This window comes from Chlorocebus sabaeus, chromosome 13, assembly GCF_047675955.1.
Source record: "Chlorocebus sabaeus isolate Y175 chromosome 13, mChlSab1.0.hap1, whole genome shotgun sequence".
Classification (NCBI taxonomy): domain Eukaryota; kingdom Metazoa; phylum Chordata; class Mammalia; order Primates; family Cercopithecidae; genus Chlorocebus; species Chlorocebus sabaeus.
The window spans coordinates 59,308,389-59,430,284 of NC_132916.1; the positions used below are offsets into that span (position 1 = coordinate 59,308,389).

Below are 121,896 nucleotides of genomic sequence, written 5' to 3' on the forward strand. Positions count from 1 at the left end.
AAAAAAGATATAAGCAGAAGATTTTTTCCAAGAATAGTCTGTCCATGGGCAGTAAAATACATATATCAGAAAAAGAAAAACATGGATGTGCTTGTGCTTTGTAGTTAAGTCACCCAGCTTTCTGTCTTGTCTTGTTCTACCTATTGTTTCTTCAATTTCTATGCCTACTAACTCCACGAGGGTGTGATTTTCATTTTAAATACATTTCAAGTATTTGCTCAGTTGAAAACCATCCCCCAAATACAAATCAAACATAGATTTTATAAATTCAGTTTGCAAAGGTCTTAATTTTAAAAAATGAATGTGTGGATCCAAAGGTAACAAAAATATGTATTCTCGTCATCTCCTCATTTTTAACAAATATAAATACATCTATGAGGTTAATGACCCATGAGGAGTTTTGTTTGCTCTCCAAATGACTTTGGAATCCAGGAAGGAATGCTATTGGAGGAGGGTTTGGCAAGGGTTTTGAGTGCAAAACACAAAAACACACAATGGGAGTTGGAAAATATTTGGAAAACTCAAAAAACAACAGCTTGTGCTAATTCTCAGCTGATTCGTGGCTAGCTTTCACTTTTCACCTCAGTAGGACTGATGGGAAAAAACACCAAGGGCCCCGTGGACTGCTCTGGTGACAGATGTTTTATTCTAATGCCATTGTTAAGAGAAACATGGACTGTTGTGGCCCGAGATGGCTGTGTGTTTATTAGGAAACAGAAAATGTGGCAAGTAAGACAACTTTTCTCTGCCATTAAAGAGAATCAGACACAATATACCAGATTTGTGAATATAGCTCCCCTGAAGGGAGCCCCATTTTCCAAGATAGAAACAAACAATAAACACAAACAAAACAAAGAAACACTCCATAACACAGAACTACAGCCAAACACTTTAACAAAACATATTACATGAGTAACTGATAATTAGACTAGTGATTTTGAAGATTTTACAGCTCCAGAGCCATTTCTGAAATTCTACATGTAAGCTCACGGTGACAACAAATAAGGGTGGTGCTATGGTTGCTGCAGCCTGGAAGTGGCCCTGAGCTCTGCCTGCCCAGGTCCTTCTTGTTCCCAGGGGCCTAAAGAACCCAAGTTGAAGAGCCACTAATTCAGAGAGATTAACTACCAACGGATTTTTGGAACATATCCCTGACACAAAAGTACTTAAATATTTAAAGGCAGTATATGGCCCTCCATCCAAAAAAAAAAAAAAAAAAAGTTTTTAAGGGAATATTTGTATTCAATTAAATGAGTATTTTAAAAATCCTTTAGCTTCCTATTGTATCTGGATCATTTTTTCTCTTAAAGAGATAGAACCATATATCCCAAGTTCACTTAGAGACACCAATTTTCATTCCCGCTCTTCTTCCACATCTCTCTTTAGGGCTTACCCACATTTCTTCAGTTGTCAAGTTCTGTTTGTTCTAGATCTCAAACATCTCTCAATTCCATCCCTCCTTCTTCATTCCCACAGCAACTGTCCTAACTTAGGACCTTATCAATTCTTCATGTACACCCCAGGGTGATCATTCTAAAAGCCAAAAAAAAAAAAAAGGATCGCTTCACTTGCATGCTTGAACTCTTCCACTGGTGCTCCTGTGTTTACAATCAAGTGTGCACTCCTTCCCGGGGCACCCAAAATCTGTGTGGACCTGGATCCCAGCTAACTCTCAATTTCATATTCCCATACAGGGAGACCACCCTTATCATCCCATGAACCCATATGCCTCTATGTCTTTATACTTTTCTTGCTGCTTCCAATGCCCTTCATTTTAAGCCTTTCCAAAACCCTGAAATCGTTTTGCCTCCTACCTTTTCCACTGGACCTCTACACATCATTTAAAGCTCAGCTGCTAGGCTGGGCACTGTGACTAATGCCTATCCCAGCACTCAGGGAGGCCAAGGCGGGTGGATCATTTGTGGTCAGGAGTTCGAGACCAGCCTGGCCAACATGGTGAGACCCCTGTCTCTACTAAAAATACAAAAATTAACCAGGTATAGTGGCCCGTACCTGTAATCCCAGCTAGCCAGGAGGCTGAGGCAGGAGAATCGCTTGAACCCGAGATTGTGCCACTGAACTCCAGCCTGGGTAACAGAGCAAGACTCTGTCTCAAAAAAAAAAAATAAAAGAATCAGCTCCTATGTCCTATGTCATCTCGTAAATCCCTCCTTTCCTTACGTGAAGTAGAGACTTTCTTCTTTATGCAAGCTCACTGTATTACACAATACTACTTTTAAGTGTGTATCATTGTATTATAATCATCTACTGACTAGTTTCCATTTTTTACATTGTGCGCTCTTTGAGGACAGAGATTCTTGCTACTCATCTTCACATCATAGAGTTTAGCTGGGACTTAGTAGCACTCAATACATGCTTAAGGAATGAATGAATGAGGGAATAAACGCATGTGTGTTCAACTTAGACTACAGATGCTGGGAAATCCAGGGAGGGAGTTTAACAGATAAGAGGTAAAGTCTTCCATCAACTCGCTTTAGTAAAGAGGATGGTTAAGCTCAGCCTTGATCCTGTTCCCAGACTTAATTATTCATTCACATACTCATTCATTTATTTAACAAATATTTGTTGAGTACCTGCCATGTTTTTGTTAACTTTTAAGTTCAGGGATACATGTGCAGGCTTGTTACATAGGTAAACACGTGTCATGGGGGTTTGTTGTATAGATTATTTCATCACCCAGGTATTAAGCCTAGTACCCATTAGTTATTTCTCCTGATCCTCTCCTCCCACACTCCACTCTCTGGTAAGTCCCAGTGTGTGTTGTTCCCCTCTATGTGTCCATGTGTTCTCATCATTTAGCTCCCACTTATAAGTGGGAACATGTGGTATTCGGTTTTCTGTTCCTGTGTTAGTTTGCTAAGGGTGATGGCCTCCAGCTCCATCCATGTCCCTGCAAAGGACATGATCTCATTCTTTTTTATGGCTGCATAGTATTCCATGGTGTATATATATATACCACATTTTCTTTATCTAGTCTATCACTGATGGGCATTTAGCCTGCCATGTTTCAGGTACTGTACTAGGCACTAGAGTTCTACAAATAATAAAATACTCTTTCTGCTCTCAAGGAATATATAGCCCAGAGGTGGGGGTCAGAACTTGTATTAGTCTGTTCTCATGCCGCTATGAAGAAATACCTGAGACTGGGTAATTTATAAAGAAAAGAGGTTTAATAGACGCACAGTTCCACATCCCTGGGGAGGCCTCAGGAAACTTACAATCATGGCAGAAGGCATGTCTTCCCAGGGCAGCAGGAGAGAGAATAAGTGCAAGCAGGGTAAATGCCAGACACTTATAAAACTGTCAGATCTTATGAGAACTCAGTTACTATCACAAGAACAGTATGGGGAGAAACTGTCCCCATGATTCAATTACATCCCACCTGGTCCCTCTCACAACATGTGGGGATTATGGAGATTACAATTCAAGATGAGATTTAGGTGGGGACACAGCCAAACCATACTAGACATGCAAGACATAAGTGCTGTACAGAACTGTGGGAGTCACAAGAGAGGAGGAGGTGTGATAGAAGTTGAAGGAGGGTGTGGTGTATCCCACTGCCCTATGGAAGTACTGTTTAAAGAATGTCCTTGAAGGTGAGTATGGCAGAAGGCATGTTGACCAAGGGCGATGGTAAGTGCAAATGCCATGGAGCTAAAGAAGTGTGCCACAAGTCAGAGATATGGACATAATGTAAGGCAAAATTGTCACAAGCCCAGACCTGAGAAAGCAGACCTGTATTGAAAATTCATTCTCCACGTGTGTAACGTTGGGAATGTTATACCTGCTAAAATGGAGATAAGAATAGTACCTACCTGATAAGAGTGTTGTGAAAATTAATTGCAAAGTAAGTGAAATCCTACCCGGGAGGCCCTTGGCACAATATGTGTGACACGATGATCATGAGGATGGTTGCTGGAACTACAGCAACATGGAACAGAACAAGATGAGTCTAAATGAGGTTGGCATGACCCCAGTGAAGGAGGGTCTTCTGCACCATGCCAAGGAGTTTTAATCTGTAATCACTGACTGAAAACCTATGAGGAATTTAAGTAACACAGTGCTAAATAATCAGATTTGTGTCTTAAGATCTCTCAGTTAACTGTGTGAAGGATGAAGTTACAACTAGCACAAGAGGATAATTGAGGGCTGAACTGAGACAACAGTTGGGGCATGGTGAGGAGAGGACGGAATTTTTTTTTTTTTTTTTTTTTTTTTTTTTTTTTTTTTTGAGACAGAGTCTTGCTGTTGCCCAGGCTGGACTGCAGTGGCACAATTTCTGCTCACTGCAACCTCCACCTCCTGGGTTCAAGTGATTCTCCTGTCTCAGCCTCCCAAGTTGCTGGGACTACAGGTACACACCACCACACCTGGCTAGTGTGTGTGTGTGTGTGTGTGTGTGTGTGTGTGTGTGTGTGTTTAGTAGAGACAGGGTTTTACCATATTGGTCAGGCTGATCTCGAACTCCTGACTTCAGGTGATCCACCCACCTTGGGCTCCCAAAGTGCTGGGATTACAAGCATGAACCACTGTGCCCGACCAAGAGGCCAGATCTTGCAGACGTTAAGGAGTAGAAACAATAGGACTCACTCACCAGCAGTTGGTGAGAGGGGTGTGTAAAAGAAAGACAATGACCTTTAGATTTCTAGCTGAAGTGACTGAAGTAGGAAATCATTAACCAAGAGAAGAAACACAGGAGGTAGAACCAATTGGAAGGGAAATAAGAGTTCCATTAAGTTTCTCAGCCTATGGGATATGTAGGCAGAGCTGCCCGTAAGTTATTGATAAGTGAATGTGGTGCAGGCTGGACTTACAGAAAGGAAAGCAATAACATATTATTTATCATCACTTCAAGCTATAGAAATAGAAGTGTTTACCTGGAAAAGCAGTTAAAGTCTGAGGAGAGCAGATTACTACGTTTTTAGGTAACTAAATAATGGGGACAAAATATCTTAAGAATGAACTCTCTAAACAAGAGACTTTGACTCGATTTCAAAATGGCTGGAAGGAATCCATCCTGAAGTTCTCCAGCCAGAACCATTGAAAAAAGACCTCATAAGGCTTTCTGTGTCTGGGATCATTTACAAATTTTTTAAACATTGTCCCAGTAACAAAGCCAACCTTAAGCCTTCACTTTGGGAGAGTAAGGGTAGCCATATTGGACTGTGTAAAGATCTCAAGATTATTGTAGAAATAACCAGAGTGCCTTAAACTACAATATTAAGCATACTGCATTTAGCTAGAGATGTCAGCACATGGTGGATATGCTGAGATGGTTCAAGTAAGTGAAGTGTATGGAGAATGTTAGCTTCTCCTTTAAAATACTCAAGTCCTAGGGGACCATAAAGAGGGAAAAATCAGGTCCATCAATAGGGAAATGGTTTTTTAAAAAGTGTGGGGGGATATATACAATATCCCAGCAATTTTTTTCATACTCCCATACATAGAAATTAATTGTGGCCAAATTCTTTTTTTTTTAAATTTATTTATTATTATTATACTTTAAGTTGTAGGGTACATGTGCACAACGTGCAGGTTTGTTACATATGTATACTTGTGCCATGTTGGTGTGCTGCACCCATCAACTCGTCATTTACATCAGGTATAACTCCCAGTGCAATCCCTCCCCCCTCCCCCCTCTCCATGAGAGGCCCCGGTGTGTGATGTTCCCCTTCCCGAGTCCAAGTGATCTCATTGTTCAGTTCCCACCTATGAGTGAGAACATGCGGTGTTTGGTTTTCTGTTCTTGTGATAGTTTGCTAAGAATGATAGTTTCCAGCTGCATCCATGTCCCTACAAAGGACACAAACTCATCCTTTTTTATGGCTGCATAGTATTCCATGGTGTATATGTGCCACATTTTCTTAATCCAATCTGTCACTGATGGACATTTGGGTTGATTCCAAGTCTTTGCTATTGTGAATAGTGCTGCAATAAACATACGTGTGCATGTGTCTTTATAGCAGCATAATTTATAATCCTTTGGGTATATACCCAGTAATGGGATGGCTGGGTCATATGGTACATCTAGTTCTAGATCCTTGAGGAATCGCCATACTGTTTTCCATAATGGTTGAACTAGTTTACAATCCCACCAACAGTGTAAAAGTGTTCCTATTTCTCCACATCCTCTCCAGCACCTGTTGTTTCCTGACTTTTTAATGATCGCCATTCTAACTGGTGTGAGATGGTATCTCATTGTGGTTTTGATTTGCATTTCTCTGATGGCCAGTGATGATGAGCATTTTTTCATGTGTCTGTTGGCTGTATGAATGTCTTCTTTTGAGAACTGTCTGTTCATATCCTTTGCCCACTTTTTGATGGGGTTGTTTGTTTTTTTCTTGTAAATTTGTTTGAGTTCTTTGTAGGTTCTGGATATTAGCCCTTTGTCAGATGAGTAGATTGCAAAAATTTTCTCCCATTCTGTAGGTTGCCTGTTCACTCTTCATATGGAACCAAAAAAGAGCCCGCATCTCCAAGACAATCCTAAGTCAAAAGAACAAAGCTGGAGGCATCACGCTACCTGACTTCAAACTATACTACAAGGCTACAGTAACCAAAACAGCATGGTACTGGTACCAAAACAGAGATATAGACCAATGGAACAGAACAGAGTCCTCAGAAATAATACCACACATCTACAGTCATCTGATCTTTGACAAACCTGAGAGAAACAAGAAATGGGGAAAGGATTCCCTATTTAATAAATGGTGCTGGGAAAATTGGCTAGCCATAAGTAGAAAGCTGAAACTGGATCCTTTCCTTACTCCTTATACGAAAATTAATTCAAGATGGATTAGAGACCTAAATGTTAGACCTAATACCATAAAAATCCTAGAGGAAAACCTAGGTAGTACCATTCAGGACATAGGCATGGGCAAAGACTTCATGTCTAAAACACCAAAAGCAACAGCAGCAAAAGCCAAAATTGATAAATGGGATCTCATTAAACTAAAGAGCTTCTGCACAGCAAAAGAAACTACCATCAGAGTGAACAAATTCTTATTAACATATTCTGATGTATTAAAGATGTTCTAGGACCACAGATACACATATTACATGTTAAAAAAAAGTTACAATTTTTTATGAGACAGGGTCTAGCTCTGTCATCCAGACTGGAGTGCAGTGGCACGATCTCAACTCACTGCAACTTCTGCCTCCTGGGCTCAGGTGATCTTTCAACCTCAGCCTCCCAAGTAGCTGGGACTACAAGCGTGCACCACCATGCCTGGCTAATTTTTGTGTTTTTTGTAGAGACGGGTTTCACCATGTTCTCCAGGCCAGTCTTGAACTGAGCTCAAGCTGTCTGCACCTCAGCCTCCCAAAATGCTAGGATTACAGGTATGAGCTGCCACGCCCAGTCTAAATTATAATTTTTATCACGTATTTGTTAAAGTCCCCTAGAGATGTTAATTCTTTTTTATATTTCTTTTTACTTTTTGAATAAAGACAAGGTCTCCCTATGTTGCTCAGGCTGGTCTCAAACTCCTGAGCTCAGGGCATGAGCCACTGCACCCAGCCTAGAGTTGTTAATTCTGCCTTACAACTGCTCACCCATTTCTCCTATCCCTGCTCCCACCTCCAAAGAACAATTCTATCATATTCCCCCATGTTATTATATATTGCCTTTACACATTTATACCATATGAAGTTATTTGTTTATACATTTATTTCTCCTCTTCTCCATAAGAATGAAAGCTCCATGAAAGGGAAGGAATTTGTGGCTCTTCTCCATGACTGTGTTACTGTCTCTTAGCACAGAACCTAGCACATAATTGGTACTCCAAATGGGTGTGTTCAGTAAGTTGAACAAATGAAGAGTGTTTTTGTTTTTTAATAAGTTTTACCATATTAGAGAGGACTTCTCTGATCACCCTATCTAAAATACCATCCCTCAACACTTCCTATATCTTTACCCTCTTTTTTCTTCTTCTTAACATTCATCACTACCTGATAGATACCGTATTTATTGGTTTCTTTCTGTCTCCCCCATAAGCATGTGAGCTCCGTGACCACAGGCTGTTATTCTTATCACTGTATCCCCCTGGCGCTTAGAACAGTACCTAGCAAGCTCGATACTGGGCAGTCAAAGCAGGTTGCATAAATCAGTGAATTTACATAAAATTTAGATTACATGTTACAGTTGTTTTCCATACATGCAGTACATTATTTTTTTCCTACCTTGTGATTGATGTATTGACATCATTATCGTTCTATTAATTCTAGTTCACATACGTCACCCAGGTGCTGTGATAAGTCTGAAGCTTAAAGTCGGTGATATTTGTGCTGGTATCCTTCTCCCTTTGCCAGATGCTCTACTTTTCCCTCCCCTCTTCTTCCCCAGGCCTCTTCGCCATACACTCACAAACCCATGGCCTCATGCTCTCTCCTGTCTTCTGGATCAGCAGATCCAGGCAGGGCCCCTAATCTGAACTTCAGTCTTTCTCTATCATAATTTGCCACTCCACTTCTCAGAGTAATGACAATTATTTTGAGTAACTATGTACTTCTGCATTACAGCCATCACATAATTCAATCTTTGTAGCAGCCCTAATGAGTAGTCTATTAATACTACCCCTCATTATAAGCGAGAAAACAAACCCTAAACTTGAAGAACTTGTAAAGATAATACAATTTTGTGGCCGGGCACGGTGGCTCACACCTGTAATCCCAGCACTTTGGGAGGCCGAGGTGGGCAGATCACCAGTCAGGGGTTCGAGACCAGCCTGGCCAACATGGTAAAACCCCCTCTCTACTAAAAATACAAAAAAAAAAAAAAAAAAAAAAAAACTTAGCCTGGTGTGGTGGTGAGCACCTGTAACCCCAGCTACTTGGGAGGCTGAGGCAGGAGAATCACTTGAACCTGGGAGGTGGTGGCTGCAGTGAGCTGAGATCGAGGCATTGCACTCCAGCCTGGGTGACAAGAGCGAGACTTCATCTCAAAAAAAAAAAAAATTTGTTTATAAAGGTCCAGTTTTAAGCTTTGATGTTTGTGTTATATATTGCTTTTCATCCACAGTTCCTGGTTCATAACTCCCATAGACCTTGTTACCATCTTTTGTTATCATGGTGGGGGTGTTGGGCCTCATAGGCAGGCCTCAGGATATAGAATCTCTCTCCTGTCCTCCTTCCACTGGCCCCAAAGCAGGACTCTAATCTTCCCCCGCCTTTCTGATTGTAGGTCCTAAGACCCTCCCAAAAGAGGGTCCTGCCCTATACACTGGAGGAAGGAATGCTGACATCACAAAACCTCCATAAAAACCCAAGAGGACAGGGTTCAGTAAGCTTCAGCTAGTGAACACGTGGAGGTTCCTGGAGGGTGGTGTCCCAGGGTGGGCATGGAAGCTCCTCGCCCCTTCCCCCATACCTTGCCCTATGCATTTCCTCATCTGTATCCGTTACAATATCCTTCCTAGTAAACTGGTAAATGTAAGTGTTTCCCTGAGTTCTGTGAGCCGCTCCAGCAAATTAATAGAACCCAAAGAGGGAATTGTGGAAACCCCAACTCAAAGCCTGTAGGTTACAAGTTCAGGAAGCCTGGACTTGCTACCACTGGTGTCTGGGGTTATGGGAAGCAGTCTTATAGGACTGAGCCCCCAGCTTGTGGGATCTGACATATCTCCAAGTAGATAGTGTCAGAATTGAACTGGAAGACACCCCACTGATGTTCACTGCTTGGTGTGTGAGGAAAACCCCCACACATTTGGTCACAGAAGTCTTCTGTGTTGGTGATTGTGGTGGTGGTATAAGAGTAGCAGGAAAATGGCCGGGCGTGGTGGCGCATGCCTGTAATCCCAGCACTTTGGGAGGCCGAAGTGGGTGGATCACGACGAGGTCAGGAGATCAAGAGCATCCTGCTTAACATGGTGAAATCCCATCTCTACTAAAAAAAATACAAAAAAAAATTAGCCAGGCATAGTGGCGGGCACCTATAGTCCCAGCTACTCAGGAGGCTGAAGCAGGAGAATGACGTGAACCCGGGAGGCGGAGCTTGCAGTGAGCAGAACTTGCGCCACTGCACTCCAGCCTCTGCAACAGAGCGAGACTCCGTCTCAAAAAAAAAAAAAGAGTAGCAGGAAAACATGCTTTGAGAGAATTTTTCCTACATCATGGCTCTGATGTAAAAACCTGTGTGTCCTTCCCACAATTACCATTGCCAAGTGTCAAAGACCAACAGTTCCCAACCTTTTTGGCACTGGGGACTGGTTTCATGGAAGACAATTTGTCCATGAAAGTGGGGTCAGCAGAGGGGATGGTTTTGGGATGAAACTGATCCACTTCAGATCATCAGGCATTAGATTCTCATAAGAAGCAGGCAACCTAGATCCCTCGCATGCTCAGTTCACAATAGGGTTCGTGCTCCTGTGAAAATCTAATCCCCCACTGATCTGACAGGATGCGAAGCTCAGGTGGTAAGGCTGGCTCACCTGCCTGCTGTGTGGCCCAGTTCCTAACAGGCCACGGACTGGTGGCCTGGTGTTGAGAACCCCTGTCAAAGACAGCCCAAGGAAGCTGTTGCTGAGAATAGCTGAGTGCACACTTTCTCTTAGGGTAAGGGAGGGGGTCGGGGAGGAAAATTTCCATTTTAACATGATATTGCCTGAGACTGAATACTTCCATACAAAGGAGTATATCTCAATTGTGGGGCTTATAGGCGCCTAGGCAGATTTGTACAAGACACAGTCTTGATCAAGACACTTCAAGGCAGCTTCCTTTTAATCTTACTATGTAAGAAACCACCTTACATGCAGGTTGTCAAGCCTGATAGAAATTAGAGCAGAAAGTGTTTAATAATGATGTGCTGCTTTACCTCCCCAGCTGAGCCAAATTATCCTCCAAGATCATTAGAGCCTGGTTGGAATAAACTGGCTAATATGAGCACTGAGCATTTCCTAACTTATGAAATACTTCTATTGCCTTTTATATGTCTTACCTATTTTTTCCTACTTAACTATTTTAGCCATAAGATATAGAATTCTAAATTTCAGAGACGGGCCTGAAATTTAAAGGCCTCAATGAGATCTGGCCCAACACCCTAAAGTCACCAGTTCTATTTTCACTTTAGTAATGGAAGGCATTTTTTTGGTTAAAACTTTTTTTTCAGTAAGGCCTTATCAAGAACTCAAGGAACAACTGAAATATTAGTGGGTTCTTAGGCCAGGCACATTGGCTCAGCTGTAATCCCAGCACTTGGACCAGGAATTTGAGATCAGACCGGCCAACATGGTGAAACCCTCTTCTCGTTAAAAAATACCACAATTAGGCAGGAGTGGTGGCACACGCCTGTAATCCCAGCTACTTGGGAGACTGAGGAATGAGAATAGCTTGAACCCAAGAGGTGGAGGTTGCTGTGGGCCGAGGTTACACCACTGCACTCCAGCCGGAGTGACAGAGCAAGACTCTGTCTCAAAAAAAGAAGAAAAAGAAATATTAGTGGACCTGGTTTGTCTCCCCTAAATTGAGGCTGTTTCTGCACAATAATGACCTGAAGCGTCCATTTTTTTTTTTTTTTTTTTTTTTTTTGAGACGGAGTCTTACTCTGTCACCCAGGCTGGAGTGGCCCAATCTCACTGGTTGCTCACTGTAACCTCAGCCTCCCGGGTTCAAGTGATTCTCCTGCCTCAGCCTCCTGAGTAGCTGGGATTACAGGGGCGTGCCACCATGACCGGCTAATTTTTGTATTTTTAGTAGAGACAGGGTTTCACCGTGTTGGCCAAGATGGTCTCGATCTCTTGACCTGATGATCCGCCCGCCTTGGCCTCCCAAAGTGCTGAGATTACAGGCATGAGCCACCATGCTTGGCTGAAGTGTCCATTTTTAACCAGCTCTATAATGTCATATAGATACAAACTTCTTGAAAAGTTAAATATAACTTCTGGGATGGATCACCCTGTGTATCACACATTATGCAAGCCTCAGAACTTAGGAGGTAAATTCTCATTTTTACAGATGGGGAACTGAGCCCCAGAGATGGTAAGTAACTTGCCCAAGGTCACATAGCTAGTGAATTTGAACCCAGGTAGTCTGACATTAGAGCTCCAAATCTTAACCATTATATTAAACACTATAAACACATAATTAATGCTAATTAATTTGCTAAATAAATTAAAATGCTAAAAGAATTTGCCTAGTGTCCATAATTTATCTTACAGCTTTTATTTGTAACTGATCTGTGTGTGGATTTTATTTATTTGAAACAAAATTTCATCCTGCCACTCAGGCTTGGAGTGCAGATTTGAGATCTCAGCTCACTGCAGCCTCTGCCTCCCAGGTTCAAGTGATCCTCCCACCTTAGCCTCCCAAGTAGCTGGGACTACAGGTGTGCATCCAGGTAATTTTTGAGGTTTTTTTTTTTTTTGTTTTTGTTTTTTTTTAAAGGCAGGATTTCACCATGTTGCCCAGGCTGGTCTCAAATTCCTGGGTTCAAGCAACTGGCCTGCCTCAGCCTCCCAAAGTGCTGGGATTACAGGCATGAGCCACCACGACTGGCCTGGATTTTATTTGTTGATGGGAATCCTAAGAGGATGGGAAGGGAGAAGATAGTATATGAAGCAATGAAGTACATTTTCCAGCTTGCCATCTCCCAGATTTCAAATAAGTACTTACACAGTCCTGTAGATGTCAAGATTTAGAGTGTTTTATCGGCTGACTTGCTGGCTTTCCCTATGACCAACTGACCTACTTTAAAAATGTGTTTAAGTGGCCATTAAAGATTTAATCTCCTGAATGAGTCAAAGATAAAACTCAAGGTTATTCAGCTCTAAAGAGACATAGGGCACCTGAGACCAGGGAATAGCTTCAGATGAAACCAACCAGCCGCATTCAACACACATCAAATGAGAAACACCTATGAGCCATGAAAGAGAGGACAGTCAGCTTTCTTCCTTGAGAAGGCCTGGATGACATCCTCACCTCTGCCTTTTCCTGGTGGCCGAGAAGAAGGCGCCTATATCCAGAGTCATGGGAGATGAGTGTCTCACATGGCTCAGGCTGGTTGCCATTGACTTGTGGGTCCAGCCAGGCAGTTGCTTAGGGCATCTTTGCTGAGCTTCTCTGCACCAAGTGCTATGCTCCAAATTGGAGATTCACAATGAGCAAAACCAGAATTAAACTTGCCCTCTTAGAGTTGACCATTTTGTGTTGGAGACAGAATGTAATCAAATCATCTCACCCATGAATATATCATTACAAATCCTCATAAGTGCTATAAGCAAAGAAATAGAGTTCTGCAACAAGATAGGATAAAGACCTTACTGAAGTGACAATTTAACAGTAACACCAGCAGACGTTAACCAAAGGGTAAGGGGCAGAGGTGGCTTCCAGGCAGAGGGAACAGCATGTGCAAAAGCCTCATGGTAGCAAGGCCACTGGTCCAGACAGCATGTGTGTGCAGATTAGAAAACAGTTACCAACTCCTCGATCCCTTTGCCTCCATTGGAAAATTGTCATAATTTACTAATTTTGTGTTAGAGCAAGACTTTTTACTGCAAGCTTCCAGAAAACTCTTTAGACAATTCTATAATACATCATCTCAGTGTTCATGGCAGAACCCTATGCCACCTGATACCATAGTGACCAGATGCCTGTGGCTACTGAGCACTTAAAATGTGACTAATTGAGATGTGCTATGCTACAAAATACACATTAGATTTTAAATATTTCGTGTAAAAAATATAAACTATCTCAATTATTTTTATACTGATTACGTGTTAAAATCATACTATTTTGATATGTTAGGTCAAATAAAACATATTCCTAATTTCACTTGGTTTTTGGTTAGTTTTATTTTTACTTTTTTAACAAGGCTACAAGAAATTTTAATTTAAAATTCCATTCATGGTTTGTGGCTTGAATGATATTTGTATTCAACAGCATCAGTGCACCCTTTGATAAGGCGGCCTTGGGTGCTACACAACCTGCCAGACGATACCACACGCCCTGCATGGCAGGACTGGACATGACGAGCACAGGGAAATGAAAGAAGGCCAGAGTGATGGTCACACTGAGGGCAAAGGAGAGAGCAGTGCAAGATAAGGTAACGCCAGGTCATGCCAAGTCTCATCTTCTAAGCCTGGAGAGTTCAGTAAGTTACACCTTTTGTTCCCTGTTCATGGATGTTTCCCTTGCTTTAGAGTTTGTCCATTCAGTGATTTATTTGAAAAGGAAGGATGAACAAGATAATCTCTACTATTAAGAGGTACACAGTTGAGCAGCAGATGAAGGCAAGCAAGTGAGTCTTCATTTGGGTATGAAAAGTCTGTGCTAGGCTAAGCCCCCAGCGCTAAATAATTGTGTGCTGTTATTGATAGAGATGCCAGCCAAGAGAATGCAGAGAGTTCAGCAAAGACTTGTGCATTATTCCTGAGAAAAGGCATCAGCACACGCTCTTCTGACACTGGGCTCTCCGTCCGGAGGGGCAGCACACTGCCTGGGCATAGCCAGGAAAAATGGAACCTACCCCCTCACTGCTTCTGGAGACTTCTCAATGTCATGTGTGCATGTTTCTTTTTGACAGGAGGCATGCACAATTCTCTTTAGCATTCTGGATGAATATAAATTATGTCTCTGATCATACCTTCTAATCAGAAAAGAAACCTAGCCAGTACCTTTAGGGGTTCATCAAAAAAGGGTTAGTAAAACTTCCCTTGAGAATACTGAGAATAGAAGTTGGGTAAACCAGAAGCCAGAGATACAAGACTGCGGGATATGGAGCCCAGAGCAAATCTCTTGTCCCGACTCCCACCAAGAGAGTATCCATTCATAGTAAGATGAATCCGAAGAACAGTCCTGGATAATAATACTGAAACAATATTAACTCTATACCAGACACGGTGCCATGGCATATACATTTATTAGTTCATTTTATCCTCTCATAAACTTTATGAAATGTATGGAATTGTACCTATTTTACTAGTAAAAAAACTGATTCACAGAAACATTAAATGATTTGCCAAGTCTGGTGGTTAGATGGAAGGAAATATGCTTTGAGAGAACTGGATGCAGAAGAGAGGGCTTTGCTGTAACCCAGGAATAGAGAACTGCAGTGAATTTGCTATGTGTACATGAACCTCAGACATTATAAAGCGTGGCAGGCAGATCCCTGCTTCTCCAGCGAGATGGGGCCTTACAGTGCAGTATGTAAGGAGGTGGGAGAGAAACACACAAGGAGGCTGGGAGGGAGGCCATTTCCTGGTTCTGATGCCATCCTGGGAGCACTGAGTATCCTCCCTTCTCCGTGAGAGGGAATGTGTTAAGATGGAAAGGAAATAGACTTGGAACTAGACCAATAAGTTGGATTCTCATGTTTTATATTGACCTGTTTAGCAACCTCAATAAAGTCATTCCAACTCCCTGGAAATGTTTCTGAATCCATAAAATGAAAAGTTAAGATTGACTATCCCTGATACTGCTACAAGCTCCAACAATCTGTAATCCATGAACAAACAGGGCCCAACAGGGGCTTTCTCCAGCCGCTGTGAACTCAGAGAAGCTGGAGCTCTGGACTTGAGCTCTGTCCCTCCAACAATGTGCCTCTGTTGTTTGATCTTCAAATATTTTTGAATCCTGAAACACACTCTCTTTTTCTTGTAAATTTCTCACTAAGAAATTAATGAAAATTATATAAAAATATTTTTGAGAGTAAATAAAACTGGCTGAGGAATTAGGAAAATTGAGTTCTGGAGCAACTAAGACACGAATTCCTTGTGTGATGTTGAACAAACCCCTCTCACTTCCGATTTCCCCGTGGGTCAAATGGGGACCATATTATAATCAAATGACATCATGAATGGAACACACTCTGAAGAGTACAAGGACTGGCTTACTGTTGCATTTTAATTTTTCATTTATCAGACTTAAGTATCTAGATTTAAGATAAATCACAGGTATAATGCAGGCCTTAATGCTTACCCTTAAGTGTTTTGCACTTGCTGGGCCATTTGAACTTCACCACAACACTCTGAGGTAGGTGTTGTGATTGTCACCATTTTACACTTTTTTTTTTTTTTTTTTTTTTTTTTTTTTGAGACAGAGTCTCTGTTGCCCAGGCTGGAATGCAATGGCGTGATCTCGGCTTACTGCAACCTCCGCCTTTGGGTTCAAGCAATTCTCCTCCCTCAGCCTCCCAAGTAGCTGGGATTACAGGTGTATGCCATCATGCCTGGCTAATTTTTGTATTTTTAGTAGAGACAGGGTTTCACCACATTAGCCAGGCTGGTCTTGAACCCCTGACCTCAAGTGATCCACCTGCCTCGGCCTCCCAAAGTGCTGGGATTACAGCAGGCATGAGCCCCCACGCCCAGCCCACACTTCCATTTTCTAATGGAAGCAGGGAGAGCCTAAATAAACCTGCCCAAGGGTACACCAGTGATGAGTAGCCATGCAGGGCTTCAAATCCAAGCAATGGATTTGTGCTAGTCCTTGTATTCTTCTTACCTACTACCCTGTCTCAGCTCTCAGTTCACATGGCTTAGAGCACCAGGTACCAAGCAGTTACCTATGTTTCACTTGTTGGGAGGGAGGGAGGGACAGAGGGAGGGAGGGAAATCTAAGGATAAATTAGAACACTGGACGTTATATATTTTGAAGTAGTCAACAAAATAGGAAGTAGCTAGATCATTATTTCTATGCATTATTGACTTAAAGCGAAGGTCATTTTAAGATCTTTAAAGTGACTCATTTTTCTTGCACCCAGAGATCAGATGTCTGATTTTTAAAGCATAAAACAATTTGCAAAATTGCTTTACAGTGTATTTCTTACAGAGGACCTAAATTGGATGGTACTGTGTGCTCACAATAACCTTCAAGGTCAGCATGCATTGAGACAGCTGCCAATATTGCATCAGAAGTGAGTGCCAAGCTTGTTCGTCCCTCCCACCCACCAGAAGGTCTCCTGGAAGGGTGGAGGCGTGTGGGTACAGACCAATCTGCAGCGAGAAACACCTGTGTGCCCCAGCTCTGAACAAATAGGGTGGATTGACATTAACGTCAGCCACTGCGATGGCACAACAGTTAGGTGGGCTAATCTGTTTGTGCAAATAACCTTTGCTGCAGACGAAGCCCATGCCAACACCCAAGACTGGGTCACCTTAAGCTCCCACATTCATGTGAACTCTCTGATGGTCTCCAGTATCCTGCCTGCAGTGACCTTGCTGGAATCCAGAAGGGGTGCTGCACCGCAGACCAGAGGCAGACCTGGGAGCCAGATTGCCAGGTGAGGAGCCTGACTCTGCCATGCCCCTGCTGTGTCACATTGAATGAGTCACAGGACTGTTCTGTGCCTCAGTCCCCTCATCTGTAAAATGGGAGTAGTGATAGTATCCCCCTCGGGGGCTGCTGTGAGGGTTAAATGGGTGAGCACAGGTCAGGCTCTTAGAACAATAATTGGTGCACAATAAGCATAAGCTGCCACGATGGTCATCCAGAGCATTGCAGAGCCATCACTTTTCACCTGTTTTCATCTTAAGATGGCACAACTATATATTAATTTTTTATTGAGATATAATTCACAAAGCATGAAATTCACCATCTAGAAGTAAACAGCTCATTGTTTTTAGCATATTTTCTATGTTGCACAACCACCACCATCTAATTCAGGACGTTTCATATGACCCCAAAAAGAAGCCTTACCTGATAGGAGTCACTCCCTACCCATCCTCCTCCATCCCCTCACTCACAAGTCTGCTTTCTGTCTCCGTAGATTTGCCTATTTGGGACATTTCATATACATACAAATATGTGGCCTTTGGTGAGGATGACACAACCACAAAAGCAAGCTTTACACTTTAGAAGCAAAACAACAGGATCCCTCCACCCCTTCCCTACAAAATAACAAAGCGTCATCTCCATCTGTTAGTGGTAACAGCCTCTCAGTGGGCTGACAGGAGGAGGCTCAGCTTGATTCGGGTTTTGAAACATGTTAGGCTTTGAAGCTCATTTTCCATCCCACGTAACACCACAGAGATGCAGAGCAGCAGGCCTATTGTTCCAGCCTCCTCATTCTGCATTTTCCGCAAAGGTCGACAGAGTACCCCTGACGACTAAGTCTCATTACTGACTACGAATCTCCCTTGCTAGGAGACTTGCTCCTTCAGACCCGACCTATAGAAGGAGACTTACGGTAGAAGCTTCACGAAATGATAAACCCTTTGTAAAACTCATGACAGGCCCAGGTTAAGAATCCCCATGGGCTTAAATCACACCAGCGGTGGTTCTTTAATTATTTTGTATTTTTAGTAGAGACAGGGTTTCATCAAGTTGGCCAGGCTGGTCTTGAACTCCTGGCCTCAAGTGATCCACCCACCTCAGCCTCCCAAAGTGCTGGGATTACAGTCGTGAGCCACCGTGCCTGGCCAGTGGTTCTTGCTTTAAAATATCCTGTCTGGGTGGCACAATTAGGGGTCTAGTTTCAGGAAAGACTATTGAAGATATATGTTCATGGAAACCACACTATAAAATAAATTTGCATTTTGTAGGTGAGTCCTGGGCACCTGAGTATAATTCACTGTGACTATTTGTTTCACCTTTTTTTTTTTTTTTTTTTTTTTTTGCATTGCCCAAACGTGACACTACATAACTTCGTTCAGGCAGTGTGGTAAAAAGACTGGTAAACTGGGACCCAAAAGACCTCAAGCAAATCTTGACTCATTCATTCAATGCCCTTGTGACTTTACACAACCACTTTTGTTTATTTGTCCTGAACTTCTTCAAATGTAAAACAATGTCAATCCCCTAGACTCCTCCGGCTCTAAGAATTTACCAGAATTTCTCTCACTGATGAATTTAGGTGAGAATGTAGCATCAAAATCAAGCCTCTCCGGGATAAGCTCCCACACTCAGACTGAGGTCCAGGAAGGCAAAAGCAAGTGGTGACTTCCGGCCCACTGAGCTTCCATTCATCAATAAGTGGTCGGAGAATTGAGTAAAAGTTCCAGAAAGCCACTGGTCTTCAGTCAAGCAGAGATAGGATTAAATATGAAAAGTAAAGGTTGGGTGCAGTGGCTCACACCTGCAATCCCAGCACTTTGAGAGGCCAAGGCGGGCAGATCACTTGAGGTCAGGTGTTTAAGACCAGCCTGGTCAACATAGTGAAACCCCATGTCCACTAAAAATACAAAAAATTAGCTGGGCATGGTGGCACATACCTGTAGTCCCAGCTACTCTGGGAGGCTGAGGTAGGGAAATCCTTTGAATGAGGGAGGCAGAGGTTGCAGTGAGCCAAGATTGCGCCACTGCACTTCAGCCTGGGCAACAGAGCGAGACTCCATCTCTAAATAAATAAATAAAAATATATATGACAGTGTTCTCTTATGTAGCAATGAGGATTAAAGATCAAAGATGTACTTATCACCCTTTTTTTTTTTTTTTTTTTTGAGATGGAGTTTTGCTCTTGTTGCCCAGGCTGGAGTACAATGGCACGATCTTGGCTCACTGCAATCTCCTTCTCCTGGGTTCAAGTGATTCTCCTGCCTCAACCTCCGGAGTAGCTGGGATTACAGGCGAAGTTTCACCATGTTGGGCAGACTGGTCTCGAACTCCTGACCTCAGGCAATCCACCCGCCTCAGCTTCCCAAAGTGCTGGGATTACAGGCATGAGCCACTGCGCCTGGCCCCTTCCTTTTTAATTGTCACGGGGCAGAACATTCTATCATCTCTCCAGGAAAACCACCATGCTTCTGAAGGCAATAAGCTCCAAGCTGGCTAACAGTCAAGCCACAGGAAGGAGAAAGCAGAGCATGAAACATAAACTGTGTGACTGGTACCTGAGTAAGAGCAAGCTAATTATAAAATGGACCTAGTGTTAGGCCCCGCTTTTATGGGTCACTTGTTGCGCTTCCCTATTTGAGGGTCTAGAAAAGGTTGTGTTGTCACCTGAGTGGACTTTGCCTCTCACGCCAGTAGCTAAGAGTTCCCTCTCCTTGCCCATGTGGTTTCTCTGATTACATGATTACTTAGGCTGACTGGGATTTCTTTATTCTAAATCAGCCCTCTTTATCAAAGGACCCAGTGATGATCTCTGGACATTCATTCTTTTATGGTACTGAGGCTACTGATAGCAGTGAGGTCACGTTCCACCCCAGCACAGTCTGAAAGGGACAAGAGGCCTACTGTACATACTGTACCTCCTCCTAAAGCTGGATATCACCCTGTTTTATCACCTCTCAAGCACTGAAACTTCAAAGCACATTGTGAAACCTCAGAAACAGCTCTGTGAATCACAGAATATACATATAAACAAGTTTAAACTACCTTTTGGGATTAAATAAATGTAGCTTGCATTTCCAATTTATACACAGTGACCCAGACCAATAGAACTCATTAATTAAAAACAAATGTTAATCCATTTCGGCTTCATTTCTATCCCTGACATTTCCTAATGGTTTTGTTTCCCAATCCATTTGAACAAAACAAGATAGATCAGCTTTCATTGTAGTCAAAATATTTTGCAGGCGCTGACGAAAAAATTCTCATCATGAGGCAGATAAGAGCATACACATGATGTCAAAACAAGGTCAAGCGAACTTGAAGTTAAGCAAACAGCTCTCAGTGGGCTGTTTTGGACATCCCTTCTCTTCACTTGTAAGCAATGTAACTTTTAATTTCTTAAGCATGCTCTTACTGCAAACGCTCAGAGATGAAAATCTTACCCCCTTTGCTTATGTTCATGAGCTTATATCAGTTGGAGCATCCCAGGTGGACTGGGAGAAAATTCTGATCATTGCTACAATAAAGGAAACTTTTAAAAATGTTATTGATACATAATTTGTACGTGTTTATGGGGTACATGTGATATTTTGATGTATTGTACAATGTATAATGATCAAATCAGGGTAATCAAGATAGCTATCACCTCAAACATTTATGATTTCTTTGTATTGGGAATATTCCAAATCTTCTAGTTATTTTGAAATATACAATATGTTGCTGTTAACTATAGTCACTCTATTGTACTATAGACTGCTAGAACTTATTCTTTCTATCTAACTGTATGTTTGTACCCATTAACCAACCTTTCTTCATTCCCATCCCTCCCATCCCCCACCCCACACACACCCTTCCCAGCCTCTGGTAAAAATCATTCTACTCTCTACACTATGCAATTAACATTTTTTAGCTCACACACATAAGTGAAAACATGTAATGCTTGCCTTTCTATGCCTGGCTTCACGTAATGACCTGCAGTTCCATCCGTATTACTGCAAATGACAGGATTGCATTCTTTTCTTGGCTGAGTGCTATTCTATTGTGGATAGGTACCATATCTTCCTTATCTGTGTATCCATTGATGGACACTTAGGTTGATTCCATATCATGGTTATTGTGAATAGTGCTGCAATACACATGGGGGTACAGGTATCCCTCTGATATACTGAGAGTTAGGGAAGCAATTCATCCAGGTTAGATGTCATTGAGTACTCACTGACACTCTGACACTCAATTTGCTGCCTTCAGGGAGGCTGTTGCTGCCACTTGGAGGCCAAAACACAAAGGTTCTCCTTGAATCCAGTAAGGACAAGCTTTGTGGGTGGGTTATTATCATTGACACTGGTGATACTAAGAACAAATGAGGGAGTTTTATATAAACTGCTCTCCGTTTTTCAAATAATTAGAGTGATCATTTTTTACTGAGTATCAGATGAGAATCGTCAACAATCCCACACTAAAGTTCAGTAGAGGAAAATATGAAGCACCAAAGTACCTTTTAATGTGGAATTCATGAACCTGCTATTCTCACTACTTAGAAATTCCTTAATCAGGATTTTCTCTCTTGGGGGAAAGAAGGCCTCTGTTAATGTTACTTGCAATCACAGGAGTGATTTATTTTAAGACTATTTAAAAGAAGTATGGCATTTATAATTTGAAAGTAGGCTAAATACTTGCATGCATGTTTTTTTTTTTTTTCTGCTGAGATCACAGGTGCTGCCTTTTGTTTTTTTACAGCAAAGAATGCATTGAAAAATGGACAACCAATCCAATACCTAATACAAAATGGGACCTGATAGATCTGTTTAGACCAGAATTTCCCATCCTTAGAACTCAGCTGGATAATTCTTTGTCGGGGAATTTTCTGTGCACTGTAGGCTATTTAGCAGCATCTCTGCCTCTTCCCACTAGATCCCAGTAGCACTCCTGTATTAGTCCATTCTCATACTGCTATAAAGATACCACCTGAGACTGGTAACTTATAAGCAAAAGAGGTTTAATTGACTCACAGCACTGCATGGTTGGAGAAGCCTCAGGAAACTTACCATCATGGCGAAAGCCAAAGGGGAAGAAAGGCACGTCTTACATGGTGGCAACAGAGACAGCAAGTGAGGTGAGAACGGCCAAACACTTTTAAACCATTGGATCTCATGAGAACTCACTATCACCAGAACAGCAATCATGATCCAATCACCTCCCACTAGTTCCCTCTCTCGACACAGAGGGATTACAATTCAAGATGAGATTTGTGGGGAACAGAGCAAAACCATATCACCTCCCTTGATTGTAACAAGCAAAAATGACCTCAGATGCCAAATATCTTCTAGGGGGCAAAACCATCCCTGATTGACAACCACTGACTAGATAAAGAAAAGTTTTGAGGGGAGAAGAGGGGTTAAAAATACTGTCAGCTGGCTGGGCACGGTGGCTCAAGCCTGTAATCCTAGCACTTTGGCAGGCCGAGGCAGGCGGATCACAAGGTCAAGAGATCCAGACCACCCAGACCAACTTGGTGGAAACCTGTCTCTACTAAAAACACAAAAGTTAGCTGGGCATGGTGGCACACACCTGTAGTCCCAGCTACTCAGGAAGCTGAGGCAGGAGAATTTCCTGAACCCAGGAGACGGATGGTGCATTGAGCCAAGATCGTGCCACTGCACTTCAGCCTGACGACAGAGTGAGAACTCTGTCTGGAAAAAGAAAAGAAAGGGAAAGAAAAGAAAGAAAGACAATCAGCCAGAGTATCTGAAATGGATTTCTAGTCATCAAAATAACATTTTAAATTATAGGAACAAAAAGATAGTGAGATTTGGCTAGAAAGTTAGGAGTTTCCAACCTAAGGTCTCTGTTAACGCATCACAACCTTATTTTGCAACCTTATTTTGAAACTGATTTATGTGAAATAATGAAATACATTATTCTCTTTAAGATACAGTGTCTTCTAGACTAAACCATCAACTAAATAATAATTAAAACTAAATTTCAGACTAAATAATGTTAAAGCTGGTCCAATTTTTGCTTTTTGAACATATTGCTGATAGAAATCAGAAAAATTAGAACATTAACTTCTTAGGTTTTCGCTCTAACCCCTCGAAGTTGATGGCTAGTTTGTGCCTTTCTGAGTATCTATACCACTTGTAAAAATGTACGGCTGTGTTTCCTTTTGTGTTTTATAGATATAATAGATAAGATTCTCTAGCCAAATGTTCTGATAAATCAAATATCTTTTTATCACTTTTCTCTCCTTCCCTCTCTCCTCACCCAACACATGCATGCACAAATTTTCTGAACTTTATTAAGCTGGTTTTTATTTTTTCTATAACTATTAATTTTAACCGATGGTCATTTTTAAAAATCAGACATCCCTTTCTTCAAACAATGTTTTATGTTGACTTTGTGAAATAATGAAGTAAATTATTCTTTTTAAGGTACACTGTCTTCTAGACTAAATCATCAGCTAAATAATAATTAAAACTAAATTTCAGACTAAATAATGTTAAAGCTGGTCCAATTTTTGCTTTTTGATAGAAGCCCTGTTTTAGGTAGAAGCCCAACTTGTGAAACAGGAGGATTCTTCTCCACCCCTAGAGGTATTCTTGAAGCAATTTGGAACCACTGACATAGGAAAGGGAATTAAGCATGTTATTATAGACAACATGAGGCATAATGAGATAAACATTTTAAGGTTAAAATGATTACCTTTATATATAGCAGATTCTCAATTAGCCTTAGAAAAAAATTTATAGCTTTCAAAGTCAGACATAGGCTAACATTATAAGGAAGAACTGCTCTCAGAGCTTTAAAAGAAAAACTATTGCAGTAAGAATTCTGTTTATTGGACACAGCTGCTCTTCCCTTTAGTTCAGTTAGAAGTCCTTACTGAATGTCAGTTCTCTACTGTGAGAAGCCACCTCTCAATTTCAAACCTCTCTGCAACTACATTGAATTCCCATGTTGCTGGCTCATAGCCCACCTTGCCTGTTTCTCAGCAGCTTCTCCCCCAAAGATAGCCCCACCTGTTCCATCAACCAGACCTCCACACTGTGTCTTGGACATCTCTACAGATATTGCTCATGTCTGACAGGAATTCCCACCTCCTGGTCCCCATCAAGTCACTTGCTATGGGGTTTATTTTTTAATGCAGCCTCAAAACTCACCTGAAGTTTTTCCTAAGGATTTCTTACTGCCCCGCTTGAAGACCCCTTAGAATCTATATACTGAGTTGACCTAAATCATTGCCTGGCCTTTGAATTCTCTTCGACGTGTTTCAGTGAGTAGTTTAATCACATGATTATACCTAGATGACAAATTTCTCAAAGATAAAACCCTATTTTCCCCTTTATTCCCTACGTTTTGTTCATAAGACACATAATAACTTTTCAAATAATGCTTGTTAAAATACAATTGCATGTATATCTCTTAAAATAACAATGGGTTATTATGAACCCAGATATAAGTAGGCCAGTCACGGATATAACAGTTAATTCAGTTGGTAGAGTGTGATGATTAATATTATGTGTGTATTAGTCCATTCTCACACTGCTATGAAGAAATACCCGAGACTGGGTAATGTATAAAGGAAAGAGGTTTAATTGACTCACAGTTCCACAGGGCTGGGAGGCCTCAAGAAACTTATAATCATGGCGGAAGGAGAAGCAAACATATCCTTCTTCACATGCTGGCAGCAAGGAGAAGTGTGGAGCAAAGTGAGGGGGGAAAGCCCGTTATAAAACCATCAGATCTCATGAGAACTCACTATCACGAGAGCAGCATGGAAGTAACAGCCCCCGTGCTTCAATCACCTCCCACCAGGTCCCTCCCACAACACGTGGGGATTATGGGAACTACAATTCAAAATGAGATTTGGGTGAGGACACAAACCATATCATTGTGGCAACCTGACAGGGCCCCAGCCTGCCCAGATATTTGCACGTTTCTGTAAGGATATTTTGGATGAGATTAACATTTAAATCAGTACACTGAGGCCAGGCGCGGTGACTCACACCTGTAATCCCAGCATTTTGGGAGGCCTAGGTGGTGGATCACCTGAGGTCAGAAGTTCAAGACCAGCCTGGTCAACATGGTGAAACCCCATCTCTACTAAAAATACAAAAATTAGTCAGGCATGGTGGTGCATGCCTATAGTCCCAGCTACTCGGGAGGCCAAGGCTGGAGAATCACTTGAACCTGGAAGACAGAGGTTGCAGTGAGCCAAGATCATGCCACTGAACTCCAGCCTGGGCAACAGAGCGAGACTCCATCTCAAAAAATAAATTAAATAAATAAATATCTACACTGAGTAAATTGCCATGCATAATGTGGGTGTTCTATTCAGTCAAAAATCTGAATAGAACAAAAAGCAGACCCTCCCCTGAGTAAGACAGCATTCTCCTGCCTGACAGACCTCTAAACTGGAACACCTGCTCTTCCTGCGTCTGCAACAACTGCAGACTTCAGGCTTGATTTGAGACAGGCTTAGCTTCCAAAGCCAGGAGAGGTTGCCTATATTATGGGGGAAAAGGACAGACAGGTCTGGGGACCACCCACCCACATAGCCACGGGGACAGAGATGGACCCAGGTTTTGAGGGGCCTGAGGCTTAGCCCATGGGGGAGGGGCAGGAGTGTGGGGGGATGCTTTTTAAGAAAAAGAATATGAAATTACAAAATTCTGGTTCAATGCTTACCTACCTTTAAGAGTGTTGGGGGAGGGAGAGAAACAGAAGGGAGAATGAGGGATGCTGACAAATTTTGACAACTAACTTTCGAAATTATTTCCAGACTTAAATGAAGTAGCAGATGCCCTCCTAAAATAAAAACAAGTCACAAGTAAAAAAGATACGTGCATTTTTACAAAGACACAAAAATGTCCTCAGTAAATAAAATATGGTGAGTAGATACAAATAAAATGGCAGCTGCTTACATTACAATTCCGGCACATTGTCAATTTCCAGTCAAATGAAAGCTGAAGATACATAACATGACTGCATCTAACCTGGAAAAGGGCACTAAATTAGCTGCCTTCAAAGTTGCTCGAGCAAATATAACCATTCACACCAGGTGGGTGTTGATAAATGCAGGCCGTGGGGTAGAGAATGAGGGTGCCTTGTTTTTAATACTTGCAATCAAGAGAATGGTTTATGTTTCCAGAAAGTCTTCTGGCTAATACACTTTATATTTATATAAATGAAAGACAGATTTAAAGTTTGATTTAACTGAGACTGGGAGTTAATTTTGTTTAAAACTGATTGTACTTCCTCAAGAAGCAGCAAGCTTATGTCCAGATTTCTTTTGGGTATCACACAGGTTACTTAACACTGAGGTGGGAGAATAGCTATTTTGTTCTCTGCTACAGTCCTGTAGCTTCTTAGAGATTCCATTTCTTCATTTTGATCCTTGAAATCTTAACTTATGGCTGAAGGATTCACAACTACTAAAGCCACTCATAGCTCTTATCCCTATTCCTTTCAAAGATGCAGTATTCTGCAGCAGATAAAAATGACAACATGACTTATTTAAGGGGACCTAGTGTGTCTGCCCGTGCTGCTAAACTAGCATGGACTGAAGGTTACAGAACCCTTATTTCATCTGCTATTGACCAGCACAACTATAATTACTGAAATAAGAGCAAGTAAGGCCAGGTGTGGCAGTTCACACCTGTAATCCCAGCACTTTGTGAGGCCAAGGTGGGAGAATCACTTGAGCCCAGGAGTTTGAGACCAGCCTGGGCAAGATGGTGAGGCCCTGTCCCTAGAAAAAAATACATAAATAAATAAATTTTTAAAAATCAGCTAGGTGTGGTAGTGTGTGCCTGTGGTCCTAGCTACTTGGGAAGGTTAGGAGAGAGGATGGCTTGAGCCCAGGAGATCCAGGCTGCAGTGAGCCATGCTGTGATCACGCCATTGCACTCCAGCCTGGGTGACAGAGCGAGACCCTGTCTCAGAAAAAAAAAAAAAAAAAAAAAGCACAAGTAGGGCCTGCTTCCTCCCTGTCCATGAAGAATAAGCATTATATTGGGAAAAGTGATACCATTGAAGAGTGACATTTTTCCCTTTGTTATACACCTTATTAGGATGAACCTAAACTATGGAAGGTTGGCCTTGCTTCAAATGATTCCCCATTGCAGAGCCTAGTTGAAAAAACATGCAGAGCTGGAGTCCAAGGAATGAGAAGGAAGATACAAACGAAAATTATGACAGTGATCACAGGCTACCAGAAATAAGAACCCTGACTTCCATTAGAACCTCCCCTCTCATCAGTGTCATTATAAATCACCTACTACAGGCTGGGCGTGGTGGCTTATGCCTGTAATCCCAACACTTTGGGAGGCCAAGGCGGGTGGATCACCTGAGGTCAGGAGTTCAAGACCAGCCTGGCCAGCATGGTGAAACCCCTTCTCTACTAAAAATACGAAAATTAGCCAGGCGTGATGGCGGGCAAATGTGGAAAATATCACACAAAATAGACATGTGTTTACATAGGAGACCTAAAGCAAGAAGACAGAGTGTCCACATTTTGTGCTTTTTGTTGACTTCAGTGTTCAAAATAGCCCCAAGCAGAGTGCTGAAGAGCTGCCTAGTGTTACAAAGTCCACAAAGGCTGTGAGGTACCTTACAGAGAAATTACATGTGTTAACTTCAATCAGTTAGGCAGTATAGTGCTGCCAGCTGTGATTTCAATGGTAATGCATCAGCAATATATATTACATAAGGTGTCTTTAAACAGATACACACATAAAACAAGCTTATATGTTGATTGGTTAACAGACATTGTGACCAGAGGCTTGCAGGAACCTAACCTTTTATTTCTCCTTAGGAGCAATGCTTTAGTATTTGCTAATTCAGTGTTTGCAGAGACTTTGTAGAGTATAAATACCATAAATGGCAATTTATAGCTTATACACACACAGACATGCACACACACACACACACAAATCTGGGGTGTATGGAACAAGTGCATTACTTTACAAGCCCACCATGCACATTATTCCAAGGCTGCAGAAAGATTGATTGTAGTAGATAATTTTTTTTTTTTTTCGAGATGGAGTCTCTCTCTGTCACCCAGGCTGGAGTGCTGTGGCGCGATCTCAGCTCACTGCAACCTCCGCCTCTTGGGTTCAAGCAATTCTCCTGCCTCAGCCTTCCGAGTAGTTGGAATTCCAGGTATGCGCCATCACACACAGCTAATTTTTGTGTATTTAGTAGAGATGGGGTTTCACCATGTTGGCCAGGCTGGTTTCGAATCCCTGACCTCAGGCGATCTGCCGGCCTTGGCCTCCCAAAGTGCTAGGATTATAGGCGCAAGCCACCATGCCCTGCCAAAAGTTACAGTTTTATAAAAGTTACAGTTTACTCCCTTTATAGCTATTTCATGAATTGTTTTACATAGACTTTGGAAGGAAAAAAGAGAATTTAGATCTGCACTGTCCAATTATGATGGACATTAGCCACCTGTGGCTATTAAAGCTTGGCTCCATGGCTCACATCTATAGCCATAACCAAGGTAGGAAGATCCCTTGAGCCCAGGAGTATGAGACTGCAGTGAGTGATGATCACACCACTGCACTCCAGCCTGGACAACAGAGCAAGACCCTGTCTATAAACAAACAAAAAATTAAAATTAAAATGAATTAACCTAAAAGTTCAGTCCCACTAGTCACATTTCAAGTGTATTGGGCAGTGTAGATACATTTCCATCAACCCAGAAAGTTCTATTGGACAGTACTGATTAAAATTCTATAATTTATATGTGTGAAAACCAATTAGGAAAAAATCATAAATGCCAAAATGTTTCCCATTGGAAATTATTAAAACTATAAATTACACGGACTATTTTAGGTTTTACCTTACACACTTGAAAAGGGGAATTTCAAGCTCACCACTTCCTGCCCACCAGCAATATTGACAGCAACAGTCCAGAAACACCATGAACTTTCCACAAGGTCCTCAGACATGACAAATAAACAGCAATCTCCTGACACTGTGTGCTCACTGAGGGTTCATTACACATCAAAAACAAACATACTCCATTTTTCTGACTGCTTCTCTATCACTGGTGTTAGTTAATTCTCTCAGAGGCAGTACACGTTTACGTGTACTCTATGAGCCCTGGAGAATGAATCCGAAGACGAGACTGTCTGATGATCAGATTTATCACAATGTCATTGATCACTTATTATGTAAACTGTATAACACAAGGATCAAGAACTTGGGCTTGAACTGTGCTCCCACTCACTTCTACGGAGCTGCCCAAGTGCCCCAGAAATTTCCAGATACCATCCTACCTACTCTAGAACTCCGAACCTTGAGTAGCTTTTCCAGCTTAAGTTCCCTTTGCTATCAGCTCTACATACAGCAGCCAATTTGTGAGGAACTGGGGATGGGGAGGGTGAGTCTCCACAAAGCCCACAGTGCTCAGGCCCTGACCAGGAAGTAACGCACAGGTCTACTGTTTTCTCAGATCCTCAAATAGAAAAGGTATTCCACAATATGTCAATTTCGATCTCACCCTTTCATTGCCAAATTCTCTTCTCACTCCCACCCCAGGGAATGAAACAACTTCAGAAGTAGACACACTTTGGAATGCTTTCTGTCTTGCACTTGGACCTGTAACTCTTAAGCTTGGACTATTATAACTTCCCCAAATAACTTCTGATAACTTCCCCAAATCTCCCACCCAAATTGAGGTATAGTCAAATGAAGGAGAAAAAAACATGCAGGTTGATATCTCAAATTTATGACACCACTGCAGACATCAACCTGTAGAGTCAATGCTTCTTTAAACATTCAGATTAGTAACCAGTCTTACTTGAACTAGTATATCAGGTTGTTCCAATACCTGAGCTGTTTTCTATCCCATTATGATTAGCAGCCTAAAGGATATAAGGAAGTAACTAACTTGAAGCTAAAAAGGTAGATTTGGGCTGGGCACAGTGGCTCACGCCTGTAATCCCAGCACTTGGGGAGACCAAGGTGGGCAATCGCTTTGTGCTCAGAAGTTCAAGACTGGGCAACATGGCAAAACCACCTTGCGACAAAAATACAAAAATTAGCCAGGCCTAGAGGCGCACATCTGTAGTCCCAGTTAGAGAATTACTTGGGCCAGGGAAAGCGGAGGTTGAGATAAGCTGAGATGGTACTGTACTCCAGCCTGGGTGACAAAATGAGATCCTGTCTCAAAAAAAAAAAAAGTGGATTTGATCAGATCAACAAGATGAATATACCTGTGGTCAAGTGATTTGGCTTTGGCTTAGAAAATGGGCACATCTCTCATGCCCTGGTGTACAATATACCTCTTTTTAAAAAATTTACTTAATTTAGTCCTGAACTTCTAAATGTGACATTATCAAGGAGTTAACTTTTTTCTTTTTTTTTTTTTTTTTTTGAGACGGAGTCTCGCTCTGTCGCCCAGGCTGGAGCACAGTGGCGCGATCTCGGCTCACTGCAAGCTCTGCCTCCCGAGTTCACGCCATTCTCCTGCCTCAGCCTCCCGAGTAGCTGGGACTACAGGCGCCCGCCACCACGCCCGGCTAATTGTTTGTATTTTTAGTAGAGACGGGATTTCACCGTGTTAGCCAGGATGGTCTCGATCTCCTGACCTTGTGATCTGCCCGCCTCGGCCTTCCAAAGTGCTGGGATTACAGGCATGAGCCACCGCGCCTGGCAACTTTTTTCTTAAGCTTCATCATCCAAGAGATGCTGCCAAACTCTGATAGATTTAGTTTGTAGAAAGACATAATTCACATTCTATATGTGATTAAATTAAAGCACATTAAGCAGGAGCTCAGGGAACCTACCTTCACTAGTAACTAAGAGTTCAACATGGTGCCCTCACCACACATACTCTTCAAAAGATTGGACAAATAAAATTTTTAAAATTAAGTCCCAATTGTAAACTTTTCTGAACATGCAATTTCTTATTAGCTATGAACACTTCTTTTGAGCACAACTAACTTCCAGTAACTGAACACAGTTGCATCATTGCCTGCCCTCACTTGGGACATAAAAAGTGATTTTTATTCAAAAATATATTAGATTGAATAGGAAATTTGAAATTTGAAATGTAATAGTAGCAACGTTTTTATTTTATTGGTTACTGGTAAGAAACTCCAAGAACTGGCCGGGCGCGGTGGCTCACGCCTGTAATCTCAGCACTTTGGGAGGCCGAGAACGGCGGATCACAAGGTCAGGAGACCATCCTGGCAAACACGGTGAAACCCATCTCTACTAAAAATACAAAAAATTAGCCGGGCTTGGTGGCGGGCGCCTGTAGTGCCAGCTACCCGGGAGGCTGAGGCAGGAGAATGGTGTGAACCCAGGGGGCGGACCTTGCAGTGAGCCGAGATGGCGCCACTGCACTCCAGCCTGGGCGACATAGCAAGACTCCAAGAAAGAAAAAGAAAGAGAGGGAGAGAGGGAGGGAGGGAGGGAGGGAGGAAAGGAGGAAGGAAGGGAGGGAGGGAGGGAGGGAGGGAAGGACGGACCAAGAACGAGTTCCATCTCCAGGTATTGTATTTTGTAGGAAACAATGGAGGGGATTGTGATCAGTAATTTCGGTGATGAAACAGTCTGATTGCTCGTATCACTCATGTGTAAGTTACAGATGGGCAAAGTTCACTTAGGTGACAATATTGACAAAGGAAGATGCTGTCTTACTAGAGTGTGTGTGTGTGTGTGTGTGTGTGTGTGTGTGTCTGTGTGCTCTTCAGCAGCCAGCCTAGAAGGATATTTTCCTGTACTTCTTGGTCTCTTGGCCTCTGATTATTTAGGGTTAGTTTGCAGTTTTCCAGCCTCTGATCCTGCAGTGCCTACTGTGTGAGGAAGAGGTCACTCAGATGTGCATGTGCTTCTTCCTCACAGGCTGCTGTGGACACATATTATTTCTATTTCTGTGTCACTGAGTCTGATATCCTTTAGAGTAGGATTTTAATGATTTTCTGTTAAAGAATTTGTAAAACATTATACTTATAAAACATGCACATTAGGGGGTGATTAGGTAAAAGCATTCATCTTAGATCCCTCAAATAACCAGTACATACTATATTTTCCTTAAAGCATTTACCTAGTACATACACAACATTTTTTTCACCCCCTCCGTATGACAAAATTGCTTTTAGTAAAAATACTAAAATGAAACAAATAGTAATAGGCAAAATAAATGCAGACAGTTAGACTTTTATTGAATTTTATATGTAAAACCATGCCAGTAAAAATTAGAAAGAAGTGATTTTAATAAAGTCAAAACATCTACAAAAGTTAAAATTTCAGTGACTTCTAAATAATACCACTGACGTTATAGTGTTTTCTTTTCTTGAATATTGTACGCTGCAGCTAGCACAGTTTCACTGTTTTTAATCTAAACACAAATAAAAGCAAAGTGGTCACAATAAAATGAAGAATAAACATTAACTCAAGTTCTGTTTCTTCATCTTTATTATCTCTACACCATCATGTTTATTTCAAATCTAGAATTTAAATACAGGTATTTGTGATTTCCCAGGGGTTGGAGACACTAAATTTGTCAGAAGGGAGCTTGAACTCTCCACTGTTAGACGAGCTTACTCTAGAAACAAACACATATAGCTAAATTCACATGTGTTGGGGGCTAACTGGATAATTGCAAATTTTCTGAATTAACTACCAATGAGAATACAATTTTTTTTCTTTTTTTTTTTCTTTGAGATGAAGCCTCACTCTTGTCCCCCAGGCTGGAGTGCAATGGCACAATCTCAGCTCACTGCCACCTCACCTCCCAGGTTCAAGCAATTCTCCTGCCTCAGCCTCCCGAGTAGCTGGAATTACAGGCACCTGCCACCACGCCTGGCTAATTCTTGGAGAATACAATGTTTATTAAATGACAAGCAATAAATGTATGTAAATTTGGAGCCAACACACATATTATTAAAACTTAGTAGTGGTCATAAAAATTGTTTGGAACTTAAACCAACAACAGATTTTCTTTAAGGAATATTTTATCACGGACATTTTTAGAGATGCTAGCTCGTGGTAATAATAAAGAGCAGCTGACTTGCAGTCAGTTTTCTTATGGTTTTTCAATCCCCTATAGACAATGCATCTCTGTATTGCTGCACAGAGGGTTGACCGCTCCTAGCTCACTGCTGATACACCACCAAGTTCTACTGATGGATTTAATGCAATAAAAGGTTGCAGAAACTCAATTTGTACGCAAGTTTTAAAATAGTAGAATAGATTCTCAATGGTCTATCCAGGTCTCCACTGGACTTTAGACAGTTTCATTTAAAGATATAACATATTAGGATTGACCCAACAAGTCCAATACTAAAATTCTACTTTATAGATGTGTTTTTAAAAGACTGTAGGGCCAGGCACAGTGGCTCACACCTGTAATCCCAGCACTTTGGGAGGCCAAGATGGGTGGATTACCTGGGGTCAGGAGTTCCAGACCAGCCCTGGCCAACATGGCAAAACCCCATCTCTACTAAAAACACAAAATCAGCCAGGCGTGGTGGTGCATGCCTGTAATTCCAGCTACTTGGGAGGCTGAGGCAGGAGAATCGCTTGAACCCAGGAGGCAGAGGTTGCAGTGAGCCGAGATCATGCCACTGCACTACAGCCTGGGTGACAGAGTGAAACTCCATCCCCCGCAAAAAGATTGTATCATATCTTTAATTATAAAGATTTTTTAAATGACCTGTCAATAGAGGAAATGTTAAATAATATGTAACTATTCTATATAGCCAATTAAAAGATAGGATTGGGTTACACATATTTAAACAGAAATCTCTGCAAGCTATATTGTGAAGGGAAAATAAATTATATTTTATAAAAATAAATTATATAGACTTTCACCCATGTAAAAAACTTTTAAAATGTGTGTGTATATGTGCATTATCATACAAATAGATGATGCTTGTCAACTTAGAGATTATCACCACCTGTTGGGGTGGGGTGAATGACGAATGTTGAAGTTTTGTTTTATAAATGTCTCTGTTGCTTGAATTGTTACACTGAGAATATATTACATTTATATATACACATTAATATACACATATATGACTATACATTATATATACAGTATATATTAATATACATTAATATATTACATAATTTGAAAAAAGGAACAGAAATGGGGAACATAAATTATAAAATATATAGTGTGCTATGCTACATAATGTCTGTGTTTTGAAATTCTTTGTTTAAAAATTCATAATTTTCAAAAAAATTTTTAAGGCCAGGAATGGTGTCTCATGTCTGCAATCCCAGCACTTCGAAAGGCCTAAGCAGGAAGATAGTCACTTGAGGCCAGGAGTTCCAGAACAGCCTATGCAACACAGCAAGACCCCCATCTCTACAAAATAAAATACATATATTAGCTGAGCATCATCGGCCTCCCAGGTAGCTGTAGTCCCAGCTATCTGGGAGGCTGAGGCAGGAGGATCGCTTGAGCCCAGAAAGTCAAGGCTGCAGTGAGCTATGACCCACCACTGTACTCCAGACTGGGCAACAGAGTGAGACCCTACTTCAAAAATTAAAAAAAAAAATAAAAATTTTAAATGAAAAATAAAGATATAACATATAGGGGATCTTGATTGGCACTTATTCTATTTTAAGAAGTTTGGTACTAATTTGCAATTTAACTAGTTTTCCATAACTTATTTATGATACTTCTTTCATTCCATAATTTCTCTAACCACTTTTAGAACCTATTAATATTTTCATCAAAGCCCACCTTAGGGACTTACAAGTACTACAACTTTAATAGCTGCTGTTTACTATCTCTATGTATTTCTCTCTTCAAACATTGTTCTTTCAAGTGTTAAGGGCCAGCTCCTGGGTTCTAGATGCCAAGATTTGGTTATATGATTTTGGTCAAATTTCAGGAGTATATTCAGAGAACTTCAATGAAACCACATTAGTTGGCTGGGGGTGGTGGCTCATGCCTGTAATCCTAGCACTTCAGGAGGCTGAGGCGGGTGGATCACTTGAGGTGAGGAGCTCAAGACCAGCCTGGCCAACATGGTGAAACCCCGTCTCTACTAAAAATACAAAAATTATGGCCGGGCATGGTGGCTCACGCCTGTAGCCCTAGCACTTTGGGATGCCGAGGTGAGCAGATTGCCTGAGCTCAGGAGTTCAAGACTAGCCTGGGCAACATGGTGAAAACCCATCTCAACTAAAAATACAAAAAAAAATTAGCCAGGCATGGTGGCACACACCTGTAGACCCAGCTACTCGTGAGGCTGAGGCATGAGAATCGTTTGAGCCCAGGAGATGGAGGTTGCTGTGAGCCATGGTCGCGCCACTGCACTCCAGCCTGGGCGATACAGTGAGACCCTGTTTCAAAAAAAAACTAGCAGGGCTTGGTGGTGCAAGCCCATAATCCCAGCTACTCAGGAGGCTGAGGCAGTAGAGTCACTTGAACCTGGGAGGCAGAGGTTGCAGTAAGCCAAGATCAGACCACTGCATTCCAGCCTGGGAGACAGAGTGAGACTCTGTCTCAAAAAAAAAAGAAGAAAAGAAAAGAAAGAAAACAAGAAACCACGTTAGTTGTTCTGTCATTTTTACTTAATTTTTTCATTCTCACCTTATGTTGCTAATTTGACATAAAACTAATTTGAGAAAGGATAAAATAAGCTTCAAGCTATAACTGAAGTTTTATTTGCAAATAATAAGCCAACATATCCAATAGTTCAGAAGCTGTGACAATGTTTCAGGATTCTAGGATCACGAGGCTGCCTTCACTTTGCATTTGAAACCTGGAGTGACTGAACAGCAGCAGGACCCTCCCCTGAGAACACAAACACACCTGTGCTTCCTATTTATATTCACCTGCTGACTAATAATACCCCCACAATGACTTTCTCATCAAACTTCTTTACAGTAATGTTTTAACCGATGAAATTCCCACTGTAACATAAACGTGTTTATCCCAATCTGTCTATAACTGAGTGTAAACAGGGAGGTGCTGGAACCAGCTTGCAAGAGCTGGGTAGCATCTCTTCCCAAAGTATGTTCAACGATGTTACACTTGTGGTTTAAAATCAGCATGGTAAGAATATTTACACCACAGAAAATGGCAAATGCTACAAACTGGGGCTTCCTAGACCCCACCTCCACCAGAGCTGAACTTTAAACATTGACCAGCACAGCACTGGATATATCATCTGTTATTATTTCACACAAGCAACTTCATCCACACTCCTTCCTGTTCTAGATTGAGTGCACCTGGTGAAAACCACAAGGATGCTTGTTCAAGAAGATTTAAAGGGTACAGAGTTCACTTAGAGATTAGCAACAGGGACGTATTCTATATCCTCACCCCATAAAGTATGCAGAAGGAGAAATTATGCCAAAGTATGATAGAATCCATGTAACTGCTTTCAGTGTCCAGGATAAGAAATCAAATATCCTCTGAGCTACGACTGTGTCTTAGTCAGTGTCAGGTTCTAACTGAGGTCTGAGGGGAGTCAGTGGGTGAGTGGTGGGTAGCTGGAAAAACACTCGAGGAATCATAAACAGTTTCGACATGGCTTTACTCTCTCTCTGGGCACAAGTGAGCCCAGGCGTAAGCCGTATGTACAGCATCAGCAGGGTAATTATACCTTGTACAGACAATAGTGGGTCCGAGCCAAGCACAAGCTCATGTGTGTGATCACCTAATGCGCCTCACATGGCGTGATTACATAATGTGTGGAGTTGTGCACCTGTGCTCCAAACTCGCTGAGTCATGCTGGACTGGATATCTACCTTGGCCTATTCTTGACTGCAGCAAATCCATTTTCCTTACACTCCACCCCCTAGGTTGAGGGAGATACAGGCCTTGGACACACAGGTCTGACACACAGGCCTTACATTCCACCCTGTAAGCCAAGGGAGTTCTTCTACTGGGAGACACGCCTGCAGGGCAGTACCCTGAATCCAGAGGCCACAGCAGTACTACAGGGAGCAACAACTCCAGGTTATGGCAGGCAACCACCCCATGGTGATGTTACCCCAATGCTGCTTTATACATTAAGCCAGGTTTTTATTTTCCTACCTTTAGGGGCACTGGGGCAGGCAACAACAGGTTACCGTTCGTCCCCATATGTGGTTGGAGAAGGTCATCCTTCCTCCTACAGGTCTTGCCACATGGCTTGGCCCCACATGGGCTGGTGACTAGCTACTTCTGTAACTTGCAGGTAGTTAACCACAAGGTTAAGCCTCAATAAACTGCCTAGCTATCAGTGCAGATTACCATAGGTGTCACCACCTTGGTGATCACCATTCACACTGCCCTGTGTTCAGCCCATTGGCTACTTTGTCCATACCTGGTTTCAAACCATATGGTGCCAGTACTAGGCTGGACTGCAACAGCAGTCCAAGCAGCAGTAGCACCTTAGCTAGAACCATGTCTAGGGGTACCTCAGGCCCCATGGCCTTCTCTTGCATTAAGACTACAGGTCCCAAGACCTCTTGCAACTCTGCTGTAAGGGTTTGTACTCAGTGTACTCTGCTGCTTTAAGTAGGTGCCCCACTTTGCTAAAGGGATGTCTACACTGTCCCAGGCTGGGGGATCCATAGCCATAACTGTACCCAAGTTGCTATTGAGTAAGTCATCAGCATGATGACTGTAGCTCATCTTGCCATGCTCTCATGAGCCTGAGGGGCAGTATATGCAGCTACTAACTGCTTCTCTATCAATGAATACCAGAGCTCAGCTCCCTTCTAAAGTTGGGACCAAAAGCCTACTATCATTCTAAAGTGCTCCATGCACAGCCACAGGCCCCAGCCAAACCCATCTGTGGTCACATGCATATCAAATTTAAATGGGCAACCCTGGTCAGTCACTCGTAGGGCCTGTATCTGCTGAATAGCCCGGTTGGCTGGCAGGAAGGCAGCTTCAGCAGCACTCTCTCAATCCCAGGCAAGAGGGGCATTGCTGCTTCTAAATCTGCAAGAGAGTGAGAGGTTAACATAATATCATCAACAAGACCATGACCTAAGGTGGGGCTATGCATGTAGCCCTGTGGCAGCACTGTGAAAATCCATTGTTGCCCTCCCATGAAGGCAAACTGTTCCTGGCTCTGTAGAGCAATGTCAATTGAGAAGACTGCATTGGCCAAGTCCCCTACATAGGGGTGCTGTCTCAGTTCTGTTGTCAAGCAGTCCACCAAACCCGTGATAGATGGCACAGCTGCCAACCCGTGTAAAACTTCCACCCCCAGAATGTATTCAGGTATGAAAGAGATATACACAGTGCATAAGCAGGAAGCCAAGTGGCCGATGCCAAGGTGCAGAAATACAGGTTTCACTTTCACTCACCAGTCTCCATAGCCATCTATGCAGCCTTGCCTGGAAACTTATCCAGGTGCAGGGACCAGTGGATTGCCAAGTCCACATGTGGCCTCTGGTCATCCAGTATGTCCCCAAGCCAGATACCTCGGCCATTTCCCTAATCAAACAGAAAAGGCTTTACACCCCCACCTGGCTGTAGCAAGTAGTCTCTGAGCTGTAGCACCCAGGTGGGACTGGGTTGCACAGCAATATCCTTCTCCCACTTGGACATCTCTGGAATTGCTGCTCTGAAAACAACTATCTCCACAAAGTTAAGAATACTTCATTGGGCTGCTTATCAATTTTCTCTTGGTCACCCCCAACCAAAATGAAATCTATCCACATCTGTGAGTGTGAAGGACCCAGGCCTGCATTCACAGCAGCCTCTAATTTCTTTTCCAAGCTCTGTAACCGGGCCTCCAAGCACCCTGCCCACACCTGGAGGTCCCCATTCACAGCAGCTTCTACCTTCTTTTCTTTGTTGTTTTCTTTTTTGGGGGGTGGTGGTGGGGGGAGGGTTGTTTTTGAGACAGAGTCTTGCTCTGTCACCCAGACTGGAGTGCAATGATGCAATCTTGGCTCACTGCAAACTCCGCCTCCCAGGTTCAAGGGATTCTCCTGCCTCAACCTCCCAAGTAGCTGGGATTACAGGCATGCGCCACCACGCCCGGCTAATTTTTGTATTTTTAGTAGAGACAGGGTGGTCTCAAACTCCTGACCTTGTGATCTGCCCACCTTAGCCTCCCAAAGTGCTGGGATTACAGGTATGAGCCACCACATCCGGCCTTCTAACTCCTTTTCTGAGCTGTGTAGCTGGGCCCCCGGGTGCGCCACCTGTACCTGGAGGGCCCTCACCTGCACTGCATCCTTCAGGAACTAGGTGTGTACTTCTTGTAGCACAATCAAAAATGCCCATTGAAATCTGCAGGCAAAAGCTCACTCCTTCTCAGTTCTCTGCACTTCCAGTTTTTTCACTGCCGCTCCATGCTCATGAGGGACCCATCCACCACCAGTCAGGTTTCCATCACAGCCCATTCCAGCAGCACAGCTCAGGATCCTGTTCATAATGCCAATTGTCAGGTTCTAACTGAGGTCTGAGGGGAGTCGGTGGGTGAGTGGCTGGTAGCTGGAAAAACACTCAAGGAATCATAGACAGTTTTGACATGGCTTTACTCCCTCTCTGGGTGCAAGCCATATGTACAGCATCAGCAGGGTAACTATACCTTTTACAGACAATAGTGGCTCCAAGCCAAGCAAGAGCTCACATGGGTGATCACCTAATGTGCCTCATGTGGTGTGGTTACATAATGTGCGGGGTTGTGCGCCTGTGCTCCAAACTTGCTGAGTCACGCTAGACCAGATGTCTGCCTTGGCCTATTCTTGACCACAGCACATCCACTTTCCTTACAGTCAGAATCCCCACACTGGCACACTCAAAGCTTTAACTGAGAGCAGTTTAATGAAGACGATTTGCAGAGCTGTGGGCAGAGTTGAGGGAAACAACAAGGAATGGTGAAGCATCCAGGAACTAGCAACAGAGAAGACAGGAGCCATTGCTGCCCCCAGGCCTGCAGGGTCAAAAGGAAAGGATGCCGTTCTTGGAACCAACCAATGGGAGTGCTAGCCAAAGGGAGAGGATTTTCCAAAACTGTGGCAAGGTGTGCAAGTACAGGGGAGAAAAATATCCAGACCTCTCTCCATGCCTACCTCCCTCCTCAACTAATACCTCCCTTTGGCCAAACCAACCAGAAAGCAGAGGGCAGGAGCTTGAGGTCCCCTACCAGGGTGCAGAGCAGGACACACCAATGTGCCAGACAGAGCTGGGGAACCAAGGCAAAAGAGAATAACCCACCCAGGCTCATATTCTTTTCTTTCTTTTTATTCTGCATTCCTTCTACCTCCATGTAGCCTCTTCTACCAAAAACAGGTAGAAAACGGAGTCCTTTAGCCATGCAGTCTCATGTTTTGAAAAAAAAAAAATAAGATTTTTTTTTTTTTTAATTCTGATGAAAAGGAGGAGTGTGAGAGAGGAAAGAAGGGATTTGGAGGAAGTTAGCCTCCTATGGCTATCATTTCAAGCAGAGCTCAAACTGCCAAGTATTTTTCATATTTTACTGAGAAAGATCATACAGATTTAAAAATGTTACAGAGTAGAAGAATGGTGTAAATGGACTCTGGAATAATCTTTAACCAGTAAAATGAAGCAAAGACATACCTTGCTTTTAACACAGAACAGTAGTGTCACTCCAATTTTGTAGAGCCTGACAAATGGACAATTATATCATTTAATTCTGAATCACTTAGCTTGAATATGTTTTTTTTTTTTTTTTTACAGTCTTATTTATTTATTTATGACATGGAATCTCACTGTGTCACCCAGACTGGAGTGCAGTGGTAGGATCTCGGCTCACTGCAACCTCTGCTTCCCGAGTTCAAGCGATTCTCCTGCCTCAGCCTCCTGAGTAGCTGGGATTACAGGTGTACACCACCACGCCAGGTTAATTTTGTATTTTTAGTAGAGACAGGGTTTAGCTTGAATATGTTAAGAATATTTTCTTTAGTTTGGTACTCCACAGCACTCACTGAAGAAATACTGTAGCCTCCACTTTCCCCTTACAGGCATAGGGATAAAGAAAATGCATTTTAAGATCATAAATGTTAAGGCCAAGGCAGGCAGATCACCTGAGGTCAGGAGTTCAAGACCAGTCTGACCAATATGATGAAACCCCGTCTCTACTAAAAAATACAAAAATTAGCTGGGCATGGTGGCATGCACCTGTAATCCCAGCTATTCAGGAGGCTGAGACAGGAGAATCACTTGAACTCAGGAGGCAGAGGTTGCAGTGAGCCAAGATCGTGCCATTGCACTCCAGCCTGGGCAACAAGAGCAAAAATTCCATCTCAAAAAACAAAAAAAAAAGATCATAAATGTTGTTGCAATGTCCTAGACCTAATATACTCAGAAAAATAACAATAACAATCGATTCTGGGATAGGCGTGGTGGCTCATGCCTGTAATCCCAACACTTCGGGAGGCTGAGGCAGGAGAATCACTTGAGTTCAGGAGTTCAGGACCAGCCTGGGCAACACAGTGAGACATTTTTACCAAAAAAAAAAAAAAGAAAGAAAGAAAGAAAAGAAATTAGCTAGGCTTGGTGGCACATGCTTGTAGTATGTGCTACTCAAGAGGCTGAGGTAGGAGGATCTCTTGAGCCTGGAAGATTGAGGCTGCAGTGTAGTGAGGTGCTGTGACAGCACCACTGCACTCCAGCATGGGAAACAGAACAAGACCCTGTCTCAAAAAACAAACAAACCAAACAACCAACTCCGGCTCAAAGAATCTCTACATAATAGTAAGCAGCATCTCTACGCATGCCCTTGGGTCATGTGCTAGTGTGCTTGGGCTGCCATAAGAAAATATCACAGACTGGGTGGCTTAAACAACAAAATGTACTTCCTCAAAGTTCTGGAGGCCAGAAGTCCAAGATCAAGGTGCTTTTTCTAAAGTCTGCCTATTTGGCTGGTAGATGGCTGCCTTCTCCCTGTGTCTTCACATGGGCTTCCCTCTGTGCATGTCTGTGTCCTAATCTTCTCTTTTTTAAAAAAAAAAAAATTATTACTATTTTTTGAGATGGAGTCTTGCTCTGTTGCTCAGGCTGGAGTGCTGTGGTGTGATCTTGGCTCACTGCAACATCTGCCTCCTGGGTTCAAGTGATTCTCCTGGCTCAGCCTCCCAGGTAGCTGAGATTACAGGCATGTACCACCAGGCCCGGCTAATTTTTGTATTTTTTAGCACAGACGGGGTTTCATCATGTTGGCCAGGCTGGTGTCGAACTCCTGACCTCAGGTGATCCACCCACCTTGGCCTCCCAAAGTGCTAGGATTACAGGCGTGAGCCACCATGCCTGGCCACTAATCCTCTCTTATAAGGACAGCAGTCACATGGGATTAAGGCCTACCCTAAAGACTTCATTTTAACTTAATCATTTCTTTGACGATCTTATCTCCAAATAATTACTTCCTGAGGTACTGGAAGTTCACACTTCAACAGATGAATTTTGAGGGAACACAATTCAACCTGTAACAGTCAATGTTTATTTCTTTTCTCCGGTACCACCCATGCCATAGTTTCCCAAAAAGAGGACGTTCTTGCTCCAATCTTCCCTTTGTTCACCCACTCAAAATGCATCATTCCTTCTTTCCTTTTGGGCCATGATATCTACTCTCAAGTATTAAAGCCAAATTATCTGACAAATTATAGGTAGCAAACAATTTGCTTCTTTCAGTTTGTGAGTATATCAATCTCCTAGGTGACAAGAGCTTTCTGGGGACAATGCTCATTACTGAAATATGGTACTAGCAAGGCAAGAATTTCAGGCATCTAGAAAGCTGAAAATAGGAATGTTCGAGGAAATGTGGAGATTTGCAGTTGGCCTCAAGTAAAGAAGAGATGTATAGAAAGACCCAGCACCGGATCTGATGCAGGGTGGGATTTGAGCCCTGGTTAGTTCTCTTTGCAGGGAAGCAGCTGCTCGGCTTCCACTCCATAGATCCCACTACACCCTCACCCAGCCGCTCAGACCACCGCTCCAAACTCCTAAGGTGCCTCTCTGTTTTCACACATAACCCCTCACATTCCTCCTCCATACAGTCTTCAAAGTCATTTTGGAAAACAATTTAATAGGGTGGTGGGATCAATTATACACCAAACCTCAGCATCAAGCGATATACCCAGGTAACAGACCTGCACATGTAACCCCTGCATCTAAAGTAAAAGTTGAAATTATTTTTTTAAAAAAAGAATTTCGTAAATATTCTTAAATTTCATTCATTTTACATATGAATAAAATTATGTCGCAAATCTCCCCGAAGACCTCCTTAAAACCCTTTAACAAATTTCTGTTGGAGTTAGAAAACATGTTACTTCTAATCATGGTCTTATAGCAGAGGTGAGCAAACTATAGCCCCTGAGCCAGATCTGGCCCACTGTCTGCTTCTGTACAACCCATGACCCAAGAATGAACATTCCATTATTTAATGGTTTTAAAAAAAGGTTTTATGACATGTGAAAATTGCATGAAATTCAAATTACATGTGTGCACAGCTGTCCTTACAGTCCTTATCTGTATAGTTTTTCTTAGTTATAAGTGATTGAAATGAAAGAACTGTGCACATTTGACCTCATATAGAATGGACAAAAAAAAACAAGCCTAGCCTTTTAATGATTAAAATTGTAAGGCTACATTAAAGAGTGTGATACGTACTGTATTCCTGGTTGGTACCAGTGAGGTCTCTTGAGGCTTACCTTTTTTTAGGCTTAAAGTTAGTCTTCCGGCTGGGCACGGTGGCTCACGCCTGTAATCCCAGCACTTTGGGAGGCCGAGGTGGGCAGATCACGAGGTCAGGAGATCAAGACATCCTGGCTATCGCAGTGAAACCCCATCTCTACTAAAAATACCAAAAAAAAAAAAAAAAAAAAATAGCCGGGCATGATGGCAGGCACCTCTGGTCCCAGCTACTCAGGAGGCTGAGGCAGGAGAATGGCGTGAACCTGGGAGGCAGAGCTTGCAGTGAGCAGAGATCATGCCACTGCACTCCAACCTGGGGGACAGAGCAAGACTCCGTCTCAAAAAGAAAAAAAAAAGAAAGTTATTAGTCTTCTAAACTGAAAATATACTATCCCATTCCTCAACATATTCACATTTTCTCGTACAAGCATAGACATACACACACACACACACTTACTTTTGTGTAACTATGATTTTCCCTATAGCTACTATTTATTCTACCCACCTGGTTTCCAAAATAAAACTGCAAGTCATCTTTGATTCTTCCATCTCCCTCTCCATTGGCATTGGGCAGCTACCATTTGCTGCAATCTACCTCTTTAAAAACCCTCATATCCATCCTTTTCTCCCTCTAAGACAGCCGCCCAATCCCAGCACTCAACACTGCAGTAAAAAGTCTGTCTCTTCCCTCAAGAAGCAAATTTATTTTTGCTTGGTCTTTGGGCCTCAGCCCCTGGCAACACAGTGCCTGGCACCTAGTAGGTTCTCAACTGTGCTTACTAAATGAATGATTTTTCTTATGCAATCTCTTCCTTCATTTGCGAGACCAGATGGGTGCCCAGGTGGTATGACTGGCAGGAAACCAAATGGAATACAGAAGTGATCCAAAGGGACCTCCCTTAGAAATCTCCATTGGTGGAATGGATTTAACTCCCGAGCTAAAGTGTTCTATTTCCGGGAGACCTGTGGTAATAATCAAATAGGTTCTCTAAGATAAGAATTATCACATCAGTTCAGATCAATGTATTTCACCAACTCTCGAGATCCGGAGGGAATGGGACATAGGACAGGTGAGTTTGGGGAGCTAATGAGGTCAAGTGAGATCCACAGCATGAGACATTGCACCATGGAGGAACTGGGTCTGAAGGAAAATTACAGAACTAAAACTCAGGGCATTTAGGCTTTGCCTATAAAATTAGATGTATCATAAGAAAGAAAAGCCAATAATTCATGTTTGAGTCAGAAATAGGAGAGGTTATACTTCCTGTCTGGGGCCACAGTCTCTTAGGCTGTGCTTCCACTTAGAGTGACAATTCTCATTCTAGACATGAATCTAATACAACCATGAGTTTGGATTTCCTGGAATTTTTCTGACTGTGAATATAGACTTGTTCCCAAAAACTTCCACATTCCATCTGCCCTCCTAAATGGGCAGTTTCCATGATGTCAGCAGAGGAAATGCAGGGAGCTGCCATGATGTCTGCCCACTGCTGCCAGATCTCATCCAAGTGGCAGGTGAAGATTTATTCACACCCAGATACACAAGCCACTGAATTCATTTTTTAATTTATTGTCTGAGTGGAAATAGGATGAAATAAGAGCTAATGAAATAATTCAGTTGGTCAGAAAGTGTTTTACATCTTATTTATAAGAGTGCTTTAAACCAAGTTGAATCATCTCCAGATCTACCAGATGTCACTGGTTATTAGTTGCTACAAGTCACCAGGCTCCTCCCTCCCTCTTTTGCTGTTGTTCTCCTATTCTTTCTTCCTTATGTTCCTCCCTTCTTTTTCCTTCCTTCCTTCCTTCCTTCCTTCCTTCCTTCCCTCCTTCCTTCCCTCCTTCCTTCCTTCCCTCCCTCCCCTCCATTATTCTTCTCCCCTCCCCTCCTCTCCTCTCTTCTTTCCTTTCTTCCCTCTCTCCTATATTAGTTCTCTTGGGCTGCCACAAAAAAATACCACAGGCCAGGCACAGTGGCTCACGCCTGTAATCCCAGCACTTTGGGAGGCCAAGATGGACGAATCACTTGAGGTCAGGAGTTTGAGACCATCCTGGCCAACATGGTGAAACCCCAACTCTACTAAAAATACAAAAATTAGCCAGGCATGGTGGCATATGCCTGTAATCCCAGCTACTTGGGAGGCTGAGGCAGAAGAATTGCTTGAACACAGGAGGCAGAGGCTGCGGTGAGCCGAGATCACACGACTGCACTCCAGCCTGGGCAACAGAGTGAGACTCCGTCTCAGGAAATAAAATAAAACAAAATAAAATACCACAGACTGAGTGGCTAAAACAACACCAATGTATTTTCTCACCGTTCTAGAGGCTGGAAGTCCACAATCAAGGCTCTAGCAGGGTTGGTTTCCTCCGAGGCCTCTTTCCTTGGGTCGCACATGGCAGCCCTCTTGCTGACTGCACAGAGTCTGCTTCTGTGAAGACCTGTGTCTCTCCTCGTGTCCTGATCTCCTCTCTCATTAGGACTTCAGTCAGACTGGATGAGGACCCACCTTCAAAGCCCCATTTTAACTTAATCACCTCTTTAACAGTCACATTCTGAGATACAGGGGCTGACTTCAACTTATGAATCTGTGGGGGCACAATTCAGCCCATAGCACTTCCCCTTCTTCCTTTCCTTCCTCGTTGAGGGCTTATCACAGGACAGATGCTACAAAGAGGATTGAGACAGAATTCCACACAATCCCTATCACACACACACACTCACACACTCACACACTCACACACTCACACAATGATGTTACCAAAGCTCTCTTGTTTTTGGAGAGCGGCTTCTTGGATTGAGACCAGTGTTGACTTTTGTCACATTACAGTTTAGGGTGCACCATGCCCCGTTCTGTTGAGCAAGATAAGGGCCAAGACAGGGTGGGACAGTGATGACAACTGAGAGGAGTTTGACCCCTGGCTCTGCCTTTGACTTTATGAATGACCTTGACAGGGGATCTGGGCTTCAAGATGCTCGCATGTAGAAAGAAGGGGTGGGATTTGATGCCTACTCAAGCCGTCTGGGCCTCAGCCAACGATAGTACCTGAAAGACCTCCTTGATGTGGGAAGGGCTCAGGGAAGAGCCAAGTCTTCCAAGGTCAGAAATATTCAAATGAAAACAGAAGGAAAACAAAACAAAACCAAAACTGGCTCTTTGAAACCCGTGTCTATCAAGGAATATATACTAAATATAAGCGATTCCTATTTCTACTAAAGTAAAAGATTAAAATTGCTTTTCTGGGTCAGGCCTTTGCAGGAGCAGAGCTTATGAGAATAGGAGAGGTTGAGCGCCAGGAAAAATATTCTGTAGAGAAGCAGCGTCACCTGCTGGGGTGTAGTGGTGTTGCATGTGATAAGTGAAATGATAAATCACCAGCCTGGGTTTCTACTGAATGTGAAATCAGGAGCATTAATCTTAATCAAAAGCTGATATTTCAAGACCACCAGACTGTGGAAAGGTTTCTCCGCAGGTTAAGTTTAGCCATGTTTTAGATTTATTTTTCCTTCAAACTATTCACCCATGCTATACATCTTTCTTTATAAATCAGACTCAATGATATGTACTAGTGAAAACCAGTTAGTCAAAATCTGTTATTTAGAGGACACAGCTAGAATCACAGGTCTGAAGTCTCCCTTAGTTGAGGCTTAATTAAACTGCCACCAGACTCATCAGTTTCCCAGACCTCCAAGTCTCCTTCCAGCTCTAGAATTTAACCACATGTATTTACTGAGTTCTGTTAAACATGGGACATTTTGTATACTGAAAGATGTATGGAGAAGTGTAAGATATGTTCCTGATCTCTTGTTTTGGAGACTTGGCATAAAAATATATGAAGATAAATAGCAATTATAAAAGTCAATAATCATGCCATTCAACAAATAAAGTATGTGGTATAGATCAATGGCTACTCTGAAAGCCAGTATTTCTGGCTGGGGGCAGAGAATTTTACAGAGGAAGGGTTTCTTGAGCCACATGTGAAAAAATAACAAGAATTTTGATGAAATTCATGGATAATAAGAAAAACTGAAGTAAGCACCAAAAAATGGAGACTGAGAACATGTTAAACGTTTTTGATAAGAAAAAAAAGGAAATGTGCTTGAGAAACACCAGGAATATCAATTTAACCTGAGTAGGAATTTTTAGGAGAATAGTTTGAGATAAGGCAGGAAAAGGAAGCTGAGACATGATGATTCTGTAAATGCAAGGATAAGGAAGTTTGAGCTTATTCTTGTAAGCAATTGAAAAGCATTGAAGATTTCTGGGAAGGAAAATAAAGTGATAAGAACTGTGTCTTAAGAAGACTCACCTGACAATCACATGCAGGAGGGAATGATTCTAAGATGTGAAAAGATGCCCTGAATGTGTAAAAGGCAGAATGGTAGAAAGAGGGTTTTCAAGGTCACAAATGTGTATGTAAAAGCAGAAAAGAAATCTGGCTCTTTGATACTTTTTTGTATCACACAATATACTCTAACTTAAAATAATTCTAAAGACATTAATGTAAGAGCTAAAACTATGAAACTGTTAGAGGAAAACATTGGGGAAATGCTTCAGGACATTGATCTGGGCAAAGGGTTGTTGGGTAAAACCTCAAAAGCTCAGGCAACAAAGTAAAAATAGGTAGATGGGATTACCTTAAGCTAAAAAGCTTCTGCACAGCAAAGGAACCCATTAAAAAAAAGTGAAGAGACAACCTACAGAATGGGAGAAAATACGTGCAAGTTGTCCATTCAACAAGGATAAATAACCAGAAAATACAAGGAACTCAAGTCAATAGCAAAAAACAAAAGAACAAAACAACAACAACAAAGATCCAATTAAAAAATAAGCAAAAGATCTGAATAGACATTTCTCAAAAGAAGACATATAAATGGCCAACAGGTATATGAGAAAATGCTCAACACAACTAATCATCAGGGAACTGCAAATCAAAAACCACAACAAGGGAACATCTTACTCCAGTTAGAATGACTGTTGTCAAAAAGACAAAAAATAACAGATGCCGGTGAGGTGGAGAAAGGGGAACACTCTGACACTGTTGGTGGGGATGTAAAGTGGTATAGCCATTATGGGAAACAGTATGGAGGTTCCTTAAAGAACTAAAAATAGAACTGCAGTATTAGCCAGCAATCCCACTGCTGGGTACATATTCAAAATAAAGGAAATCAGTAATCAAAGAAATTTCTGCATTCCCATGTTTATTGCAGCACTATTCACAATAGCCAAGGTATGGAATCAGCTAAAACGCCCATCAATGAATGCATGGAAAAAGAAAATGTGGTACATGTACATAATGGAATATTATTCAGCCATAAAGAAGAATGAAATCCTGTCATTTACAGCATCACAGATGGAACTGCAGGTCATTATGTTAAGTGAAATAAGCCAGGCACAGAAAAACAAATATCACACGTTTTCACTCATATATGGGAGCTTACAAAGTTGATTTCATGGAGGCAGAGAACAGAATGATGGTTATCACAGGCTGGAAAGAGTGTAGAGAAGGGGAGATGGAGAGACGGGGGTTAATGGATACAAACAAACAATTAGATAGAAGAAATAAGTTCTAGTGTTCAATAGCACAGTAGGACGACTATAGTTACAATAATTTATTGTATATTTCAAAATAGAGGAGAAGATTTTGGATGTTCTCAACACAAAGAAATGATAAATGTTTGAGGTGACTGATATTTCAATTATCCTGATTTGATCATCACACATTGTATGCACGTATCAAAAATATTACATATACCCCCAAAATATGTACAACTGTGATATGTCAATAAAAATACAAAAAAATAATAATTCTGTATATTAACCAAGGGAATGGTCACATAGAAGGAAAGAAAATGAAAAGGAAGAAGAAAAAAAAGCTAAAGAGGATTCTGACCTAAAGCCTAAGAGAAGCATTGACAGTGTTTTAAAGACCCCAGAGACATCTGGAAGAATAAGAATTGAGAAAAGAACCGTTTCACATTGTAAATAAAGCATAAATAATGAATTAATTAATTGATTGACTAATTTTCTTTCATTATAAAGGTTTGGGCAGGAAGGAGACATAGAAATCATCTTCCTCTCAGGACAGTAACAATTTGTGCAACAACCTTTTAAATAGCCTTCCAACTTCAGTGCTGGGTCCAATAACATGAGGTCACTCCCGTGCTAAGTGGACTATCCAAAGACTTGCAAAACCCCCAGAGGTAGGTATCAGATATGATTACACATATCACATATGATTACACATATCTCAACACCCATTTTTCCTCCAAAGGTTAGATCACCACAGCCATTCCAGATTGTCCATTTTGTCAGTGTCCTTCTACATATGGGGGCCAGCACTACTGAGCACATTGCTTTAAAAGTGTCCTAAAAATCAGAGTATTGAAGAGGATGATAACATCTGCCTGCTTTGGTTCACAGAGCAGAGCCTGTGAGTGTGCTCAGTCTGTGTCTCTGAAGGACTAGGGGGAGGATCTTTTTATTAGATACTCAAGTAAACAAGGTTACTTCAGACTACACTTGTGCACTTCACTGTGCTGAACCTAAATGTGGCATGTTTTTGTTACTCCCTTTAGTGTTTTATTTTTTTGACACCATTTCAACCCAGACCTAGCACTAGATCTTGTACCTGGAAAGTGTTTAATATTTGGTGAATAAACAAATCAAAGAATATACTTTTTAAATTTCAATTCTGTCAGCACATATATGTATGCTTCGTTTCAGCTTCCAAACATTCGAAAATCTGACAAGTGTATTATATCAGTTAGGGATGCTTTTGGCAGCAAGTAACAGAAAAATGTGTGCACAAAACTTAAACACACAAGTTTAATTTTTCTCACATAACAATAAATCTGAGAATAGACAGCCCTGGGCTTATATTGCCAGTGACACCATTAGGGACCACATTTCCTTTCATCTTTTCAGATTCATTATCCTTAGCAAGCTTACTTTCATCCTCACGCTTTTTGTCCCTCTGTCTCAAGATGCCTATCGCACCTACAGACACCACATGCACATTCCAGGCAAGAACCAAGGGAAAGGGCAAAGGGGCAAATTCCATGCCAGCTGGGTCTGTTCCCTTTGTATCAGAAAAGAAAGAACTTTCCCAGAAGTGTCACTAACAATACTTTCTTTTGCATCTTACCAGCCAGAACTGGATCACATAGTCATCCTTAGACAAACGACTGGCCAAGAGGAATAACTGGCTTAGAATTGTTATTAATTCCCAGGGATTAAGAGTGGGCCCTTCCTCCCTGAAACCAAAGGGCTTCTGCTACTACCTAAACAAATTTGAGTTCTGTTAGCAGGAAAGGAGGGATATGAATATTGGGTCAATAAAGACAAGTACCTAGCACACATGCCTTTCAATGTATATTTAGATAAGCAAGTCTTTGTGTGACTTCATTCAAGGTCATCAAAATCATGTCACTAGTACAGAATTTAATAGAAGACCCTAAAAATGACTTGTTTACCTCCCCCATTGAGGTTATTAATTATCCACCATGAACCTAGAATAGGAACTTTTAAAAACCTTAAAATGTACACAAGTGTTCCAATTTAGAATTTTAGGCCTGGCTACTGTATTAGTCCGTTCTCATGCTGTTAATAAAGACCTACCTGAGACTGGGTAATTTATAAAGGAAAGAGGTTTAATGGACTGATAGTTCCACACGGCTGGGAAGGCTTCACAATCATGGCAGAAGAAGAAGAAGAGCAAAGGGACGTCTTACATGGTGGGAGGCAAACAGCACGTGTGCAGAGGAACTGCCCTTTATAAAACCATCACATCTCCTGAGATTTATTTACTATCATGAGAACAGTATGAGAAAGACCCATCCCCATGATTCAGTTCCCTCCCACCAGGTCCCTCCCATGGCACGTGGGGATTATTACAATTCAAGGTGAGATATGGGTGGGGACACAGCCAAACCATATCAGCTACTTTGATATTCTACCAACACCCAACACTCATTTCTTCACCTGTGCTCTGTGTCTGTCTACCATAAGCATCTGAGTTTGTTGGCTGGGCGCAGTGGCTCATGCCTGTAATCCCAACACTCTGGGAGGCTGAGGCAGCCGGATCATGAGGTTGGGATATTGAGACCATCCTGGCTAACACGGTGAAACCTCATCTCTACTAAAAATACAAAAAATTAGTGGGGCGTGGTGGCACGCGCCTGTAGTCCCAGCTACTCAGGAGGCTGAGGCAGGAGAATCACTTGAACCGAGGAGGCAGAGGTTGCAGTGAGCTGAGATCACACCACTGCACTCCAGCCTGGGCAACAGAGCAAGACTCTGTCTCAAAAAAAAAAAGAATCTGAGTTTGTTTAGGGTAATGATTATGTTTTCTCCGTGTCCAGACATCACCATCACCTAGCACAACAGTTAGCATGAACTCAATGAATATTTATTTTTAAAATAAAGTCCAAGTTATTGATGGATTAGATAGTATTATAATATGAATGTTCTATTCTCATTAGAAAGACTGTCTTGGAAATACATTTTTTGGTGCTACTAACATTTCAGCAAGTTAGTTTTCTTCTTGTATGCATCTACTATGGAAGCTATACATGCAATGCATACTTAAGAGTCAATATACTTGTATATCTATACAATGAAATATGGCTTGGCAAGATAAAGGAACAAGCTACAGATATGCACCGTGATGTGGATGAATCCCAAAAGCATTATACTCAGTGAACGATGCCAGGCAGAAGAGCCTACATGTGCTGGGATTCTATTTATACGAAATATCCACAAAAGGCAAGCTATAAAGATAGAAAGTAGATTCGTGGTTGCTAGGGACAGGGGATAATGGAAATTAGCAGTAAATGTGCATGAGGGATGGAATTGGCATGATGAAAATGTGCTAAAACAGATTTATGGTGATGGTTGCACAACTTGGTGAATTTACTAAAAAAATCACTTGAAAAGAGTGATGTGCAAAATATGCTTTGATAACAGTTTTAAAATCAGTTTAGGTCTCTGGAAGTTTTCTGGCATTCTTAAGAAAGACCAGCACCTATCTGCGTAAAGTTCTGAGTAGTCATGAGCATCCCTCACAGGAGGGCAGTTTTCAAATGTGAGAGCACAGAGGCATTCGAGGAGCATATTACCACCCCAGATAAATTTTTGTTTAAGATAGGGTCTCACTATATTGCCCAGGCTGCCCTCAGATTCCTGGACTCAAGTGATCATCTCACTTGTGCCTTAGTCTCCCAGGTAGCTGGTACTACAGATGTGGACCACCATGCCCATTTCCCCCCAAATAAGTCTTTAATGGACCCTCCAATACACCGAGATTAAAGTTTCCAACACCAGTACTGGCAAAACTATTAAGGCATCTTCTCCACATGACCCATAGGAGATGCTCCCTGGATTTATGGGCCTTTCCCCACTGCAGACCTTCAAATCAGTGCTGCAACTGGATTCATGTGTCAGATGTGCTAGTTAATGCTGTGGGTCCCAAGGGAATGAGATGTGTAATTCTGACTAATTTTGACTGAAGGTAAGTGCAATGTCTACACAAACAAAAACAACAATAAAAAGAGATCTTTTAGTGTGTCAAACATGACTGCTCTTTAGCGTAACTCTTACTTGTTGTTTATAAGTATGCTTTAAAGTCTCTCTCTTTTTTCCATTTCCTACATTGAGTTCCACTAGAAGGACTCCCTTCTGTTACTCTTTGTACATGCACTGCCTCACAGAGGAGGTAAAAAGACTTCAGGAAGGGAAAACTGAGGGGAAAAAAACAAAACCATCATACCGCCAAAAAACTAAACAGAGTATTCCTATCTCTGGCTGCCTTTTTCTTTTTTCACATTATACCATCAACACCTTCCCTTATATTAAAATTCGTGTTTTGTTCTGGTAGTAGCTCTCCCATGTAGTATTCGCAGCATTTTGCAGTTCTGGCTGGAGTGGGTGTGAGAAGCTTGGACTCTCCCACACTCAGCCTTCCCAAGATCATCATGGGAGACCCTCCGGGCTCTGTGGAACACAGTTTGAATGGAATGATTGGCAGCATCCACTTTGATGGTTGAGCAGCATTTTATTTATGGATGAACCATAATTTTCTAAACATATTCCCTTTGTTGGCTATACAGTTTATGTCCAGGTTTTTAAACATAAGATCGTAGTAAGCAGCATGTTGCTAAGTCATTTTGCATATTCAAGATATTTTCTGAAACTTCTAAAAGTGTTACTGGCGTTCAAATATCTGCACATCTGCATATAGGTTGAAAAAGCACACTCTAAAAATTTTGTTCCAATTAACCCCTGGCAGCAGTGTGTGAGTGTTTGATTCCTTAGTAACTGAGTGTGTCCTCTTTTTTAAATCTCTGCCAGGCTGATAGGTAAAAAATTGTGTTCGTTATGTAAATTTACAATTCTTTGGATAGGAATGAGGTTCAATAATTTTTCTATTTTGATTTGCTTTTTATGTTGTTCTGTTATTCTGCTCTCATGAGCATTTTTTTTTTTTTTTTTAAAGATAGAGTTTCGCTGTTGTTGCCCAGACTAGAGTGCAGTGGCACGATCTTGGCTCACCGCAATCTCCGCCTCCCAGGTTTAAGCGATTCTCTTGCCTCAGCCTCCCGACTAGCTGGGATTACAGGCATGTGCCACCACGCCTGGCTAATTTTGTATTTTTAGTAGAGACAGCATTTCTCCATGTCAGTCAGGCTGGTCTTGAACTCCCGACCTCAAGTGATCTGCCCACCTAGGCCTCCCAAAGTGCTGGGATTACAGGCGTGAGTCGCCGCACCTGGCCTAGCACTTTGCTTTTTAATTGGCAATTCAGTTACATTTCCTGGGAGGAAAACATTGGCTCATCTTCAGCTATCCTTGAGCCCAGACTCAAGTTTATGTTTCAAGTACTAGCCAGCAAGACAGACTCCAAAGTTGCATTTCAGGTCAGAATCTGTGCAGTTCTGGATCACTCTCCACCACTTTCAAGTGCATGACCATCTCTTGAAGCATAAGTTTCTTGGGCACCTAATTTAATTTAAAAACCTCAAAGAGTTCTTTGTGTCATCTTTGAGGAGAAAGAGAAGCTCAGAGTTCTTGGAGGCAGCAATCAGATAAGCACCTTACCAGAGAATCTTTGCTGAAAAATAAATTTAAATAGCAATTAATGCTTTTGTGTAAAGTTAAAGAGGAGTCTTGAGAATGTGACAGTCCAGCTGAGCACAGTGACTCGTGCTTGTAATTCCGGCATTTTGGGAGGCAGAGACAGGCGGATCACTTGAGGTCAGGAGTTTGGTACCAGCCTGGCTAACATGGTGAAAGCCCGTCTCTACTAAAAATTAGCTGGGTGTGGTGGCAGGTGCCTGTAATCCCAGCTACTTGGGAGGCGGAGGCAGGAGAATCACTGGAACCCAGAGGCAGAGGTTGCAGTGAGCTGAGATCACACCACTGTACTCCAGCCTGGGCAACAGAGCAAGACTCCATCTCAAGGAAAAAAAAAAAGAGAGAGAGAGAGAGAGAGAGAGAAAGAGAGAATGTGACAACCCAGCTCACCTTTGAGAAGTCCTTGGGATTCGCATTGTCATTGCTTAGTGAATCTCACCTGCCTGCTTGCTTTCCTTCCTTCCTTCTTTCTGGCCTTCCTTTCTTTTCTTTCTGCTTTTAGAACATCCTATTTGACAATACCTCTACAAGACATTGTGGGATCTCAACAACAACAAAAAAGAAGTGTAATAAACTCTGTCCCAAAGGTGTGCATAGGACAAACATTCAGAAAATAATTTAAAAATTACCCCTTTCCTTTTGAAAAATAATGTGTTGATACTTTTGCTTTCTACAACCTAGTAAAAGGGGGATTCCCAAAGGTGAATTTTTGATGTTTAAAATTTTTTATATACAAAACTAGTAAAAGTTCATTTAAAAAATTTAAGTAATATAAAACTATAAAGCCCAGAGTAAAAGTGCCCCAATGCATGCACTCTAACATGGAAAAGAAGTCACAGATGTTATCATCACCAGAACAGAGGCATGAGTAGTACTTTGCAGACACTTTCCCATGTTCATACACATATGGAGCATATATGTAACAAAATGCTGCTTGAGTTCTCTCCTTTTGTTTTGAAATCTTGGCTAAATCTTCAAAGCTGAAGCCAGTCATCTCAATAAAGCCATACATTCTAAACACAGTGCCAAAGAGTTGCCCAAATCACCCTTCAGCCTTATAAAGAGTTGGCAAAGTTGGCCCTTCTACCTTGCCCCTCCACCCCATCTAGCTTCTAGAAGCAGAAGGTCAGTCTCATGAAGGAGAAAGGGAGTCATCCAGGTAGTGAGGTGCATGCCCAGGGAAAAAGTGCTTTGGCAGAACCAGGAATGTCCCCCTCCAATCTGTCAGCCCAACCCAACCAAAAAGAGCACCAAGAGTGCCAATCATAGAGAAGGAGGGTGTCAGCACCAAAGGGAGACTGGCATCTGTGTGCAGCTGCATGCTTACTCAGCTGTAGGACTTTGTGAATGAGCCTGCAATGTGTCTTTTCACACATGAACACATAGAAACTGGCACCTGCTTTTCACCTGGAGATTCTGAAGGCACTAATGTCCCCATCACCCCTGAGGGCACTAAGGCTGACTGGAGCTGCACAGAAGAGAGAACAGTGGCAGGATAAGGCACCACACTCACCATTCAGCATGGCAGTGGTGTGTGGTCTTAGTCCCTGGTTATTAGGAAAACACAAATACAAATATGGAAACATCATTATCTGACAGGTTGGCAAAAATGTAAAAGATTTATAAAATCTTGTGTTGGAAAAAGTGTGTGGAAAAAGGCACTCATACATTATATATAAGACTATGTCTTCGTCTTTATTCTGTTGCTATAACTGAATACCACAGACCAATGTACAAAGAATAGAGGTTTATTTAACTCACAGTTCTAGAGGCTGAGAAGTTCAAGAGCATGGTACCGGCATCTGATGAGGGCTTTGTGCTACCTCATAACATGGTGGAAAATACCATAGGGCAAGAGAGGAAGCAAGAGGAAAGCAAGAAAGCCAAAGTCAACTTTTTTATTATTATTATTATACTTTAAGTTCTAGGGTACATGTGCACAATGTGCAGGTTTGTTACATATGTACACACATGCCATGTTGGTGTGCTGCACCCATTAACTCGTCATTTACATTAGGTATATCTCCTAATGCTATCCCTCCCCCTTACCCCCTCCCCACAATAGGACCTGGTGTGTGATGTACCCCTTCCTGTGTCAAAGTCATCTCATTGTTCAATTCCCACCTATGAGTGAGAACATGTGGTATTTGGTTTTCTGTTCTTGCGATACTTTGCTGAGAATGATGGTTTCCAGCTGTGTCCACGTCCCTACAATGGACACGAACTCATCCGTTTTTATGGCTGCGTAGTATTCCATGATGTATATGTGCCACATTTTCTTAATCCAGTCTGTCACTGATGGACATTTGGGTTGATTCCAAGTCTTTGCTATTGTGAATAGTGCTGCAATAAACATACATGTGCATGTGTCTTTATAGCAGCATGCCTTATAATCCTTTGGGTATATCCCCAGTAATGGGATGGCTGGGTCAAATGGTATTTCTAGTCCTAGATCCTTGAGGAATCGCCACATTGTTTGCCACAATGGTTGAACTAGTTTACAGTCCCACCAACAGTGTAAAAGTGTTCCTATTTCTCCACATCCTCTCCAGCACCTGTTGTTTCCTGATTTTTTAATGATTGCCATTCTAACTGGTGTGAGATGGTATCTCATTGTGGTATTGATTTGCATTTCTCTGATGGCTAGTGATGATGAGCATTTTTTCATGTGTCTGTTGGCTGTGTGAATGTCTTCTTTTGAGAAGTATCTGTTCATATCCTTTGCCCACTTTTTGATGGGGTTGTTTGTTTTTTTCTTGTAAATTTGTTTGAGTTCTTTATAGGTTCTGGATATTAGCCCTTTGTCAGATGAGTAGATTGCAAAAATTTTCTCCCATTCTGTAGGTTGCCTGTTCACTCTGATGGTAGTTTCTTTTGCTGTGCAGAAGCTCTTTAGTTTAATGAGATCCCATTTGTCAATTTTGGCTTTTGTTGCCATTGCTTTTGGTGTTTTAGAAATGAAGTCCTTGCCTATGCCTATGTCCTGAATGGTATTACCTAGGTTTTCTTCTAGGGTTTTTATGGTTTTAGGTCTAACATTTAAATCTCTAATCCATCTTGAATTAATTTTCGTATAAGGAGTAAGGAAAGGATCCAGTTTCAGCTTTCTACTTATGGCTAGCCAATTTTCCCAGCACTATTTATTAAATAGGGAATCCTTTCCCCATTTCTTGTTTCTCTCAGGTTTGTCAAAGATCAGATGGCTGTAGATGTGTGGTATTATTTCTGAGAGCTCTGTTCTGTTCCACTGGTCTATATCTCTGTTTTGGTACCAGTACCATGCTGTTTTGGTTACTGTAGCCTTGTAGTATAGTTTGAAGTCAGGTCGCCTGATGCCTCCACCTTTGTTCTTTTGGCTTAAGATTGTCTTGGCAATGTGGGGTCTTTTTTGGTTCCATATGAACTTTAAAGCAGTTTTTTCCAATTCTGTGAAGTATTACCAGTATTTTATTGAGGATTTTTGCATTGATATTCATCAGGGATATTGGTCTAAAATTCTCTTTTTTTGTTGTATCTCTGTCAGACTTTGGTATCAGACTGATGTTGGCCTCGTAAAATGAGTTAGGGAGGATTCCCTCTTTTTCTATTGATTGGAATAGTTTCAGAAGGAATGGTACCAACTCCTCCTTGTACCTCTGGTAGAATTTGGCTGTGAATCTGTCTGGTCCTGGGCTTTTTCTGATTGGTAGGCTATTAATTATTGCCTCAATTTCAGAGCCTGCTATTGGTCTATTCAAGGATTCAACTTCTTCCTGGTTTAGTCTTGGGAGAGTGTAAGTGTACAGGAAATTATCCGTTTCTTCTAGGTTTTCTAGTTTATTTGCATAGAGGTGTTTAGAGTATTCTCTGATGGTAGTTTGTATTTCTGTGGGTCAGTGGTGATATCCCCTTTATCATTTTTTATTGCATCTATTGATTTGATTCTTCTCTCTTTTCTTCTTTATTAGTCTTGCTAGCGGTCTATCAATTTTGTTGATCTTTTCAAAAACCAGCACCTGGATTCATTGATTTTTTGGAGGGTTTTTTGTGTCCCTATCTCCTTCAGTTCTGCTCTGATCTTAGTTATTTCTTGCCTTCTGCTAGCTTTTGAATGTATTTGCTCTTGCTTCTCTAGTTCTTTTAATTGTGATATTAGGGTGGCAATTTTAGATCTTTCCTGCTTTCTCTTGTGGGCATTTAGTGCTATAAATTTCCCTCTACACACTGCTTTAAATGTGTCTCAGAGATTCTGGTATGTTGTATCTTTGTTCCCATTGGTTTCTAAGAATATCTTTATTTCTGCCTTCATTTCTTATGTACCCAGTAGTCATTCGGGAGCAGGTTGTTCAGTTTCCATGTAGTTGAGCGGATTTGATTGAGTTTCTTAGTCCTGGGTTCTAGTTTGATTGCACTGTGGTCTGAGAGACAGTTTGTTTTAATTTCTGTCCTTTTACATTTGCTGAGGAGTGCTTTACTTCCAACTATGTGGTCAGTTTTGGAATAAGTGCAATGTCGTGCTGAGAAGAATGTATATTCTGTTAATTTGGGATGGAGAATTCTGTAGATGTCTATTAGGTTCGCTTGGTGCAGAGTTGAGTTCAATTCCTGGATATCCTTGTTGACTTTCTGTCTCGTTGATCTGTCTAATGTTGACAGTGGGTTGTTGAAGTCTCCCATTATTATTGTATGGGAGTCTTAAGTCTCTTTTTAAGTCTCTAAGGACTTGCTTTATGAATCTGGGTGCTCCTGTATTGGGTGCATATATATTTAGGATAGTTAGCTCTTCCTGTTGAATTGATCCCTTTACCATTATGTAATGGCCTTCTTTGTTTCTTTTGATCTTTGATGGTTTAAAATCTGTTTTATCAGAGACTAGGATTGCAACCCCTGCTTTTTTTGTTTTCCATTTGTTTGGTAGATCTTCCTCCATCCCTTTATTTTGAGCCTATGTGTGTCTCTGCATGTGAGATGGGTCTCCTGAATACAGCAAACTGATGGGTCTCAACTCTTTATCCAATTTGCCAGCCTGTATCTTTTAATTGGACCATTTAGTCTATTTACATTTAAGGTTAATATTGTTATGTGTGAACTTGATCCTGTCATTATGATATTAGCTGGTTATTTTGCTCGCTAGTTAATGCAGTTTCTTCCTAGCATCAATGGACTTTACATTTTGACATGCTGACATGTCAACATTTTTTTTTTTTTTTTTTTTTGAGATGGAGTCTTGCTCTTATCCTCCAGGCTGGAGTGCAATAGCATGATCTCACCTCACTGCAACCTCTGCCTCCCAGGTTCAAGCAGTTCTCCTGTCTCAGCCTCCCGAGTAGCTGGGATTACAGGTGCCTGCCACCATGCCCAGCTAATTTTTATATTTTTAGTAGAGATGGGATTTCACCATGTTGGCCAGGATGGTCTCAAACTCCTGACCTCAAGTGATCTGTCCACCTCAGTCTCCCAAAGTGTTGGGATTATAGGTGTGAGCCACCATGCCTGGCCCTAAAGTCACCTTTCATAACAACCCAATGTGACAGTAACTAATCCAGTCCCAAGAGAGCAAGAACTCACTCACTTTCTCTAACCAGCATTAATCCCTTCATGAGGGTGAATCCCTCATCATCCAAGGGCCTTTTAAAGGTGCCACCACCTGTCAACACTTTTACATTAAGGACTAGCCTCAACATGAGTTTTGATGGGGATAAACCATATACAAGACATAACTAACTACAAATTTAAATACTTTCTTTGGATGACAATTGTCAGTGTATATTAAAATGTTAAAGACATATGCCTTTTCAGCCAACAATTCCACTTCCAGCACTCTATTTAAAAAAATAATAATAATCTCCCAAAGTTCTTGCGAGATGATTTCTATCCCACCAGTGTGGAGGTAGGAAGAGCAGAACTGGTGGGAGGCTTTGAACAAATCCAGATAAGGAACAAAGAGAATGACTGTGAGGATGAAGAAGAGGAGAGTGACTAGAAATAGTTAACAGTTTGAATTAACAGGACTTAAAGGCTCTCATGGATTGAATTGTGTCCCACAAAAAGGTATACTGAATTCCTAATCCCCAGTACCCATGAATGTGACCTTATTTGGAAATGGGGTATTTGCTGAAATAATCAAGTTAAGATGAGGTCATATTCACACGTTAGGGGGGCCCTAGTCCAATACGACTGATGCCTTTATAAAAAGAGAAGAGATACAGACATACAAGGAGAATGTCATATGATGATGGAGGTAGAGACAGGAATGATGCCTCTACAAGCCAAAGAATGTCAAAGATTGTCAGGATTACCAGAAAGGCATAGAACTCTCCCCTGCAAGCTTCAGGAAGAGCATGACCTTGCTGACAACATGGTCTGGGACTTCTAGACTCCAGAATTGTGAGAGCACACATTTCTGTCATTTCGGTTGTTTTCAGCCACCCAGTTTGTGGCACAGTGCTCCCCTTTATCCACTGTTTCACATTTCACAGTTTTAGTTATGTGTGGTCAACTACAGTTTGAAAATATTAAATGGAAAACTCCAGAGGTAAACAATTCATCATTTTTAATTGTGCACCATTCTGAGTAGTGTGGTATGATCTCACACTGTCCACTCCATCCCGCCAGGACATGAATCATCCCTTTGTCTGGCGGATCCATGCTGTAAACACTGCCCACCTGCAAATCACTTAGGAGCTGGCTTGGTTATCACATTAAAAAAAAAAAAAAGGCCACAGTATATATAGGGTTTGGTACTATCAGTGACTTCAGGCATCCAATGGAGTCTCAGAACATATCTCGCACAGATAAGGGGGGACTACTATATTCTGTTACAGCAGCCCTGGGAAACGAATACAGAGGCCAACTGGTGAAGGTGGCCAGGAAGAGAAAATCAAAGATGACTTCAGATGAGCCTGGCTTGGGCCACTGCGTCCATGCTAGTACCGTGAACTGTGCTGACAGATGTAGAAAACATAGAAGGGGAGCAGCTCGGTTGGGGCAGGACATGAGTAAGGAATTTACTGTCTGATATGGTAAGTCATGGCCCACGGTCTATCTGTATGGACATGTCCAGTCAGCTAAACTGAGCAGAGGTCATAATAGCCTGGACTATGGGTGAATGGGTCTAAAGAGATATCAAATTCAGTTTGAAACGTGTTAGCTTCATTGGAAAACCTTCACCTTCATTCTCTCTAAGGTGAGAGAGACCCTACTCCATGGCAGAGAAACACACCTCTCAGCAGAAACGCACCCAGAACAAGCATGGTGAGTTCTGGGATCTAGGTCCCTTTCCTGCTGAACAAGGAGCCCATTCTCACTGACTCTTTAGAGCTGGTGTGGGTCCTCTCTGGCCTCTGGGCTTCCCCATGAGCTGGACAGCACTGCTCCCCAGAGCGTTGTGGAGACATCCTGCGAGAAAAGCCGCGAGGCAGGGTCTGGGGGGACCTGCCTCTAACTTGGGGTGTGGTCTGGCCTGAGCACTTAACTATTCAGAGCCTCTCCCTGGGAACCACTCACTGGAAAGTAACAGTGGAGCAATGCATAAAGGAAGGTGAGGACCAAAGTAACTCCATAGTTAGTTCAAGCATTTTATTTTACAGAGGAGCAAAATCAGACATGCAGAAGTTAAGTGGTGTATTCAAGGTCACAGACAAATGGGTTTTGAAGTTGGAATTGAAAAGTGCTCTTTTCATTAAAGCATTTCTAAGGTCTCTTTCAGTCTTTAAATCCTCTGGTTATAAAAGCAATTTATAAATAGAATGGGGTGCTAGAAGTTTCTAAATACCACCAGGCACCAAAAACTGCCGTTTAAAGAGAGGAACTAATTGGAATTCATCGCAATTCAGAGGCCACACATTAATTTTGTGCAGTGGAGCAAGACCTGTATGGCAGATCATTTGAATGCAGGAGGTCAGTCAGATAGATTGCTTCTTTAGATCTTCAAGAACATTCAAGAACACTGTCAAAACCTTTCTGTTACAAACATTTGCAGGTTGGTTTTTCAATAATGTTTCCTGCTATACAGAAATGGGGCGGCTTGAAAAGTTGCCCCTGCATGCCCCCACTCCAGCTCAAAAAGGAAAACAAATGTGGTTGCAGCAGCTTTACCCTAAAGTCGATATCCAGACAGAAATTGTGAAAAATAGCAACCAGTCGCTTCCCCAGGTGACCTGTTCATTGAAAATGAACTCCCCTCAGGCCACATGGAGGCAGGCTCCAGGGTCTGAGCTAGACTTTGAATGTGTCTGACAAATGAAGTGACAGGACTAGACAGGTGTTCCCCTGCCACCAGCCACATCCAGATGTAACCACAGACCAAGGCTGGCTGCTGCTGGAAGCTGAATCTTCCCAGGTAGAGAAGCAAGTAGCATCTCCTACCCTCCACCCACCCACCCATCCTAACTCCTCTTCCTCTTTTCTCTGTCTTGGACCATCCAGATTTCCCCTGAGCTTCCTTTCTCTTTTCTTTGTCTTCATTCTTACTCTCCCCTCTCTGCTCCTCTTTCTAAATCTTTCATATCTTTCTCTTGACCATGTCTCTTCTCCCTAATACCCAACCCCAACTCTGGTCTGTCTATTCCTGGACAGACAGAAATGAAGTCACTTTCAACCAAGAAAAATGAATAATTCCAATGCCATGAAAAGGCTAGTCGTATGGTAATAAGTAGGGCCAATCCTTTCCTCCTAATAGGCTACAGTGACTCCAAATGGTCATGGACTGGCCACCAAGGAATCATCAGCCCCAGAAGGATACAACAAGCTCCCTAAGGCAGCGCCATCTTGGCTCTCAGGTTCTCTGAATGGCCAAACATCAAAACCACCAGAATGGAAAATTGAGCATGTATAGGAAGTTCTCCTTCCACTCCCAACATAAAGAATGGGTAGAAATATACGTGTGTGTGTGTGTGTGTGTGTGTGAATATACTAAATGCCACTAAACTGTACAATGGTTAAAATGGTAAATGTCACGTATATTTTACCACAATAAAAATAACAAGGACAGCCAGAGTCAAACACTGCGAAGATAGGGAGAATGGGAGGTCACAGTCATTGGAAGGAGAAGCCACCTAAGGGTGTGTGTGTGGACAGAGATAGAGATAGATAAAAGTTATGTAACAGTCAAATTCAAAAGGAAGAAATGAAAATTTAAGAATAGGACCTTTAAGGACACAAGAGTGAGAAAGTGTTAAAGCCAGGTAGTCCTCAGCAAGTTAAGAGGAAACATGTAATTCAGAACTAGGGTTGAAGCCCCAAGCACCTGCTCAGCAGGTGTTGGAACTGTGTTCTATGCATAAACAGTGAAAAAACCAAATGCTACCACTGAAGGATGATCAGAAAACTCTACCCCAAGGTTGTAAATGTACTAGCATTTCTTCCAATAACCCTAGAGGCTGATCAAACCATAACTCTAACAATGGTCCCTCTCTGAAGACTTTAGGCAGAAATCAGGACCAGAAGAATCTGCAATGAGCCAGGTGTGGTGGTTCCCACCTGTAATCCCAGCACTTTGGGAGGCCAAGGCGGGCAGATCACGAGGTCAGGAGTTCAAGACCAGCCTGATCAATATGGTGAAACTCTGTCTCTACGAAAAATACAAAAATTAGCCTTGGGAAGTGGCATGCGCCTGTAATCACAGCTACTCAGGAGGCTGAGGCAGGAGAATTGCTTGAACCCAGAAGGTGGAGTTTGCAATGAGCCAAGATTGTGCCACTGCACTCCAGCCTGGGCAACAGAGTGAGACTCCATCTCAAAAAGGAAAAAAAAGAATCTTTGCAATGAAATCTGTTCCAACCCTGTACCTTGGGTCTCATGTTAGCAAATAAGCAGTTAGCATAGAAATAGACCTTTGGTTTCCAAAGCTGAAACTTTGGAATTGTGCCTGGAACCAATCATTATTTTATTTGCCCAAATCCTGTACCAGACATAGGTCATATGCATCCAACAGTCACCCTTTATTGGCTTTTTATGGATGTTCATTAACAGCTCCATTGTTGGCCAGGCCATTTAGAGACACTGAGCTGGAAACACCAGCTGCTTCACGAAGTTATGGATAGGGCTGAGCCTTCCACCGAGGGTTGTAAAGCCCTAATGGAGTGGCAGCACAGTAGGGCAATTCAGGCCAATTTAGATTTTGTAGCATGTACATAAATGACTGTTTCCTGCTGTGCTCTGATTTTTTTGTTCAAACCCTTTAAATCCACCTGGAATACTAACCTAAGGATGGTGATCTCCACTTATCACCCAGGCCACTGACATACGGATTTACAAAGAGTTTTTCCATCCCCTCAGACGCTAATGCCTTCCATTTGTACAGAATGTTTAACATTTACCAAATATTTTCACAGTACCATCCAGTTCCTATGAAGTAGGTAATAGGGCCGGTGTTGTTATCCTTGAGAAAAAAGAGGTTCAGGGAGGTTTTGGGACTTGCCCAAAGATACACAGAAACGCTGGAGCTTGCAGGAGTCCAGATGGCCTTTTCTTCCAATGACCATGACCTTCCAGTCTCCATGTCTTGACACTGATTAACTCTGGCTCTTTATTTTTATTGTGGTAAAATATATGTAGCATAAAATTTATAATTTTTAAGTGTACAGTTCAGTGGCATTAAATATACTCACATTGTTGATTTATCCTCGTGCACCATACGTGGCACAGGCGTCAAGATGTCCAATCAAGTGGTCTGCCGGGAAGTCAGTCATGCTAGGAGCTGGTACTCAGCCTCAGGACCACAGCTGAATGCACAGCTAGAAGGTTGGCTTTCACAAGTACAGTCTACAAAAAGACCTGCTAAAGTCATTATTGCACTCCATGCAGGATATACGTACTGTGGGTCTTGTGCTACCCATGCTTATAAACAAGTGGATTCGTCTATTACCCAGAGAATTTTCATCCTTGGGCCTTCTCATCATGTGTCCCTCTCTCAATGTGCACTTTCCAGTGTGGATATATACAGGACATCTCTGCATCATCTTCATATTGACCAAAAGATTTACAGAGAACTGTGGAAGACAGGAATGTTTGAACGCATGTTTCTGAGACAAAATGTGAACATAGCATTGAAATGCATTTGCCTTACACAAGTAAAGCCATGGAAATCCATAAGGATGAGTTTACCATTATCCCTATTCTGGTTGGAGCTCTGAGTGAGTCAAAAGAACAGGAATTCAGAAAACTCTTCAGTAAATATCTAGCGGATCCTAGTAATTTCTTGGTAGTTTCTTCTGATTTTTGCCATTGGTGTCAAAGGTTTCGTTACAGTTACTATGATGAATCCCAGGGGGAGACTTATAGATCCATTGAGTATCTAGATAAAATGGGTGTATTATAGAATTAGACCCTATATCTTTTAGCAATTACTTGAGGAAATATCATAATATTATATGTGGAAGACATCCCTTTGGGGTATTATTAAATGCTATCACAGAGCTCCAGAAAAATGGAAGAATATGAGCTTTTCGTTTTTGAATTACGCCCAGTCAAACCAGTGTAGAAATTGGCAAGACAGTTCAGCACTTATGCAGCTGGAGCACTCACGGTCCACTGAAGCTCTGAATCCTCAGGGAGGCCACCTGCACATTCTCATACTCAGTCTAGGGTCCTAGCCTAACCTTTACCAAGATATTGGTCCTGGTTTGGGGGGATTATGAAACCTCAAACTAATAGAACTTTCTTCTCTTTTTTTCTAGTAGGCATAGTCCTTCCTTGATTTCAACTCATTAAAAAATGCTTTATAGTTTAGGGCAATGGTAGTGTGTCCAGAAACGGTGGGTTCTTGGTCTTGCGACTTTAAGAATGAAGCTGTGTAGTGAGTGTTACAGTTCTTAAAGATGGCGTGTCCAGAGTTTGTTCCTTCAGATGTTCAGATGTGTCTGCAGTTCCTTCTGGTGGGTTCGTGGTCTCGCTGACTTCAGAGGTGAAGCTGCAGACCCTAGCGGTGAGTGTTATAGCTTTTAAAAGCAGCGCATCTGGAGTTGTTCATTCTTCCCAGTGAGCTCCTGGTCTTGCTGGCTTCAGCAGTGAAGCTGCAGGCCTTCACGGTGAGTGTTACAGCTCATAAAGTTGGTGTGGACCCAAAGAGTGAACAGCGGCAAGATTTACTACAAAGAATGAAAGAACAAAGCTGCCACACCCTGCAAGGGGAACCAGGTTGCCGCTGCTGGCTCAGGCAGCCTGTTTGTTTTCATTCCCTTATCTGACTCCACCCACATCCTGCTGACTGGTCCATTTTACAGAGAGCTGATTGGTCCATTCTGACAGAGTGCTGATTGGTGCGTTTACAATCCTTTAGCTAGACACAGAGTGCTAGACAGAAGAGTTCTCCAAGTCCCCACTGGGTTAGCTAGATACAGAGTACCCGTTGGTGTATTTACAAACCTTGAACTAGACACAGGGTGCTCATTGGTATATTTACGATCCCTTAGCTAGACATAAAAGTTCTCCAAGTCCCCACTAGACTCAGGAGCCTAGCTGGCTTCATCTAGTGGATCCCTCACCGGGACTGCAGGTGGAGCTGCCCACCAGTCCTGAGCCACGCAGCACTCCTCAGCCCTTGGGCGGTCAATGGGACCAGGCACGAGGGAGCAGGGGACGGTGCCCGTCAGGGAAGCTTGGGCCACATGGAAGCCCACCACGGAGGGTGGGGCCTCGGACATGGCAGGCTGCAGGTCCTGAGGCAGCTGAGGCCTGGAGAAAATTCCAGCCCGGTGCACGTGGGCCGGCTGTGCTGGGGGACCCAGCACAACCTCCACAGCTGCTGGCCGGAGTGCTAAGCCCCTCACCACCCTGGGCCGGCATCACCGGCTGGCTGCTTAGAGTGCCGGGCCGCTGAGCCCGCGTCTGTGCCCACCGGAACTCACGCTGGACTGTGAGTACCACAGGCAGCCCTGGTTCCTGCCGGCACCTCTCTCTCCACACCTCCCGGCAAGCAGACGGAGCTGGCTCCAGCCTGGGCCAGCCCAGAGAGGGGCTCCCACAGTGCAGTGGTGGGCTGAAGGGCTCTTCAAGCACTGCCAGAGTGGACGCCCAGGCCGAGGAGGTGCTGAGAGTGAGGACTGCTAGCACACTGTCACCTCTCAGAAGGAAGGCTGGCATCAAAATATTTTGATTAAAAAAAGATAACAATGTAAAGGCTCGGTTGTGGCAGACAGCTTTTTGAAAGTAACTTGTAAAGCATTTACCATATCCTAAATTTGCACTCTTCACAGACTTGTGCACATATATTCCACTTTCAGAACAGTTTTGCAAATTGTACAAAAACAAAAACGGTGGAAGCTTTTCAATAAAGAAATTGCATTTATAAATGGTCTGTATTATATATAATAAATCTCCAGTTATAGTCAATTACTACCCATGTTGTACAAAATAAATAAATAAATTCACATTGTTATGCAACCATTATCATCAATCATCTCCAGAACTTTCTCCCTTCCCATTCCACTCTTCCCCAAGGTCTGGGAACCACAATTCTACTTTCTGTTCCTATGAATTTGACTACTCTGGCAACCTCATATAAGTGGAATCATATAGTATTGATTCTGTTTCTGACTTTTTTCACTTGACATAATGTTTACAAGGATCATCCATATTGTAGCGTGTGTCAGAATTTCAATTCTTTTTAAGGCTGAATAATATCCTATTTCATCTCTATGTACAACCTTTTGTTCATCCATTCATTTGTTGATGGTGCCCTGCACTCCTACTTCCTTTTTTAGGAAATAGCACGTCACTTTTTTTTTTTTTTTTTTTTTTTTTGTGAGATGGAATCTCGCTCTGTTGCCCAGGCTGGAGTGCAGTGGCACGATCTTGGCTCACTGCAAGTTCCACCTACCGGGTTCAAGCCGTTCTCCTGCCTCAGCCTCCCGAGCGGCCAGGACTACAGGCGCCCACCACCACACCCAGCTAATTTTTTTGTATTTTTAGTAGAGACAGGGATTAACCATGTTAGCCAGGATGATCTCGATCTGCTGACCTTGTGATCCGCCCGCCTTGGCCTCCCAAAGTGCTGAGATTATACGCATGAGCCACTGCGCCCAGCCCACCTTTTTTTTTTTTTTTTTTAAGAAATTATCTTCCCCATTGAGTAAAGTCTGGTGGAAGTATTAAGATTCTCTGGGCAGGAAACAACCCAAACAACTGCTTTCTCATAGAACTTGAAACCCAAGCAACCTGATAAATAGAATAAAAATGAAATAGGCTTTTAGAAAATATATACACAGCTCTACCCAGGCAAGTCTGAATCGTAGTTTTGGCTACATAGAGATGTTTCCATTCTAATTCATTTCCAAGCCTGGTTTTCCACACTTCCCTTGGATTATGCAATTTACACCATGGCCAATGTTAGATTCTGCTGCTGGAAACCAAAGAATTCTCACATTCATCAAAACTAAATAAGGGATACCCTACTCTACAGCCTCCATTCTAGCTATGGGCATAACTTATTTCCTCCTTAAAGAAGGCATCTAGGCCAGGTGCATTGTCTCACACCTGTAATCCCAGCACTTTGGGAGGCCGAGGTGGGAGGATCACCTGAGGTCAGGAGTTTGAGACCAGCCTAGCCAACATGGTGAAACCTGTCTCTACTAAAAATACAAAAATTAGCTGGGCATGATGGTGGGCACCTGTAATCCCAGCTACTCGGGAGGCTGAGGCAGGAAAATCACTTGAACCCAAGAGGTAGAGGCTGCAGTGAACTGAGATGGCACCACTGCATTCCAGTCTGGGCAAGAGTGAGACTCCTTCTCCAAAATAATAATAATAATAATAATAAAATTTAAAAAGAATGCATCCAGTGTTTATTTTTGTAACAACTTAATACATTTGTGGGGACAGGATGCAGAATGTAGGGGGTAGGGAGAGGGGAAAACAGGATAGGACTGTGGTACCCTCTATTTATCCTGTAAATGAACTTGAATTTCCTTTAAAAACCTATTTAGATTCACTTTTGTTTATTTTTATGTCAAATCTGGGCCAAAGATATAAGGCCATAGCTGTCAGTATTTCCAGGCTTTACAATTCCTTCCAGTCTTGTCTCCTCAGATATCTTGGGGGTCTTTGAAATATGTTTCTAGGGTGTTCTATTTTCCTAAGTGTTCTACAATACTAAATACCGTCAGTAATGCTCCTGCTTTCTCCTACAAAAAAATTTTATTTCCCTCAAAATATTCATTCAGTCAGTTAACAAATATTAACTGAACACTTAAAATATACCAGGCACTGGGCTAAGTCTATGGACCCAGCAACAAAAGGACAGACACGCCCTCTATCCTCAGGAAACATGCCTTTCAGTGGGAGAGGCCAGTAGTAATTAAATGCTAGAGCAAAAATACGTAAAATTCCAACTCAGCTACCTGAGAACTTTGAAGCAGGATGCCACCTGGTCAGGGATGCAGAAAAGGTTTCCCCAGAAAAGGGTGACTGAAATTAGGTTTTTAGTGTTGTTTTGTTTTGAGACGGAGTTTGGCTCTTGTTGCCCAGGCTGGAGTACAATGGCACAATCTCGGCTCACTGCAACCTCTGCCCCCCCCGACCCCTGGTTCAAGCAAGTCTCCTGCCTCAGCCTCCCCAGTAGCTGGGGTTACAGGCATGCACCACCACACCCAGCTAATTTTGTATTTTTCGCAGAGACGGGGTTTCTCCTTGTTGGTCAAGCTGGTCTCAAACTCCCAACCTCAGGTGATCCACCTGCCTCAGCCTCCCAAAGTCCTGGGATTACAGGCATGAGCCACCGCACCCGGCCCGAAATGAGTTTTTAAAGCTTAGTATGGCTGGGTGCAGTGGGTCACACCTGTAATCCCAGCACTTTGGGAGGCCAAGGCCAGTGAATTGCTTGATCCCAGAAGTTCAAGACCAGCCTGGGCAACGTGGCAAGACTCCATCTCTAAATAATAATAATAGTAAAAGACCAGTAGACTAAGTAGGGGTTATAGAGGCCTAGAAGAGGAAGAAAGGGCTTTTTCAGAAAAACAGACAGCTGAGACAAAAGTTCTATGCTTGAAGTTGCCCTTGCATCTCTGTCTTATAAAATTTCTATGGAAAAACCTCCATTCTTATTTGACCTGAGTTTTCACATGAATTTTCTTTCTGAAATTGCTTTAATATACCATACCTAATGTTAAACTCACAACAGCCCTGTTAGACCAAGAAGTATCAGACTTAGGCAAGGTCCCAGCATCTGTAGCTCATTTTTGCCCCACCTCTTTCCCTTCCTCTGCACACACATCATCCACTTGACCTTCACCTCTAGGTTCAGCCCAGCTGAGCCTTACTGGGCTGAGAAAGGAACGATTCAAGGACTCCAGGTTCAAGTCAATGTGGTAGCTAGCTTATCCCTGACACGGTGCCTCAGTTCTGATAACAGGTCAGTAAGATAAGACTCTCTAAGTTCCCTGAAAACGTAGTTAAAAACTCCCTGTCTGGATAACCCTGCTGGTGCTCCCATCACTGTCTAGCACTGGGGTTCTGCCTGGCATTTTTCCTATCTCCCTGCTGGGAATCAGAGCCCCACCCCTGAATTTCAGCAGAGCCCTGCTGTCTATAACCAGGTTTCCTGATGCCATACTCTGCTTGCCAGAATTTGGGAACCTCTCCTGCTTCCCACTGTAGTGCCCTGGCCCTATTAAGACAGGAGGTGCCCTTCTGCTTCCCCCTGCTTGCAGCAACCACCCCCTCATGGTCATTGCCATAGTCATGCTCTCAATTCCTATCAGAGCTCTGCTGGGTGTCCTACCCTTCAGCACTCACCTCAGTCCTTTGGGAACATCAAATGCAGGGTCCTGCCCCTTACTGGTCTCCTACAACAACCAGGCCATAGCCCAGTCGCACCACCAGGCCCCAGCCTGAAACACAGCAGAGCCACCTCTCCTAAACCCCTGGTCTGGGACTCTTTCACACTGCATCCAAGTAAATAAAACTAGCTCTGCAAACTGGGATTTGTGAGCTCAGATTCAGATGTCAAAAATAATTCATGATTAGAGAAGGATTTTATTTTCATTGTACTGAAAATAAAGGAGCGTCATTGTACTCAGTATATTTCCTTGGCTTCATTGCAGAATGCTATTTTGATCAGCCATCTTCAGCCTGATGAAACTCATACTGTCTACAGGGGGACAGAGACCATGAGACATAGACCAGGGGGCCAAGGGCTATGATGATTAGGTCAGGATATACAAAGAGATCTGACCAGATCTCACCCACTTCCCCTTCCTGAAGTCGGCCAGGATTTCTGCGGGGACAGGCTGCGGAGAGCCACCGGGTTTCTCTGCTCAACTCTCAGCAGCATCACGCTCCCAGCCCAGCGCTGACCCACACCAGGGCCCTCAAGGCAGTAGAAAAGTAAAAAACATCGATTATTTTCAGTATTGAGCAGCTCCATGTAAGGAAACACTTAGCTAAAAAGGAGCCTATATTTGCCCAGACATCTTAGCAATCACTGTACCTAGGAGGGAATTTCAGCATGAGTTAGCTCACATGCCGTGTCAATGGTAACAACCAGCCAGGCTGGACTTTTTTTTCCTGTTTTGGATCTTCAGCGCAATTTGAAAAGAAGATAAGATGGGTGTCTCCTAACATGTCCCCATTCCCTGCCACTCAGCCAGAACAAAACCACTCAGCCATTTCCTTGAAAACTGCACAGGTTGCAGAAAGGCCAAGCTAGGAAAATGTGCCAGGGAACGTTAGTCGTCACACCACCTCACATGATGTCTCAGGATCTGTAACCTAATACAGATCCCCGTAATCTTAACACTTCATCTTATTTAGCACTACTCAGTGACACAAATGCATGTACAGATTGCTGAGGAGCCCATGATCCAAGCTCTGGGTACAGGCTGTTCCGACGGTATCGAAGAAATACTTAAGGGTAGGAGAGAGGGAGGAGGGTGAAAAATGTTCGATGGCGCAGATATTTTTTAAAACCCGGAGATCTGTAGACAAATAAAGTTACAATGTTAAACATACCAAAAAATAAAAATAAGGAGAAGGAGGAGAAGAAAATGGAAGAGGAGGAGAGAAAGTAATGAGGGAAGGTAAGGAGGCTTCCCAAATCCCCACACCCAGAGTAGGTGTCCACACGAGCACACACCACGACAGGCACTTGTTCCTGTAGGCCCTCTACCTGGTTCCACAGAGAAAGTTTAATGTTCCTAAAATGACCAGCCCCTACCTCCTTAACTTTGGTAAGCAAACTTATCATCCCTAGATGCCCACACTCCTCCTCTTATCACTTCTCCATGATTTATTACCTTTTTTTAAGATTGTATAAAGCCCCCCAAATTTAACCATTTCTTTGGATCTTCTTTTCTACGAAGACTTTTGTGCATGTAAATATTAAATAAAATTGTATGTCATTTTTTTTTTTTTTTTTTTTTTGAGACAGAGTCTTGCTCTGTGGCCCAGGCTGGAATGCAATGGCATGATCTTAGCTCACTGCAACATCCACCTCCCAGGCTCAAGCAATTCTCATGCCTCAGCCTCCCGAGTAGCTGGGATTACAGCCATGCGCCACCATGCCTGGCTAACTTTTGTATTTTTAGTAGATATGGGGTTTTACTACGCTGGCCAGGCTGATCTCAAACTCCTGGCCTCAAGTGATCCACCCACCTTGGCCTCCCAAAGTGCTGGGATTACCGGCATAAGCCGTGGTGTCCGGCCTATATGTCTTTTTGTTTTCTGTTAATCTGTCTTTTGTCAGTCTAATCTGCAGGTCCCAGACACAAAACCTACCAGGATAGAGGAAAGTTTTTTCCCCTCCCTTCCAAGGTATGTGTCTATTCTATCCATTTAAGGAAACAGAAAGGAAAAGCTATTCAGAAGTTATGATAAGAAGAGCAAACTGAAATGTGATATGACTTGGATAAATAGAAGGGTAAAAGTAAAAGGAATCCATTTTTTTCACCTTTTTGGGTGGATATTTTTGGCAACATAAAATAGTCTTTCCATCTTTATGGACCTTACATACTATTTGATTCTGCAATTAATATTTATCTTATCTTTTGTTTGAGACAGGGTCTTACTTTGTCACCCAGGCTGGAGTGCAGTGGCACCATCATGGCTCACTGCAGCCTCAGCCTCCTGGGCTCTAGCAATTCTCCCGCCTCAGCCTCCCGAGGAGCTGGGACTACAGGTGCACGTCACCACACCCGGCTAATTTTGTTTAGTTTTTGTAGAGATGAGGTCTCATCATGTTGCCCAGAATGGTCTTGAACTGGCCTCAAGCAATATTCCCACCTCAGTCTCCCAAAGTGCTGAGAGTATAAGCATGAGTCACTGCGCCCAGCCTGTATATTATCTTAATATTATGAATTTCTCTTATTGGTTTTTATCCTTCTTTATTTAAAGTCAAGCTGTAGACAAAGTACAAAAAGCTAACTTAAAATTACAGAACAGAGTACAGAAGTTACTAGCCTAGATAATGAAATTAATCAGCAGGTGAGTTGAGAAGGGAAAAGATGGAGGCCTGGGATGGTGGTTACCATCTACTTTCCTCATCTTACAGAATAAGAAGGTAGATAATGTCAAAACTCGATAAATCAACAGATTAAAATTTATACATATTAAAGTTATCCATGGAACCGTTAAATATCTTAATATATATTTATATATAAATATAAAATATATATTTATTAAATATAAAAATATATAATATACATTTTATATAAATATATTTTATATAAATATTTTTATATTTATATATTTTTATATTTATAGAAAATATATTTATATACAAATAAAAATATATATATATATTTTTTGAGATGGAGTCTCACTCTGTCACTGAGGCTGGAATGCTATGGTGCTCACTGCAACCTCTGCCTCCTGTTCAAGTGATTCTCCTGTCCCAACCTCCCAAGTAACTGGGACTATGCTTAGCTAATTTTTGTATTTTTAGCAGAGACAGGGTTTCACCGTGTTGGCCAGGTTGGTCTCAAACTCCTGACCTCAGGTGATCCACCCGTCTCGGCCTCCCAAAGTGCTGGGATTACAGGTATGAGCCACCACACCTGGCCAAATGTCTTAAAATATTAATGTAACTAATAAAAATTAGAAGGGGAGTTGCAGATGGGATGAGGTAGGGTACGTGTACTGAATTTCACACCTTTTCATTGTAGGAAACTGAAAAACTGTGTATTATTTGAAGTTGATATGGCCAGAAATGTGCGGCCACATATGGGTTAGTTCTGTTGTGTAGGAGACATAGAAGACCTAAATCCAGAGCTATTTCTAAATGGTTCAATTCTGGGAAGAACAATTAAGGATGGAGAGGGGAGTGTTTAGCTCAACACGGAGAGAAATACTTTTACTTTCATTTGCATCATTAGGCACTCTTAAGGTTATTTTTATTTTTTTTTTTACATGTCACAATAAGCCTTTTATAAATAATAATGTATGTATTTACAAACTCCTGTTGCTGCTTTGGGAGTGGGAACTGGGAAGGTTGAGCTCCATGTTCTCCAAGGGTATCCCAGGTCTCTAGCCCTCTTATCCCCAGCTGCTTTAAGGAATGTGAAATTATCTGGTGTCATGATACACCCAGGGACATTGGAGAGAACACCTTCCCCAGAGACAACCTGGAAAGCCTGCTCCAGATGAGGTCAAAGGAGAACAATGTCCTCTCGTGCCCCAAGTGCTGCCGGCTGCTCAGCAGGAAGACCTGGAGAGGCAGATCTCCTGGAAACCAACTTCCCATTGCACTACTCTTTCCCTTCTGCCTGGCACAGGGAATGCCAGGGGCTGGTCTAGGATGCTCCACCTGCCTTCAGGCCATCCATGTTAGATATTCCCATAAGCCACTGAGCTCAGACTTTTGAAAGACAATTTTGGCCAGGCGCGGTGCTCACACCTGCAATCCCAGCACTTTGGGAGACCGAGGTGGGCGGATCACCTGAGGTCAAGAGTTCGAGACCAGCCTGGCCAAAGTGGTGAAACCTCATTTCTACCAAAAATACAAAAATTATCCAGGCGTGTTGGTGCATGCCTGTAATCCCAGCTACTTGAGAGGCTGAGGCAGGAGAATTGCTTGAACCTGGGAGGTGGTGGTTGCAGTGAGCTGAGATCACACCATTGCACTCGAGCCTGGGTGACAAGAGCAAAACTCCATCTTAAAAAAAGAAGGAAGGAAGGAAGGAAGGAAGGAAGGAAGGAAGGAAGGAAGGAAGGAAAGGAAAGGAAAGGAAAGGAAAGGAAAGGAAAGGAAAGGAAGGAAGGAAGGAAGGAAGGAAGGAAGGAAGAAGGAAGGAAGGAAGGAAGGAAGGAAGGAAGGAAGGAAGGAAGGAAGGAAGGAAGGGAAAGAAAGAGAAAGAGAGAAAGAGAAGAAAGAAAGAAAGAAAGAAAGAAAGAAAGAAAGAAAGAAAGAAAGAAAGAAAGAAAGAAAGAAAGAAAGAAAGGAAAGAAAGAAAGAAAGAAAGAAAGAAAGAAAGAAAGAAAGAAAGAAAGAAAGAAAGAAAGAAAGAAAGAAGAAAGAAAGAGAAAGAAAGAAAGATTGATTCAAAGCCATTGGTCCTTGCTTCAGATCTGCTTATCTTCTGGGAATTTCCAGTGTTCTTTGCTTGGGGCTGCCCGCAGCTGACTATGACTCCATTAATATAGGGTAGATTCACCCCTGAGATGTTCCAGGGCCAAGCCTCTCACTTCAGGCTTTGTTCATGAGGGTTTCGGGTTGTAGTGTGGGGAAGATATTTTGGTCCTAGGTATCTACAGCAAGCCTTCTGAAATGCGTGTAACAGTCCAGAACAGTCACTGTCAGTCTCTGCTGCCAAGCTTGTCGGTGCCTGGTGTCAGTGCTGACTCACCCAAAGGCCGGTGCAAATCATCGTCATCACGATTCTGAGTCTTCTGCCAAACAAATCATAGGCCGCTCTTCGGGGAAGAATCGTAATTCCGATTGTAGCTGGCCATTCATCAGGTGCTGGGAATCTGCCTAATCTTGTCTATTGGCCTAGGATATGCCAGCTCCATGCATCTGATGATGACTTTCCCATCCCACACCTCGTCGCAGCCCTCCTCCACATTCCTCAGTCCAGTCTTACCCTTGGAGCGATCAGAACATTCCAACCTCGTCTCATAATGGCAATTCATTCCAGTGTGACTCAACAATTTCCAACAAAGCCTTGAAAAGTACTCCTGGAATATTAAGAATTCATGGAGTCACTGAATCATAACAAGGTTAATTGCCAGGGATGTTGAAATCACCCTGTGTAGCTCTCTCCCCACTGCCAGATGAACAACTGAGGCACGGAGAAGCTTATTGGCTCTCCAAGGATCTTACAGCAAACAACTCCTAAACAGAACTAGAATACAAAATATACAGAACCTATAGAAATAGACAAGAAGTAGAGGTATTCTGAGGACAATGACAACTAATTGCAAATTCTGATTAAGTATTTTGGAGCTCCTGCCTACATATAATAAGCAACTGGCCTCTATGTGTTCTTAATTACAGCTGTTGGCATTGAGTTATATGTGAAACCAGTACTCTATTTTAATATTTCAAGCTCAGACATAGGGAATGGCAGGAAAGGGTGGAAACCCCTTCCCTGGGGAACTGAAGGTGGAGTGGGGCTATCTGGGGTGGTTGGGCTGCTGTGTGGGGAGCAGCCTCTGATTCTACACAATTTATGTGACAGCCCCAGAGCCTCGGGCTCTGTGACTACAGGTGCCGATTGCCCGCAGGAGCAGATTCCTGCACAGAGCATAAAATGCTCTCCGGAAGCATCTTTTGAAAGTGCCTACATATCAGGTCCCAAGGACTGCCACTGGGAAGTAAGCAGCAGGCGCTCATGAATTTCTAATAGAGGAAATCTGATTTTCATTCAACATCCTTGAGAAATCAAAGCATGTGAGAATCATCAAGATAGGTAAAAATTTGAATATCAGCATATTTATCTCTTCAGGGGATTTTTGAACAATTTCTCTGATGTTTCAAGTTCAGCAAAATACATACTTCTGAGGTCCTCTTTGCATTGATTTTAGGTATTTTAGGGGAAATGCATTTTCCTACTAATAATCCACCAGAAAGCAGCTCTGAGGGCTTCTCTCTAGTAACACCTGGGGTTCTGAGGCTTAGGACTTGGACTCAGTTAGTGGTCTGCATTCAGGTTGAGTTCAGTCATGGGGATGGAAGTGATACGGTCCCCCATGGAAGGGATACCAAAGTGCTTACCGAGCGCTTGCTTCAAGCTGAGATGACTGAACTCTCCTCCCCTCTCCTGCCCCTCCCTCTGATATCCTAAATAAAGGGAGAGAGTTCACAGCTCCTGGACAGTATTCGCAGAACATGTACTGCACCCTTTCCTCAGGATGTATTTAGTGCATCCTAATCTCGAGAAAGACTGACTCCCTGAACTTTAAGGTTAGAAATAATTAGACAAGAAAATCCCTTCTCTGAATTTCTTGTAACTGTCAAAAATGATGAGTAGTGGAAAAATGGCTTCAGGTCAGACTTCTCGCTCTCCCTGAACCTTTGCACTGTATTGTGTATAAAAAGAATATAATGTTCCTGTGGCACGATAGGGTGCATGTTGCTATTTCTGCCTTTTGACTGTTCATTATCATTTGCTATCCTAAGCCAAGGGCCTGATAGATAGCTGCAGAAACCTAAATAAATGCAATAATTAATTACTCAGGACTGTTCAACCCACTCATCCTCTCATTCACCTCTCCTGTGCTACAGAAAATACCTCCTTTTGTCTTGGCAAACACAATTTGGAAAAATGATTTAAGCCTTGGCAGCAATAGATAGCTATTTATATTCTATTTTGATTGCCTTAGAGGTTAGCCATCCAGAAAGCAACGTTTCATTTCTGCATTCTGAAGAATCTTAAGGCATCCCAGTCCCATTTTTTCTTTTTCTTTTTTCTATTGTTTATACAGTTTTAAATATACATAAGCATCATCTCTATGCTTCAGTGCTCTGAAAATGCATTCCGACACTCTTCCATTCTTCAAAGAGTGCAAACTCCTTGAAGGCAGAGATTATTTTTCATATTAGATGTATGCCAGGATTTATTTTATCCCTACAGATTCAAGATCAATGCCGTGGACAGCATAGAGACTCCACAAAAATCTGCTGCACTGAATGTAATAAAAATCAAAATCACTATAGTAATTGTCCTATGTCCTGGAGAAATGACACACTTGTTTACAATGAGGCAGAAACCAAATTATAATTGCTATTCTAGTTTTTATTGATTTCTGAGTAGCACCCACACATCCCCTAAGTGAGACTATGGAAGCCAAGTGCCCTGGCTCACCAGACAGTGCAAAATCTGCTAACAGGCGCCTATTGCTTGGCAAGGACTATGGCCCAAAGAGTGAAGAATGGAGCCAGAGCCCTCCGACCGCCACCAAGACCGGTATGGCCTGGCCCAGCCCACTGCTCAAGTGAATCATATTTAGAGAGTTCATTACCCCTTGAATAGCCCTCTCCAGGACTCTACTCTCCATCACGTGATTGAGAGACTGTGGTTATAACTCATAGAGTGAATCACAGCATTTCTATAATGTTCTCCAAAGTATGTGCTTGGGCTTTGAAAGAGAAAATAATACTTTGTAGTTGAAAACTTAGGAGGGAGAGTAGGTACTAATAAATCAATCTAACAAGAAAAAAGTCAACTTGGGAGTATGGAGTAATATTTTGTAGGAATTTACTGACTCAAGTGTTTTGGATTAAACTTATTAAAGCAATGAATTCTTCTCTTATAAAATGAAGCCTTCTAGTAGGATGATCTGACCATTTAATGAGGAGATAACATCCTGACCAGAAAAGTCCCTGGGGCCAGTACTTAATCATGTCATCCACAACCTCTAATTTTAGCTCCTAAAAACTCTGAAGCCATCTTTTCCTCCTTTTTTAAAAAAATTATTCCTGTGCTAGTTCTAGAATCATGGCAAATGTAAAGTTTTGAGTTTGATCCATGCTTGACAAACACAAAGTAGACGAACATGTTTTTTATCTTATTTCTGTAGGAGAGGAAAACTTTTCCTCTACCCTCTTCAGTCGGGCCTTGTGAATTAAACTGGCAAAAGTCGGATTGACAGGGGGAAAAGGCATACAAATTTTATTTTACATTTTATGTGCATGGGAGCTCCATAGAAAAGAAATAAAAATCCAAAGAAGTGGCTAGTCTTAGGGCCTTAAGTACTATTTCAACAAAAAGTGGTAAATTGTTGAGAAATGACTAACAAAGAAGAGGGGGTTTGGGCCTTTAGAGCCAATAAATTGTAGGAAGGTAAATATCTGGGGGAAAAAAACAGTGAAGGTAAATGTCATTTTGTAAGGTTTGTTTATGCAGACATCTCAGCACCATCTCCATCTCCAGAAATAAAGGTTATTCTTTCTGTCCTGGTACAGGAGAGAACACTATCATAAGAGAATGTTATGCTCTCCTTTTAGGCAAATAGGGGGAAAATAGCTTTTCCTGTGTCTGCTTTTTCTTAATTACCCTCAGCTCAAAACAATCAATGTGCCAAAGTAGCATATTTTGGGGTGGCATATTTCTGTTCCCCTTTAGCTTTTTCATACATCTAAGATCTTCCAGATTATTAAACCATATTTTTAAATCCATGTTCTTTTTAAAGATGTTCTTCAATCACCACGTCCTGTCTTCCCTGTCCTAACTTGAGCCAATAGCTTTCTAGGACTCTTTTTAATATCTAACAACTTAAAATTTATTTTCATTTCATTCTTCAGGCAGTTCTTCTGTTCTGTTGAATTCTGCTTCCTTTTGCTGCATTACATCCCCAAGTCATACCAGAAAGGATAAATAGGGAGAATTTTGGAGTCATTAAATATCGTATTGTACCTTCATTCGCAAATAAGAGTTTGGCTGCATATAAATTTAGGTTCGAAATAATTTTCCTTGAGAACTTTGAAGTTTTCCTTCTCTGTCTCTTAGCATCAATGTTACTAATGAAGAGTGATGACAATCTTATGTGCTTTTTTGGGGTAGGGGGTAGGTATCCTGTTGATTCACTCTGTAAGCCTTACACTAGGATTTTTTTATTTTATTTTATTTTTAATATTTTGAGACAGGGTCTCACTACATTGGCTAGGCTGGTCTCAAATTTCTTACCTTAAGATATCCTCCCACCTCGGCCTCCCAAAGTGCTGGGATTATAGGTGTGAGCCACTGCACTCAGCCTACACTAGTAATTTAAAATTTTCCACCGAGTATTTTTTGAAACATGGTATTTTCCATCTAAAAAGAGTTTCTCTAGTTCAGACAAATTTTATTTTTCTATTTATTTGGTTATTTTCCCCCTGTTTGTCTTCTTTTTTTTCAATACCTTTTAGGGAACAGGTGGTGTTTGGTTACATGGATACGTGACTTAGTGCTGATTTCTGATATTTTGGTGCATCCAGCACCCGAGCAGTGGACACTGTACCCAGTGTCTTTCATCCCTCACGCCCCTCCCACCCTGCCCGTTGGGAAACTCAGAGTCCATTATATCATTCTTATGCCTTAGCTTAGCTACCACTTATAAGTGAGAACATAGGATGTTTGGTTTTCCATTCCTGAGTTACTTCTCTTAGAGTAATGGTCTCCAACTCCATCCAGGTTGCTGTGAATGCTGTTATTCCATTCCTTTTTATGACTGAGTAGTATTCCATGGTGTATGTGTATGTATACATATAAAATATGTACACACACACACACATACATACCACATTTTCTTTATCCACTTGTTGGTTGATGGGCATTTAGGCTGGTTCCATATTTTTGCCGTTGTTTTTACATTTTGAATTAGTTACATATTAATAGCTCTCTAGAACTATCCTGCATCTTGCCAGCTCTCTCAGATTTTTCCTTTTCTGTCATTCTCTACATCCTGAGCTATTTTCTCAACTTTATCTTCCAGACTACTAATTTGTTTTCAGCCCTATTAATGATTCAATTCTATAAATTTTTAAAATTTATTTGGAGAATCAATTGTTTAATTTCTCAGACCCCTTTCATGTTGTTTGCTTGCTAATTTTTCATAGAAGCCTGTTCTTAATTATAAATGCGCTATCCCCTCACATCTTTCTGAGGGGACTCATTCAACTTTTTAGTGTCTCTGAAAAAATTGATAAGTCTTGGTTGCTTGGTACATTTTTTGTTGTTGGGTATTTTTGGTTTTGTTTTGTTTTGTTCTGAGACAGAATCTCGCTCTATTTCCCAGGCTGGAGGGCAGTGGTGCAATCTCCGCTCACTGCTGCCTCCGCCTCCTGGGTTCAAGCAATTCTTCTGCCTCAGCCTCCCAAGTAGTTGGGATTACAGGCGTGTGCCACCACGTATGGCTAATTTTTTATATTTTTAGTAGAGATGGGGTTTCACCGTGTTGGCCAGACTGGTCTTGAACTCCTGACCTCAGGTGATCCACCCACCTCTGCCTCCCAAACTGCTGGGATTACAGGCATGAGCCACTGTGCCTGGCCAGTAATTTTTTAATAAAAATGGTATTGTTGGCTGGGCTCAGTGGCTCATGCCTGTAATCCCAACACTTTGGGAGGCCAAGGCAGGTGGATCATTTGAGGTCAGGAGTTTGAGATCAGCCTGGCCAACATGGTGAAACCCTGTCTCTACTAAAAATACAATAATTAGCCAGGTGTGGTGGCGGGTTCCTGTAATCCCAGATATTCAGGAGGCTGAGCTCAAGAATGGCTTTAACCCAGGAGATGGAGGTTGCAGTGAGCCGAGATCGTGCCACTGCACTCCAGCCTAGGTGACAGAGCGAGAGTCTGACTCAAAGAAAAACAACGACAAAAAAAAAAAAAATGATATTGTTGATTGGCATGGGTAATTAACAAAGTTATTTTTTGAAATTTGGAAAAACAGTTTACCCATAAGACCCATTGCTGAATGGGGGACTAAATCCCCATTTTCTGAAGCAAAGAAGCTTCCTTTTAAGAAGTGTGGAGAGTTCATCTTGCATCCTCATTAACTACCAGTGAGGAGGACTTTGCCTTGGGTGGTGACATTTTGCAGTGCATGTCACTCTGAGACGGGGCTGCCTCTCCCTTCCTCCTCCCCAGTGTTGCATGGAAGGTCCTGAGCTATCTCAGGCTTTGTGCCTGGAGCCCCATTAGAGGCGTTCCTGGGAAGTTCTTCTAATCTAGTGTTTCCAGCAGGGAGCAAATGTAGCCAGCTTCTCCCGAAACCTAGGAAGAGGAGAGGAGGCACTAATCTAGTGCCTAATTAGTCTTCTAATCAGTGTCTTCTAATTCCTCGACACTCCAAGTGCAATCTCAGGTCCCACCACAGAACTACTGAATCCAACTCTGTACAGAATCCGTGGTGATTCAGGAGCACTTCCAAGTCTAAGAAGCACTGCTCCTCGGCTGCTGTCCATTCCTGAGCCTCAAGCTTAGGACCTCTGGGCTCTGCCAGGAGGAGTCTCTCCCACCTTTTCTCAACTTCTCCTCTCAGCCTGTTCCTGGCTGTCCCTTCAATATGATCCACTTTCCTTTTTTGGTATATAAATAATTCTGACTTATGAAATAATATAGTGAGCACTTATATGCCCATCAACTGGCTTAAAAATAAAACCCTTGTGGACACCCTCACCCCAATTCTGTCTTTCGTCGGTTCTGAGCACAGTACAGCAGGGGTGTGGAAGCCCCAAGCCAGGACACACCAGTCCCATGGGACTCTGCTGCAGTGTAGGCACAGAATGCAGTGGTGCCTCCGCTGCTGTGGGGACCTGAGACCGCATGGATGGCCTGGGAGGAGTTCAGTCTCAGATCTGTAGGGGCTGGAACAAAACTAGGGAAGTTCTAGCTCTACTGCTAAGACTCAGACAGTGTTATAACAACTGACAGATGGAATAGTGTTGATTGGAGGAAAAGCATTTGCTCAAATAGGCATTAATGAGGCTGCCTTGTGAGCTCAGGAGGAGTTTGAGAGATCCAAAAGACCCAGAAGTAGGGAAATGGCATCCAGGATGTCTGTCAGCCGGAAGCAGGCCCCTCCGCAGGCAGGACCCAGGGCCAAGACAGGAACCAACAAGAGCAGGGCTGACGCTGAGCCCTGGAGAGAACAGTCTCCTGGACCAAGACAAGCCGGTGAAAGGTGGCTGTGCAGGCACAGGGAGCAAGGAGTCAGTTGCTAGAATTTGGAATCAAGATATGGTTTGGGTCTCAGGAATAAGGATGAGCTTCGGCCAGCCCATTTACAAGAGTGAAGATGCAGATTCCTAGAGACTGGAGTTGCTGAAATTCCTCCTGCTGATGTTCAAATTGGTTCTTCACTAAAGTGATTAAGGTCAAGGGGACTCAGCTGAGGAAGAGAAGAGGCGAGGAAAGGAAAAGGGAAGAGCCAGGTATCATCCAACACCATCACTTGATCTGAAAGGGGCTGGCTATTATTTCTCAACTTTTGCAAGTAAGCCAATATATCTGAAATCCTAAGCAAAATTATAAAGCTTGGTCTTCCCCTCTCATCACCCTCAACCACACACACACAAACCATGGAACAAATACCCCAGAGCACCAGGAAGACTTTGTTCCCTTCCCAGAACTTGCTTTGAGCACCTTCTGTATGCCAGGCACTATGCTATGAATTGAGACTCTTCAGAGTGCAGTACCAGCAGCCTTGGCCTTCGACACTCCTGTCCAGTTACGAGACAGACATGCAAACAGATCACTCCCATTGGTGTAGGAAGGCCCATGCTGGAGGTGTTCCTGAGTAGCATGACTACTGAGCAAGGGCCGTGAAGTGGAGGTGGGTAGGAGAGAGGATGGGGGAGGCAAAACAAGAAGGAAACGTGGAGGGGAGATGCAACACCATGTGTGCCAGGAACCACAGGTACTTCACTGCTTCCTGAGCACCAGCTAAGGCAAGTGGAAGCAGGTGAGAGATCATGGGTTTTGGAGCCTGAAAGTCCTGGGTTCAAACCGTACCTCTACCCATACCATGTGTGTGACCTTGGTTATGCTGCTTGACCTCTATAAACCTCAGTTTTCTCCTGTGATCATTTGGGGATCCAAAAAAGAAAAAAGCATTTGAAATCTTTATTACTTAGTAAAATGTCCATATTCCTAAGAGGATGGGGATAAGGAGGAAGGCATTCAAAAATAAGATACATGCCATACTGGTTACTAAAATTGTTAACATTTATTGCTTCTTTCGGGGTTAGTAAGTTGTAAGCCTCACTAGATGCACACACTAAGAAGTGGAATTGATTGGACTTGACCATAGGAATAGATCAAACTATGTCCTCTTCTTGTTCCAAGTTTCCTCCAAAAGTAGTAGTTATTTTTTCTTCATCCTTGTAGAGATACATTTAGTAGAGCTTACCACATAAGCTTCCCCTAACAAATTCCAAAGACATCCACTGCCCCCTTACGTAATGAGGTACAATCAAAGATCAATTAGCCATGCTAGTGGTTAATAGACAAGGAGAACATCTCCATAATCTCTCCAAAGATGGCAAATTATGGCTCTTTGTTTCTTTTTGGGTTTGTAGCATTTTTTTTTTTTTTTTAAAGACAAGGTCTCACTCTGTCCCATAGGCTGAAATGCAGTGGCATGATCATGGCTCACTGCAGCCTCAACAGCCCGGGCTCAAGTGATCCTCCCACCTCAGACTCCCAAGTAGCTGGGGCTATAGACAGAGGGCACCACACCCAGCTAATTTTTAAATTTTTGGTAAAGACAGGATTTCACCATGTTGCCTAGGCTGATCTCGAACTCCTGAACTCAAGTGATCCGCCCGCCTTGGCCTCCCAAAGTGCTGGGATTATAGGCAGGAGGCACTGTGCCTGATTGTAGATTTTTTAAAAATTTATCATATACTTGCAAATGAAATAATCTGATTGTCTGGAGATTCCAAAGAGTTCAATGAAGATGATGAAAGAAACACCATAAAAACATAACCTGGGAGAAGCTTGACAACTGTCTGGCATCATTGTTCTGTCTTCCTACTTAGAAGTCTTTTCTTCTGAGTCCACATTGAAAATAGACAGTATCTCTTCACTAGTGGGCAAAATTACTAAGAACTGAGGATAAGCTAGAGATATCCTTCTGCCAAGTCAAGGCATAGCTGGAATTCATGCCGTGATTTTCATCCAACACGTTGAACAACTGATCCCAGCAGCCAGGCATCGGCCACAGCAGCTCCACCATTAGCACAGATCAGTGTTTAACGGTGATGGTTTTGATCTCAGTGAAGAAGTCATAAGAGTCCTTGGCTCCTTCTCTACCTATTCCAGAACTCTTCATCCCCCCGAAAGGAAGGTTCAGCTCCCTGATGAGCCAGCAGTTGGTCCAGACCAAGCCAGACTGCAGCTTCTTAGCCACCCGGTGGACACGTCCCACATTGCTGGACCACACAGTAGCTGCCAGCCCATACTTAACGTTGTTGGCTCTTTCAATCACCTCCTCTTCGCTATCAAAGGGGACGACACACGTCACTGGACCAAATATCTCTTCCGTCATGCAGCAGGATTCATCCTTAATGTCTGTTATCACCGTGGGAAGCATGAAGTAGCCTGCCTGGCTCCTGGCGGGGAGGTTCAACTTATCCACCCCCTCACCGCACCAAATCTGGGCACCTTCAGCAAGGGCTCTCTTGACATAACTTCTGACCTGCGTGGGTAAAAATCATAATTAGCAATGTCTTACCATGTGGCTTCACACAAATCAGCAGAAAATTCAATGTTTTCTAATCGGCTCAGAAGGTCATTCCTAAGAAATCTAGGGTCAATTATCTTATCACTCAGCTGCTAAGCAGGAGGGCAGAGGTGCTCCAAGCATCATTTGGGCATTCACCTTTCATACATAAGTGAGGGAAGTAATTATTTAATGTCTAAGTGCCGGGAACTCAGATAAGTGCTTTTCATACAACCTCAGTTGATTGCCTCAAAACATTATTAGCTATTGTTAATCTATTATTATCTTCTATTTGCTGATAGTATAATTGAGTGTGAAAAATAAAAATGGTTCATAGAGCTAATAAACAGTAAAGTTAGAATTCACACTCATGTATATTCTGTAGCTAAATACACGAAGAATATTTTCTCCCTTTTTGGAAGCTATGTCCATTGCAGAAAATAGGAAGAAAAAGATGTGTAAGATTTAGTTAAAGGCCAGAATGCCCTTTAATAGATGAGCTTCCAGAACAAATCATTTCTAATTTCTAGTCTCATTACTGAATATACTCTGAAAATACACCTAGGTAATATATTTTAGCTAACTATAATGGGAAATAAATTATGTAGCAAGTTAACTCGTAATAATTACATATATAAATAAACATTGTTGAAGTCACACTTATATGTTTTTCTACCCCAAGGGGTATTATAAGCAAAAGATAAGCGTAAAAGTAGTCCTAAAAATTAAAAATGTAGAACAACAGTAAAGAAGCAAACCAAAGACAGGGTAAATTTCACAATAATATTTTGGATTTTTACTTATCTATCGAGAATTCTGCCCCAGGATTACGTTAGAACTCCATTGTAGAACTGTATTCAGTGTAGAACTATATTCAGTGTAGAATTATATTCAGTGTAGAACTATATGTATATTTTCCATGTAAAATAGAGGTAATATTATTCTATTATTAAATTTGCTCCAGGTTTGTAGAATTAATAAGCCATGAAGTTAAAGACATTTTTTAGAGACAGTGTCTCACTCTGTCACCCAGACTGCAATGCAGTGGCACGACCATGGCTTGCTGCAGCCTTGAAGACTCCTGGACTGAAGAGATCCTCCCACCTCAGCCTCTCAAGTAGCTGAGACTATAGACACAAATCATCATGTCTAATTCATTTTGTTTAAATTCCTAAAGAGATGGGGTCTTGCTATGTTGCCCCGGCTGGTCTTCAACTCCTGGTCTCAGGTGATCCGCCCAAAGTGTTGGGATTACAGGAATGAACCACCACACCCAGCTCAAGACTTTTTTAAAAAGTAGAACATTTGGTACAGATTTATATTCCCTTCCATTAACCTCCACCTCCAACATCCATAGTGATCTCGAAGTTTTCCCAGAATATATGCTATTCTAGTTTGTGGGTAGAAACTAAAATAAGTTTGTACCTCTCTTGATCCCTACTCTCTTTCTTTTTTTGAAACTAACTCATCCACATTAATTAAAAGGTTCCAAAGGTAAGTGTCCTGTGTGAACAGGGGAATTGAGGTGCAGCTGTCCGGAGGTCCTGCTGGGATGCAGTGGCTGGACTTCATCAATGATTCAGCACAGCACAAGGAGTACCTGGCTTTAGACCATTATGTCTGAATGAGATCACATGATTTATCTCTCAGAAGCTCTTGGAATAATAAAAGATAAAGAGAAGTGTCAGTCTTCAAATTGTGAACTTATCAAAACATTTAATATCTAAGGTGACACACTAATTGAATTCATTTCCTAGAGAAAGTATGACTAGATGATATCTACCCTAGCAGCTTGGGAACAGAGATTTTCAATAAATTCTGGTGGGGGGGGGGGGCGGAGAACAAAACCATGACTAGTAATATGCTATAAATGTAAGAAATTATTATAAAATTTTTTCTTCAGGAGAGAGAATAGTTAGTACTCAGTAGCTTTAGACATAAAATCAGAGCACAGGGGTTAGAAGAGTAACCCCAAGAGCCAAGCTGTATTCAAACCCCAGTTCACCCGTTTACTAGCTGAGGGCTTTTAGATGTCCTATGCCTCAGTTTCCTTATCTGAAACATAGAATTACCACAGTCACTAATTCATAGGGCTCTTGAGAGAATTAAATAAGACAATATATAGAAAAGATTTAGCATAATGCCTGGTACATAGTAAGCCTTTTTGACTGTCAGCCTCTGTTGTTATTGATGATGTTGGTGATGACAATGAAATGACTGACCCAACACTTATTAGCAGAGAGACCTCAGAGACACCCCTCATTCTGTAGGTCAGGTTTTTTATCAGATAAAAGGGGACAGGAAACTGCAACAGTGAGCCTTGGTTAGGTCTGAATCTTGGCCCTAGCAGGGAATACACCCGTCAGCTTTTTCTGTGCTGCCTCCAGTCTCCTTGTAAACCCGGCAGAATTCTCTCTATATAGTTGCCTGCATCTTTAGGCAGACAGGTACACAGCCAGATCCTCCAGAGTGTCAAGTAGGGAAGGATTCAGGAGGTAGAAAGAAAAACAAAAAGCAACCCTGCGAAAAGGCAAGTGGAGCCTTATCTTCAATCCACAAGGATAGAATCCCCTGCAGGTTACTAAGCATTCCATGGAGTCACTGGGACCCTGGGAAATCATACCTCCATTTAGGAGCATGTTGTATCTCCGTAAGTCCTTGAGCCCTCAGCCATTACAAACCAACTTGTACATATTCTAATTGGATTCTTTTGCCAACGGCATTGCCACCTATTGCGGCAATCACGCAGAGGTAGGATGGACACGAAAACTCCAGACTCCACATGGCCAATTTGATTTGGAGAAGACAAAAACACACAGTAGGGGCAGAGAGGGCTGGCATGCAGATGGCAGCCCGATTTTCCTGGGCACTCAGCCCCAAAGCTTTCTGGGGTAACACGAGGAAAGATGACCATCAGCAGAGGGCAGCCGCTGCCTCCTCCAGCAAAGATGGTTTGGCACACAGAACTGAAGAGTCACAATCTGAAGAGGCCATACTTAACATTTCTCTAGGTGTTTCTATTAGCTCTCTCCCAAAAGGCAGAGACAGCAGGGCTTTCTCACGAGAACTCAGCTGAAAGCCTCATGAGGAGCCCAGCTGGTGGGAGGCTCACTCAGTGTAAAGCCATATCTCATTTCATCTGTGCACACACTCAGAGTGAAGCAGTGAGGATGGCGGATGCCCAGTGATCCTCTAAGCCACAGGAAGATGGGGTCAGCAGGCTGTTTCCCAGCAGAAGGTAGATCCTCCTGAGGCTTTATACAGAGGAGGCATTGCGGGCAGAGCTGAGAGCAGTCCTACTCTATGTGGGAGGGATCGAACAGAGAGGATGACAAAACAAGGCAAGCTACATAGATACCAGCAGTTTTAGATGTGCTGTGGTTATGGAAATACCATCCTTATTGTTTTTCTCTTAAAAAACTTGGCTGCTGATAAGTACCATTTTCAAGTTTTCAACAGTGAATAAGTTTCTTTTTTTTTTTCTTTTTTTTGAGACAGAGTCTCACTCTTGTCGCCCAGGCTGGAGTGCAATAGTGTGATCTTGGCTCACTGCAACCTCTGCCTCCCGGGTTCAAGAGATTCTCCTGCCTCAGCCTCCCGAGTAGCTGGGGCTACAGGTGTGAGCCACCATGCCCAGCTAATTTTTGTATTTTTAGTAGAGACGGGGTTTCACCATGTTGGCCAGGCTGGTCTCAAACTCCTAACCTCAAGTGATCCGCCCTCCTCAGCCTCCCAAAGTGCTGGGATTACAGGCATGAGCCACTGTGCCCGATCTAACAGTGAATAACTTTTTAACCATGTCCAAAATCTTTCCCCTTTGAAGCAGTGGAATTTTGGAGCTTTCTGAGATGAGTACAAACTATTTAGCTATACTTAGTTTTAATAAGAATAGTTGCTGAAAAATTATTTTCTATAAGGATCAAGCAGAAAATCAAAAGTAGTTGATTGAAAGTCTTCAGTTGAGTTAATAGTAACATGCTGGTTTCTTAGCATGAACAGATGTACCTTAGGACTGTAAGATGCCAACAACAGGAAAAACTGGGTGAGTGGATATAAAAATTCTCTGCCTTATCTTTGAAACATTCTATAAATCTTAAATTATTACAAAGTAGAAGGATTATTTTATTTTTTGAGACAGCATCTCACTGTCGCCCAGGCTGGAATTCAGCGGCATGATTTCAGCTCACTGAAACCTTGACCTCCTGGGGTTCAGGTGATCCTCCTGCCTCAGCCTCCTGAGTAGCTGGGACTACAGGCATGCACTACCACGCCTGGCTAAATTTTTTTGTATAATTTTTAGAGACAGGGTTTTACCATGTTGCCCAGGCTGCTCCTGGGCTCAAGTGATCTTCCTGCCTTGGCGTCCCAAACTGCTAGGATTACAGGCATGAGCCACCATGCCCAACGAAGATTTATTTAAAAAAAAAAGAAAAAGAAAAAGAAAAGAAAAGAAAAATTGACTAAGAGAGAAAGTGTTCAATGGTAAAAATATCTAGGGGCTTTCAAAAGTTTTGTTTAAAAGATAAATATGAGTTTATGGCCTTATATTTTAATGTGGTCAGAAAAAAAATTGGTAACTGCTAAGATTCATCATTTCCAAAGTGATCCATGGCACCTAAGTATACTAAATTGAAATGATATTAAGACAATACAACTAACATGTGAAACAGATGCTTGATTTTCAGGCATAATTTGGTTCAATAGAAGATGGCATTTCTGGACTTAGATACGTCCAGGAGAAGCTGGCACCATGTCTAGGGCTTTGCCAATATTTCAAGTTTTAAAAATATTGAATATAATAAGTGGTTTAGATCTATTAGAAATCTTGGTTTTTGTCCACAGCTTCTGCAGCTGTGATGCTAGAAATAATGAGGAATGAGAAATAAGGAATAGTGGCCTTCCCATTTCTCCTTCCTTTAGGGGAAGATGGGGTTGGTAAAAACACGGTGTATGAGATGGGGTGATGTAAGCACTACATTAAGGCAAATTTATTATTAGGGAAGTGCAAGGGATGAAAATTAGTTGTAAAAATATTAGGCGCTCCGAAACGAGAATCTTATTCCTGGGAGTCATTGTGGTCAAGCCCAGCAAAGTACTCTAGGTCCCCTGATTCCCTGCCTGCAGAGCTTGGAGCTGGCCAGAACAAGGTGAGCCCTAGGGAAACCAAGCTCTCCCTGCATGTCTTAGTCTGGATTCAGATAAGAACTTGCTTGACAAAATCCAAATAGGGAGCTGGGCTGAGGCAGAAGGAGGGCCGGCCAGAGAGGGACACATCTTCAGAAACTCAGAGTAGGGTGTCCCTTCCACATGTATGCCTGTGCTACTGGGACATGAACTTGCAAACTGAGTCCTCTGCTACCATCTGCCACGGACAGAGTCCTCACACATATTTGCCTGATAACAAAAACTATCACAAGAGACTCTACCAAAACCACAATGTTGCACAAAGGCCACCGCAATTTTGCCCAAAAAATACTTCTACAAGGATGTTTATACAGCAACTGTCCGTTCAGCCTTGGACTGGTGCTCCCATTTAATAATAAATCACCCTTATTATTGATCCTTGTAGCCAACGATAATTGTTTCAAAACAACATTCTGTCACCTTCCTCATTTTCCCATTAAGAACCCTCGTCTTCCTTTACCTCCCTGGCTATGCCCAGAATCCATCACAACATGCATATCCCAGTTCATAATCTTCTGGCATTAATTCCCAAAGAAAGTCGCTTTTATTTTCTTTAGAGAGTCCTTCTCTATGTTGTTATTTTAGGTTGAAAGATTCTAACCACAAACCTACTGAAGAAAAGGTAATCTAGGTCTTCTCTGTGGTGTCACTCATAGACACAATGTTCAGGGTATATATTTTACTCTAGGGAAAAATATGGATATTTTATGCTGAAGTATTCTGACACCTAAACTCGCTAAATTCTGTGTTTATTTTATGGGTGATGAAAACTAGGAATCACCAAAACACAAAACTAAAGTTTAAGAATTTCGGAGGCATTCCAAATGTAAATGGTGTCTATAACTAAAATGTGTTACAATAGAAATATTTTGGTACCTTTTTAATTAGTTGATTCTTGAGAAACACAAGGACAGTGGAGAAATATGAACCTGCAGAAATTTTTTCACTTGTATATTTGTAGTAATGCTATAGAAATCTGAAATTATTTTTGATAATAATCTAGATGTAATTTTTTAGATTCCTAAATTGGCATTTAAAAAGTTAGATTTGTATACTATTGAGGTATTAAAGATCCATATTTAACCAAATGTTTTCAGAAAACTAGGGTTAGATACCAAAACTACTTGTGACCTAAGCTGGAATCACCAATACTTGTACCAATGGTGAATAAAGAGGAATTTCAAGTCAAACCTCAAATGCACGTATGTGTCTATACAGCCCCTTTATCATTGCTATGATTTAGTGATCAGTGATACTAGAGGCTCCAGGCTCGGATGGTTCAAGCATTTTCTTGGAGAAAGGCTGGGTTTTAGTTTTTGTATTTATTTTGTTTTTCTTTTCAGAATCCTGATACTGAGTCATGCTGGCCAGAGATGGCCAGGACCTGTGCATTTTGGACCGAATTCCAGGTGGTTTAAGGATCAAAAAAAATTCAAGGAAAATGGATACCTTAAATTTGGGGGATATACTGTAACTGGAACACATCATGTGGTGTTAATTCAGTCATTCGCCCAACAAATACTACGCACCTACTATGTTCCAGGAGCCTTCTAGAGTCTAAAGATACAACAATGAATAAAACAGACCAAGAAGCTGACATTCTAGTCGAGGGAAGACAGTCAGTAAAGGGGTAAGACATATATATTGCATGTCAGATGACAGTAAGAACCATGGAGAAAAATAAAGCTCCAAAGAAGTCAAAGTTTTACAAGGTACCACTGTGTATAGGGTAGGCCGGAAAGCCCTCATTCAGGTGACATCTACTGTAAGAAGGGGAAGGAGAGAGCCATGCATACATCCGAAGGACAAGCATTCCAGGCAGCATGAGCAACAAGAGCAACCGCCAAGAAGGAGGAGGGTGCCTGGTATTCTCCAGGAAGAACAGGAAGGCCAGTATGCAGGAGTAGAATGAGGAAAGGGAAGGGTCACAGAGGTAATGGGAAAGATCATAGCCAGTTTCTTAGGTTATTCTAAAGACTTAGGCATTGACTGTGAGTAACATGGGGTATGACCATACACAGCACGACACATCATCACCAGTGATGAAATTACTACGATATTAGAGCAAGTTTTAAAAGGTAATTTCGCTACATTAGAAATGTCAGCATGGACTTAGGAGCCTTCTGTTGTTGCTATTGTCGCTGTTGTTGTTTGAGACAGGGTCTCATTCTGTGGCCCAGACTGGAGGGCAGTAGCGGAATCTGCAGCCTCCACTTTCCAGGCTCAAGTGATTCTCCTGCCTCTGCCTCCCAAATAGCTGGGATTATAGGTGCATGCCACCACTGCCTGGCTAATTTTTGTGTTTTTAGTAGAGACGGGGTTTCACCATGTTGGCCAGGCTGGTCTTGAACTCCTCACCTCAAATGATCCACCCGCCTCAGCCTTCCAAACTGCTGGGATTACAGGCATAAGCCAACGCACCCAGCCAGGACCCTTCTTAAAAAAGGCAGTGTGGCCAGCCGTAGTGGCTCACACCTTTAATCCCAGCACTTTGGGAGGCCAAGGTGGGCAGATCACCTGAAGTCAGGAGATCAAGATCAGCCTGGCCAACATGGTGAAACCCTGTCTCTACTAAAAATACAAAAATTAGCTGGGCGTGGTGGCACACACCTGTAGTCCCAGCTACTTGGGAGACTGAGGCAGGAGAATTGTTTGAACCCAGGAGGTGGAGTTGCAGTGAGCCAAGATCGTGCCATTGTACTCCAGCCTAGGTGACAGAGTGAGACTCCATCTCAAAACAATAAATAAACAAAAATAAAAAATAAAAAAAGGGCAGTGTGTGTGAAGCATCACAAGGTTTTAAGCCACCTCTTCTTGACCTCGTCTTGGATGTCATTAAGCTACTTGTTATGTCATAGGAAATCCCCTAATGGTCACCCTTAAGCTCAAATGCTGGCCTTGATCACCATTCTCCACTGAAAGGAACCAAGGCTCAGTAGAGAGAGGTCTTGTTGTCCATGTGTAGCAGAGCAATTGAGACCACCTGAGGCCGCCTGTTGTCACAGGACAGAGATGCCTACAGGTGGGCCTCCGGTGGGCTCAGAAGGACAAGAGAGCGGATTAAAGAGAGGGCTTCTGGAGTGGTTTTAAAGGTGAGGGCATGTGGCCTATTTAGTGTTGCATTTCATAAACACATAGAATCTGCAATCTATGCCAATTACTAGAACTCATTAGCGTCTTGTTTAAGTCATCACAATATTAAATATTTAATTCTCCAACAGTGGCTCATTTCAGCTTAGTACGTGTTAAAAAAAAAAAAAAAGAAGAAGAAACCTCCTGTGGCCAAAGAGGAATATACTGGGCATCAAAAATATTGTATGAAAGTCCACAGGAATTACAACATACTGAAGACAAATTATTTAGAGTATCACAGAGAAAAGCCATAGCTACCAATGTGAGTCAAAGCGTGGCATCGATTTCTCTCTCTTACACAAACACACACACAGAGAGAGACAGAGAGAGAGAGAGACAGAGAGAGAGAGAGATCATTCAACTGATACAGAAAAGTCACTACTTCTATTTGTTTCACTAATATATATTCTCTCACTGGGTAACTAAAATAGTTATTATGGTAGCGACTAAAATAGAAAAAAATAGTGTATCTGTTGAGTTGATACAGAAAGAACTTTGAAATTCTGAGTGAGTGAATTGCACAGGGAACCTCACAGTGCAGTATTGCCTGAACCTGCTGAAAGGTACTCTAGGAGGTTAACTTTTGTTCCACCCCTTCCTGTTTCCCAGGAAGCAGTCGGGGGCATACTAACATTGTTTTTCACCAGTCATTTGCAGGTGTGGGCAGGCAGGCAGGGAGCCCTAGTGTCCAAAATAGCCAGAATGAGAGAGAACAGGGGAGTCACTTGCACCTGGAAAATCTTCACTCCATGCATGACCATCAACAATTATTGGTCTCACTGGACATTCTGCGGACCATTGTCATGGACCCGCAATCCTGTAGGTAAATTTAGCTGGAGAAAAACACGCCATGCTGGTCAGCCTCACTTTAAGTAAATGACTACAAGCCTCAAGTGAGTCCTTTGAGCTGCTCTGCTAATAACTGGGTCATTTCCCGGTTCTGTTCTCCTGACCTACTGCGAGATGATTTCATACCCTCTCCTCCCTCCTGAAACCTTCCACACCTTTTCCCCTCCTCACCCTGACGCCTATTTCACTGAGAAAACAGAAGAAATAAGGACAGGCCTTCAAGCGACTTCATCTTTCCATCTGCAAGCAACTGTGTTGCAGTGTCCTGAAAGTCAAAGTTAAATATAGTCAATGTGGGAGTGCACTGTGCAGTGTCAGGGATTTCTACAAACTTACGTAAATGCTCTGTCTCTCATTGGCTGGCTGATGGGGACAAGTTTCCCTCGGTGGCACTGAGCTGAAAGCAGAGTCCTTCTGACTCCCAAATGTATGACTTATTTTGGGAGTCACATCTGGTAATAAATTAAAATAACCCTAAATTGCAGTCAAGGGCCAGATCTGCTTTTCTTAAAAAATGACCCTAAAGATCTGAGTTTCATCAATCTCTCAGAGACTATCAGTGGTTTCTTCCAGATGGGCTACCCCTGGTCCCCCACTGACTAAGGATGACACAATTTGGACTGTTTGTGTTGGCACTTCTGGCTATAAACCAGAGGCAGACCTTTTCCAAAGAGAATGCTTGCCTGTGGAAATCACTGGCACTTTTCCACATCACCCTTATTAGCTGATCTTTCTGTTTTGAAATTTGGCTTCCTCTCTCTACTGGTGGTATCTCCACGCCGACTTCTCAAGTTCATTAATTTCATGTGGATGCACTTTCACCAGGACTGCATTTGCATATTCTTATCCACAGTGTCTAGACTCTGTGTCCAAAAATGGGGTAGTAACTAACAGTATTTCAGAGTCTGAGGTGTGCAATGCTCGTACTGAGCTTCTCTTCAAATAAGAACTTATTCTATAACTTACATGGCAGAAATTTACTCACTTTCTCCAAATGTGCTTTACTTATCAGAGGACCCATGCTGGCCAATGGATCAGAGGGAATGCCGACTTTCCACTTTCTGGTAGCTTCTACAAATCTCTTTAAAAATTCAGTATAGATGCTCTTCTGGACAAAGATCCTGCTGGTACAGAGACAGATTTCACCCTGCCAAGAATGAGAACAAGGACAAGGCTGGAGACACTCTCCTTCATGGATAGAGCACTCCGCACTTTTGAGTACCTGCCATGTATCAGGCACTAGTCTAGGCAGTGGGGTACAATGGTAAATAAGACAAACTCCCCACCATGTGGAACACATAGTCTTGTGGGAAAGACATACAAAAACACAAGTACATAAACTCAATAAATAACTTCAGGTTGTGATCAAAGCCATAAAAGAAAATTAAGCAGAGGATGGGAACGGAAACCGACGGCAGGCGCAGGGGCAGGGGCAGCTGTTTTACAGAAGGGAGTCATGGGGGGCACGTGCAAAGAGGGGGTATTTGCCTGGAATCTTGACTGATGTGAAGCCACGAGACAGGAGAAGGTCTGGAGGCGGGGAATTCTTCAGAGTAAGTACAGAGGACCTGCAGCAGGAATGAGCTGGCGTGCATGAGGAAAAGCAGCTGGTGGGGCGGAGGCTGGAAGAGGAGGCAGGGACAGGAAGTGCATGGTAGGAGAGGTCAGGAGGCTAGCAAGGCTAGTGCAGTCATAAAGAGATTATGTTTTATTCTCAGTATCATGAAAAAATGAGGGAAGGTTTTAAGCATCAGAATGATACGATCAGATTTACATTTTAACATGCTCATTCTGGGAAAATAGGATGGAAGGAAACAAGTGTAGGAACAGAGCAGAGGAGTTAAAAGAATATTCCAGAAGTTCAGATGCGTGTAGGTAGCTGGGACCAGGGAGGCATTCATGGAGATGCAGAGAAGTGAAAAGGACCCGCTGAGTTCAACAGGTTCTTCCAGGGGCCCGGGACCTCCGAAGAGTGGTGAAGCTGGCACAGATGCACTGGAGAAGTGATGGGATTCAGGATATACCTTAAAGACAGAACCAACAGGACCTGTCGATGGAAAGAGAGGGCAAGAACAAGAGTAGGCCGCACAGGAGATGGTGGTGCTGTTCCCTGGAAGGGCAGACTTGAGGTGGGAAGAGGATTGGTATTGCAAGGAAGGGAGAGGGAGGGAAATGAAAGCTCTGCTTTGGACACGCTGGGTTTCAGATGCCTCACAAACATCAAATAGAGATGCTGAGTGCACAGGACAGGGGTTATAACAGATTTCTCAGTGAAAAATAACCCTATCATTTGAATATAGCATGTAACAGTTTACAAACCACATTCTAGGCTTTCCAAGCATCATTTATGCATGACAAGTACATAAATGCATAAACATTTTCACCATGTTTGTGTTTGACTTCACAAAAATCCTAGGAAATAGAAGGCTCCTGATTGTCCTGGTATTTGTACAAAGATTCATTGTCCAGATTAAACCATTAATGTTTTGAAATAATACATTCTTTCTGCAACCAGGATTGCTGTTAGGATCATCTCCATATCTAGCTTGGGAAATGTCTAAACACTTGATACTTTCATTTGCACAAGTGCCCTGTGACATCAGGGAAGGAGAGCATGACCAAGAGGCTAGAGGGGTTTACCCAGTTCCCTGTTGCTCAGTGCCCAGAAAGCATCGGTAAGCATAGCAAGATGCCCAGAAGACAGATTTTGGAGAGAGTAAGAAAAGGAAAGTATCATTCACTGAGTGCCCATCATCAAGCCAGACACTGCGCAGGGTGCTTTCCTCATTATAAATAATTCTGTAGCCTGTTAGCTTTTCCAGTTTACAGTTAAGAAAAAATGTTTTGAATTAGTACATGTCCAAGGTCACACAGAGATGCTTCAAAAAAGCCAATTACATTCAATTAAGGAAGAAATATGCACGACATAGAATTCATTGCTCAGCTAAATCAAGCTGCTTTATTTATTTTGCCTAAAATCCATTTGTGACCTTGGATTAGCCAATGAGTTAGGTGTATGTCTCTTTCCCCATTGACATTTTAAAACACTCCCAAAAGGAAGGTTATCTGGGCAAACTCAAATCCTTGCACAATTCTGGTAGGAGAGATGCTTACACTTCTTATCTCCATGCTCAGAATTTGTTTTTTTGTTTCGTTTTTGAGATGGAGTCTTGCTCTTATCACCCAGGCTGGAGTGCAGAGGTGCAATCTCGGCTCACTGCAATCTCTGCCTCCCGGTTTTAAGAGATTCTCCTGCCTGAGCCTCCCAAGTAGCTGGGATTACAGGTGCCCACCGCTATGCCCAGCTAATTTTTGTATTTTTAGTAGAGACGGGGTTTTGCCATGTTGGCCAGGCTGGTCTTGAACTCCTGACCTCAGGTGATCCACCCACCTCGGCCTCCCAAAGTGCTGGGACTACAGGTGTGAGCCACCATGCCCGGCTCCTCAGAATTTGTTTAGTACAGAGTTTACCTTTCTCTCATCTTAGTTTCTCAGTCCACAAAATGTGTCCCTCTGTTGTTGTCTCTAAGCCATGAAAACACATGGTTTAATTGTTCACTTGAAACTTGCTTAATGGTTAAATTAGTTGTATTGTAAAAGTACATTGTCTATTGATCCAGAAACTATCTTTCTAGCCACTTCAAGAGTTACAGTGAAAGAAATAATTACACTTATGATTATCATGAAGATAATAATTGAAAGTAACATTTGTCACTCTATACTCATGAAAACCCTGTTAGAAGACATCATTATTGTTCACGTGATTTTATCAGTGAAGCAATGCAGGTTCAAAAGTTTATGCAATATTCAATGTCACCTGAGTTAGCTCAATACAGATATCTCTCATTTCACTGCTCTTTCCTTCTGTGAAGTTCTAAGTCTTTGGCCTATATCTTTATTCTCTGTTAAAATAAAAATATCCTTTGAAGAAAATCATCCAGTGTTTATGTACATCTGCTATATCCTAGGCAGTATTCTAAGCATTGACATTGAAAATACCACACAAAAGCAGGCACCGTTTCCATCTTCTTGCAGCCTACTGTTTAGTTGATCTGGTCTAGTGTTCTTAACTCTTTGGAATGCCATAGCCTTAAAGAATCTGCCAAAAACTACAGAGCCCAGAGAAATATCTGTTATGTAATTTCAGAAGGTACAACGATGCCCTGAAGCTGATCCATGAATCCACACCGAGAAATCTTCTCTAGTCAGTTTCAGGTGCTTGGAACTCAGTGTATGAATGCATTTGGAATACTTTTGAAATGAGAGTAAGGTTTACTGGGAATAGGACATTTGAACCACAAGCAAAGACAAGGTTTAAGAAAAGAATAAAAGACAAGACAGGGTAACTGTGTGAATAAAGAAATGGAGATGCTCGGAGCAGCAAAATCAATCATTCCACCCATGGCTGGTGCCTGATAAAAGCTGTGCAACTCAAGAAGAGGAGTTTGCTGAACAGAAGCTGTGACTCCACAGGGCCACTAATTAATGTTCAAATTGAGCAGAGAGTTAAGGGAATCACACAATGTACTGAGCCTGCCTTCACGGAAACGGCACTGGATTGAGCTGCTTGCTCCAAGCATTGCACTGTGATGAACCAGATGCAGCTTGACAGGGCCATGGAGGGGAGGGAGAAGAACCCCAGGGGACACACCTGGTTGGCAAAGCTGGACCTGACGGTTGCCGGAATGCATTCATCCAGGTTGGCGTCCTCGAAGATGATGGCAGGATTCTTGCCCCCCAGCTCCAGGGAGAGCTTCTTGCAGTGTGGAGCACTCAGCTGGGTGATCCGCTCGGCAGTGGACTGGCTCCCAGTGAAGGAGATTAGGGGCACCTCTGGATGGGACACCAGGGCCTCACCCACCCTGGGCCCAGTTCCAAACACAATATTGACCACACCTGGTGGAACACCTGGGTAGGAAACAATATCAGTTATAGTAATTCTTGGTATGTTGAAGAGTTCAAGTTACATGGAAATTCTCCTTGAAAGTCCAATCGCTTGAATGGGAGTGGGCGGGGATGGAGGAAGCACTTGGGTTTTACAACACTTGGAACTTTCATGACTGCCTCTGGTTTAATAGCAAAGCAAAACCCACAGAGTCACCACAGCCCACAGTACACACCAGGTAGGATTCCACTGGATGCTTTGCCCTAGAGAGATGCAGGGTGGAAAATATTTTAGGTGATTCGTTCCATAATACTGGCTAGGCCTTAGGGCTTGAGGATGCAGAGAGAGTCTCAGGCAGGTCAAGCCCACTAGGGGAGCAGCCCCCTGCTCCATCTTGGTGTTCAGGAGTCACAATGCAGTGTGAAAATGTTAAGTAGAGAAGTGTATACATGCGGCAGAGGAGCAAAGAAGAAATCGACTATCCTGGCCCAGGGAAGGAGGGTGAGGCTCCCAGGGAGAGTGGGTTTCAGGTTGGAAGTCCTGTGCACCTTGCTTATAAACAACATCGTAACACTGTAAGGCCAACTTACAAGTACCACAAACAACCAAAAATGGTTGCCCCAATCTTTTCTATCACAAGACCCTGCTACCCTGTATATTCGTGCATTTATGCATGTGTTTTCTTTTTTATTATTTTATTTTATTTTTGAGATGGAGTCTGGCTCTATCGCCAAGGCTGGAGTGCAATGGCGCCATCTTGGCTCACTGCAACCTCCTCCTCCCGGGTTCAAAAGATTCTCCTGCCTCAGCCTCCCGAGTTGCTAGGATTACAGGCATGCACCACCATGCCTGGCTAAATTTTGTATCGTTAGTAGAGAGGGGATTTCATCATGTTGTCCAGGCTGGTCTCGAACTCCTAACCTCAAGTGATCTGCCCACCTCAGCCTCCCAAAGTACTAGGATTACAGGCATGAGCCACTGCACCCGGCCTATCCATGTGTTTTCTGGACTTACTCGTTCATTGCCTGCACACAACTAGAAGATACACTAGCTAAGGGAGAAACAGTATCTGTTCTTTGCTCTCCATTGTATACTCTGTGCCACAGCCTAGTTTGGCATTGAGAAATAAAAATAAAATCCTAAGCTCCCCCAGTTCACTGAATAGACCCTCTCTTGGCCAAAGGGATACCAGAGAAACCTTAAAAACTGAATTCCCAGCCATTATAGGATGAGAGGTCAAACACGCTGTAGTATGACCCTTCCTTATTAATCTTTAACCAGAATTCTTTCCTGAGTGTAAGCAGAAACCAGCTCTAAAAAGCAAGAAATGAACAACCTATTCCTTTATCGCCTTTAGCTAAACATCTGAAACTGCAACCAAATTTTCCTCCCTCTTTGAAGTTTGGATGTGGCAGCTCACCAGTCTCACAACACATCCTTTCCGAAAAACTGACCACCAGCTCCGGACTGGTTTTGGCCGAATTGCCGAGGCTATGTCATGAGGGTTTTCATGTCCTCTGCTTCACCTTTGGACGTCAGATGACCAAAAACTCCACCCTCGGAACGTGCTAAGGCTGCCATCTTTTTGAGCACGTGATCCAGTGAAGACACATGAAGCTCTCCTGTGCATGCACCTGTTTCTCGTTTCATAAATATTCATGACTCCTCCCATATCCTACTGAACATGAATATTCAGCCACCCTGCTCAGGATAAATTTCTGTTCCCTTTACCCCTCCTCCAAGTACTTGTTCTCCACTTTGGGCAGAGGCTACACTTCCCAGCCTGCAAGATGGCCAGTCTGCAGGCTGCAATGCTTTATAAGAAATAAAACCCTCCTTTCCAAATGCATGAACCTTATGATTCTTCAGCTGATAGCACAGGGAACTCAGGCCAGTAAATGCAAACATTAGATAGGGTGCTTACTGTGGGGTCACCACTGCTATCTGTGACTCACACCCTTCTGGCCTCACAACAACCTTAGGAGGTAGGTAGTTTTATTACACTTAGTTCACCAGGAAGAAATTTGAGGCAAAGTGAGATTGAATAACAACCAGTAAGCAGCAAAGCCAGCAGGTTAATGACTGTTAAGTAAATGAATGAGTGAATGAATGCTTAGTGTACATTATTCAAATTAGAAATGGTTCATGAAAGAGGAAGTTTTAAAAAGAAAATCATCTCTATAATGTCCAAAAAGAAAGTCATCTGTATAATCACGCTGTGTCTAGGCAGTTCTTAGGATTGGCCTAAGTGTTGCATCTCTGTACCCAACATGCACATTTGTTGAAATCTAACTTAGGTCAGTCCCAGATTGTAGGTCACTGTCAGAGGAGTGGCTAGCACCATGTGAGAGCACCTAGCTCTGGGTTGGGGCAAAGAAAAGTGTGGAAGGAGAGGCCCTCCTTTGGTATGAAACAAGGACAAGTTTCCCACAGTTTCCTGGGCGGGACCCAGCATCTCCACCAGTGATGGGGTGTGCATGTGGGTGAATGGGGTGTGGGGCAGGAGGGGGTGGACTGTTAGACTTTATCGATCCTGAAGGCAAAAAATGAATAGAATCACTGCTAACGTTCACAGTTTGTGTGTGTGTGTGTGTGTGTTTTGTTTGTTTGTTTGTTTGTTTGTTTTGAGACAGACAGAGTGTCTCACTCTGTCACCCAGGCTGGAGTGCAGTGGTGCTATCTCAGCTCACTGCAACCTCTACCTCCCAGGTTCAAGCGATTCCCCTGCCTCAGCCTCCTGAGTAGCTGGGACTACAGGCGCCCGCCACCCCCGGTTAAATTTTTTGTATTTTAGTGGAGACAGGGTTTCACCATGTTGGCCAGGATGGTCTTGATCTCCTGACCTTGTGATCCGCCCGCCTGGGCCTCCCAAAGTGCTGGGATTGCAGGCATGAGCCACCATGTCCGGCCCACAGTAGCATTTTAACCGAGGGTGAGAGAGAATGCAGAAGCACTGCATATTTATCCCCACAGTAAAATGAGCCCATGCGGCAGTGAATTGCCTTCCCCTCGATGGTATTAACATTTTGATCACATTCCCTTGGGCTTGGATGCTAATGTCGGCTGGCCATTATTTCCCAGTACCATTTTGACGTTTTATCCAGAAATTAATGGAATTTTTCTCAAGATGTCTGCCCTCTAACCCTGAAGAGATTCTGGTGATAAGAGAAGGAAAGCAGTTTAATTGACAAATAACAAGTTAGCAAAACTCAGGGGAGGTGGCTAACAGACAAGTTAGGAACAGACGAGAACAGACTAGAAGGAAATCCCTCAAATGCCGGGGCTTGGCAGGGTGGCAACAAGAAGAATTTCAGGCTTAAATAGAGCACACACACACACCCTCACACACACACATCCCCTGCCCCACACCCACACCCACACACACACGTTCCCTACCCCCCCCCACACACACACACACACACACATCCCCCACCCCACCACCCCACACAGTTAATGGGAAGGGCCAGGAAAATGCAGTCAGTGGGCACTCCAGGAATTAGGGCAAATATTTGGTGCCCCCAAGAAACAATGACTATTCCAGGAATCCTACAGAAGTATTCACTGTGTCCTTTTAAAAATGAGTTTATTTCAAAGGAAGGTTATCCGTCAAGTCTGTTTAAATGCCCAGGACTAGAGGAGCTAACTCTTTAAACATCCAGAATGAATTAGTTATTTTTGCTTTTCCCTCCCCACTAAAAGCTTCTCTTACATTATTCTAAAGCAGATGACACAGATGTGGTTCACATTCCTCCCAATCCCAGTGGAGAAACCGAGGGCTCAAGAGAGGAGCAAGGTGAAGATGACACGCTATATTTGTCAGGGGAGGAAGTTTCAGCCCATGGAGGAAAGAGGAGAAGGGCTGTCTTAGTTTCATGGGCTTATTAGTCCACAAGAAGTAAGATCAATGCTGTGCAGAGATGGAAACAGAAACTCTCATGCAGGCCAGATTCAGGACAGACTGACTGGGAAAGATAACTCATCACTGATCCAGACGTGCTTGGTCTCAGGAGAGAGTGGTTAAGGGAACACGGTTCTTTGGCGCCACCCCTGCCTCCAAGTCCCAGTAGAGGGGAAGCCCCAGGCCTAGTCCACTCTGGGGAACCTGCAGTCACCAGGCAGGGAAGAAATATGTCGTGCCTTTGCAGACACCACAGACTTCATTTCACAAAGAATGGGATTAGACCGTGGGGTCTTTTGTAGAGGAGGAACATGGGAAGGGTCGGCACTTTTAAATTATATGCCCCGCCGCACTCCCTCCGCCTGGAAACCTGGGATCTCCATAGATGACAACCCAGAGTCCTAGGCTGGAAGGCCTCATTCCTCGGGAGGACCTGGGATCCTAAGGTCCAGTGCCGTTCCCTAAACAGCCTCAGTTTTGAGCCATCATCTTCCTCGTGGAATAAAGAACTGGCTAGGGTTTACTGGAAGTTAACGTGTCTGTCTGTGCTTCTAAGAAAGGTGTTCTGAAGAGGGAGAGAGGGATGGGCTCGTACCCACCGGGCATTCTGTGGATACCGGAGAGCCCAGCAGTGCCCCTCTATGAGCTGAAAGGCAGCAAGGAAAGACTCAGCTAGACAGACGGTGAGTCTGTCCCCACCACCCAGCACTCCTGCCCTGGCTGTGGGGTGACGTGGCCAAAAGACCTTATATTAAGGGGACTTCTCACAGGAGGGCTGCTGGGGTCTCCCGCCTGCTACCTTGAAAGAGCGCCAGCCTGTGCCTGTGCGGAGCTACACCCCAGAACAAAACCAGGAGCGCATCCTGAATGCGGCCAATAAACTATTAGCAGAAAAAGAACAAGGAGCAAACGTGTGAACCTTGATATGCTAGGAAGAGGCCATATTGTATTAGCTTTCCAGGAGCGGTCCCAAAGGCAGGGAAAACTGAAGGATGTATATTTAGAGCTCTTAAAATCGGGTTACTTCTACTAGGTAGTCTATAGCTAAGCACACTATAGGTGTACCTAGCAATATTCTTATTGTCATCAAGATTAACTTGTGATTCCAACTTAAGATTTTATTTTTTATTATTATTATTATTTTATTTATTTTTTTTTTTTTTTTGAGACAGAGTCTCGCTCTGTCGCCCAGGCTGGAGGGCAGTGGCGCAATCTCAGCTCACTACAAGCTCTGCCTCCCAGGTTCATGCCATTCTCCTGCCTCAGCCTCCCAAATATCTGGTACTACAGGTGCTCGCCACCATGCCTGGATAATTTTTTGTGTTTTTAGTAGAGACGGGGTTTCACTGTATCAGCCAGGATGGTCTCGATCTCCTGACCTCATGATCCACCTGCCTCAGCCTCCCAAAGTGCTGGGATTACAGGCGTGAGCCACCGCACTGAGCCCCAATTTAAGATTTTAATTGACTCTCTGGAGCAGACTGGTGTCTTTGATTTGATGGGGCTGTTTAAGTCTGTGTCACTATTGTGCTGCCAGTGGCCCACCCTGGGGAGTGGAACTCGCCTGCAGTAGCACCGCTCTGGCATTGAAGACAGGAAGTAGGATGAGGGAACCCTGTGGGTGGAGGGGATTTCCCAGACAAGGATCAGAAGACAAAGCCCAAGGCGTCACTGGAATCAATTGTGCTGCTGAGTGGAAGATTTCTATAAACTATAGCTTTGCTCCAACTCTGTGCCTGCCCCCCAACCCCAACACCTAATTACCTGCTTTATCCAGGAGTGTGCACAACATCCACGCCGTCACTGAAGTCAGTTCACTGGGTTTGGCCACCACAGTGTTCCCTGCAGCCATCGCTGGAGCTATCTTCCAGGTCAGCAAGTAGAGTGGCAAATTCCACGGGCTGATTAGACCAGCTAAGGGATGAGAGCAGAAGCACTGCCTGTGACAGACAGCACACCCCTCTGAGGCGGACTGGCCAAGTGGGGTTATTAACGCGAAACTCCTTCATGCTGCAGGAAACTTAGCTTACTCTTCTAACTTCTTCCCAAGCTTTGCTTATATGTAGCCACCTTCAGGGAAATGAGTCTAAAATATATTCCAAGCAACTGCACCTTTTAAAACAGAGTAAAGTCAATATGATTTACCCATTTCTTGATGGTTCATGATTATGAACAACAGCAATACAAACTCCAGAGCTAAAGAGTTGTTACCTATCATATAGCCAAAGCAATATAAATCATTCTGTTATAAAGATACATGCACGCATATGTTCATTGCAGCACTTTGCTATTCACAATAGCAATAGCAAAGACATGGAATCAACCCAAATGCTCATCAATAATAGACTGGATAAAGAAAATGGAGTACATATACACCATGAAATACTATGCAGCCATAAAAAGGAACGAGATCATGTCCTTTGCAGTCACATGGATGAAGGTAGAAGCCATTATCCTTAGCAAACTAACACAGGAGCAGAAAACCAAACACCTGAATGTTCTCACTTATAAGTGGGAGCTGAACAATGAGAACACATGGACACAGGGAAAAGAACAACACACACCAGGGCCTGTCAGGGAAGGTCGGGGAAAGAGCATTAGGATAAAGAGCAAATGCATGCTGGGTTTAATACCTAGGTGATAGATTGATAGGTGCAGCAAACCACCGTGGCACACATTTACCTATGTAACAAACCTGCACATCCTGCACATGTCCCCTGGAAGTTCAAAAAAATATAAAAAATCAAAAAACAGTTGTCACCTATCACTAAACAGTTCCAGAATGTGATGCATTTTGAGATTTATAGACTAAGGTTTACTTTTTCAAAAACGTCTCCTTCCTCATTATTTTAACTGTCCGGCTGTTATTTCTTCTAACACGTTTCTTTACCTTTATTTCAAATCTGTTGTGGGTTGAGACATAAATCTCAAGCTTTCTATAATTATTCATAAAATAGGGGCCAATAGGTTCGGAGTATTCCTTGTGAGGGCCCTCCTATCAGTAAAGCCAATAACCTTTGGCGCATGGACTGTGACACCCATTTTGGCTAAATATTTTTAAATAAAAATTCTCTCTAGATTATCACTTGTATCCTGATCAGAGAGATTTGCTGGATGAATAATGTAATCAGCAGCTAGAATGTGTCTCCATGCAATATTCTGAAACTACCCAGGTTTCCAACCACAAAACACACAAATATAAAAATCTACCTTCTGAAAGGAAATTGATTCACCTTATTTTATACTCTTCCCTCAAGCCTGTGCTATGAAAGTAAATGCATCCCTTAGATTATTACATTTCCCATTGAAAAATCTATTCTTTAGGGGATAAAAATATTTTTGCAGCAAAATGTATTAGCACGCTTCTTAGGAGGAGGTAGAGCTTTCCACAATGCCTTGAAAACATAATTTCTGAAGGTTTCAAGGAACCAAAGCAATGAGATGTCCCAATTTTTTTTTTTCCTTTTAACTTATATTCATAAAATGTAACAAGTTAAAAAATGCTTTTTTCCTCCAAGGAAACAATGACATCTAGTGGAAAGTTTTAGTCATCGCAGACATTTATTTATACGTTCCTCCAAAGGTCAAGAGGCAAAGGAATGCATGAAGTAAGATAATTCTCAGTAGAGGCTTATTTATCACATACCTGGCACCATACTACATGCCCTACGCTTATTAATTTATTTAGTGTATATAAATAGTTCTCCCTTTTTTTTTCTTTTGAGACGGAGTCTCGCTCTATCACCCAGGCTGGAGTGCAGTGTGGCCCAGGCTGGAGTGCAGTGTGGCCCGATCTCAGCTCACTGCAACCTCCAACTCCCGGGTTCAACCTACACTCCTGCCTCAGCCTCCCGAGTAGCTGTTGGAGATGGAACCTCACTCTTGTCACCCAGGCTGGAGTACAATGGCACAATCTCAGCTCACTGAAACCTCAGCCTCCCGGGTTCAAGTGATTCTCTGCCTCAGCCTTCCAAGTAGCTGGGATTGCAGGCGCCCCACCACATCCAGCTAATTTTTTGCATTTTTAGTAGAGACAGGGTTTCGCCATGTTGGCCAGGCTGGTCTCGAACTCCTGACTTCAGATGATACACCCACCTTGGCCTCCCAAAGTGCTGGGATTGCAGGCGTGAGCCACTGCGCCCAACCTGGTTTTTCCTTTTTTAAATAGAAGTAGAAAAAAAAAAAAATCCTAGCATGTGAATTTACATATTTACTGTTAGCATCATTCTTTTCCCTACGATTTTCCAAGATAATGTTTCAGGAGTAAGTCGAGAACATGAGGCCTGGCATGGTAGCTCATGCCTGTAATCCCAGCACTTGGGGAGGCCAAGGTGGGAGGACCACTTGAGGTCAGGAGTCTGAGACTAGCCTGGCCAACATGGTGAAACCCTGTCTCTACTAAAAATACAAAAATTAGCTGGGTGTGGTGGCTAGTGAGCCGAGATCATGCCACTGCACTCCAGCCTGGGCGACAGAGAGAGACTCTGTTTAAAAAAAAAAAAAAAAGTAGGGAATTTGACACAAATAAAAAAAACTAGAAATAGATTTTTTAGGCCAATGGATTTTAGGTAAAAGAAAAATATCAGCTCTTCCTTTTCCTTAGCCTGTTCCTTGAGGACAATGACATAGAATGTTGTGAGCATCTGCAAGCATAACCGGGAGGCGGGCTCTCACTGAACAGCACCTACCGACTCCCACCGGGGCCCGAACCGTGTAGTGCATGCAGCCCAGGTGGTCCATCTGCGTGCACTCTGACGTGTGGTGCAGGATGGAGGAAGCGAAGAACCGGAAGTTCTGCACAGACCGGGGAATGTCCATGGTTCTTGCCAGTGCTAAGGTTTTCCCTGTAAGAAGCAAACAATATAAAGCACTATCGGCTAATGGAGACACTCTACCTGTCAGCTTCTACCGCCCACGTGTCCCAACTCACACTGAAACGGCCTGGATTCCTTCTAGCCTGGGGCAGGCATTCCTTGACCTCACAAGGATTTGATCATGGTTTGATAAAACCATAAAGTATTTCGGTATAAGGTTGGAAACTGAAGTGGGGGGTGAAAATTGAGTCAATAATCTTTGTTTTGTGGACTGAACACATCATTCTCATCCTCAGTTTGCCAGATGCTACCACTTCACCCACACAAACTCTTGCAATTCAGTCACCAGGCTTTGTACCTGTGACAAAGGCATTGAAATATGGGTGTTAGGACCGTTGTATTTGCACAGCAGAAAACGAAACACTTTCACACACATGGAATGTGTATTTCATGGCCTCCCAACACATGGTAGAGTCATCAGAAGGGCGGCTGGGAACTCCCTGGCAGGGGATGCTGCGTGGCACCTGCTCGCCCATCACATGCCCTGCCCGTCCTAGCTCCTGGATGGAGTAGCAAGAGAAACAGAAGCTTACCTGGACTGCTACTGAGTTCTCTTTAGCGACGTAGGGAGACTGGCCAGGAACACCAACAGAGAACTATTTCCTTTTCAAGGGCTTGGACTCAGGCTGCTTTCTAATTTGGGCTTGGTTTACAGCACACATATAATTTTTAAAACTCTTGCCTTATCCTAACATATATTCTTGCAAACATTTACAGATATTTACTCCATTACCCTGACCTCAGGGAAGGAGTGGAAAAAAAAAATCAGAAAATGTATCGGGGGTGGAATGGTGACTGACATATCAGAAAACATCCTAAATAACCTGACTGCATAACTGCTTTTTGAATTATCTTTGCTTTGAAATTTTCTGCTTAGAATGAGTAGGAGACTGCATGATCAGCCCTAGTTCTTCATCTCTCTATGTCCATGCCCTTTGCTGTGTATATTTGCACTTCCTTTCATCCAATGGCCAGAGTATATTTCTTTGCCCCTCAGCTTTTGGGTCCAGCCATGTGACTTTCTCTGGCCATCTGAATGAGATGGGGTGGGCCAGCTGCCAATCCTGGCCTTCCCAGGCCTGGAGCAGGAGAGGGTTTGCTCTCCACTTCTACTATTGACAGAGAAGCAGGCATATGGGCTGGCCCAATGGCCCCAGGAGGGGTAACATGAATAATCAGAGATGCCCTGAGTCCCATGTTACAGTTAAGAGGCAACTCTCACCTTGGTCTTTAGACTCGGCCTGGGCAAACTCCTCCAGGGACTGCTCCAGCAAATCCGCCACCTGGTTCAGGACCCGCGAGCGCTCCTGGGGGCTGCGGGATGACCAGCCGGGGAAGGCTTCTCTGGCGGCCTTGACTGCGGCTTCGATCTTTGAGGAGCAAATGGGAGAGAGGGTCACCTTAAAGCTGTTACTCCTGAGGGGATGGACGAAACCAGAATCCTCAGGTCTCCATACACCTCATTTTTTGGTTGTTGTTGTTTTAGACGGATTCTCACTCCGTAGCCCAGCCTGGAGTGCAACCTCTGCCTCCGGAGTTCAAGTGATTCTCCCACCTCAGCTTCCTGAGTAGCTGGGATTACAGGCATGGCTAATTTTGTATTTTTAGTGGAAATGGGGTTTCACCATGCTGACCAGGCTGGTCTCAAACTCCTGAATGCAAGTGATCCACTCGCCTCGGCTTCCTAAAATGCTGGGATTACAGGTGTGAGCCACCGCGCCTGGCCCACACCTAATTTTGAATATTCAGCATGCCTCAGTGCTGGGCCACCCACCAAGTAAATGACACAGGTGTTTACATGACCAGCAAAGGAGGGGTACCACAGAAACAAAGAAACACACTCCATTTCAACCAATGCATCCTGAATGTGGTAATCAGAGCATTAGAAAGAAGCTATTTGAATTTTAACAGATGTACTTTTTCAATCACTTCAGAAACTAGAATTTTTAAAAATATTGTGGGCCAGGAGTGCTGGCTTATGCCTGTAATATTAGCACTTTGGGAGGCTGGGTTGGGAGGATCTCTTGAGCCCAGGAGTTTGAGACCAGCCTGGTCAACATAGTAAGACCCTGTTTCTACATAAAGTTTTTTTTAAAAAATTAGTTGGGCATGGTGGTGCATGCCTGTACTCCCAGCTACTCAGGAGGCTGAGGTGGGAGGATCACTTGAGCCCAGGAGGTAGAGCCTGTAGTGAGCTGTAATTGTGCCACTGCCCTCCAGCCTAGGTAACAGACTGAGACCCTGTCTCAAAAAAATGTATATGTTATACACATATTATATATATAGTGTATATATATATAGTATATATATTACAGAAGAAGAAAATTAATCTAGATATGTGGAATCTCTAAAGCTTCTAACTCAGCTCTGACATATCTTATAAGGTCTGAAATTTTGGGTGAAATCACATCTTCAGATTGTCAATTTCACTTGAAATGACTAATTATATTCATAATTTATTGACTAATTTTTATATAAGGGAATATGCTAAATACTTTATACAAATTATTTTATTTAAGTCCTTTTAAAATTCTATAAAATAAGTATTTCTATGCCCAATTTACAGATGAGAAAACTGAGACACAGAAACTCAAGTAACTTGCCATAGGTCACACAGCTAATAAGTGGCAGAATCAGGACTCAAACCCAGATTTTGGTGGTTCCCAGGATCACAGGTTGCTCTGCCTGCTGCCTGGTTCTGCCCAGTGGAAGAGGCCTTACTGGGGAAGAGGAGATTTGTGGCTGAACAGATGGCTTGGGTACCTGCTTTTAGAGTTACATACAAAAGGAAACAATATATGTATGGGAAGGTATAGGCAGGATCAACTCATGGCCAAAATGTGATGTAGGCAAAATAATTTTCAAGTCCTCTTCTGCCTTTCTCTTCTCTCCAGCAATGTCTAAGTAATGCCTTCTCCAGAAATGACAAATCCCTAACCCGTGTCTCACTCCTCTCCTTTCTCATATGCATGAAAAGTTATTAGAATCACAGCTGTCTTCCACCACTGGGCCCTGGCTCAGACTCAGAATCCTTTTCCATAGGCTTCTGGCAGCCGTGAGCATCTTTTTTGAAGGACTTGACCTGAAGCAATCTAGCCACCGAGCCTGTGCTAGCCCTCATGCAAAACCTGACCCACACCCCTCCTTCATTTTCCTCATGCAAACTGACTGATATGGTTAGGTTTTGTTTCTCAACCCAAATCTCATCTCGAATTGTAATCCCCAGATGTCGAGGGAGGAAAGTGATTGGTTTGTGGGGGCTATTTTCATGATCGTGAGTGAATTCTTGTGAGATCTAATGGTTTTATAAATGATAGTCTTTCCTGGGCTTCACACACTGTCTCGCCTGCCGCCAGACATGCCTGCTTCCCCTTCGGCCATGATTGTAAGTTTCCTGAGGCCTCCCCAGCCATGCAGAACTGTGAGTCAATTAAATCTCTTTCCTTAATAAATTGCCCAGTCTTGGGTAGTACCTTTATAGCAGTGTGAGAACGAACTAATACAGTCACTTTTAGCTGAGCTGAAGTAAGGTTTAAAATGATTCTTATCTTAATTAGAAAGTTCTAGAAATACGGTGGCTTCACCTCAAAAACTAAATCTCGGATGTGGACCTGTAGACAGGATGGGGGAAGAGATTCCTTTGGTTTCTTCCACCACTAGCTGCAGCCATGAGGAAGCCCCACTGCCAGCCAACAAGAGGAGCATGAATTCCTACTCAATGTAAAAATCTGATCTTTTTGCTATTCAGAAAATTCAAGTCCACTCATATTTTCTAAGTTGCCTTATAGCACATCTTATGTCTATGTAATATAGAATACATATTAATGTACCACATACAATAATATTAGCATAAGCTAATACATAGAAAGCATTTACTATATGCCAAGCACTAAGGGCTTTACACATATTAGTCTGTTTAATCCTCAGAATAACACTACAAAGTAGATATCATTATTATCCTCATTTTATAGATGAGGAGACTGAGCCTTGCAGAAGTTCAGCCCTAAGTCAAGGCCATGGATACCAAGTGGTGCAGCTTGTCTTTGAACCAGGCAGTCTGACTCTAGTATGTGCTTATAACTGCAATACTATAATGCAAACGTGCCATGTACACAGGTGTGCATGTGTGTGTGCACACATGTGCACATACCAATGGATCTAAGCATCAGAGATGAGAGTGTTAGCACTGTCCTCTGTAAAATAAGGATCATAATAGAGACTTCTAGGTTGTTATAACTTGCTTCTTTCGATAATCCATGTTAAAGGGCTTACTGAATGTACACTACCAGACTTTAAAATATACTACAAAACTATAGTAACCAAAATAGCATGGCACTGGTGTAAAAACACACACATAGACCTATGAAACAGAATAGATAATCCAGAAATAAATCCATGCATTTACAGCCAACTCGTTTTTTACAAAGCTGCCAAAAATATGCATTGGTGAAAAGATAGTCTTTCCAATAAATGGTGCTAGGAAAACTGGATAACCATATGCAGAAGAATGAAACTAGACCCATATCTCTCACCAAATCAAATCAAAACAGATTAAAGAGTTAGACAGATGTTAAGACTCAAAGCTTTGAAACTACTACAAGAAAACACAGGGTAAATACTTCAGGACATTGATTTGGGCAAAGAATTTTTTGGGTAAGACCTCAAAAGCGCAGGCAACAAAAGAAAATTAAATAAATAAATAAATAAATAAATAAAATAACATTAAGCTAAAAATCTTCTGCACAACAGAGGAAACAATCAACAGAGTTAAGAGGCAACCTACAGAATGGGAGAAAATATTTGCAAACTATCCATCTGACAAGGTATTAATAACCAGAATATATAAGGAGCTTGAGCTTTTATGTATACATATACAACTCAATATCCCCCCCCAACAAATCCAACTTAAAAATGGGCAAATGATCTAAATAGATAGTCCACAAAAGAAGACATACAAATGGCCAACAGGTATATAAAAAATGCTTAACATCACTAATTAGGGAAATGCAAGTCAAAACCACAACGAGCTATCATCTCATCCCAGTTAAAATGGCTATTATTAAAAAACAAATTAAAAAGGCTGTTGAAGCTGCAGAAAAAAGGGAAGACACGTACACTGTTGGTGTGAAAGTAAATTAGCGCAGCCATTATGGAAAACATATGAAGGTTTCTCAAAAAAAAACTAAAATTAGAACAACTATATGATCCAGCAATCCCACTACTGGAAATTTATCCAAAGAAAAGGAAATCAGTATACTGAAGAGATACCTGTACCCCATGTTTGTTGTAGCACTATTTACAATAGTCAAGATATGAACTCAACCTAATGTCTATCAACAGATGAATGGATAAAGAAAATATGGTATATATACACAATGGAATATTATTCAGCCATAAAAAGGAACAAAATCCTGTCATTTGCAGCAACATGGTTTCAGCTGGAGGATATTATGTTAAGTGAAGTAAGCCAGGCACAAAAATACAAGTATTACATGTTCTCACTCATACGTGGAAGCTTAAAAAAGTTGATCTCATGGAGGTAGAGAGTAGAATTATGGTTACCAGAGGCTGGGAACGGTAGAGGAGAGGATAGAGGTTGGCTAATTAATTCAAAAATATGGTTAAAAGGAATAAGTTCTAGTAGAGTGACAATAGTTAACAATAATTTATTGTGTATTTCACAATAGTTAGAAGAACGATTTGGAATGTTCCCAACACCAAGAAATGATAAATGTGTAATGTGATGGAGATCCTAATTACCCTGATTTGATCATGACACACTGTCTGCATGTAACAAAATGTCGCATATGCCCATAAAGATGTACGATTATTATGTATTAATTTTTTAATTTTTTTAAAAAAGAGTTTAATGACTGCAAAGCACATAGCAAAAGCTGAATAAATGGGAGCCACTGTTAGCAGCACCAGCAACATTTTTCTGAGTGATGTTTTGGGAAATTGGACATGCAGTTTGTATGGTAATCATATTTTTCAAGCCAGAAAAAAACTATGACTTATGGGATCAGATAGGATATTTGGGAGTTGGATTGCTGGGAAACTGAACATATCTATTACTCTACTAGCTAGTGCATCCATACCTCACTCTATTTTCTAAAAAGATATGAGCAGTTAACTGCAGGAAATATTTCAGCTGAATTTGGCATGTTTGTCATTTTTAACTTCACTTTGGCAAACAAGGAAGTGTGGAAAACACAAAGCTGGATTTCCCAGAGCTGTGTTAGGTCATTTGAAGCAAACAAAATTGCAGATTATAATTTAACCAATGCATTAACCAACATTTGCAAACATTAATCCCTAAGTCTAAAGGTTTATTTTAAATGCAAGACAGATTTGAAGCATTAACAAAAGAGAAAAAAAATAGCAGTGTTCTTCAAAAAAAACTTTGCATAGAATATGTATCTTTATATAAAGGCTATAATTATATTTTAAATAATCTAGCTCTTTGTGCCTTAAAAATAATAAATTATAATTCATAAGGCATTAGATGACTATATATACATCAGCTACATTTACCGCTTCAGATATATTTACATTCTCAGTGCAATAATTGATAGCTAATCAAATATATCTCAAATATTTTACAAAATTCTCCAAGTAAAATTAATACTACATTGCTAAAAAAATGTAATGCATATGCCATTAAACACTCTGAATAAGAAAAAAGATGCTGTTAAATCTAACTCCAAAAATATATGGGAATTTGATTTTGAGTTTCATCATTCAAATGATTGATTTTATTTTACTAGGTATTTTGAAGACATGAGAAATTATGAGAAGACAATCTAAAATAAAGCCCACAGTTTTTTGCTTGTTTGTTTTAGTAACGCTACACATTTTTTTAAATTCCATGGATATAGTGGTAAATTTAAGCAGTGCTTGGTGGAGAAAAGGGAATATTTAACAAAGCGATAACTCTTACAAATAATACTTTGTACTAGACACAGATTAGGAAATGTTTGAGAATTACAAAAAAAAAAGAACTGCACACAGGGCTGTGTTAGGTTGGCTAGAAAAATGACTTACTTCTGAATATAGTAAGAGATTTGTTCTATGTATCATACAGTCCAGTTACAAGGTAAATCATCTTAGAACTCAAATCTTCCTTCTATCATGTTTAACAATCCTACATCTTCCCCCAGCTGCCTCTGCTTTTAGAAAATTGTTACCCATAATTGGCCAACATATTAAACACATTTCGGTCTTCTTTAAGTGCATATACTCACCTCATCTTTTCCACTATTTGGCACTCTGCAATACACTTCCCCCGTTGATGGGTCGTAAGAATCTATATATGAGCTACAAGGTAAAAATTTTCCATCTATGAAGTTTTCCAGCATCAAAAGTGTCTTTGTTCCAGCCATAGCAAGGAAAAATTCTGCCTTTCCTCTTTACGACTGAGCACTCAGGTTGTCCCCACCACCATCTGGACTCCTGAGAGAGCCTCCCCCTTCCCAGCCCCCATCTCCCCTTTGCCAATCAGTGAACGTGGGAGGACACCTGACACTCTCAGAGAGCACTCCAGTCTCCAAATTCAGAACTAAGAGAGTGGCTGAGTGTTTCACAGACTTCTAGTGCATTACTTGACACGGATAATTGTGTGTAAAACTAACAGCTACTTACGTATGTGTTCACAGCCCTTTAAAATCGTCAAAAGGCATCTGAGCGTGTGATTTTATTGGGTTCACACTGTAAACTGTTCATTGCTCAAACACTGATTGGATGTCAGGCCCCGAAGCAAGTCCTTTACATGAATTTACTCATTTGTTTCACACAACAGTCCTGTATGAAGTAACCATTACTTCTTCTCTTTATAGAAGAAACTGAGCCTTGGAGAGGGTTAGACCATTTTTCCACGGTCACATAGTTAGCAAGGGATGAACTGTAGCCTTTTAATCTCCAAATCATACACTTTTTTCTCAACACATCACTGCTCACCCTGCAGACGTGACTGAAGACAGATGCACTCTTTCCATGGCTCATCTGTGTTTCTTTACCTTGGTTGCCCTCTCTCAGAAGAGCTGTCTCTCCATCCCAAAACTGGGGCCACAGTGGCTGTTCACATCTTCCTAGATGTGCCATGGAAATAAAGACAAGCCAAAAACATGTGTGACACATATAGCAAGGGGTTCAGATCCATGATGTAGCTGAGAATTTCTACAAATTGGTAAGAGAAATGAGCACCCCAACAGAAATGATAAGCAAAGATACAAAAAAGCAATCCATAGGAAAAGCAACACAATTGACTAACGAATATATTAACAATGCTCAGCTTTGTTGTTAAGCAAGGAATGTGAAATACAGAGGTGGCCTGATTTGCCAATCAGACTGGAGAGCATTTTTAAAGATTGAGAACATCTACTCTGTGGGGATGTGGAGAAGCATCCCTAGGCCATAGGTGGGAGGGTTCACAGAACACTGCTTGGGGCAATTTGTCAGTGTCTGGTCAATTTCCTTTCTAGGAATCTCTCCTACAGAATTACGTGCTCATGAACAAGTAGGTAAGTCACAGGACATCATTTTTTATGATAATTTAAAAATCAAAACAACCTAAATGTCCATGAATTGGAGAATATTACAGTATAATTGTTATATTCATAACAAGGAATACTACTTAGACATTAGAAGGATGTATTGTTAAGTGAAAAAAGAAAGCTAGTGAATAATATATATGGTATAATTTCTTTGGCTATTTACATGGTTGAGGGGAAGGCATTTTTACTCTAAATACTTTTAAACTGCTTGAATATTTTATGGCAAGCCTATATTACTTTTATAATTATGATTTATAGTTGTAATTCAGTTGAACATTAGGTACCAATATTCTAAAATTCATTGATCACATGGGGGCACCTGCTGGCTGTGCACCTCCTTAGGCCCTCTCTGCTTCCATCTTTATTGGTCCCTAGATATTCTCCAAAATTCTTGCTAATCTCTGATGCAAAGCAATAGGCAAACCCATTCCCTGTGAAACTAAGCTCCAGGACCCTCTCAGCCTATCCAAAGACTATCTATGACACTCTGCTGAACAAAGGACCAACTTCTTGGTCTTTTTTTCTTTGCAGCTCAAAAGTTCTGCAGAAGCTTTGGAAATACAACTCATTATCTTTAGCATAACTACATTTTTTTTTTTTTTTTTTGACAGAGTCTCACTTTGTCGCCCAGGCTGGGGTGCCATGGTGTGTCCTTAGCTCACTGCAGCCTTGAACTCCTGGGTTCAAGTGATTCTTCTGCCTCAGCCTTCTAAGTCACCAGGACTACAGGTGCGTGCCACCACGCCTGGCTAATTTTTGTATTTTTTGTAGAGACAAGGTCTCGCTATGTTGGCCAGGCTGATCTTGAACTCCTGGGCTCCGGTGACCCTCTTGCTTCAGCTTCCCAAAGTGCCGGGATTACAGGTATAAGCCACTGCACCCAGCCATAACCACATTCTTGGCAAGAGCTCAATCTCCTCACCTAGTAAAAAGTAGGAAAGCTGTATAAAGATGTTTAAAGATGTACATTTTTTCTCAGCTTAAAATTTTTAACATTCCTTTTCTAGGTTGCTTTTTTGTTTTTAAATAAACTTTTATTTATTCCTCGCACCATATACAAAAATTATTTTTTGAATCCATTTTATTTTTCATGTTTTTATTTTTATTTTTGGATACAAGTTTCCCTGTTACTCAGGCTGCAGTGTAGTAGTGTGATTATAGCTTACTGCAGCCTTGAACTCCTGGGCTCAAATAATCCTCCTGCCTCAGGCTCCTGAGTAGCTAGGACTACAAGCATGCCACACCATGCCTGGCTAATTTATTATTATTACTATTATTGCTATTTTGTAGAAACAGGGTCTTGCCTACATTGCCCAGGCTGGTCTCAAACTTTTTTTTTCCTTTTGTTTTGTGTTAATGATTTTTGGTCATATTACTACGCTTTTGTTGAAAATATCTTCTGATTTTTTTAAACACTGTATATATAAATACAGTTATCACCACATAACAACATTTCAGTGAACAACAGACCCCATATACAACAAAGGTCCCATAAAATTATAATGGAGCTAAAAAGTTCCTATTGCCTAGTGACATCATAGCCATCGTAATGTCATAGTGAGAGGCATTACCCACATTTGTGGTGATGCTGATGTAAACAAACCCACTGCACTGCCACTTGTGTAAAAGTCTACCACATACAATTATGTACAGTACCTAATACTTGATAATGATAATAAATGACTATTAGTGGTTTATGTATTTACTGTCTGTACTTTTATCATTATTTTAGTGTATATTCTTTCTACTTATTAAAAAAAAAAAAGCTAACTGTAAAAGAGCCTCAGGTGCTTCAGAAGATTTTCCAGACGAAGGTATTACTATCTGAGGAGATGGCAGCTTCATGCATATGACTGCCCCTGCAGACCTTCCAGTGGGACAAGATGCGGAGGTGGAAAGTATTGATGATCCGGACCCTGTATAGACCTAGGATAATGTGTTTGTGTCTTCATTTTCAACAAACAAATTGAAAAGTAAAATTTTAAAGTAAAAAATCTAAAAATAGAAAAAAGCTTATGGAAAATGGGATATAAAGAAAATATATTTATACAGCTGTACAATGTTATGTGTTTTAAGCTATTATTACAAAGAGTCAAAAAGTATTTTATAAATGGAAAATTCATAAAGTAGGAAAGTTACAGTGAGCTAAGGTTAATTTATTATCGAAGAAAAGTATTTGCTTATAACTTTAGTGCAGCCTAAGTGTACAGTATATTGTCCAGTACTGTCCTAGGCCTTCACATTCACTCACCATTCACTCACTGACTCACCCAGAACAAATTCCATGGATAAGTGGCCTACACAGGTGTACCATTTTTTATCTTTTATACTTTATTTGTTATGTATTTTTCTGTTTAGATACACGAATACTTACCATTGTGTTACAATTGCCTATGGTATTCAGGACAGTAACGTGCTGTACAGGTTTGTAGCCTAGAAGCAATAGGCTATCCCATTTAGCCTAAGTGTATAGTAGGCTGCACCATCTTGGTGTAAGTACAAGCTAAAATTTTTGTACAACCACAAAATCAATTAATGTCACATTTCTCAGAATGTATTCCCATAATGAAGCAAGGCATAACTATAAATACATATATGGGTAAATAAATACAATCGCATATACAGTTAGGGTCCATTCAGAAAAGAGAAAGCATGGCAGGTTTGTCAAAATTTAATACCAGGAAATGTTTACCCAGACGAAGCTGAAACAGCATGTAAGGGCTGCTGAGATAACCCAGAGATTAGCAACCAACCGCAAAAAGCAGCTGCCATTCTTTAAACTGGAGGACAAAAAGGAAGAGGTGGGCTACGAGAAACCAGAAACTTTCAGGGGACACCCCCCTCCCGCCCTCTGCCCCAGCTGGTGTTGGGACTTTTTTTTTTTTGAGATGGAGTCTCACTCTGTCGCCCAGGCTGAAGTGCAGTGGCTCCATCTCAGCTCACTGCAACCTCCGCCTCCCAGATTCAAGCGATTCTCCTGTCTCAGCCTCCCGAGTAGCTGTGATTACAGGTGCACACTGCCATGCCTGGCTAATTTTTTGTATTTTAGTACAGACGGGATTTCACCATGTTGCCCAGACTGGTCTCGAATTCCTGAGCTCAGGCAATCCACCCGCCTCAGCATCCCAAAGTGCTAGGATTACAGGTGTGAGCCACTGTGCCCGGCCGGTGCTGGGACTTCTGAAGGGCATGGTGTGGCTGATGCTGGGAGGCCCAGAGCAGCTGGAGTCTGGAGCTGGCGCCGTTGCCTGTCACTGGAGAGTCGCTGACAGGCACTGGAGACAGAACGTAGTCTCAGGCTCTTACTGGTGCTGCCCATGGTCAGAAGGTCAGCTGGAGACAGAATGCAAGAAATACACAGCTCCCAGCCCTGGCACCACAGAGCAAAGTACCAGTAAGTGAGTTTGGTACTGAGAGACAGTGAGTACCACCCGGTGTGTGTATAAAGACTTCTGTGGCCCATCTCCTTGGGTCTCCAACAACTCTGCCTAATTGATGGACTTATCAGAATGTTTGTCTTTTTGTACAGAGTGCAAAGCATTCTAATGAGAGGACTACAGAAGGGAGATCTTTTTGAAGAAAGGACTTTTCCAAGGATGGCATGAGAGTGGAATTTTCTGCCACGTGACAGCAAAAGAGAACAGAAACCAGACACGGTGCTTCAAAATAGTGCCTGGTACTGATCAGAACTCCCCACACAAGATCAGGCCCAGCGGCAGAGCAGGCGTGTCTGTCAGTTACAGTGGCGTCCTTGTGCCATTGGTTGCTCAAGCTGGGCCTTCGCTGGTCTGTCTTTCTTCTCTTTCTTTTCTCTTCTTTCTTTCTTTTCTTTCCTTCTTTCTTTCTCTTTCTTTCCTTTCTTTTCCCTCCCTCCCTCCCTCCCTCCCTTCCTTCCTTCCTTCCTTCTTTCCTTCTCTCCCTCCCTCCCTCTCTCCCTCTCTCTCTCTCTTTCTTTCTTTCGACCATTTTGCTCTTGTTGCCCAGGCTGGAGTGCAATGGCACGATCTCGGCTCACAGCAACCTCCGCTTCCTG

At 42.4% G+C, this 121,896-nt stretch overlaps 1 protein-coding gene and 1 pseudogene across 1 annotated transcript; one reads left to right on the plus strand and one right to left on the minus strand.

Annotated features, from left to right (window-relative positions):
* The first annotated feature begins 65,558 nt into the window (after positions 1-65,558).
* LOC103240334 (protein MEMO1-like) lies at positions 65,559-66,648 on the plus strand (annotated as a pseudogene).
* Positions 66,649-84,832: 18,184 nt separating this feature from the next.
* On the minus strand, positions 84,833-116,741 carry ALDH8A1 (aldehyde dehydrogenase 8 family member A1). The gene is made up of 7 exons (XM_008006964.3): positions 116,556-116,741; positions 110,534-110,681; positions 109,126-109,281; positions 106,202-106,351; positions 100,306-100,562; positions 96,640-96,801; positions 84,833-86,465 (listed from the first exon to the last, which is right to left on the minus strand). The coding sequence occupies exons 1-7, from the start codon at positions 116,691-116,693 to the stop codon at positions 86,013-86,015; spliced, it is 1,464 nt and encodes a 487-aa protein (XP_008005155.3). The 5' UTR covers positions 116,694-116,741; the 3' UTR covers positions 84,833-86,012.
* Between the last annotated feature and the right edge of the window lie 5,155 nt (positions 116,742-121,896).

What these genes read in the sequence shown, in the direction of transcription:
- ALDH8A1 (XM_008006964.3), bottom strand. Translation starts at nt 116,693, where the DNA reads ATGGCTGGAACAAAGACACTTTTGATGCTGGAAAACTTCATAGATGGA. An exon ending in CACACTCCTGGATAAAGCAG is followed by an intron (nt 100,563 to 106,201) that starts GTAATTAGGTGT and finishes TTTCCTACCCAG; the next exon opens with GTGTTCCACCAGGTGTGGTC. An exon ending in GGTCCAGCTTTGCCAACCAG is followed by an intron (nt 96,802 to 100,305) that starts GTGTGTCCCCTG and finishes CATTCTTGGCAG; the next exon opens with GGTGAAATCTGTCTCTGTAC.